The following is a 133044-nucleotide window of genomic DNA, read 5'->3' as shown; positions in this document are numbered from 1 at the left end:
TAGGACCCGTTTTGACCATCTGTTTGCCTGTGTCCATTTATGCCCATATATGGAGATATCTGTTTCTGTCTGTCTGTCGGCGTCCATTGTATGTCCATATATGGAGATCACTGCAGATATAGTTCTGGGTCCATTTTATGCCCATATATGCCCTTATATGGAGATATCTGTCTATTTGCGTCCATTTTATGCCCATATATGGAGATCTCTGTATCTGTCTGTCTGTGTCCCTTTATGCCCGTATATGGAGATCTTTGTCATTCTGCGTCCATTTTATGCCCTTATATGCCATACATTATATGGAGATATCTGTTTATCTGCGTCCATTTTATGCCCATATAGAGATCTCTGTCGCTTTTTGTTTGTTTCTTCTTTAAGCAGAATACGCAGCCTGCTTAAATCTGCATGTGATGTCACAATGAGTCAGCGATTGCGCCGATTTCCTCCGGAACAGCCTGATGTCAACAATCAGCTCCGCATAAGGAGATTCCGAACGTTTTGCGCCGGTTCGGGAAAACAGCGCGTCGGGTCGGGTCGAAGCCCGGCACTGCACTCCGCACCGCGGCGTGGAACGCGCGTGCCGAATCTGAAGCCGGTGGGACGAACGGTTCTCGAGATACGCGGATTACATACAGACACGCAGACAGAGATTTGTCGCATTTATAGATAGATATCAATATTTCTATATGTAAATATATATAAAAACACAATTGATGATTTCAACGGCACAAATTAGAGCACATCCAGCACTAAAGAACAAGACTCTTTTTTCACGATTTGGAGCCAAAATTGGGGTGCAAGGCTCAGCAAAACTATAACTTAAAATATCTCAAAAGTTATACCAGCATAAATTATAAAATTTACGGCACATAAAAATGATGTCAACTTTAAGCTAAACATCTGGGAACCCCCCCCCAAAATAAATTTGGGACCCCACTGGGGTCATGCAAACATTGATCAAAATTACAATTCTCCTACATTCTCTAATTGTGTAGACTCCTTGTCCATCCATCCATCCATCCATCCATCTTCAACCGCTTATCCGGAATCGGGTCACGGGGGTAACAGTTCCAACTGAGACCTCCAGATTTCCTTATCCCGAGCAACTTCCTCAACTCCCTCAGGGAGTATACAGAGGCGTTCCCAAGCCAGTTTGGAGATATAATCCCTCCACCTGGTCTTTGGTCTGCCACGGGGTCTCCTCCCAGTGGGACGTGCATCGAGGACCTTCCTAGGAAGGCGCTCGGGAGGCATCCGTACTAGATGCCCCAACCACCTAAGCTGACTCCTTTCCAAGTGTAGGAGTAGCGGTTCTACTCCAAGTCTCTCTCGGGTGACTGAGCTTCTCACCCTATCTCTAAGGGAGATACCAGCCACCCGTCTGAGGAAACCCATTTCGGCCGCTTGCACCCGCGACCTTATACTTTGTAACCAAATGGACCAGAAAGGGTCCATTTGGTTTCATTTCACGCTCTCAAGAGTTAAAGATCTACAAAGGGTCCATTTGGTTTCATTTTACACTCTCAAAAGTTTATAAGGGTCCATTTGGTTACCAACTCTCCATCATTTAGCTGGGGACCACCTGGAACCCCCTCAAGGACCACTGGTTGAGAACCATGCATGCACTGCTGTTGATTGAGAGAAGAGAATGTTCAATGATGGGATAAATTGTGAACGCTATAGGAATAATAGATACTTGAAGAAGAAAATAATAATAATGAATGAGAAACACATCATAATACACAATAATGATAAAATACTGGATGTAATGTACAGTAAATAGAGATGGGTTTTGATCTGTTGGTACAATAACAATAGCTCATAATTTAGCAGCAGATACAATATCTACGTATGTACTGTGTATAATAGCAACACGATTAGTTCAATAAAATGTGCAAAAATGAGGACTGCATATAGGCTACAGTAAGGTAGATACATAGAATGAGATTCACTATTCTCTACCATTTAGTTATATTTTGACTGATTGATTGCATTGCATCAATCAATCAATCAATCAATCAATCAAAAATCGAATCGTATCGTTTGAATTTGTATTGTATCGAATCGGCAGGGCAAAGAATCATTGTATCGATACTACCTACTTATGCATTGTATTTAGCATTTTTAAGAAGAACAAATGAAAGGGAGGGGTTTAATTACTTTTCCTTTCCATATACAGTAGCTACAGTGGTCTATCGATAAATGTGTGTAATCTCTGGGTTCATGTCAAGGTGCAGGTTTGTCAATATACAATGTCCATGTATATGGCAGATAATCACTGTGTTTACTTATTTATATCCATAATAATACATGTTTACCTTAAAAACCTGCACTATCCACACCTTTCACACAGATATAATTTCTTTGCTTTTAAATAATTGAATCGAATCGTATCGCCATTAATTAACCAATATCGTCCATGTATCGTATCGTCAACCATGTATCGTGATATGTATCGAATCGCTATTAAAATGTATCGTTACACTAATAATTACCCTTCAGAGAAAGCTTACAACTCTTCCACACAGCTCAACATGTGTCTGTTCATAATGCAGGCAGCTGCAGGAAACGCATGCCCTGCTTTTTTAACCAAGCCCTTAGTGCCCTCTACAGGGCATCACCTGTTATGACATGTTTTTCCCCCCACTAAATTAGAATAGTTTTAGTTTAGTTTTAATAGTTTATTAGCACATTGTTATAAAAAAAAAAAAACAGAACAATACATATCGCATCAAGGAAACAAAATACTGTGCAAGGAGAGGAATAAGCAACCAGGGTTATTTGGAATCATTTCCTTAGTGGAAGAGGACATTAATTAAACTGCACAAAATAGAGAAAAAAACTAGTAGTAGATGAAATCATGTGGACTACAGCAAGGAAGAAATAAGATATTGTTTTAGATGTTTCTTAAATATTGGCAAGGATAGTGATGACCAGTGTTGGGTGTAACAACGTTATAACTAACAACGTTACGTAACGATGTTAGTTTGGCGGTAACGGAGTAACATAACGAGTTACATTTTACAATATAACGGTTAGTTACTTAGTTACATTTTCAAAAAAGTAATCCCGTTATTTAAAAAAGTGTCCCCTTTTAACTGTTCATTTTGTTGCCACCGATTAAAAAAGAAGCCCCGAGTCACATTTCCTCCTTCTGTCTTATTCTGTCAACAAATACACGTGTGAAAGGGGTGTGTGTAGCTGTCTGTCTGCCTGTCTGCCTCCCTTGTATGTCAGCCAATCGCATTCCTTTCATCTCATCGTCATCTTGAAACCAGGAAATCAAATCACTCACTGTTTACTTCTGGTGCTCTGTCCGGTCACCAGCACTTTCGCCTATAACATATTCGCCTACACGCATTTGGTCCTTTCGCCTGGCATTTTCGCCTTGGAGGAGAGTCTTTTCACCTACCTGTCTGAGCCATTTCGCCTACCCTCAATTCTGCTGTCAGACTGTCCATGTTTGCAAATTATCTCTTTGTCATTTAAATATTATAGTGACTGTGACAGTGGTGTCAAGTGAATCTAACAGTTTACTTGACATTTATTATTTACATCACATTTTATTCCTAAAAAATGGCAAAATAGTTTTTTATGCCTGTTGACAGGCAAGGTTGATTCTATCGGCTATTTAGGTGTAGCATATCTTATATAGACCTATATAGGCTAATAGCCTACATATATATTTTGTATAGCCTAATGTTAAAACATATAGGCCTACAATACTGTTCATTTTACAATACTGTTCAATACTGCACCAAAGAATGTATAGTATCGGGACATGGATTAATTAATTATTTGGGTGCACCTGATTCCAATAGCTCTGTATTTATGTGATTACTATGGAGTGCATAGGATAGTGTGTAGGTTTGACATGTAACACCACTGTCACAGTCACTATAATATTTAAATGACAAAGAGATAATATGAAAACATGGACAGTCTGACAGCAGAATTGAGGGTAGGCGAAATGGCTCAGACAGGTAGGTGAAAAGACTCTCCTCCACGGCAAAAGTGCCCCGCGAAAAGACCTGGCGAAAATGTTATAGGCGATTATGCCTGACACCCTCTGTCCATGTCCCACGAAACAACAACAGAAGCTGCTGCGTCCGTCTGTAATATAGCTTACCTACGTGTTGATCATTCCTCACAACGTGGAGATATTAGTAGCGTCCGTGTCTTTTGTTGACCGTGTGTAAAAGTCCGCGTCGGTTGGGTATTAAAATGGATTTACTGTACATCATCGGATCGTTTCTGGACGGCGGACAACGGTGGATTCGGACCCGGCCATTTAACTCCGGTATAGAGCCTCCATAACATCGCCACGGGCCACGGCACCGAGGTACTGTACAGTTTAACGCTGGGGAGCGTTGGTCTTTTGAAGAGGACGCATGAGCTAAAAGGAGGCTGCACTTTTGTCTTTTTATGTTTACCAAACTTCCACGCAGGTGGTTTTCAATGGTCGGTAACGGTAACGGTAACAGTAGCTCGTTAAGTTACAATTGTCATTGGGTAGCGGAGTAACTTAACGGATTAGTTTTTCAAGTCGGTAACTAAAGTAACTTAACGAGTTACTTCAAAATGTAACGATACCCAACACTGGTGATGACTTAAGTGATGCATCTAGAGAGCTCCACAAATGAGGGCCCAAGACATGCCAAGCAGTGTTATTTTTTACAGCATTTAATTTTTTAGTTTTAGTCATAGTTTGAGTCCAATTTCATTTGGGTTTCAGTCATATTTCAGTCATCTGAAATGTTTTAGTTTAAGTCTTGTTTTGATTGATTGATTGATTGAAGAATTTATTAGAAGTTTGCAATAGAAAAAAGTACAGTTTCATGACAGTACAAATCACTGGTACAAGGTCAACTAAAAGGAGATCCTAGAAAGCCGAGGCTTATTTCCACAGGAACCACACTTTAAGTATCTCATATAACATTGAAAGACAGACGGATAGAACATAGTACTTTATCTAGGATAATATCAGTTTCAAAAGCATAACATCAAAAACAAAAAAAGAGAAAAGGGGGGGGGGGAGCATGGGGGCTTAGTCTATTTACAAGTCACGGGTAGCAGCTGTCTGAAGGTGACTTTTCATACCAATTTTGAAGGAGGCTAGGGATTTGCTCTCCTTTAGGGCTTGTGGAAGGGCGTTCCACATGTTGATGGTGTAGCAGGAGAACGAGTTAGAGCCTTGTTTAGTGTTAAATCTACGTTGATGATGATTAGTGGAGCTGCCTCTGGTGTTGTGATTGTGAACATCCTTGACCTTTAAGATGTAGTTTGTCAGGTACATGGGAATCTTGGAGGTGTAGTGTATCTTGTACACCAGGCCCATTGCAAGATGCTGTACTCTGTCAGCTACTTTGAGCCATCCCACGCTTTCGTGGTGATGATCGGTAAGGATTTAATATTGATCAGCGGGGCAACCCTTTGCAAGAAGCGAATTCGTTGGTTGACTTTATTGATTACCTTGGTGGTCATTTTTTCACTGGATAGGTTAGCCTCCAGGATGCAACCCAGGTAGCAGATGTAGTTTTTTCTTTCTATCACAGTGTCACCTACTTTAATTGTGAAGTTCTCAACTAGGCTACGTTTCTGACTAGATCCAAAGAGGATACATTCAGTTTTGCCTAGGTGAATTGATAGTCTGTTGTCATTGAGCCAGGTGCAGATCTTATTAAGTTCACAGTTAAGGGCCTTTTCAACCTGCGATATGTCTCTGCCTGAGACTAGGAGAGCCGAGTCGTCCGCGAACAGAAACAGATTGCAGTCACAAGCAGATGACATGTCGTTTACGTATATTAAGAACAACAGTGGTCCTAGTATACTCCCTTGAGGTACTCCACAGTTTACTGGGAGGGGGGGGGACAGGGTTCCGTTGACTTCCACCATCTGTTCCCTCCCCACCAAGTAAGAGTGCATCCATCTCACTGCTGTGCTATCAAGACCAATAGCTTTGAGTTTTTCAGCTTTGAGTTTTAGTAGACTAATTAGTCTGGTAGGAAGGTAAGCCTCCCGCGCACCCGAGAGATATATTTTTCTAACCTACCTTTTTAGAATCCTTAAGGTGTCTAGTTAATGAATTTTAATGTTCCCAGATCCAATTATTGTCCCATATATGTTTTTTTTAACCATATGTTGTGTCCGTCCTGGATTTTTGTCTGTGAAAACGAATAACTTTAAAACAACATAGCTCCTGAACCATACATCCGACAGAAACCATTCACCCCATGTTATGCTTGTCTTTGCAAGATGAATTGATTGATATGAAGATTTGCCATGGCTCCATCATGTTTATTGCATTAAAACCCAAATAAACACAAAAAAGTTAAAATTCGCCTAAACTGGATCACAACAACTCCTCCCCCATGCACCTTATTGATAGATTTTTTTCTAACATTTGCATTTTTACAATCTTCAAGATGTATAGTAAACACATGTTGATGTTCCCCACTTGAAATATTGACACATGTATGTTTATTCTGGCATACTGTTTGCTATAGTGAATCTTTGCAAATGCAAAAAAGAGAATGTAAAATCTACATAAGGTCTTAACTATACATTATTCTGAGACAAATGTCCAATTTGTCTGTTTCATTTTGGCATGAGGCATTAAGGGAGATGGCTAGTGACATAATATGTACATTTATGGATCATCAATACTCAAATAAATGCTAAAATGCAGACAATTCAATAGACGGATTTACATAAGGTCTTAACTATACATTTTTTCAGAGACAAATGTCCAATTTGTCTGTTTCATTTTAGCATGAGGCATTGAGGGAGATGGCTAGTAATGGAGCATCAATACTCAAACAATTCAATAGGCGGAATTGGGCCAGAGGACATAGGCATTTTCTTTCTTCAAATTGTTAATATGAATGCTTTAGGTGCTTGATACACACATCCAATTCACTTTCGTTACAATGGTGCCGTGACCCGGATCGGGCTTCCCCATAGGAGGAGGTCTAAAGGGGGGTGAGTGTGGCGGAGAGAGTCGCAGCCCCAGCCTTGAAGCCACAAAACTCTAGTATCTCCCTTGTTCCATAGGGATATCCCTTTGGAGCGATGGTTAAGATATTGGACTTCGCGTGGGAGGCCCGGGTTCGAACCCAGGGTGGGGAGGTCCGATTCACCTCTGTTACACATAGACAAATTACCCTATCTTGTTTTATTTTGGCATGACATGTCATGCCAAAATACCATTTCATACCAAGATTTGATTCTAGACAACCTCAGGTTTCCAATGGAACCAACCTTCTCATGCAGGTAATGCCTAATGATTCAAAGCAACATTTTGGCAAGGGATAAACGGCCATCAACAATTTCCAAATGGACAATCGAGCTTTTACCTCGATTTATGTGAACGGAAATGTGTGAAAGCCTTCCCTGTACTGACATGCCAAATTTAGGACAATCCCATGCAGTGTTGGGTAAGAACCATGCCATTTTTTAATCCAGTAAAATATGTAGAAATGTAAAGATGTATATCTGTTTTAGACCACATACATTAACTACTGTAGTGTCTTTATAGGGGCAGCATTGCTGAATAGTTGGGGAGCCCACCTGGGGAACCAGAGCCCCTGGTTGTCCCAGGTTCGATTCCAGGCAAGGGTAGCAATGTTGATGCGTGTGGAGGAAAATATCTATCTATCTATCTATCTATCTATCTATCTATCTATCTATCTAGACCACTACACTGCATCTCACCTCAACACAATTAAAAGCACGTTTCTAAAGCACATTTAATATGACCAGGTCACCCAAAGTGCTGTACAATTAAAAACAATAATAGAAAAGACATAACAATGCAATATAAATAGCATAGAATATCAAAATAAACAAAAGCAAAACATTAGCATCAGTAAAGGAAGATCATGGACTGCCAGTCTCAGCTAAAGATCAGGCAGGTCTTTAATAAAGACTGACTACTGGGCAGCTCTGATGTGTAGGGGCAAGCTATTACAGGGCCCCAGGCTGTCCTGCATAGACCACAGTAGTGTATATTTTGACCACTGTACTACATCTATAGACCACTGTACTACATCTATAGACCACTGTAGTTCATCTGTAGACCACTGTTGTGATCTGTAGACCATTCTAGTGCAACTGTGGGCCACTATTGTGTTCTGTTTACCACATTAGTGCATCTGTAGACTACTCAAATGCATCTGTAGACCAATGTAGTGTATGTAGATGTAGTACAGTGGTCAACAGATGCACTACTGTGGTCTATGCAGGACAGCCTGGGGCCCCAGGCTCTGTAACAGCTTGCCCTACAGGCCACTGTAGTGCATCTATACCACTCTAGTGCATCTGTACATCACTTAAGCACATCTGCAGACCAATATTGTGATATGTAGACCACCCTATTGCATCTGTAAACCACTTTAGCTCAACTGCAGACCACTATTGTGATCTGTTGATCACATTAGTGCATCTGTAGACTACTCGAGTGCATCTGTAAACCACTTGAATGCATCTGTAGACCGATGTATTGTCTATAGATGTAGTACAGTGGTCAACAGATGCACTTCTGTGGTCTATGCAGGACAGCCAGGGGCCCCAATGCTCTGTAACAGCTTGCCCCTACAAATCAGAGCTGCCCAGTCGACTGATATTTTATCTTTATTAAAGACCTCCCTGGCAGTCCATGATTTTCCTTTACATGCTAATATTTTGCTTTTGTTTATTTTGGTATTCATTGGCTAGGCTAATGTCTATTTATACTGCATTGTTATGTTAATTATTTACTGTACAGCATATGGATGACCTGGTCAATGTGATCATGTTAAATGTGCTTTTAATTGATTTGAGATGCAGTGCAGTGGTTTATATAGATAGATAGATACCTATTTTCCTCCACACAGATCAACATTGCTACCCTTGCCTGGAATCGAACCTGGGACAACCAGGAGCTCTGGTTCCCCAGGCAGGCTCCCCAACCATTCAGCTATGCCGCCCCTATAAAGAAAGTACAATGGTTAATGTATGTGTTCACAAACAGATTTACAAGGCGTAAATTACATATTTGTACAAAAAACTGCATGGTTCTTACCCAACACAGCACGAGATTGTCCTAAATTTGGCATGTCTGTACAGGGGAGGCTTTAACGCGTTTCCATTCACATGAATCGAGGCGAAGGCTCAAGGGTCCTTTTGAAAATTGGTGATGGTCCTTTATCCCTTGCCAAAATGTTGTCTATCTTTGAATCATTAGGCATTTACCCCCCCTGCCAGACAAGGTAGCATGACAAGGTTGATTCCATTGGAAACCTGAGGTTGTCTAGAATCAAATCTTGGCATGAAATGGTATTTTGGCATGACAAAATAGGGTAAATTGTCTATGCATATCATTAATTAAGACTTCATGTATATTTTAAATGTTTGCAGATATCCATGACTGTAGAAAAAATTAAAACCTAGCACTATATTTTGAATTGGGGATGGGATGTGTGTATCAAGCACCTAAAGCATTCATATTAACAATTAAAAAAATAAAAAATGAATAAACATAAACTCCTTCATTTGTATTGGTAAATGTACTCTGTCCCAATTCCGCCTATTGAATTGCCTGCATTTTAGCATTTATTTGAGTATTGATGATCCATAAATGTACATATTATGTCACTAGCCATCTCCCTAAATGCCTCATGCCAAAATGAAACAGACCACTTGGACATTTGTCTCAGAAAAATGTATAGTTAAGACCTTATGTAAATCCGCCTATTGAATTGTCTGCATTTTATAATTTATTTGAGTATTGATGATCCATAAATGTACATATTATGTCACTAGCCATCTCCCTTAATGCCTCATGCCAAAATGAAACAGACAAATTGGACATTTGTCTCAGAATAATGTATAGTTAAGACCTTATGTAGATTTTACATTCTCTTTTTGCATTTGCAAAGATTCACTATAGCAAACAGTATGCCAGAATAAACATACATGTGTCAATATTTCAAGTGGGGAACATCAACATTTGTTTACTATACATCTTGAAGATTGTAAAAATGCAAATGTTAGAAAAAATATATCAATAGGGTGCATGGGGGAGGAGTTGTTGTGATCCAGTTTAGGCGAATTTTAACTTTTTTTTGTGTTTATTTGGGTTTTAATGCACTAAACATGATGGAACCATGGCAAATCTTCATATCAATCAATTCATCTTGCAAAGACGAACATAAAATGGGGTGAATGGTTTCTGTCGGATGTATGGTTCAGGAGCTATGTTGATTTAAAGTTATTCGTTTTCACAGCCAAAAATCCAGGAGGACACAACATATGGTTAAAAAAAAACATATATGGGACAATAATTGGATCTGGGAACATCAAAATTCATTAACTAGACACCTTAAGGATTCTAAAAAAGTAGGTTAGAAAAATATATCTCTCGGGTGCGCGGGAGGGTTACCTTCCTACCAGACTAAATATATAAGATTAGTCGACTAACTCTACATTTAATTTAGTAGACAAAAATGTATTTCGGCGGGGCCTTGATGCTGTAATAATGGCTGATTTTACACTTCGATGCATGCTGAAAATAGCCGATCTACAAGCATCTACTTCCTTCACTGGTCAGTTCTAGCATATTTTGCACCCAAGTTTAACACTTATAATGCTGCTGACGTTATAATTCGGGCGGGGATAACATGGACCGAATACACAAACGGTTGGAATGTTAATTAGTATCATTGGAAACAAGCCTATTGAGACACAAAATAATGTGTTACATTTATCAACAATGTATCAGTTACTGTACATCACATTTACATCATGGTGTCTTGTTGTACTGTACCGTATTCCTTAAAAGTGTGTTATTCATCAAAAGGGTGAGAGGGAATGCTGTGTGAAATAATTATGATTAGATGGAAATCTATGTCTGCTGACAACAAATAAAGGGGTAAAATAAACATTTTATGTTGACTAAAATTATGTTGTCTTGGACTAAGATAAAGGCGGACAAAATGTGATAAAAGGGGCGATTGAAACTGGACTGAAGACTGAGACTAAATAAAAGAATGGCAGATACAATTAACACTAATTCATGAATGCTTGTGTTTAAATCCTATTAGTAGACCTTGTATCTGTACTTTTCCTATGCAAACTGCTAATAAAGTATTTAATTAATAAATCAATGATAGTGCAGACTTAACCTTTTAAGCTAAATTAAATATGACTGTGGAGGCATGGACTTAAAATCCTTGTTTTAATTGATGGCCTTCCTGCCCTGGCACTTGGCCTTTGTGCCCTAAAACATTTGACAACACTGAAGCCCAAGTGGCCTTGACCCTAAAATTATGAAATTCCAGGCCTGGTCAGATGTATTATTATTTGTATTTATTATTTGCTCAGTCTGGTGACAATCTCCCAGCCTTCATTGCCAAAACTGAGTGAAATAAATTGAAAAATAAAAAAGATTTTAGGGCGTTCTTTTGTATTGGGACAGTGATATTATTAGTTTTCAAAGTAAAAGGCATAGGATTGTTTTCACTGCTGATTTGCCAGGAACGTTGAATTTATACATCACCAACAAACACAGTCTAGGAGTGAAGAAAGAACAACAAATAAATACATTTCACCCCTGGAAGAAGATGCAGTCACTCAATGTTAATATTATTTGTAGTATAGACGCATTTCTGGTCCACGTTACACTGATAAGAACTAGATGCGCACGCAGGTCGGTACCAAAATTAGCCAATGAAACCAGCGCTCCCCAAAACAACAGGTTTGGGGATTGGTGGGAATTGATTACATGATACAGTCACCTGTGCATTTAGTCTCAATTGTAAACAAGAAACGGGTCTATAGATAACAGTAGGAAATGTTGGAACCATAATCTATTTGTTAATTAACCATTCTTAACCTTCGTTGCCGGAGGAGAAGTTAAGAGGAGACAGGAGAGAGGTTCCAGACAGGTTTATTGTAGAGTACAGGGCTTTTTCTTGACAGGGTTCGTGACGCGGTTCAACGCGTTGTTCGTGACGGGGTATTACAACAGCTCACACTTCTTGGTCTTCTTTTTCTTGACGGGGTACCACACGGCCTGTATGGCCTCGTCGAACACCTCCTTGACACCCACCATCGTCAGGGCGGAGCACTCAATGTACTTGACCGCACCTATTATCTTGGCCATGGCGTCGCCCTCCTGCCAGCTGATGGGCACCAGGCTCTTCTCCTTCAGCCTCTTCACCGTCTCGGCGTCGTCCCGCAGGTCCCTCTGGGTGCCCACCAGCAGGATGGGCACACCGGGGCGGTGATGGGCCACCTCCAGGTGCCACCTGTCCCGGACGTTGGCGAGGGACGCGGGGCTGATGATGGAGAAGCAGATGATGAAGACATCGGTCCCCGGGTAGGAGAGTGGGCGCAGGCGGTCGTAGTCCTCCCCAGACGCCGTGTCAAACAGGCCGAGGGTGACCAGGTCGCCATCCACCCACACCGAGACGGCGTAGTTGTCGAACACGGTGGGCATGTACTCCGTTGGGAATTTATTGGTGGTATAGGTGATGAGCAGGCAGGCCTTACCAGCTTCATGGTCGCCTACCAACATACACTTTATAATCTGCTTCCTGCCTTCAGCCACTATGGGCTGCAGCACCTAGGAAAACAACAAAGAAAAATGAGTAATACATACCTGTTTACTATACAAAGAACAATGGGTGAATACTTCCCACAGATTACACAAACCCACATACGACAAAAAAACTCCCATACCTACTGGGAGAAATACAACAATGTGTGAACACAGCAGCAAGATTTGTGAACTGCTTTGATAAAAGAAGCTTAGTTAGAGAATGGAATACACCCACCCTGAAGACTACAAACCATTGACCATATTGTTTTTCATGATTGTATGCCTGGCAGCAGCCTGGCTTATGGTACGCATCATGCATGCATTACGCACTGCAGCTACATTTTGTATTTGTTGCGCTGCTAATTAAACCACAATCAAAAATAAAACCAGCGGTGGCCGGCGGGACTCGCAATAAACCAGACATAGAGCTTATACTTTAGCAAGATTTGAATGACTACATGAAGAGGAGAATGTTAAAGTCTCTCTCGCTCTTTCTCTTTGCGCTCGTGCCTAAAATTACTCACAGGGCCAGGGTGCAGGACAGAGAGAGAGAGAGAGAGAGAGAGAGAGAGAGAGAGAGAGAGAGGCAGTATAAACGCTGACTCTCCCTCTATCAGTGAGCAACTCCTCCTCACACACAGCGGTAGGCCTACTATGCGGGAGGGAGCGGCCGGTCAGAAATGAAATCATTGAGGGGACGGGCAGTAATGGTGTCAGAAATCTAACAGGAGCGGACGTCGGGATTGGGATTTAACCCTCACAGGGCTCTACCACAATGTTGACCACAAGTTTTTCTTCATTTCCAGCATTTTACGTTGATTGCCTTCGCGCCAACAGTTAACCGTTTGCTGTTGTGCATCGAAACCACAGTTATTTTGTGGATTTGCATTTGTTTGTTTGATCCGCAACAGAATACGCATCTTCACACCAGCCCAAACAATGCGCGTTGTCCAACAATGTGCTTCAGGATTCATTTTAACCGCAATTAAATATGCCTGTGTGAATGCACCCTAAAACGCCAAAATGAACCCAGAATTGTGTTTAAAAAAAGGTTTGTTTATCTCAGGGGTGAAATTGCCCTTTAAGAAAGCGCAAAAAGGAAACACACCTCTTTTCTCTCCATCTCTCTCTGCTTCTCTTCTTCTTTCTCCCTCTCCATCTCTCTCTGTCGTTCAAGCTTCCTCTCCTTCTCCTTGAAGACTTGTATATCTGCAATTTTCCAGCATGCAACCAAATGTAAATGCCAAAATAAGTTTTGTTGACAAAACGAACTGTAGATTTAGTCGACTAAAATCTTATATTTACTTAACTAAAATCAAAACATTACAGATTAAAACTTAGACTAAAATATGACTAAAACTAAAGGAAAATGTATTCAAAAGACTAATGACTATAACTAAATCAAAATCAACACTGGTTTCCCATGTAGAAGACCTGTCTTTAAATCCAAGTAGAACCTGCTTTATCTGAGCCTCACTGGAAGGAGATGTTTTGATTCTCAACAATAACTAGTTCATATAACCATTGTTTTGGGTTGAGATTGGCACATTTCCTGGGGCAATCTGCCCTCATGCATGTCACACATTCTTCTTCTTCTTTTTTAGTTTTTTACTCTCAAAAGGCGCCTGCAATGTAGTGCATTTGAAACTACATTGCAGTGCACATCATGGGATGATCACTACTTGCCTCTTGTGAATTGTTTTATTTTTATTTTTGTTTATTTAATTTTTATTTCGTTGCTGAGTGAGGTCAGCAGACAAAGTGACATGAGTAAGATGAAAAAACCTGAGTGAAATGTGCCAATCTCAACCAGAAACATCGGTAAGGTGTTGCAGTGCTTCTTTTGCTCAATAGGATGTCGTGATAATATCCTACACTAGAAGTAATGTCACAGCACTGTATGCTATTCCCAAGAAAACCAGATGCAGATATTTGGTGGTAGTGAGATGCGTGCCCACTTGCAGACAGTCTGTTTACAGACATGATACAGGTGTGTGATACACTTGTGATGTGTGGAGTGTCACTCGGTGGCCGGCTGACAGGTGGGCCCCATTTTTCTTTTTCTTTTTTTACCTGGCAGTGCAAAAGAAGAATTCCATGCCTTGAGTTGTGGATATGTGTTGACAATCTCAGTTCTTTGGAGAAGTTTAAGAAACTGAGATGAAGTTGTCTCTCCTCCATTAACCACTGTATCGATAAGATCGATACAAGCATCTTCTGTGTGTGCTGTCTCCTTCAGTCTTCGATAAACTCTTCTATCAATAATTCCATCAGCATGCGCATGCAGCAGAATGTAGCGATCTGAACTGAGCCACTCGACAAGTTTCACCTGGTTGGCGACCAATATCTCCACAGACGGGCCCTGTAGAAATGCATGGCAGCTATTATTTTTTAAATAATATAATTATGCAACAATTGTAACAATGACACCTTATTTTGAGTTGCTATTTGCCAGTTGAACCAACCTGTGGAGCATCCACGCAAGCCGAAGCCACGGTCTTCTCTGGATGAGGCACAGCTGTTCTATATGCTATGGAAGTGCAATGTCATGATTATGATTAATTATGATTAACCTCAGTTGCACTTGTTTTAAAAAGTTGTTAATAAAAACATACACAGATTTAAAAGCATGTACTGTATGATTTGTATACATAATACTCTGTTGAATGGCAATACATTTGATAACTTGTATAGGACTCAAAACACAAAGTTAAGGATGCACTTGTGGCTTGCAAAACGGATTTCCACCTCTGTATAACACAATACAGCATACAATAATTCAATGAAACCCTTATCTTTACCTTCCAGTTGAATTTCCCCCTCCCATACATCAGGGATTGTGAGTAAGATATCTTCTGCTTCGAGACCCACCTTCACAACAAATGTTGCATGATAATTTGGTCCAAAGTTTTGACGAAAAGCTGCAGTCTGAAAGCAGAGATCACTATTAGATAACCATTGGACAATTACTATTGAACTCTTGTAGTATTGTATTGTACCACTTGGAGTGGAAGTATTGTACCGTAATTGCCGGACTATAAGCCGCGGCTTTTTTCCCATGTTTTGAACCCTGCGGCTTATACAACGGTGCAGCTTATATAAAGATTTTTTACAGCCAACGGCCAGTTAGTTCGTTTTACAATGGTCTTTAACAAGGATTTATTTATAGATTTTTACAGCTAACGGCCACCAGGGGCACAGGAGGGACACCTGCGGCTTATAGTCAGGTGCAGCTTATATATGTAAGCATTCGTTTTTTATCCTAAATTTAGCTTGTGCGGCTTATATTCAGATGCAGCTTATAGTCCAGCAATTACGGTAGTTGTAGTGGAAATATACCAGTAGTAGCACTTGCCGTAGTAGTGGCATTGATAGCATATTATCAGTTTTCCTGACTCACCCATTTTAACATAAAAGAAACTCAGATTGTAGTTTTAATGTGATATACCTTAGGACGTGCTGTGTATGAAGCAGGACTACAGTGCAGACTGTATTTTTGGAATGGGATGAGATCACATAAAAAGGTGGTGTTAATGAGTTCACCCTCCTGCTTTCGCCTCACCTACAAAAACACCAACACAACATGATCAGAAGGTTCAGTCTCATTGCCTGCAACATGGGCAGATTTTTAAAACATGTTCAATACCAAGGTATTTTGACATTCCTCGTTTGTTTCTTACTTAGGTCTTAAATTGGTTCTTAAATGTGCCCACAATAGAGCTTTAATTGTTATTGGTCCAAAATATAAATTGCCCAACCCTCCCAGTCCAACAAACATTCGCCCCGAGCCCGGCCCGAAGCCCGAGAGATATGTGGCAAATCAAGCCACCTCAAGCCACTGCCGCCCCAAATGCCAACTACTCGGTACAGTAACATATCTTACGTCTTCAAGGGGCACACTGGCCGGCACCAGGCATACATGCAGTTTCCGTGTCTGGCCTTTTGGTGGTTCAAGGAATGTCAGAACTTGAACTTGGATTGGACAAATGTAGCTTCGTATCTTCCACAGGAGCCCAAAGAGAGACAGGTGGGGCACATTTACAACCACATGCGTCCTGGTCACTTTCACTGGTTTCAACAGGGTCCACTCCGCATCTGTGATGTGGACCACATACAGGTCATCACCTGTGAAATGTTTTGAAGAAGAGATTACAATGTATGTTAAACAAAACCTCAAAGAAATGTAGGCTACTCTCATCTCTCTAACGACATGACTAAACTATGTGTTCTTTGAAGCCAAGCTGGATGCACCGTGGAGGATTCAAGGATTCAAGTGGAGGATTCAAGGATTCAAGTGGAGGATTCAAACCCCTAGTGGTGATGTTGAGCTTTTCTTCATACTTAGTTGCTTTGAAAATGATTGGACAACAGTGCTTCACCTGAGGTGACATCACAGCGTAGCAGTTGCAGCTGGCAGACAGTCTCCTGAGGACACTTGATGTCAAACAGAGGACCTGCAGGAGTCCCTCCCTGGAGCCATCTGTCCTCCCACTGAACAGCACTGTAGACGACGTCTCCTTCCCCTGTGGTTTTAAACGCCAACCCTGTCTCAGAGCACCGGAACAGAGCTGCTCTGGGCAACTTGAAGCTGTGAAAAAAAAAGAAAAGAAAATAATTGCAACTATGGATATATAATGTGAAATATGAAATGTAAAATTGAAATCTTTGCAATAAAAAGTATTAAAAAAAAGAAGCTGTGAACCAAAAATGTTTTAATTTATAATCCCATGGCTTGGTTCAATAACAACATGTTGCTGGAAACAAGACCACTCTTAGCTGTGGTTAAACTTACTGGAAGGAAAATCTGGTTTTCGTTCAGAATTTACTAGTGTGATCTGTTCTAGACCCCAACTACTGTGTAGCAACTCTAGAGCCTGCCTAATATCTATCTATCTATCTATCTATCTATCTATCTATCTATCTATCTAGATAGATAGATAGATAGATAGATAGATAGATAGATAGATAGATAGATAGATAATACATAGGTTGGTACTAATGAAGTTGTTCATGATGAGTTACCTGTATTCTGTGGTTTTCTGCAGGGGCGTCAATTGGGTATGGCAGGGGTATGCAGCTGCCATATCCTGGGTCCAGGGGTGAAAATAAAAGTTACTTTTAAATATAAATCCATGAATGTCTCTTAGTCTATCTGTGCTGGTTATCGTGTTGTTAAATTACAGTAAATTAACTACATATTATGCAAAATGGAACAAAATGGTCACTTTATCAAAGTATTATGTAGGTATTATAATTATGTTCTCCACACTTTAGTCCGGGGATATCTTAAAAAGTCCTGGAATAAATTCCTTACCAAAACATTTCTTCACCAATGTGTTTGTAAAGTTGTCTAGTAACACATCTCACAAAGACTGAAATTCAGTTTCCCTAGGAAAATCTTTGACGGCTAGGGTAATTCTGGGTCTCATTCACTCACTATACACTATACTAGGCTATAGGGGAAAAAATCACTCACAAATGCTTTAAGTGGGATGTGAGGGGTCTAACTAGGTGTTTTTAATTATTCTGAATCCATTGCAAGCAGATTTTCCTAGGGAAACTGAATTTCAGTCTTTGTGAGATGTGTTAGACACCTTTACAAACACATTGGTGAAGAATCCTTTTGGTAAGGAATTTATTCCAGGATTTGACACTATTTCTAAAGATATCCCCCGACTACTTGTATTCTCCCCATCTTGATCCTCAGGTTCCGCAGGTCAGCTGCACAGGTGCAAAGCATTATTGTTAATTGTGGCACAAGCTCAGGGGTAGAGAAACCGTTATTAGAGCACGAAGGGTTCCCGAAGGGTTCCCAGTTCGAATCCCGGCTCCCCCTGAGTTAATGTCGAAGGGTCCTTGGGCAAGACTCTGAACCCCACATTGCTCCCGGTGAGCAGGTTGGTGCCTTGCATGGTTTCCTCCGCCACCGGTGTATGAATGTGTGTGTGAATGGGTGAATGTAATGCACAATCTCTGTAAAGCGCTTTGGATAAAAGCGCTATATAAATGCACCATTTACCATTTACCATTTACTAACATACTAAGTTTAGCTGCATTTGAATGGGGACTGTTCATAAGTCCGAAATCTCATTAGTCCTACACCATTTGAACAACCGTTCCAGGCTAGCATATCCAGCCCAAGAAACCATAGAAACCCGGGGGGAAAACGGACAAAACCTTTGCCATACCCTAGCTATTGTTGAACTGACGCCACTGGTTTCCTGTTCTGCTGTCTGTTTTGGTGAAACTCTTGGTGAAAAACTGATCTGAAATACAGAAATGAAACACAAAATCAGTAACTTTCCTGATGTTCAGGGTTCAGTGATTATTCTGAGGAGCTGGTTTTACTCACAATGTCCATGTCTGAATGGTCAACCGCATCAGAGAGCCTACACACACACACACACACACACACACACACACACACACACACAGACATACTGTAAAAAAGACTAGTAGGCCTACTAGTGAAAAAAAACATGAAAAAAAAAATGTCCCCCCCCCCCTTCTGTGTTGCCTATAGAACTGGAGGATTGATGTTGGGGTTTGAATTGTAAATCACACCGGTGTGATTTACAACTTATTTCTATATAATTCTATATAGACTTCCATAGAACCAGTGATATTAATCTAATACTGATAGAATAATCATCAGTAGACTTCCAGTAGAAACAGTATTACTAATGTAGCGTCACGGCCGGGAGGCGATCCCGGGACCTCGATTTGCCAGGTATGTGCGCTGACCAGTCAGCCAAAGTGCCAGGCACATCGGCGAGAGCCAACGCACATACCGTATAGCCTACACTAATACTATAGTAAGATGCCTCAGGTCGCACCAATTCTTGGCCATCCGTTCAGTGTTGTATTACTGCTCAAATAATTGAACGGAACAAAATGTTCCCTTCATTTCTTTGAGCAGTATATATCGGACCAGTTACCCATATATGGAGACTAGGGTTTAATGCCGGGATCCCGGGATCCGGGCTTCCCGGGCAGAGCGCACGTAATTTCCCTCCCGGGAATTGGCGGCGAGCCCCGTCATCGCGGAGGTTATGTTTTTCCTTGTTAGAAAATACAATTTACTAGCAGCGCAGAGGCAATTAGACTGCCTGACACTTTATCCTCGCCAGCCGTGCAAGCATCTCGTCTGTTTCAGCTGTGTGGAAGGATTTTACCAGTCTCCGTGGGCTGTCAAGCAAGCCTGTCATCGAAAATAGCTGATCTACCATCTCACAATGCAGCGCAAAGTGCCCGTTGTAAACTTGTAGATTGGCTGTTTTCACTAGGCTGTACTTGTTAAAGCGATTCGGAGAAAACACTGACAGATGATAATGGCGCATTTACATTCTTATTGCTGCATTAATTATGCTTTTAACGTTTTTACATACAGTCTATGTTTTACATGAGAAACTCTCCAGCAAAAAAAGGGAGGGTGGGGGGTGCACGCACGCAATGAAGTGCCGTTCGCGAGAAGCTGCGCTGCGGTGTCGCGCCCTGTGACCTTGTATTTCTACTATGTTTCTATAAATATGAAACGATAGATTTGCCATAAATTGCCGAGATATATAACTGTAACCACCAAACGCATGCATTATTGCAACCTCCTATGTGTCCACTCCACTCAGTCAATTGGACTCACACATTGCCACTCTAAACATGAAATAGCCTAATCTGTTCAGTCTGTTGGTTTGCATTTCCACACAATATGTTTTAACCAGAATTAAAACATCTGACAGCACTTTGTGACAGTTTATGAATTGCATTGGCGTAGGCCTACCTTATTAGTGGGATGGTTGCGCTATTGCGTGTGTTTGCTTGAACAGAGAAGCGCTTTTATGGGCACAATTGCTCACTGCAACACGATGATCATCTTCGCTCTACTAAAGTCGTGATATTTTGTTTTTATACAAGTGGGCGCAGAAAACGTCTTTTCAAAGAGATAGGCCTATAGTGTGGATGGAAAATTAATAAGAACATCCATTGCTGCGTTTGACAGTCCCATGAATTGCGCAGCCAATTGTGGCTGCCACAGAGACCGCGCGTGAGTGGTGGATGATGTGAATTTGATCTGTAGCCTAATGATGTCCGATCGAATATAAAGGTCCAAAAGCGAGTCCTGAACTGAAGTTCTGATGACAAACAGCCCCCGCCCCGCAGACCGGTGATCATATCTTTCTACCCAGCCAGAGCAGAGCGCATGTGGGCACTTGTTGTCTCCGCCAGGCCGATAGGCATAGGAAACCGTTTTGCGCTTTTTATTTTTCCTTTTTTTTCTTCTTTTTTTTTATATATATATATATTAACGGGACATCCCGGGAAGCCCGGGTTAAGGTCAGAACATTCCCGGGATTTAAAATGAGCCCAAATCCGGGAAAATATTAAACCCTAATGGAGACCCCTGCATGATAGTCAAATATGTTATGTCAAAACAGACGCATATATGGGCATTACCAAATATGGGCATTCCCAGATATGTCCTTAATATTGATAACATTGGGACAGGGATCTCCATATATGGGCATAAAACGTATGTTAATTGGTAAAGCCAAGCATGTGTGTTTTCCCAGTGAAATGTTAGGGAAGCAACCACGTGACTCGCCATTAATCTCAAGTGAGAAATGGCAACAGAGATTTCCCCGTGAGAAATGGCAACAGGCTGACAAAAAACACAGACCGGGCTGACAAACTGAGCGTTTTTAAAGTATTGTTTCAACACATCGCTTGGATTACCCCCGCCTTTAAAAAAGTAGAGATGCAAGAGACTGGAACTGGACCATTGCTTTTTGGATACAACGCTTGGTGACGGTAAGAGCGGTAGTTTACCTGGCGAACCACCCCCGGCATTGCAATACCTCATTTGGGCATGCCCTGACTAGGAACCACATCTCGGAGCGGCATAGCCGTGGAGTGAGTGGTTCCGAAAGGAGCTAAAACAAACCCATAGAAACATAGACTGTAAAAATGTGTACTGACTGACGGACTGACGGACAAACTGCGACATTTCTCATTGTATACTGCAACCTTCTGTCGCAATTAATAGAATCATCATCAGTAGACTTCCAGTAGAAGCAGTGATATATAACTCTATATTGATAGAATAATATAGTCTTCCAGTAGAAGCAGTGATATTAATCTAATATTAATAGAATAATATAGTCTTCCAGTAGAAGCAGTGATATTAATCTAATATTGATAGAATAATATAGTCTTCCAGTAGAAGCAGTGATATCTATCTATAAATGCGACAAATCTCTGTCTGTCTGTCTGTCTGTCTGTCTGTGTGTATGTAATCCGCGTATCTCGAGAACCGTTCGTCCCACCGGCTTCAGATTCGGCACGCGCGTTCCCCGCCGTGGCGCGGAGTGCAGTGCCGGGCCTCGACCCGACCCGACGCGCGGTTTTCCGAAACCGGCCCGAAACGTTCGGAATATCCTTATGCGGAGCTGATTGTTGACATCAGGCTGTTCCGGAGGAAATCGGCGCAAGCGCTGACTCATTGTGACATCACTCATAAAAGGCTCTGACATCACGTACGCCACATGAGTCAACAAAAAATCTCTGAATATCTCCATATATAGCATATATGGGCATAAAATGGACGCAGAATCACAAAGATCTCCATATACGGGCATAAAGGGACACAGACAGACGGATACAGAGATCTCCATAAATGGGCATAAAATGGACGCAAATGGCATATATGGGCATAAAATTTACGCAGAATCACAAAGATCTCCATATACGGGCATAAAGGGACACAGACAGACAGATACAGAGATCTCCATATATGGGCATGAAATGGACGCAAATAGACAGATATCTCCATATGTGGGCATATATGGGCATAAAATGGACCCAGAACTATATCTGCAGTGATCTCCATATATGGACATAAAATGGACGCTGACAGACAGACAGATAACAGATATCTCCATATATGGGCATAAATGGACACAGGCAAACAGATGGTCAAAACGGGTCCTATGACAACAGGTATAATGGGGTTTGCATTAAAGGGCAGGGCATTCATTCCCTATTTACATCGTTCCCGAGTTGGCCAGGTCGCCGACTAGACGCTGGGCCGCCCAAAGGGCGGCCCATGTTCGGAATCACCATATGCGGAGCTGATTGTTGACATCAGGTGTTTCGGAGGAAACCGGCGCAAGCGCTGACTCATTGTGACATCACTTCATAAAAGGCTCTGACATCACGTACGCCACATGAGTCAACAAAAAATCTCTGTGAGTGTGTATGTATTATGTATGTAATCCGCGTATCTCGAGAACCGTTCGTCCCACCGGCACGCGCGTTCTCCATATATGGGAATAAAATGAATGCCAGTATGTGTTTGAAAAAGCGACAGAGATCTCATATATGGGCATAAAATGGACGCAGATAAACAGATATCTCCATATATGGCATATATGGGCATACAATGGACGCAGAATCACAAAGATCTCCATATACGGGCATAAAAGGGACACAGACAGACAGATACAGAGATCTCCATATATGGGCATAAAATGGACGCAGATAGACAGCTATCTCCATATATGGGCATAAAAAGGACCCAGAACTATAACTGCAGTGATCTCCATATATGGACATAAAATGGACGCCGACAGACAGACAGATATCTCCATATATGGGTATAAATGGACACAGGCAAACAAATGGTCAAAACGGGTCCTATGAAAACAGGTATAATGGGGTTTGCATTAAAGGGCGGGGCATTCATTCCCTATTTACATTGTTCCGAGTTGGCCAGGTCGCCGACTAGACGCTGGGCCGCCCTTCTAGTTAATCTAATATTGATAGAATAATATAGTCTTCCAGTAGAAGCAGTGATATTAATCTAATATTAATAGAATAATATAGTCTTCCAGTAGAAACAGTGATATTAATCTAATATTGATAGAATAATACAGTCTTCCAGTAGAAACAGTGATATTAATCTAATATTAATAGAATAATATAGTCTTCCAGTAGAAGCAGTGATATTAATCTAATATTGATATAATAATATAGTCTTCCAGTAGAAGCAGTGATATTAATCTAATATTAATAGAATAATATAGTCTTCCAGTAGAAACAGTGATATTAATCTAATATTGATAGAATAATACAGTCTTCCAGTAGAAACAGTGATATATTAATCTAATATTAATAGAATAATACAGTCTTCCAGTAGAAACAGTGATATTAATCTAATATTAATAGAATAATACAGTCTTCCAGTAGAAACAGTGATATTAATCTAATATTGATAGAATAATACAGTCTTCCAGTAGAAACAGTGATATATTAATCTAATATTGATAGAATAATACAGTCTTCCAGTAGAAGCAGTGATATTAATCTAATATTAATAGAATAATATAGTCTTCCAGTAGAAGCAGTGATATTAATCTAATATTAATAGAATAATACAGTCTTCCAGTAGAACAGTGATATTAATCTAATATTAATAGAATAATACAGTCTTCCAGTAGAAGCAGTGATATTAATCTAATATTGATAGAATAATACAGTCTTCCAGTAGAAACAGTGATATTAATCTAATATTGATAGAATAATACAGTCTTCCAGTAGAAACAGTGATATTAATCTAATATTAATAGAATAATATAGTCTTCCAGTAGAAAGTGATATTAATCTAATATTAATAGAATAATACAGTCTTCCAGTAGAAGCAGTGATATTAATCTAATATTAATAGAATAATACAGTCTTCCAGTAGAAGCAGTGATATTAATCTAATATTAATAGAATAATACAGTCTTCCAGTAGAAACAGTGATATTAATCTAATATTAATAGAATAATACAGTCTTCCAGTAGAAGCAGTGATATTAATCTAATATTAATAGAATAATACATTCTTCCAGTAGAACAGTGATATTAATCTAATATTGATAGAATAATACATTCTTCCAGTAGAACAGTGATATTAATCTAATATTAATAGAATAATACAGTCTTCCAGTAGAAACAGTGATATTAATCTAATATTAATAGAATAATACATTCTTCCAGTAGAACAGTGATATTAATCTAATATTGATAGAATAATACATTCTTCCAGTAGAACAGTGATATTAATCTAATATTGATAGAATAATACAGTCTTCCAGTAGATGTTACCTCCAGTCTGCTGGTTTGTGTTCCTTGCTGGCTGCTGGAGACTCTGTTCTCTCCTCCACTCTGTCCTCAGACACTTGAAGAACATCTATGATGTGAATAGAGAGACCTCCAATAAGACAAACAAACTACAGTGTGTGTGTGTGTGTGTGTGTGTGTGTGTGTGTGTGTGTGTGTGTGTGTGTGTGTGTGTGTGTGTGTGTGTGTGTGCACGCGCGCGCGTTTGGGCGGTGGACAATATATCAACGGGGTGACGGGGCCCGAGCATTGTGGCTCGCATACCGGCCCGGTTCTGAATTGTTCCGCTAGTGGTCAATCACCAAGGAGCCATTCATTATCCTGCTTATTACCCGGCTACTAAAATAAAATTAATAATTTGACCCAAAACTAAAAACAAAACAAAGCATTTCCTTGTTTACAGACGGCTGGAAGTGTTCCACAAGTGTTGCACTGGGCGTCCCCCCCAGCGCGACACGTCGCCTTGGAAAACAAGGAAGTGCTGATTAGATAGAATTAATTTTCTGATACTATGTTGTCTATTTCTCGCTTAAAATATTTTTAAAAAACTTTCTTGAGAGCAACGTTTAGTCGTTGTAAATGTCGCTGTGTGTTTGTTTACATGGTTGACATGTTGGATGCAGCACAAGATTCACGCAGTGCAGCTTGACTGCAGCAGGTGTTCTGAGTCTTTGATTAGACAGCGGTCTGTTATAGAGCGGAGCGGTCTGTTATCGGGGAATATCAGACCTCTGATTTCAGCGATTGACCAATCAGAATCAAGCATAACAAAGCAGCGTCCGAACTGTTCGTAGTCCTACACAGGATTGTTGTCAATTAAAATAAGCAGTCTGCCGTCATGTACTTTACGGATTCATTGCTTTTTAACACGTCACCTGTGAGGTATTAACCCATTTAGAACGGGTGCACATTTTGTGTATCATTATTTTATGCTTTAACTATTGAAAAACAGCAGATATACAAGCTCACATGTAGATCTGCTATTTTAAAAAAATCGTGAAAACCTATGTTTCTATGTCAGCAATCTGGCCAGCCATCGTCAAAGAAAAGGTACTTTTCACTTAAATGGAGCTCAGTTAGTCTGTTCTTGAGAGACTACAATGTCAGTGGTTCTCAAAACTTTCCCCCCAAACTGATATGTATTTGGCCACGGACCCCCATCTCAAACTATTTAGTTCCAGGGACCACCCAGAAGCAAAATTTGAGTTAAAAACGTTTGCTTTGAAAATACATATATTCAAAGATTTGCACACATTTTCACTAAAATAGCAGCTCTACGAGCTGTGAGCTTGTATCTGCTATTTTTCACTGGTTAAAGCATTCAATAATTCTAGGCCTAAAATGGATTAATACATTCATTTATCTGCCACTGCCAGGGTTCATATTACATGTTGCATTGTATTACGTTGACGTAGCGTACAGCAGCACTTCAATAAATGCCAAATTACCTTGTCTTTCTTCATTCTGCCACCCTTTTATGAAATCGTCGTAACGTTGGATTAAAGTCCTGACTCGACTTGGACTACATGAACCCTGAGTGGAGGGTTCTTGATCTGCTGGTTCCTTCCCTCCGTCCTCAGGAACACCAGGCTCCTGGTCTGTAAGGACACACATGATGCAGAGAGACCAGCAATAACAAGAAGAAAATGGATAATAAAACAATGATGGAGGCAGAGACATGATCCTCCATTAAATGCATTATTATCCGTCTGAGACGTAAAAATCAAGAAACTGTCAAAAAGGAAAAAGTGTGGTTGTCGCCACCAACCATGAAGCGACCGACATGAAGAGGACGACAACTTGACTACACCAGGGGTTTTCAAAGTGGGCGACGGGGCACCCTGGGGTGCCGTGACGGCAGTCCAGGGGTGCCGCAAGATCATTTGATAATATTTGAAATGTATTTGGACATTTAAACATATATTTAGTATCATTTTAAACTTGAAGTACAAAGTTATTTTCAGTCCGTTCTAACCAAAATGGCTGTTATTATCTCAATGTTTTCCTCTCAACATAATCGCTAAAATATGCTATAAATATAAGGTGCTGGGAGTGAAAATTATGAATATCGTCACTGTCAGGAAAAAAACCTTGTATCTCCAAGTTTCAAAAGTGTGTTGTTTATTGGTAATATAAATCGTTTTTAAAATAATAACACAAAAAGAGAAGGTTTTGGACATACAAGGTTTCCACCCGACAACGACGATATAATGTAGGGGTGCCTCGGATGAAAAATAATATTCATGGGATGCCCTTAGCTCTGGTCCATCGCTTTCACCTCCCGCATTGCTCCCGGTGAAGCTCTGACAGACCCGTCGGGAAACGCATGGACTCGAGATTGTCGGCCCCGCCGAGCGCTCAATACTAGTGAAAATAAACAAAACCGTTTCACTACTCACCAAACCAAAGGTCGTTTTGCGCTGTTGAAAGTCTATTCTCCGCGGTGGTGAACCCCTCAGCACCCCACCTACTCTGTAAAATACATTATTTTTGTCAAGAAAAAAAACGCACCCACCTCGAGCCACCTAGCGGCCACCGCAGATACAATGGTTCACAACCCGGAAATAAGCGGCGGTCGAGTTGGATGCACTTTATTTCATGACAAAAATAATGTATTTTACAAAGTAGGTGGGGTGCTGAGGGGTTCACCACCGCGGAGAATAGACTTTCAACAGCGCAAAACGACCTTTGGTTTGGTGAGTAGTGAAACGGTTTTGTTTATTTTCACTAGTATTGAGCGCTCGGCGGGGCCGACAATCTCGAGTCCATGCGTTTCCCGACGGGTCTGTCAGAGCTTCACCGGGAGCAATGCGGGAGGTGAAAGCGATGGACCAGAGCTAGGATGCCCTGAGACAAAAAAAGTTTGGGAACCCCTGGACTACACATTCCGCCTCCAACAGGAAGGAGAAGCAAAAACACAAGACACACACAAGATGAAACACAATGAATCATCAGTGTATTTTGGATTCATGTCAATTTGTGTTTTCAGATATTTAACCACTTGAACCGTCAATACTTTATAAACTTGACCTTTCACTCTGTACTTAGTCTGCTCTTTCCCCCTCTACACCAAACCTCTTTGCCAAAAGATAGCCGATCTACAAGCTCACAACGCCTCGCCTTCTCTGCTGCTGCTCACGTGCTGTGGGACAGCATTCCATTCTTCGTTAGATCTGCCCCCGAGTTTGTAGATCTGCTGTTTTCACTAGTCTGGGTCCCTGGCAATCTCTAACTTCTCTTTTGGGTCTGTGGTTTGTAGTCCTTAGGGTGGTTGGGTTCAACGTCTTCAAAAATAAAAAACACTCTACAAGAGTTATGATTATGGTTAGTTGTGTTCCATTCTCTAGGCTTCTTTTATCACAACAGTTCACACATCTTACTGCTGTGTTCACACATCAGTAGGCTAGTTCTCCCAGTAGCTCACTCATTCACTAGTAAACATTGTAAACACTGGACAGACAGTCATGCAGTTTATAATCATGTGTATTGTCTGTTTCTCTTACCTGGTGAATCCAGCTCAACGCCTTAAAAAGACCTCATCTGCAGTCTTGCAGTGTTGTAGTTGTTTTGTTTTACAGCAGCCGATGTCAAAGTAAATGTTTAAAAGTTCATACTTCCTACTAAAGCAGTTGTAACAATAACGCTGGCTTCAGAACTACGCACAAAATGCATATTCATATGAACACTGAACACATCATTGTCTGCAACGCAGGGTCAAAGTACACTCCTTCCTGCTAGTGCTTAATAGCTGCTTGTTATCGACATAAACAAACAGGATGGCTGAGAAGGTGGCCATAAAAGACAGATAAGCATCTGAGTGCAGTTTGAACTGTGTGTGTGTGTGTGTGTGTGTGTGTGTGTGTGTGTGTGTGTGTGTGTGTGTGTGTGTGTGTGTGTGTGTTATTAGATAAATTATTAAAGATAAATATGGATCTATAAATCCATAGTTAAAATAAAACACAGAGACCAAAGGACTATATATTTTAGATTGCTGTATTTAGAGAGGGTCAGACAGAGGAGACAAACAGTGAGCTACCATAGCGGCAGCTTTCTAAATCTCTCTCTCCTCCAAGATGGAGGAGAACAGTATATAAAGAGTACAGTTTATGACAGTAAGAATCGTGGGACTTATTGATTCGTTCCCATATCATAACAAAGAAGTAGTGCCACGTAGTGCTTGTAATTTTCCACTAGTGACTTATACAGTATATCATGATTACAGTCGGGGCAACAAAACATGATTACAGTCGGGGCAACCAAAGTTATTATGACCTGTAATCAGTTTGCCTGAACCTACAGTATGCGACCAAAATGTGGTCTTCTAATACTGTAAGTTCAGTTCATAATATTTAACCTTATATGGTCATATGAGCTTCATACACAAACATAGAATTATGGTATAATAATTCATATCTAACAGTGTGTGTGTGTGTGTGTGTGTGTGTGTGTGTGTGTGTGTGTGTGTGTGTGTGTGTGTGTGTGTGTGTGTGTGTGTGTGTGTGTGCCATCTCCAGTGTTGTTTTTGACAGCACATTTTGATTTAGTTTTAGTCATAGTCTTTTGAATAAAATGTCATTTAGTTTTAGTCATAATTTAGTCACCTGAAAAGTTTAGTTTTAGTAAAATTTTTGTCGACTAAATATCATAAGATAGACTAAATCTACAATTGATTTAGTCAACTAAAATGCATTTTGGCAGGCCTTGATGGCATCGTATTGACTTATTTTACACTTGGTCGCTCACAACGCATCGCAGCGCGACGCGTTGTGAGCTTGTAGATCTGCTATTTTCAGCATGCAAAACCTGAGAGCAACCAAACATAAAAGAACTCTTCAGCACCAGTCCCTCTCAAACGTTTTAGACTAGTTTTTATTTTGTTGACGAAATTGTCATATATTTAGTCTTAGTTTAGTCATCACAGTTTTATTTTTAATTTTTTTTAGTCGACAAAATCAACACTGGCTAACACACACACACACACGCACGCACGCACGCACGCACGCGCACACACACACACACACACACACACACACACACACACACACACACACACACACACACACACACACACACACACACACACACAGGCACACACACACACACACACACACACACACACACACACATACACACACACACACACACACACACACACACACAGGCACAGTGAGGGAATGTAAAACTCAGTAGAAACATTTCCGTCGACCCTCTTCCAAACTTTTTTTTCTCAGGCAGAGTGACCTTGATGTAAGATGTTTGAATTAATATCTCTGAAAAACATTACATTATGTGTGGATGTAATGACAGCTCTTTGCTTTAGACAGTTTTGCCTCCAAGGGTTTTCTTTCTCCTTGAGAAGTTCCTCCATCTTCTGCATAATCTGGTGCACTGCAGCCCAACAGGGTAAAACTTGTCCCACTTGCTTTTCCAATTCCCATCCATCTTCCTGTTATTTTGCCACTCTACTCCTCCCACAGTTTTGTTGGCCAGTGTTGATTTTGTCGACTAAAACTACAGTCGTGGCTAAAAGTATTGGCCTCCTTGCATTTGTAAAAAAAGAAGAAAAAAAAACAATCTTCCAGAAGCTTGGCAAATGAAAATATATTTTGTATCAACATACAGTATTTGGTTTGCAGAGGAACACAACATAAAACTGGAATAAATACAGAATACTAGCTTATTCTACAAATACATTTGCATAAATACTTACAGTAAATACACTGTAGTTGAATTTCAAGCAGGCTATTCACCTGGAACTCATCTGTGGTGAGTCCAAGTTGACTTTAATCTTTAGTAAGCACGAAGCACTAATCCACCCAGTTTAAATGGAGTAAATCCCTCATTTTGCTGTTTTGTGTCACACACTGTGCATGGACCAAATGAAAAAGGAGAGTATTGTCGGGAGGTCAGAGGTCAGATTGTATCCAAACATGGGCAATGTGAAGGCTCCAAGTCCATCTCCAGAGACCTTGATGTTCCTTCACAGTGCACAATCTAGACTATTGTGTGCTGTATGTTTTTTTTAAACAAATGCAAGGGTGCCAATACTTATAGCCACAACTGTATGACGAAAAATGACAAAAACGAAATAAAAAGTAAGCTGTGATGACTAAAACTAAGACATATATTGAAGAAATGAGAAATATATTGACAATTTCGTCAACAAAATAAAAACTAGACTAAAACGTTAGGGAGGGACTGGTGGAGAAGAGTCATTTTATGTTTGGTTGCTCTCAGGTGTTGCATGCTGAAAATAGTACCAACCAAGTGTAAAATCAGTCATTACGATGCCATCAAGACCTACCAAAATACATTTCAGTTGACTAAATCAACTGTAGATTTAGTCGACTAAAATTAGACTAAAACTAAAACTTTTTAGGTGACTAAATTATGACTAAAACTAAAATACATTTTATTCAAAAGACTATGACTAAAACTACATCAAAATGTGGTGTTAAAAACAACACTGGTTGGCATGCACTCGGGCCATACGACAAAGCGACCGGCTTCATCGGGAATCGTCTGATTGCATTTTGCTAAGAGATACCTTATAGTTTAATTTACATTAATTTATTAGTGAATACATTTTCTCCATTGACTTGAATGGGAAAATGCAACAATAAAACTTTTCCCAAATATGGATATGTCTGACATCATAGATGTCTGACATCATAGACCACATGAGACTGACCTGTATCCACGAGTTTCCTACGCCCCATAGTGCATTGCGCAAACGTCTGCATCGATCTTCCGCCGCCGATTTACAAGCTCACAACGGGTTGCATCTGCGACGCGACGTGAGCTTGTATGTCTGCTGTTAAACCCGGAAGTTTGGTCCTGATAGTCTCCAGTAAACTCCCGCGGAAACTTGTGGATAGGCTATGTCCATATATGGGCATTCCAAGATATTGGGGTTTAATATTGATGATATGGCTCTCCATATATGGGTATAAAAAGACAAGCACTGACGTGGAGATCTCCATATATGGCCAAGCATTCATTTATTTGTAAATTAATTTTCCCCATTGACTTGAATGGGGAAAAGTCTTGCGTCACGGAAACTACAGTTACAATTTCCCAGAATTGCATCTTTCTAGTTGGGCCTCGTATCGGCTCTTAAATGGTATCTGTTGGATTGATCCAAGTGCTTTTATCCAAAGCACATTTACATAGATTGTGCATTACATTCACCCATTCACACACGCATTCACACAACGATGGCAGAGGAAACCATGCAAGACATCAACCTGCTTGTCAGGAGCAACTCGTTTTTATACAGTTTAAACATTTATCAGACACTCTCATCCAGAATGACTCACAAAGTGTAAGATCAGACTAAATGGAATGAATCATAGTCAAAAAACTACAGTAGCTACATGATCACATGAATAGAGCAGTGAATTCATGACGTGACTCACTCATCCCTCGGTTCCACGGAAGTAATTTCCATATGGAGAATAACATTGAGTCATCTTAAAATCGTCCAAAAATAAACAAACGGTCTTTGCGATATTGTCAGCCGAGGTGGCTCTGTATGGTTTATGATAGTCAGTCACTCATATTTGATACAGTCTGTTTCTGGTGAAAATGTAACTAATTCGGCGACAGTAACATTAGCTTTTTCTCACCATCAGTTGATTCTTCATATCCATATGAGTCAAACCGCTGAAGAGGAACACACACCGGACGCGGAGGCGGCGCGGAGGCGGCGCGTCAAAACATACAGCATTATTTTCAATGAACTAACCCACACTGGCGGCGTCAGACTTGCGCAGCCGCGGGTCTGCCACCTCGCTTGCCGCGCCGATACGCTGCTGTTCTATTTTTCCAGCGTTGCCGCGCGGTGAACATGTTCTCCCATGGTTCTCCCCACCGGGGGAAATGGATGTGCTGTGTGGCAGCGCGCCGCATCCAGTTGGGGTTACAGCGGGGCACTTCACCTGCGTCGATACCGCAACGCGACGCTGCGCAGCCGCCCGCGTCCAGTGTGTGCTCCCCTTGAGATCATTTGTTTATAATTGGAACACAGTTCTTATAGGACGCGATATGAAAAAAAAAGTCTATGGGGATTCAGAATGGGGGTAAGAAAACCGCAAACCAGGTATCATGGCTAAATTACGTCAAACTTCACTGCTCTGTAGAGTGGGTGGCGCACCCTCCGCAAGTCAGAGTCCGTTGGTTGATTGATTATAATTACATCTAACGATGCTTCTCCTCCATTCACGTTTGGTGAATGTAGCCTTGGCCAGGAACATTTGATGTCTTCTGGCGGTAACCATCGATCATCAGGTGTTTCGACCTGTGAACCCTCCGCTACACCCTCCTGATGGCCGGGTCGGCAGTGGTGGCCAAATCACTGCCCATCTCCTCCTCCTGGCCAAGGCTAAACTCCCCTCTCCTGCTCTATTAGTTTTTTTTCCCAACAAGAGGCTTCTCTGGGGAGGTATTGGGTGGGTCCCTCCTGAGGTCTTGAGGTGACACAGGTGCGTAGAGTTCTCCAGTACTGTGGGGTTATTCCTGCCTGGAGTTCTCCTTCGTCTCACCAACTCACCAACCAAGTTGTGCGCTGCACCTGTGACCCCTCTTCTCCACACTTGGTCCTGGCTTGATGTATTTTTACCTTTTGTGTTCCTGCAGATGTTCTCGCAGTGACACTTTACTTCCAATTTCTCCCCAGCTGATGTTGTTTAGGTGAGCCATCTCGTTAGCTGTAATTAGTTAAGGGCTGAGTCTCACATACTCCCCCCCTCTCGGGAGACTCTGAGGGTATCTGTATAAATGTTCATTCATCTGTATAAAGGTTCATTACAACAGCACACACTTCTTGGTCTTCTTTTTCTTGACGGCTCGCACGGCCCACACGGCCCGCACGGCCTCGGGAAACACCTCCCCGAGGCCCCGCTGCGTCAGGGAGGAGCACTCCATGTACTTGACCGCGCCTATCTTCTTGGCCACGGTGTTGCCCTCCTGGTAGCTGGTGGGCACCAGGCTCCATTCCATCATCCTCTTCACGGTCTCTGCGTCGTCCTGCAGGTCCATCTTGATGCCCACCAGCAGGATTGGCACGCTGGGGCAGTGGTAGGACACCTCCGGGTGCCACTTGTCCTGGACGTTGGCGAGGGACTCTGGGCTGGTGATGGAGAAGCAGATGATGATGACATCAGCCATGGGGTAGGAGAGCGGGCGCAAGCGGTCGTAGTCTTCCTGGCCCGCCGTGTCCCACAGGCAGAGGGTGACCGTGTGGCCGTCCACGCTTATCTGGGCACTGTAGTTGTCGAACACGGTGGGAATCCACTCGACTAGGAAGGTCTTGGTGGTATAGGAGAGGATAAGGGAGGTCTTACCCACCGCACCATCGCCCACCAACACACACTTTATGGTCTGCATCCTGCCTTCAACCACTATGGGCTGCAGCACCTAGGAAAACAACAAGAACAATGAGTAAAATTGACCTGTTCACTATAGAAAGAACAATAAGGAATTTAGTACAATATGCCTGTTTATACAAAGAACAATGGGTGAATACTTCCCACAGATTACACACACCCAAAGTGAATTTGAAAACATGACCAACAACAGAAAAAACTCCATTCCTAATGGGAGGGATACAACAATGTGCGAATACAGCAGCAAGATTTGCGAACTGTTTTGATAACAGAAGGCTAGAGAATGGAAGACAACCACCCTGAGGACTACAAACCATTGAGTGACCTGAGTTATTCTAAAATAGCAACAAAAAATTGCTACTAGCTACTTTTACGCAACAACACTTCCTCAAACTATTAGCCTACCATTACCAAGAATATCTGTCATGCTTGTAAAGGGGGATTTTTTTAAATATCTGGCCTGTTTATTTTAACCTTATAGTCCTTGTTTTGTCTCTCTATTTCAAGTCCTCTTACATTTCCTGAAAACTACAATATAGCTTGTACAAAACAATAATTTCACCCACGTCTTCAAACCTGTGATGTGCCAATAGTTGATTCAGATAGAAATACAACGTCAAAGTTAATTCAAATAACCATCGTTTCCACATTTCCAAATGACAGGTCTCCTCTTAAACACGATAACATGTTAGACAATCTTTCACACACAACTTTGGTTAACAAACCTAAAAGCTTTTGTTTCTGTTCAGAAGATGAGAGCTAACTACCACTATTTAGCTGATAGACTTGCATAGATTATGATTTAAAATAGGCCTGTGCCAAGATACTTTGCTTCTTGATCGACAAATGATCGAAACATATAGATGGATTCCATGGGTGTTTTAGTTAATGATAGTCACAAGTCACCAGGAAATGGTGCTAACATCAAGATAAAGAACTAGGCGCAGTTTGGTGGTTAACAAGCTAACTAAGTTAGCAAACAAGTTGAAAGTTACTTTGCAAACACAATTTCAGTCATTTCTGTTCTTGTACATAGGCTACAACCAACTCGCAGTTCAGCTGATTAATTGCATATTACATAATTCTGAATACGTAGTTTGCTCTAACAAGCAGACTTTTGAAGCTCTTTATAACTTACCGCCACTTAGCTTTGGCGCTAAGTGACAACCAACTAAATCATGTCTTACAGAGGATCGCCCGATGGTCAATAACACTAAACAGAATGGGTGCATGTATGGTATTGTGACGCCTCAAAGGCCCTAAAACAAGGCTCCAAACAGCCCAAAACAAACTAATTAGGGTCCTGCTTAAAGGACAACTCCGCCCTAAATCACTTCTAGGCTCATTTTCCTACTTATATTGATCCACAATGACTGTCCATGGGGTCAATTAGGCAGAAATGGCCCTGTTGTCCTGTTTCCCCAGCAGAACCCAGCAGCTCTCATAGCATAGAGTGGAGCCTATAAGCCCATCACTTTTTCATAATTTGTTGCAGGGGTTATTCATGATTCTGAATCCATTGCAAGTATTTGTTTTGCACAAAAAAAACGTTTTGTGATTTGTGTAAAACAAATGCTTGAAATGGATTCAGAATCATGAATAGCCCCTAGTTAGACCCCTCACATGCATCTTATGTGGTGGCTGTGATGGGACAGCCAAGGCATTGACGTGTTTGTAATGACAACTATTTCACAATAATGAAAAATAAAACCACTTTTGACCTCAACAAATAGTGCAAAAGCGATTGGCTTATAGGCTCCACTCTAAGGTACGAGGGCTGCTGGGTTCTGCTGGGGAAACTGGACAACAGGAGCATTTCTGCCTAATAGACTCCATGGACAGTCATTTGGGAATTAATCCCAAATCATTCCATGTTAAACAAATAACAAGGGTTTCTAACTATTTAATTAATAACACTTTTTTAAAACGTAATTTTGGCTTACCTTTTTACGATTTTGTTCTTTAAAGGACAACTTTGTTTTTTTACAACAAGGGTTCATATTTTAGATTGTAATTAGAGAAAAGAAAAAGTGAGTTTTAAAATGTTTTCATTTGCTTCGTTCTATTGTTTTATCGCGTTTACCGTGCTAAAATGTGGGGCATGCATACACATGGGGGCATGCGTACAAGTGGCTAAATTTCCAGCAGTTTCTTTATTGCTATTTACAGTAACACTTCTAGCCCCCATAAGTCACATCCAACCATGAAAGGTTGCGTTGTATCTTGGGAATGGGCTTATTCTGTGTAAAATGACATATTATGTAGCCCCTTGTACGCATGCCCCCAACCACTGAAATAAGAATCTCTAAAACAATAGAAAGAAGTAAATGAAATAGTTTTAACACTCATCTTTTATATTCTTTAATTATGATCTAAAATATGAACCCTTGTTGTAAAAAACTAAAGTTGTCCTTTAAGCCAGAACTCAGAGATGGATCCCAGTGTTGGGTAGGGTTCTCTGAAGGAAATAAACAGGGAAAGAGAAAGAAAGAGAGAGAGAGAGAGAGAGAGAGAGAGAGAGAGAGAGAGCGTTATTAATTAATTAATTCACATTTAATCACCTTTTCTTTTAAATACATTTAAAAAAAATCCTGTAACATTCTCCAACTCTACAATATCTATCGTGTAAAAGGGGAAAACACAGAAAGATATTCCATTAATCTTACCTTATCGAGGAATTCACTTCAGCAAAGCCACCTCCTGCGTCTTGTGTGACTCAGGACGTTGAATGTAGATGTTTTTATATCCTATCCACCTGGCTGTTTCCGCGAGAGTTTACTGTAGCATTATATGTAGGACACTTCCGGAGAACAGCAGAAATACAAGCTCGCGTCGCGTCGCAGATGCAACCGTTGTGAGCTTGTAGATCACACTCGGCTCTGGCGCCGGAAGCTGCCACACACCTTCTGCGCAATGCACGATGGGACGTTGGAAAGTTGTGGATACATCCACACTGCAGTGTCATCAGTGAATGTTGTTGTTTTATAGCCTATACATCCACACTGCAGTGTCATCAGCGCATCATAGCTGGGGGTGGAGTCAAGCGTGATTATCTGAGACCACGGTTGTCTGATTTAATCACCTGGTAAGAGACACACTATTACATGTTCTATTGACATGATCAATTAAACTAAAAACAAAAGCCATTCATTCATCAATGATGTTGAACACGTTTTATTGAATTCCAAGGCTATAGGTGTATTGTTTATCATGCTGGTTGTTTACACAGCACAGATAAACCCTAGCCTAACCACGTTTCAAATCTACATAAAGGACATTTTAAAACATATTATGGCAATGAATACGGGGCTAAAGCTAGCCTCGCGTAGCAGGCTTACTCATCTGCGAAGAGAAAAGCCTGGTCAAGATGGGAGGCAGAAACAGTTCTAGGAGGTGGGGCAGCATTTTCCCGGAAGTTGTATTTTTTCACAGTGCGTTTTCCCTGCAAACATATTCTCCGCTGGGAAAAAACAACGGAAACGGTATTAAAACTACTATTCTCGACGACGTCGTGTTCTAATACATTATTGATGACGTAATGGCTGTTGGTTTTTTTTGCGACCAAAGGTCGCAGTTTAGTATGAGGTTTTGACTTCCGGCTGCCAAGGTGAGAGGACTTGAGTGAAGTTTGGACGCTCTAAACAACTATGACTGATAAACCGGGCCGCATCACCACACGGCAAGGAGGATGAAAGGAAAGAACCCGAAACAAACAATGACATGAACTCCGTCATGGCAGAATTCAAGGCGCGCCGGGAGGTGCTTAAAACACTCAAAATCTCAGAGTGCATCGCGCAAAGCTCAGATCCATGAGGTGCATTCCTCGCTTGAAAAACTGCTGGATTGTAAAGTGAAACGTCTTGAGCATCTTAACGCGGAAAACCGCAATGAGCTGAGATGGATTCAAAAGTTAAGATAATGCAGCAAAACCTTGACCTTGATATTGGCCATGTCTCGGCTAGAATGGGTACATTTACACCAAAATAGAAGAAGCAAAATGCCCTGTTAACAAGTTCCAATCAGACGTGTCCATCACAATTGTGGGCCTCCCGTTTAGCGAGGGGGAAATCCCTCGGGAGAGAGCCAGTGCTTTACTATCCGAGGGGCTACAACGTGATCCGGTGCCCGGAATCGTCAACGCTGGGCCGAACAACGCTGAGAGGACGAGGGCCAGTCAAGGTGAAGTTCTGAACCGTGCAGGACAAGGTAGCGGTGCTGCTCCGTAAGAAGAACCTGAGGGACAACGAGCTGTTTAGCCGGGTTTACATTCACAGAGAGGTTGATTAAAGTGTTAGTTCAGCTATTTTTGACATAAAGCTGTGTGAAATACTTGCCTTTAAAATAGTGGTTACAAATGTATTAATTCATTACCAGAGTCCCGTGGTCAGAGTTCTGGTCAGTTTTAGATGAATATAACCCTCTAAGGCCCACGGTTGTAATATTACAACGTTTGTATTTTATCCAAAAAAAGGTTTAAATCATTTTATTTTAGCTCCCCCTACCACCTAAACACCACCATTGGATTCTATTGTTTAGTATTACAATGCCATTGGCCACAATATTTGCATATAAATACCCCCCACAGGGGCTGACATTCACACCCGCCACACCCGCTGAAATTCCAGAGTTTTGACGAACAACATCTCACTTTTTCATGGAAGCTATACCTCACAAAAACATAAGTAAAATGCCTGTACTATTTTTTTTGGTGATCATTAGAATGTCTAGAACATGTACATTATGTTATTATTGTGAAAAATATCCCCCATATGTAAATTAGAGCATGATTTATGATTTTTGATTTATGGCTATAAAATCTTACAAAAACATTTCTTTGAAAAAAACATTAAATTTTCCTCTTAACACTTATGTTGCAATGATTTTTTCCAGCCAATGTCCCGCGTTGCCATGGTTACCATAGACTTCCATGTAATTGTGCAAGTGTGTAAAAAGTGCACGCCCATGCCTAGATGATGCACCACGTGTGTAGATGCTGTTCACAGCTTTCAAACAAAAAAATCCACTTGGAAATCCGTGCAGGCATTCATGATTTATCAGCCATTATGTTTTCTTCAGATGTAAACAAACATGGCTGCCATGTTTGAAAGAATGGGTTGGTATGGGGGTTAAACATGCAATTTCGCGATCGCGATCATGCCTAATACATTTCTGGAGGTCCAAAAAATATTTTTGAAAAAAAGAAATTTGAAAAAAGATTTTTTTTTTTTTTTCAAAAACGGCCCAAACTCGGGAAACTCGGGGTTGGCACAGCACTAGTACCAATACAAACTCGGGAAACTCGGGGTTGGCACCATATGTGTTAATAGGACTCCCACAACACCATCTGTTTTTTTTCAATTTTTTATTTCAAGTATTTCTTAATGCGGGCCTTAGAGGGATAAAGTAGTTCCGGTGATTTGGCAGGGGCTCATGGCCCAATCATTAAAAATAGATGAATCCACAAAACTAGTGTCATTTGTATTGTTGGCCTATTTCTACGAAATAGACCAACTTTCGTTCAACTTTGACCCCTCTGTCACATGGTACTATTTCTTTTTGTCCAGTATCACTACGCCGCTGTAACGTATTTCCCCAAAACAAGGTGCTTTGCACTTTGCAGTCAGCTGATCAGAACGAAACCTCGCTCTATATGGTAGAAATAGGCCAACAATACAAATGACACTAGTTTTGTGGATTAATCTATTTTCAATGATTGGGCCACGCCAAATGGCCCCCACCCCATTGGAACTACTTAATATTCATTAGAAACTGACCAGAACTCTGACCACGGGACTCTGGTAATCAATTAATACATTTGTAGCCACTATTTTAATGTCAAGTATTTCACACAGCTTTATGTAAAAAATAGCTGAACTAACACTTTAACTTGAACTTCAGAACCCTTCTCAATGAACTCCCGTCTGGAAAGGGTTTTTTTCCTGACCGCTAACGGAAGACTGGTGAAATGTGACCAGCAGCAGGGCCAGAACACTGCCAACGTGGACGACAGTGGACACGCAAGACGAGGGTCCAGCAGTGGGGATGGGGAATGAGAAGTAACTGCCCAACCACCAAACAGTGGCACTGACACTTTTAAAACACGGAACGCTGATAATCTCACATTAGTCCATTGGAATATAAACGGGTGGACGGTGTGGAACAGTGAACTTAGGAAACTAATATTATTTGATCATAACCCTGATATTATTTCACTGAATGAAACACATCTAAAACGAAATGAAGTTATTGAGTTACAGGGTCATTCTTGGTTTGGTCAAAATCGACCCATGTGTAGGCTATCAAAGCAGTTAAAGGATCGGGGATGTTGTCGTTTTCTTTTTTTCTATTTTTTTTTTTTTTTTTTTTTTTGAAAAGAATACACCATTTGATCATTATGACATTAAAATAAAGGATAAATCAGTGGAAGGAATACTTGCACTGCAATTTAAGGATCGATTTTCTGGCTACTGTTTTGTTACTTTCACCTGCTATTTACCTCCAGACGGATCAACTAGATCAACTGATTCTCATTCTTTCTATGGGTCTTTAATGGCTCAGGTGTTGACACTGTCTGATATAGATGCTATCTGTTTGTGTGGGGACTTAAATGATCTTATTGGTAACCTTGATGACTTTATTCACTGCTTTGCCACAAGTTTCCCAAGTTATTACAGTACCCCCATACTGCCATGGCCCGAGTTTCCCGAGTTTTCCTGTTTTAAAAAAAATGCCTAAAATGTATTAGGCATGATCGCAATCGCGAAATTGCATGTTTAGCCCCATAACAAACACATAGATTTCAAAATGATTCCAGCCATGTGTTACAGCTCACTAAGAGGGTTAGCTGGCTGGCGTAATGGGCCCGCAGTGACCGAAATGTTCAAATACTTTATTTTTAACCACTTTTAACCCTGCCATGCCTATTTTCCCTGTGGCTATAGGTGAAAATATCCCCCAAAAAAATATTCAAAATGACGCGTTGCACAGCAAAGCTTTTGTGCGACACTCTTGTATGGAAAAGTAGAGTAGGGCATTCATTTGCGAAAAAAAACAAACAAACATAAAAAGTGGAAATACGAGGCCAGACAGCAACGTTATCCATCGTGTATATAGTAGCTTCGTAGAACGGTTTGTGACCTGTTTACTTACAAGAGAAGTCATGTTTGTTTACATTTGAAGACTTTGAAGGCTTCTATCTCATGAATGCCTGAACGGATTTCCAAGCGGACTTTTTTGTTTGAAAGCTGTGGAAAAAGTACTACACATATGGTGCACGAGCCGTGCACTAAAAATGTATCTGTGCTAGAAATTTAGGAACTTGGCAGTGAGGAACTTGGGGGCCATGAATGAGTTTTAATGAAGTGGATAATATTCCTAACAGGCTTAATTTAGACAGGACCATTAATAGTTATGGTGCCGTTATCTAGCCAGTCTAAAACCATGAAACAACGCCCCCTAGGTTATCTGAGCGCCATGGTAACAGCCACTCTGACTTACGGCGGCTTTGCGACTGTGATACAATCACATTAGCTTTGTTGACATTCACACAGTAGTGAGGCTATGGGGGGATGGGCTGAGGCGATATTTTGTTATTTTAACATGTTTAAATAGAGGGATTAGCGTGTAGCCCATGAGCTGCCGTTGTGAGATGGAATTCTGTTTTCCGGTTTGGCCGAAAATCACAGAAATGCTTTTGGACATAAAACCAAGAACTCGACCACTTGTAACCATCTGTGATGAGACATCTAACAGGTAGGAAATGCATTATACCTCTCCTTTAATGTGCAAATCTTGTGCAAATCAATTGTTTTTCAATGGCTTCAGGGGTACTCTTGTTCTGAAGAGATCGGCCAACGTAAGTCTTATTGTTGCAAGGTTATTGTTGTTGACAGAACATATGAGGCACTAACAGCTCTGCAGAGGACAGAACTAAAGTAAACCAACCATCATGTCTGTGCACCTCAACAGGTTGCTCCAGATGTCCAACCAGCACATGAAGATCCTGAGCAGGGGCGTCAATTGGGTATGGCAGGGGTATGCAGCTGCCTAGCTCTGGTCCATAACGTTTGTGGAGTTCTCCCTAACGCTGTTCCTCTACCTCCATATTCCTTGGCAAAAACGGGAAAACACAGCCGTCTGGTCCGAAAATAACAAAAACTGTTTCGCCCCTCACCAAACCAAAGGTATCAGTGGACAGTTGAAAGCTTACTCTACTTAGTGGACGCGGTCTGATCCCCCCACTACACGATTAAAATACATTTCTAGGGTAAAATGAAAAATATTCCACCAGATGGAGACTCCATTTCTTCTATTTTTTTTTCACTATTTGTCGTCGCCATCACGGCGCCAACTCACCACTGCCGCGCAGGTCAGAGTACCAAAATGCACCGCATTAGAGCATTAGTCTCATTCGGTGTTATTCAGCTCTACGACGTTGGAAGCGCTGTTTCGTAAAAACAGTCTTCAACTAGGAAAAGTGTCTCCGTCAGGTGGAATATTTTTCATTTTACCCTAGAAATGTTATTAAATTATTTTCGGACCAGATGGCGGGGTTTTCCGGTTTTGCCAAGGAATACGGAGGTAGAGGAACATAGTGTTAGGGAGAACTCCACTAACGCTATGGACCAGAGCTAGCAGCTGCCATACCCTGGGTCCAGGGGGGAAAATAAAAGTTACTTTTATCTGTGCTGGTTATCATGTTGTTAAATTACAGTAAAATAACTACAAATGCAAAATTTTACAAAATGGTCACTTTAACAAGGTAGCCTATTATAATTATATTCTCCACACTTGTATTCTCCCCATCTTGACAGAATGGTATATTCCCAGGTTCCGCAGGTCAGCTGCACAGGTGCAATGGATTATTGTTCATTTTGGCACGTTTACTAACATGCCAAGTTTAGCAGCACTTGAACAACCATTCCAGGCTGCCATATCCAGCCCAAGAAACCGTGGAAACGGGGGGAAAAAATTTAATGTACTTCTCAAAATAAATGTATCATGCCTGTTGCTAAGGTATGGCAACATGACTGGTGTCGCGTGCAAGACACCAGTCATGTTGCCATACCTTAGCTTTTTCGGAACTGACACTACTGTTCCTGAGTTCTTCTGACCGAGTTTGATCTTAAAACAAGGACTTTGTAACAAACAATCACAAGACGTTAAGGCGCACTACAGACAGTTGCGAGAGCTATCGTGTCCGTATCGTCTGAGAATGAGGGCGGGAAGTGGAAGTCCAATTCATTGTCAACGAAGGTCACGTGGTATTTTGTCATTGCCGTGTCTCTTGGCCAAAAGACAGCCTTCGGTTGAGCAAGAGACAAGGCAACGCCATGAAACCACGTGACTTAGATAGAAAATACATTGGACTACCCCCTCCCCCCTCATTCTCAGACGATACGGAGAAGTTGTCTCACACGTATGTGTGATTCCTGCCGGAAAATAAACAACAACAGCCTAACAAGACTATAGAAGTACACATGGACTGTGCTTATTTACCCACTGGGTTCTGCAGGTGTGTTTCAGCCACAGGCTGTGTCTGTGGGTTCAGTGGGATGAACTGGACATTGGTTATATAACCAGGACAGGTGTTGTCTTGTTGTACTGTACTGTACTGTACTGTACTGTACTGTACTCCTTAAAAGTGTGTTTTTTCATTAAAAGGATGAGAGGAAATGCTGTGTGAAATAATTATGATTAGATGGAAGTCTGTGTCTGCTGACAAAAAAAAAGAAATACAGTTTTTCACTAAAACTAAAATTAAGTTGTCTTGGACTAAGAGGAAGATTAAAATGCTCGACTTTTAGTTAAAACCTAGACTAAAACCTAGGATAAAACAGGATGAGGCTGACTAAATGTGATAAAAACTAACAAGGGGTGATTGAAACTGGACTGAAGACTGAGACAAAAAAAAGCAGATACAATTAACACTAATTCATGAATGCTTGTGTTTAAAACTGTACTGTCCTGTACTTGTCCTATAACTGCTAAAAGTTTCAATCAATTCAATCAATCAATCAATCAATGATGTGCAGACTTAACTTTATAAGCTAAATTAATTATGACCGTGGACTTAAAGCTATACTGTGTAAGTTGCTAAACTAGTGGTCAGTAGCGGTATTGCTTTTTTCGGCCGTTTTTCGCCTGGAGTCGTCGCGGACCACCGCCGCGGACCACCGGAGCGGCGCCGCAAACCACCGCGACCGATACGAATCCGTGGAGGCTAGTGGAGGGGTAGAACTAATTTTCTGGCCAGGATTTGGGGGATTAAGAGGTTAAGAATCCTTCACCATGGTAAACACTGTAGCCGAGGGAAGCTACTTCTTGAAGACATGGCAGATACGCTGTGGATTGGCCGGTAGTGTATCATGTGTGTATGATCCGCGATGTGATTGGCCAACGTATCACAACGTATACAGATGACGCAGATGGCGTAATTTTTCCGCGAAATCCGGTCCCCGGCCAGGATCATAGAAAACATATAAAGAGAAGGCTTTAGAAGCTGAAAATAACGGAGTGGGTGTTCTAAAACTTTAGCGATTTAACAGTTAGGACAATTTTAAGATTTGTTTTATAAAAAAAGTTACATGGTATAACTTTAAAATCTTTGTTTTAATTGATGGCCTTCCTGCCCTGGCACTTGGCCTAAGTGCCCAAAAAACATTTGAAAACATAAAAGGTCAAATGGCCTTGACCCTAAAATTATGAAAATCCAGCCCTGGTCGTATATATTATTATGTTTATTTGTTATTTGCTCAACTAAAGTCTGTTGACAATCTCTCCCAGCCCCCGTTGCTAAAATTGAAAGAAAACAAAAAATATATATAATATTAAAATAATAAAGACAGAACCAAAACAAAGACTTTAGTGCGTTCTTTCATATTGGGACAGCAATATTATTCGTTTTCAAAGCAATAGCATAGGATTGTTAGGGTAATCTTCGCTGCTGATTTGTCAGGAACCTTGAATTTATACATCACCAGACAAATACAGTCGAGGAGCGAAGAAAGAACAACGAAGAAATACATATTAAAGGGGAATTTCACCCCTGGAAGAAAATGCATTCACTCAATGTTAATATTATTTGTAATAAACAGCAGGAAATGTTGGAATGTGCGCCCTAGTGCCTGAACAATAATGAAGACTGCTGACTTACTACAATGACCATAATGCTTTGGTGCACTGCCCTACATTCTGGTTTGAAAATAAATATAGTTTTTTGGGGGGAGGTGCAAAGTTCCACTTGGAAAATGTTTTGATTATTGTTTAAACCAGACAATTTTTATGTCAAGGAACCCCCAAATGAATGGGTATTTTCCCACAGATCCCCATCTGCAATTATCATTTATGCCAGGGACCACCTGTACCCGATGTGTTGTTAATATGTTTCAAAGATATTCCACATTTTCCTCTTTTCCCCCCCTCAAGATTGTTTTGAAAATCTGTGTGAAGAAGAATATATGTTTACATTTTTTCAAGTCTACCTTTGGATGACTAAAACAGTCTCCCCCCCCCCCCCCAGGAGCTGAATGAAGAGTCCAGGGACGCGCTGGGCCCCTGATTCAGCCCGGGAAAAAGAGTTGGAGAGGCCCTCATTGCGCGCTAGCGCTGCTGCTACTCAAAGATTTGCCATTTCAGATCATGACAAGTGACAAGCCAGTGGGCCAATTACATGAGTTATATTTCGTCGTTGTCGGGTGGAAACCTTGTATGTCCAAAACCGTTTGTTTTGTATTTATCATTTTAAAAATGTTTTAAACTAGTGAAAACAGCCAATCTACAAGCACACAACGCCTCGCACCGCGAGGCGTTGTGTGCTTGTAGATCTGCTGTCTTCACTACTTTTGTGCAAACAGTTAAATTTTTACTTTTGTGCAAGCAGTTTAATTTTTTTTCCTAATGGCCGGCCTGGACCGGCCGGGAATGAACCGGCCATTCGGGAGTTGTCCCGCTTTTCCCAATGGCCAGCACGTCCCTGGAAGAGTCTCCTACACTCTGGTAGAGGTGGAGGCATCTAGACAAGGAGCTCCTGGTCCCACATCCTCTCTCTCCTCCTCCCCCTCCGAGAGTCCCAGTTCGGGAACCGCTGTTTCATTACAACAACAGCAAGGGAAAAAGAAAGAAAGCCACCTCTTCTTTTTCGTGACGGGGTTCAACGCCGCCCGTACAGCCTCGTGGAACACCTCCTTGACGCCCTCCTGCGTCAGGGCGGAGCACTCCATGTACTTGACCGCGCCTATCTGCTTGGCCAGGGCGTCGCCCTCCTGCTGGCTGGTGGGCGCCTTGTTATGCTCCTTCAGCTTCTTCACTGTGTTTTCATCGTCCCGCAGGTCCATCTGGGTGCCAACCAGCAGGATGGGCACACCGGGGCAGTGGCGGGACACCTCCGGGTGCCACCTGTCCCGGACGCTGGCGAGGGAGTCGGGGCTGCCGATGGAGAAGCAGATGATGAAGACGTCGGTCTGAGGGTAGGAGAGCGGGCGCAGGTGGTCATAGTCCTCCATGCCCGTCGTGTCCCACAGGCCGAGGGTGACCGGGCGGCCGTCCACCAACACATTGGAGGCGTAGTTGTCGAACATGGGGATGTAATCCTCTGGGAAGGCGTTGGTGGTGTAGGAGATGAGCAGGCAGGTCTTACCCACCACCTTGTCGCCCACCAACACACACTTCATGGTCTTCATCCTGCCTTCTACCAATATGTGCTGCAGCACCAAGGAATACAACAAAGAACAATGAGTAAAACTGTTACTATATATAGTATCACTACAAAGAGCAATAAGGACATTTGTAAAATATACCTGTTTATTATTCAAAGACAGGTGAATACATCCCACAGATTACACACACCCAAAGTGAATTTGAAAACATGACCAACAACAGAAAAACTCCATTCCTAATGGGAGAAATACAACAATGTGCGAACACAGCAGCAAGATTTGCGAACTGTTGTGACAAAAGAAGGCTAGGACTACGAGAGAGAGCGTTATTAATTCATTAATTCACATTTAATCATTTTTCAACTCTAGAATATCTACTGTTTAAAAGGGGAAAACACAGAAAGATATTTCCATTAAGCTTACCTTATCGAGGAATTCACTTCATCAAAGTCACCCCCTGCGTCTTGTGTGACTCAGGACGTTGAATGGAGTTGTTTTTATAGCCTATACATCCACACTGCAGTGTCATCAGCGCATCATAGCTGGGGGCGGAGTCAATCGTGGTTATCTGAGACCATGGTTGTCACCTGGTAAGAGACACACGATTACATGTTCTATTGACGTGATCAATGAAACTAATCACAATCTATCTATAAATGCGAGAAGTCTCTGCGTGTCTGTCTGTCTGTCTGTCTGTCTGTGTGTGTGTCTGTAATCCGCGTATCTCGAGAACCGTTCGTCCCACCGGCTTCAGATTCGGCACGCGCGTTCCCCGCCGCGGCACGGAGTGCAGTGCCGGGTCTCAACCCGACCCGATGCGCGGTTTTCCCGAACCGGCGCGAAACGTTCGGAATCTCCTTATGCGGGGTTGATTGTTGACATCAGGCTGTTCCGGAGGAAATCGGCGCTGACTCATTGTGACATCACTGCAGTGCTGGGCCTTGCCTCGACCTGACAGATATCGCAAGCACTGGGCATAAAAGGGACACAGACAGATCTCCATATATGGGCATATGGCATATCTCCGTATTACAGATATCGCAAGCACTGGGCATAAAAGGGACACAGACAGATCTCCATATATGGGCATATGGCATATCTCCGTATATGGGCATAAAAGGGACACAGGCAGATATATGGGCATAAAAGGGACACAGACTGAGATCTCCATATATGGGCATATGGCATCACTGCAGTGCCGGGCCTTGCCTCGACCCGACAGATATCTCCGTATATGGGCATAAAAGGGACACAGGCAGATATATGGGCATAAAAGGGACACAGACTGAGATCTCCATATATGGGCATATGGGCAGATACAGAGATCTCCCTATATGGGCATATATAGACAAATATCTCCGTATATGGGCATAAAAGGGACACAGACTGATACAGAGATATATAGACAGATATCTCCGTATATGGGCATAAAAGGGACACAGACTGATACAGAGATCTCCATATATGGGCATATGGGCAGATACAGAGATCTCCCTATATGGGCATATATAGACAGATATCTCCGTATATGGGCATAAAAGGGACACAGACTGATACAGAGATCTCCATATATGGGCATATGGGCATAGAATGGACGCAGATAGAGTATATGGGCAAGTATATGGGCAACCTATAACTCCATAGTTTCTCCTTATGCGGGGTTGATTGTTGACATCAGGCTGTTCCGGAGGAAATCGGCGCTGACTCATTGTGACATCACTGCAGTGCTGGGCCTCTACCCGACCCGACGCGCGGTTTTCCCTAACCGGCGCGAAACGTTCGGAATCTCCTTATGCAGGGCTGATTGTTGACATCAGGCTGTTCCGGAGGAAATCGGCGCAAGCGCTGACTCATTGTGACATCACATCATAAAAGGCTCTGACATCACGTACACCACATGAGTCAACAAAAATGCCATGGTTACGTATTAAATGTCATCAGTATGACATGTTTTGATGTTCCTATGGGCATAAATGGACACAAGCAAACATATGGTCAAAACAGGTCTTATGACAACAGGTATAATGGGGTTTGCATTAAAGGGTAGGGCATTCACAGAGATCTCCATATACTGTATGGGCATAAAATGGACGCCCATATGTGGAGCTGATGTCTGACATCAGCTCCACATCTGAGTTTTCCGGAACCGGCACTGTGTCTGCAGAGATCTCCATATATGGGCATAAGTGGACACAGGCAAACAGACAGATAACTCCATATATGGGCATAAATGGACACAGGCAGACAGATGGTCAAAACGGGTCCAATGAAAACAGGTATAATGGGGTTTGCATTAAAGGGCGGGGCATTCATTCCCTATTTACATTTTTCCGAGTTGGCCAGGTCGCCGACTAGACGCTGGGCCGCCCGAAGGGCGGCCCAGCTTCTAGTATATTAAAAAAGCCATTCATTCATCAATGATGTTTATGGAACATGTTTTAGTGAATTCCAAGGAGGATACAGCAGACAGGATGAGGACCCCATAGTTTGGAAGTGTATTATTTATCATGCAGTGTGTAAATCCTGCGTGATATATTCTCGCCAATAAACGCTAGGGCAAGTGAACGATTGCCTTCCAGATGTCCTTCTGATGGATTGTTTTCTTGGCTCTCAATGTTGCCATCGTCCCAAAAAATCACTCTGAACGTGATTCAAAAGGGGGAAATCTCGCTCTTTCGAACGACCGTTAGTTCGACAAAGGAGCGTCGGGAGGGTTAGCGACTCACCCCACGGAGGTTAGGGTAAGGGTTGGGTTTGGGTGTCGAACAGATGACATGTCGATTGTGCATGAATGTACGCTGTAATAACTCTATGGGGAAGAGCTTTTATTTCCCCCCCAGGCTAAAACCGGAAGTGACGTTTATGGGCGTTCCTTTCTATCTCCGTGTGTATGTATCTATCGTGACAGAAAATAGCCGTGCTATACAAGCTTGTGAGCTTGTAAATCCTCCATTTTGTGCGCATTTTGTCCGTATGACGGACGAAGTATACTACGCAATCACTCGCTCCGTTTGTTGAAAGACCACATGACCTTCTGTCTCATGAAGTTAATTGTTGTATTTCTCCCAGTAAATATGGAATTAGTACCTACTATTAGTTTGCATTTAAAGGTATATTCAGTGATTGTATTTCATTCAAATAAAAATATAATTGGTACATTTTCCATTCATTCTCCTCACTAGAATGTGTGCTGACCATATAAGGACTTCCACCATGGCCCGTGTTACGAGCATAGCTAGATTTGGTTTTCAGAGGTGGCCAGCCAGTCCTCGACCAATCATGGTAGAGTATGTTAGTTATGTTATGATGTTTAGTTATGATGGTCAAAATGAAAGTTTTGAGAACCACAGTCGCTCTGAATTAAGAACGCCTGCTAAATGCCTAGATTGTAAACTACTGAACTCATAAAATGCCACAGTCTCGTAGTAAATCAGTATCATACATATCCTGAAGCTAAAGACGTAGGCCTACCGATATTCAGTGATTGGGTCTAATGATCAAAACAAGAACATTATAATGGTGTAAAAAATCTATAAAAAAACTAAACATTTCCACGCTGTAAGGCCAGTAAGGGACAAGATGACCCCCGGCCACTTTCATTATCACTGAATACACCTTTAAGTTAAAGTATCAATAACAAAATGAACATAAGTAAATACAAGTAGAACTGATACAAGTAGAAATCCGGAATTCTATTCAATTGAATAAAACTACAAAATTATTGGTTGCAAAATTTAGTAACAAAAGTAAAATAACTCAGTTTTCCGGAACCGGCACTGTGTCTGCAGAGATCTCCATATATGGGCATAAGTGGACACAGGCAAACAGACAGATAACTCCATATATGGGCATAAATGGACACAGGCAGACAGATGGTCAAAACGGGTCCAATGAAAACAGGTATAATGGGGTTTGCATTAAAGGGCGGGGCATTCATTCCCTATTTACATTTTTCCGAGTTGGCCAGGTCGCCGACTAGACGCTGGGCCGCCCGAAGGGCGGCCCAGCTTCTAGTATATTAAAAAAGCCATTCATTCATCAATGATGTTTATGGAACATGTTTTAGTGAATTCCAAGGAGGATACAGCAGACAGGATGAGGACCCCATAGTTTGGAAGTGTATTATTTATCATGCAGTGTGTAAATCCTGCGTGATATATTCTCGCCAATAAACGCTAGGGCAAGTGAACGATTGCCTTCCAGATGTCCTTCTGATGGATTGTTTTCTTGGCTCTCAATGTTGCCATCGTCCCAAAAAATCACTCTGAACGTGATTCAAAAGGGGGAAATCTCGCTCTTTCGAACGACCGTTAGTTCGACAAAGGAGCGTCGGGAGGGTTAGCGACTCACCCCACGGAGGTTAGGGTAAGGGTTGGGTTTGGGTGTCGAACAGATGACATGTCGATTGTGCATGAATGTACGCTGTAATAACTCTATGGGGAAGAGCTTTTATTTCCCCCCCAGGCTAAAACCGGAAGTGACGTTTATGGGCGTTCCTTTCTATCTCCGTGTGTATGTATCTATCGTGACAGAAAATAGCCGTGCTATACAAGCTTGTGAGCTTGTAAATCCTCCATTTTGTGCGCATTTTGTCCGTATGACGGACGAAGTATACTACGCAATCACTCGCTCCGTTTGTTGAAAGACCACATGACCTTCTGTCTCATGAAGTTAATTGTTGTATTTCTCCCAGTAAATATGGAATTAGTACCTACTATTAGTTTGCATTTAAAGGTATATTCAGTGATTGTATTTCATTCAAATAAAAATATAATTGGTACATTTTCCATTCATTCTCCTCACTAGAATGTGTGCTGACCATATAAGGACTTCCACCATGGCCCGTGTTACGAGCATAGCTAGATTTGGTTTTCAGAGGTGGCCAGCCAGTCCTCGACCAATCATGGTAGAGTATGTTAGTTATGTTATGATGTTTAGTTATGATGGTCAAAATGAAAGTTTTGAGAACCACAGTCGCTCTGAATTAAGAACGCCTGCTAAATGCCTAGATTGTAAACTACTGAACTCATAAAATGCCACAGTCTCGTAGTAAATCAGTATCATACATATCCTGAAGCTAAAGACGTAGGCCTACCGATATTCAGTGATTGGGTCTAATGATCAAAACAAGAACATTATAATGGTGTAAAAAATCTATAAAAAAACTAAACATTTCCACGCTGTAAGGCCAGTAAGGGACAAGATGACCCCCGGCCACTTTCATTATCACTGAATACACCTTTAAGTTAAAGTATCAATAACAAAATGAACATAAGTAAATACAAGTAGAACTGATACAAGTAGAAATCCGGAATTCTATTCAATTGAATAAAACTACAAAATTATTGGTTGCAAAATTTAGTAACAAAAGTAAAATAACTCATTATGAATAAAGTTGCATTTCACGTTTTCAAATGATTGATTTGAAAATAGCAGATCAAGCATGCACCACATTGTGAGCTTGTAGCTCTGCTATTTTCACTCGTTGATTCACTCGTACAACATAATGTGTTTTACTTGAAAAAAAAATGCTTCTCGGGTCAAATATTAATATGCGAATTAAAATGTGATTAATTGCGATTAATTAATTACAAAGCTGTAATTAATTTGATTAATTATTTTAGTCGCATCCCAGCCCTAGTAAATACATTACCAGAGAGTGACATATCTCAAGCACCCTACAGGGAACATTAAGGTTTTATTGACATCATTATTTAATGCAATCTTCTGATCTTTGTCTGACTGTATTAAAAGCCCATCAAAAGGTTGATTAGGTCAGCACTGATCAACACCTTGAGTGTTTTTGGTTGGATCTCACATTAACATACCACTCTCTCCTTTTAACTGTTTATTCACACACACACACACACACACACACACACACACACACACACACACACACACACACACACACACACACACACACACACACACACACAATTCAATTCAATTCAATAATTCAAATGAGCTTTATTGACATGAGAAAACATGTTTACATTGCCAAAGCATGTGTCAAAAATTAAATAAAAACAGTTGAAAAGGGGGATCATAACAGATATACAGGAGGGGGTGCCTCATTGTGCTAACAGACAGGCGCGGTTCTACACGGAAGCTTTTGGTGCTTAAGCACCACTATTTTCCGGACTAGCACCCTTAGTTTCTGGATCGGGGCTAGCAAAATCCTCTGCAGAAAAGAACGCACCGAACTGTCTTTTGACACCAGCGCTACTGCCATCTTAGCCTTAATGAGACATCTCTGATAAACCTCGCATAGACCAGACTTACTCGTGTCTCTGATTGGCTCTCACGGCTCTTTGCCGTTGTCCCATTGGCCAAAAAGAAAAAGCAGACAACATTTCTTGACTCCGGAACTCTTTGGGAGTTTCCGCCCCGCCCCCCTTTCAGAGGCTATAGTGTGTGTTTACTTTCGCTTTGACAATGCACGTTTATCTTTCTGGATATGAGAAAAAGAAAAAGAAAAAGCGTCAAACGGGACTGCGGCAACAGCGAACAGGTAAATAAACATTCTTGCACTGTCAGTTGTAACTTGTGTTGTGATATGGAGCCACTTTGCTGCTTTAGTGGCGATAAGGGCTGTTTGAGTTCATGTTTGAGTTGCGTTAGCCAGCTGCCTTGCGTGTCACGGATAGACACTTGTACTGCTGCTGTTTGTGTTTTGTAATCTCTCCTCTCCTACCTCGCTGTCTGTCGCTGACAGTCGCTACAGTCTTCAGTGCAAGGGCTTTGAGTGTTAGCCTGGAACTCCTTCCTATGGGGAATCGTTAAACACTTGTGTTTTTGGTTCTGTTTGTTGTTGCTAACTTGCTGCTGTGGCCTGTGGGTTCTTGACTTGTTGTGTGGTGTGTGCAGTGGTAGCCTATAAAGTAACCAAGTACATTTACTTAAGTACTGTAGGCTACTTAAGTACAACTTGAGTTATGTGTTGCTGCTTTTACTTCTACTCCACTACATCTCAGATCTAAATATTGTACTTTTATTCATTTGAAAACCTTAGTAACTTTACTATTCATTATGATGATATTTTTATCATTATGATATTATAAATCATACATAAACCCCTTTAGCCCTATTTATGTTTTTGGGGGGCAGAGGATTTAGTGCTATATGTACATTTACAAATTATAGCCTAGGACCACTGCAACATGTTTGTGTGTGGGCTTTTCATCAATCCTTTTCCAAAAACTGGTTTTGGAATCTAATTATTCTGGATGATGAGTACACTTGACTGCTGCTGCAGCTTGCCTAACTCTTTCTTGATGTCAAAAGTTGTCTGCTGAGACAAATGTTACTTAAGCCATCAGTTGTTTTGCTTAACCTAAGGGGTGGGTGGGGACTGGGAGACTGCTGGTGAATAGGGCAAAATGACTGCAAAACTTAAAAAATAAATTAATAAAACTGCGGTCAAATTTCGTGCACTGCACGTGGAGCGGCAAAAGCTCCCTTTAGCACCCCCTGCTGCTCAGAGCTAGATCCGCGCCTGCTAACAGAGCTATGTCACATTGTGTAATTGTATATACCGGTATACAGGGTATAAAGCTTTTGGTACAAATAGCAGTATTGTTTTTCTTCAATACCCCCGAAAACGTTAATATTAAGTCCATATGGATATATATACAGTATAAAGTATAAAATAAATAAAATTTCCATATTCATTATGGGCCTTCCCAGATGATGCCCTGTTAGGCCCTGTTAGGGTTTATAGATGGCCTGTTATGGTACCCCCTTATACTCATATATGGGGATCCCCAGGCATAGGATGAACTTTTTTCATTGACACACTAAAAGCAGGCTCTGGTCCCGTCCCACATCAAATCAAGTAATGCAGTGCCACTTCCGGCCCACGGCACAATTTTGACTGGCCCACCAGCTTAATGTCCTCACAGTTGCGCATCCAACCATGCAGCTTTAAACTGAGCAGATTGGACCTTGCGTTCCAGAGATAATGGCCAAAACGTCTTGAAATCTACGTTTTTTTTTCTCTCTCTCTCTCTCTCTTTTTTACCAGTGGCTCTGCCTCTGCCCGACTAATTAGCATACCCAAAATGTTATTGTAGGCCTAATGCAAATGAAGAGACGTACTGTAGCTCTACTTAACAACTGCATTATTAGCCATTTGGTAGCTAAACAGTCTGGGTAATCTATTTTAAGTAGATTGTTTGATTTGATTTGATTTTCCTTAGATATCACTTTTCACAAGTTTATTTTCTGTAAAAAGTTTTGTGTTGAATGTGGCAACGTCATAAATAACATTGTGAAGCAATTGAAAGAGAGATGTGCTCAGCTATCTTTAATGTTATCCCACTCGATAGCAGGCAGACAGATATCAAATAGCAGACAAATGTACATTAGTTTGTTTTGGTGTTTTTGTGGAATATGCTAATTTCACAGAATTATTAAAAAGAGAGAACATTTTGCAAATTACTTTGATTACAAATTTTGTCATTGACAGAATATAAATGGAATTCCAAGTCATAAAATAAGTAATGTCATGTTATCAACTGGCCTGCGGCCCCTTGTCATTTTTGTAATGTGGCCCACCGGTTCAGAAGTTTGAGTATCCCTGAAGTAATGGATTACAATGCACAAGATGCAGCACTTACTGGTAAACAAACATAGCCCCCAAAATAATGGAAATTCACTTCCCAAAATTCAAATATGATTTGAACCACAGGGCAACCACACTTGCATTTTAACAAATTGCACATTTTCTAGTTGGGCCTCGTATTGGGTCTTAAATGGTATATGGTGGATTTTTCCAAGTGCTTTTATCCAAAGCGCATTTACATAGATTGTGCATTACATTCACCCATTCACACACACGCATTCACACAACGATGGCAGAGGAAACCATGCAAGACATCAACCTGCTCGTCAGGAGAAACTAGTTTTTATATTTACAGTTTAGACATTTATCAGACACTCTTATCTATAATGACTTACAAAGTGTAAGATCAGAGTAAATGGGATGAATCATAGTCAACAAATGACAGTAGCTAAATGATCACATGAATAGAGCAACAAAGTCATGACGTGACTTGCTCATCCCCCGGTTCCACGGAAGTTATTTCCATATGGAGAATCTTAAAACCGTCTTAAATAAGCATTGTGGTCCAAAAATAAACAAACGGTCTCCGCGATATTGTCAGGGAGGGATCTGTATGGTTTATGAGAGTCAATCACTCATATTTGATACAGTCTGTTTCTGGTGAAAATGTAACTAATTGGGCGACAGTAACATTAGTGTTTTCTCACCATCAGTTGATTCTTCATATCCATATGAGTCAAACCGCTGAGATCATTTGTTTATGTTTGGAACACAGTTCGCGATATGAAAAAAAGTCTATGGCAATACAGAATGGGGGGAAGAAAACCACGAACCAGGTATGATGGTTTCGTTACGTCAAACTTCACTGCTCTGTAGAGTGGGCGGCGCACCCTCCGCAAGTCAGAGTCCGGGAACCGTTGGTTCATTATTACAACAGCACACACTTCTTGGTCTTCTTTTTCTTGACGGCCCGCACGGCCCACGCAGCCGACGCGGCCCGCACAGCCTCAGCAAACATCTCCCTGACGCCCTCCTGCGTCAGGGCGGAGCACTCCATGTACTTGACCGCGCCTATCTTCTTGGCCAGGGCGTTGCCCTCCTGGTGGCTGGTGGGTGCCAGGCTCTTCTCCTTCAGCCTCTTCACCGTCTCGGCGTCGTGTCGCAGGTCCCTCTGGGTGCCCACCAGCAGGAAGGGCACGCCGGGGCAGTGGAGGGTCACCTCCGGGTGCCACTTGTCCCGGATGCTGGCAAGGGACTCTGGGCTGATGACAGAGAAGCAGATGATGAAGACGTTGGTCACGGGGTAGGAGAGCGGGCGCAGGCGGTCGTAGTCTTCCGGGCCCGCCGTGTCCCACAGGCTGAGGATGACCGTGCGGCCGTCCACGATTATCTGGGCGCTGTAGTTGTCGAACACGGTGGGAATGTACTCGACTAGGAAGGTGTTGGTGGTATAGGAGAGGATAAGGGTGGTCTTACCCACTGCACCGTCGCCCACCAACACACACTTCATGGTCTTCATCCTGCCTTCAAGGACCTAGGAAAGCACCTAGGAAAACAACAAGAACAATGAGTAAAACGTACCTGTTTCTATACAAAGTACAATAAGGAAATGAGTATTTGTTATGTCCATGAATTAAATACCAAGGACTTCCAACGTGAAAAAAGGCCGTAAAAGGTCTTATTTGGGGTGTTTAACTGTACTTGCACTGTACTACATTTCTATTGCATTTACTCTACTTGTAATGTTCTCCATTTTTGTCTAAAAAAATAATCAATCAATCAATTAAAAAAAAAGTACTATATGCCTGTTTATTATACAAAGAACAATGGGTGAATACTTCCCACGGATTCCACACACTCAAAGTGAATTTGAAAACGTGACCAACGACAAAAAAACTCCCACACTACAAGATTTGTGAACTGTTGTGATAAAGAAGGCTAGAGAATGGAATACAACCACCCTAAGGACTACAAACCATTGAGTGACCTCTAGTCCTGATGCAAAATGTGACTTAGCTCTGTTTACACAATGCTGTACCCCCTCCAACTGTAGCTATTATGTCCCCCTTTTTCAACTATTTTTTATTACATATTGACACTTGCTCTGGCAAATGTATGTTTTCTCATGCCAATAAATCTGTTTTGAATTAAACTTGAATTGAATACAATATACTAGTTACACATTATGGCTGTCGGGTGGTCCAAAACACCCGACAACCTACTTTTCAGGAAATGGAATAAAGAATCTGTGTCCTTTTGGATCAAGTGTAGTTATTGATTAGTCACAAGTGCTTTTCAATATCTTGAATTAAATGAAATTTTAACTTTCAGAATTATTCTAAAATAGCAACAAACTAAAAAGAATAGCTACTTTTATGCAACAACACTGTGTCTTCCAAACTGTGATGTGCCAATAGTTGATTCAGATAGAACTACAACGTCTAAGTTAATTCAAATAACCATCATTTTCACATTTCCTAATGACAGTTCTCTTCATAAACACAATAACAAAATGTTAGACAATCTTTCACCCACTACTTTGGTTAACAAACCAACAAGATTTAGGTTATGTTTAGCAGATAAGAGCTAACTACCACTATTTAGTTGATTGACGTGCATTATGATTTAATATAGGCCTAATCCAAGATAATTTGCTTCTTGATCGACAAATAATCGAAGCATATCGATGGATTCCAAAACTGAGAAAGACAACTACTGGTGTCAACTACTTTGCAATGTTGTTTTACTCAATGATAGTCACAAGCCACTAGGCGTTCCCTCACTAGCAAACGGTGCTAGCATCAAGCTAAAGAACTAGGCTTAGTGTGGTGGCTAACAAGCTAACTAAGTTAGCAAACAAGTTGAAAGTTACTTTGCAAACTCAATTTCAGTCATTTCTGTTCTTGTACATAAAACACACTCGCAGTTCAGCTGATTAATTGCATACTACATCATTCTGAATACGTAGTTTGCTCTAACAAGCGGACTTTTTAAGCTCTTCATAACTTACCGCCACTTATCTTTGGAGCTAAGTGGCTTACAGAGGATCTTAGGGAGGATTGCCCGATGGTCAATAACAATAAACAGAATGGGTGCATGTATGGTATTGTGACGCCTCAAAGGCCCTAAAACAAGGCTCCAAACAGCCCAAAACAAACTAATTAGGGTCCTGCTTAAAGGACAACTCCACCCTAAATCACTTCTAAGCTAATTTTCCTACTTATATTGATCCAGAATTACTGTCCATGGAGTCAATTAGGCAGAAATTCCCATACAGAACCCAGCAGCCCTGATAGCATAGAGTGGAGCCTATAAGCCTATCGCTTTTTCATAATGTGTTGCGGTCAAAAGTGTGTTTATAATCTTATCAATCTCTTATTAGTTGTCATTAAACACGCATCCATGCCATCGTTGTCCCACCCAAGCCGCCAACACTATGCTAAACAGATGTTATGCTCTTATGTGTTTTGCCAAGTCCCGGAAAACAGTCACTTTGATTTGCAGATTGGCAGAATACTCACCACAAAAAACATGTTACTGTATGTGGTGGCTGTGATGGGACAACCAATGCATTGATGTGTTTTTAATGACAACTATTAACACAATAATGAAAAATAAAACCACTTTTGACCTCAACAAATAGTGCAAAAGCGATAGGCTTATAGGCTCCACTCTAAGCTATGAGAGCTGCTGGGTTCTGCTGGGGAAACTGGACAACAGGACAATTTCTGCCTAATAAATAACAAGGGTTTCTAACTATTTAATTAATAACACTTTTGTTATTATATATTTATAAAACGTAATTTTGGCTTACCTTTTTACGATTGTGTTCTTTAAGCCAGAACTCAGAGATGGATCCCAGTGTTGGGTAGTGTTCTCTGAAGGAAATAAACAGAAGAGAAAAAAAAAGAAAAAAAAAACACAGAAGAGAGAGTGTTATTCATTAATTAATTTACATTTAATCACTTTTTATTTCAAATATTATTATAAGCATTTCCGTGTTTTAAAAAAGATCAGTTTCCTGTAACAGTCTACAACTCTACAATATCTAGGGGAAAACATAGAAAGATATTTCGATTAAGCTTACCTAATCGAGGAATTCACTTCAGCAAAGTCACCTCCTGCGTCTTGTGTGACTCAGGACGTTGAATGTAGTTGTTTTTATAGCCACATACATCCACACTGCAGTGTCATCAGCGCGTCATAGCTGGGGGCGGAGTCAAGCGTGGTTATCTGAGACCATGGTTGTCTGATTTAATCACCTGGTAAGAGACACACGATTACATGTTCTATTGACATGATCAATTAAACTAATCACAATATATATATATTTAAAAAAAAGCCATTCATTCCTCAATGATGTTTATGGAATTCCAAGGAGGCTACAGCAGACAGGATGAGGACACCATATTTTGGAAGTGTATTATTTATCATGCAGGGATTTACACACAGCACATGCAGGTAAACCCTAGCCTATCCACTGAACTGTACTGTCATGAAACCGTACATTTTCCTATGCAACCTTCTAATACATTATTCAATCAATCAATCAATCAATCAATCAATCAATCAATCAATCAATATTCAAGCTATTCCGGTACTTGAAACCACACTTAAAGGAGGGGGAGCAGGAATCTTTCTTTATCTAAATAATGACGCATATCTCTCAAAGATCCCCTAAGGATGTCCAAATACATTTTAAATAAATAAATACACAAAAGACATATATAGGCACATTTAAAGTTATAATCAGTGCCTCCCTCTACACCCTGTACTTCCTTCGACTTCGGGACCACGCCTCTTCCGTGACGTTCTGTTCCGTCACAGCGGCGGCTCGTTTCAGTCAGTGAGACAGGCAGACAGACAGGCAGACAGACAGTCACCCCCCTCCCCTCTGCCTGTTTCTGCAGGACTCTCCAGTCTGCACTGAGAGAGTGAACAATTAGTGAAATAATTGTTTAATGTTCTGATTATGTGTACTTTAGCCTACTTCAGTTGTAGCAGAGACACACTGCAGACTGTTTGATTGCGTGACTGTTTGTGTTCGCGCCGCGGCTCGCTGCACGCACGGACATGTCCACATCACCGCATGTGTAAAGTAACTATAAGTATATTTACTCAAGTACTGTACTCAAGTAGTCTACAATGTTGAGGTATTTGTACTTGGATAGTTCCAATTTCCAATACTTTCACTTCTACTACACTACATATATCTCTGAGGCAAATACTGTAGTTACACCATTAAAATAATTTGAAAGCTTTAGTTACTACATAAATACATTATAATATTATAAAACATATATTAACTACCTATTTTATACCTTGGCTGTTTTAAACTAGCCGATCTGCAAGCTCACAATTGTGAGCTTGTAGATTGGCCACTGCGCGTTGCGTCCTAGGCGACTATCCATGCGAGAATGATATGAGAGTACTTTTACTTGAGTAAAATATGAGTATCTTTTCCACCATTGCGAGCTCGCACGGCCCACGGCCCCGTCACTCGCGTTTGTGAAGGACCAGATAATAACTACTTTAGCCCTATGTTATACCTTGGCTGTTTGAAACTAGCCGATCTGCAAGCTCACAATTGTGAGCTTGTAGATTGGCCACTGCACGTTGCGTCCTGGCGACTGTCTATGCGCGCGAGAATGACATGAGAGTACTTTTACTAAAGGAGTAGTTCACCACTTTTCAACCTGTCTTCATATAATAGGTCCTCACTAATGTTCATGATAAAATATCACCATTTTTTTCTACTCAGTCCATGTCTCCTAGGAGAGCTGTGGGAAGTTCAGAATCCATCGTCTTGTGACATCATCATTTTCCAAAAGAAAAATTAATCAATATTTTTGAAAAAAAATATTTAGATTTTTATTATCGCGAGAACAATGGCTTCCACTTTAATATTGCAACTTTTCAGGAATAGAAAGCCTGCAGTTTCTATAAGCTGGATTGGCAATCGATGATGTCACAAGACGATGGGTTTCTAACCTGCCCACAGCCCTCCTCTGAGAAAAAAACAATAAAAAAAAAAGAAAAGCTATTTTTGAGTGAGGACCAATTATATGAACATAGGTTGAAAAGTGGTGGAGTGCCCCCTTAAGTAAAATATGAGTATCTTTTCCAGTCCATTGCGAGCTCGTCACGTGGCTCGCACGGCCCACGGCCCCGTCACTCGCGTTTGTGAAGGACCTTTTAATAACTAATTCCAGTGGAATACATGTGTCTACCTTCTTTTGGGTGAGTTAATCCAATGTCGTGTCATTGGTCCAGATGTAGAGAACACATGAATGGAGAGCCAGGGGGAAAAACGGGAGGAGAGAAAAAAAGAAAAAAAAAACATCCACAGTCAAACACCGAGGCAACTCCAGCATTTGGCCGAAACAAGCGCCCATCTCGGCTTGGTGTTTCTCAGTGCCTCGCTAGAGAACCGGGGTCGCGAAGAGACACGCCCCCCAGGCTAGTAAAATAGGTGCATCCTTCACTATATAATGGATACGGAAAAAACGGCTTATTGATTCTTTATAAAAAATTGCAAGTGTATAGCATTCACGTTGTTGTTCATGTCAATTAAGAAAGTTTTTATACTTTATTAAAGTCATTTAACTCAATAGCTGCCGGGCGCCGCTAGGTGCCGCTAGAGTGCCAGCCATTCTCCCGTAGGCATTCACTATCACATCCGGGTCGCCAGCCTGAACTGGCTTGGCTTTTCACTCGAATGAGTGCTATGCTAGCGAGCCGGAGGAAGTTAGCTATCAGTTAGCAATCGACTATATAATTTTTTAGAAGAGCGATCTAAAGTTATTCAGCCGCCAAAATAACTTGTCTGCTGGCCTCGGAACACAATCCGGAGAAAATCCGCTGTAAAGATGTGTTTTTCTATTGGAGTGGGCGGCGTGCTGCGGCCTTTTCTTCCCATTACGGGCCGTGTAAACAGAATCGCGGCCTTGTGCTAGGATGCTAAATTAGACCGGGGCTTCGTTGATGCCTCCGATTATTTAATTAATTTTACTAAAGGAACCGAATAATGTCGGTTCTTGTAATCCTTAATACGTCTTGCTGAAACAGCGTTTTTTTGGGGGGGCTCTAAACTTTTTTCTAAACCATTTTCAATGGAATAAATCATCGGGACAAGTAGAATGGCTCATTGGGAAGCGGTGGAGGAGCCAGGACCACCCACGTCGCTACTAGCAGCTCAGGGTAAGCGAAATAGATTAAAAAATTAGTATTGGAATGGAAAAAAGAACCGAGATTATTCGGTTTTCGCACAGAAAGAGTTAACATGCACTCATCTTCCAGAAAACAAATTCACTGTCCTTTCACATTTTTTTTTCACATGTTATGGCCCTGTAAGGACATCTAAGTGCAAAAAAACACCACATACACAACAACAAAATAAACCACTTTACAAAAAATAAATAAAAAATAAGATAAAGAGGCTTTTTTGTTTGATGATTATGTCTGAGATACTTTTAGTTTGAACAAAAATACAAATAAAATGGACAAAACAATAGGTGAGTTAAGTGGGCATGTTATCCTTTTTAATAGATAAGAGGCCCACCTTTTTTCAAATACATTTTCCTTACCATTAATTGTATAAGTCACCTTCTCCATAGAGTACATGTCCTCCAGTTTTTCCAACCATTTATCCACCCTGGGAGGTTCCAAACTTTTCCAGAACCTTGATATTTGTTTGAGTGCTGTAATTCTCATAATCCAAAAGAGATATAGATCTCTGCTCTGCAGGCTTTTGGGACGTGTTCCCAGGAGTATATTATAATTTATTTGTTCTATTATTTGTGTAACTCTTGACCAGAAAGTTTGTATTTTGGGGCATGTGAGAAATATATGGGTATGATCCGCATTGCTCTCTCCACATTCTCTCCAGCAGCTAGAGTTTGAATGATACTTAGAGAATTAATTAAGAAAGTTAAGAGTTCACTTTATTAGAAAGAGTGTAAAATACTGTAATTTCCAAGGCATTTTCCCATTATTTTCAATGGGATCACGTGATGTTGCTCTGCGCCCATACGTCATGATTTTGCTCGGCCATTCCCAAGCTTGTGGAGGAGGAGTTTTGAAAAAGTAGGATATTGGAATCTCCGTCTGAATACAACTCTGAAAACAGGCAAGACAACTATATGGTTGCATTGGCAAATATTTTCACAACTACCTAACAATTAAATTGGGACAAAGTAGATGTTATTCTGCTACCCTGTCTTTAACTAAGAATAATCAGTTGAATATTTGAGACGTGACGCTAAAGATTTCTACACAGAGAGGGGAAGTCCTTTGATGTTGTATTTTAAATGTAAATACATTACCAGAGAGTGACATATCTCAAGCACCCTACATGGAACATTAGGGTTTTATTGACATCATTATTTAATGCAATCTTCTGATATTTGTCCGACTGTATTAAAAGCCCATCAAAAGGTTGGTCAGCACTGATCAACACTTTGAGTGTTTGTAGTTAGATCTCACATTAACATAACATTCTCCTTTTGACTGTTTATTTGCACGCACACACGCACACACGCACGCACGCACGCACGCACGCACGCACACACGCACGCACGCACACACGCACGCACGCTCGCACGCACATTGGCGGCCTTAACTATGTTTCACCCGTTTCTTTTTTTTTGTTTTACTCGCATCCCAGTCTAGGGGCCCCATGCTGCAAGAATCATCCCAGTCTAGGGGCCCCATGCTGCAAGAATCATCCCAGTCTAGGGGCCCCATGCTGCAAGAATCATCCCAGTCTAGGGGCCCCATGCTGCAAGAATCATCCCAGTCTAGGGGTCCCATGCTGCAAGAATCAAATAAAAAATATCCAGCCTAGCCTCTAACCACTAGTTGGCAGCAGCTAATAATCACTGGTGTTTGTTTTAACCTGGCTGTAGCTGTTGTGTTGTTGTTGTTTTGCTGCCGGTCGGTGGATGAATAGTGCACATGACTGACTGGCAGACCGCGTGTGAGACTAGCCTGGGCGTGCCTGGATACTACTGATGATCACAAAATGAAACGCATACATCCTAGTGGTGCTGCAAAGCGTAGAATAATAGAAAATAGAGCAAAACAAATAAAACTCCTCCCAAAGGTTACCTCTTCCTTCGGTCCAGCTGCTCCAGCATCAACTAAAAAAACAGCTGCCGACGACTGCTGCCGCCGGTGAGTCCGGTCCGTCACAGAATGTCCATCATGACAATGAATCTGATGATAGCGCCAGCCAACAAATGATGCAGTCGGACTCTGTGCCTACTACAAATAGCCAAAGCCAAACTTCTATCATGGCTATAATTGACGATGATGACACAGACAGTGCAGATAGGCCTACTGCTACTGGAGCTAAAAAAAAGGAAATGAGATCCCTACTGCAGAAACAGATTGCGATAATGAGTCAGATTCTGAGTCTGACGATGAACCCGATTGCGGTTATGATGATGATGACATTGCCATTCAAAATGAGAGTGAGACAGGTGAGGAAGACGAAAACCAGGAAGACAGGGACAGGGAGAAAGTCCCAGCTTTCACAGAGACCGACCCGGCACTATGGCCTATGCATATTACCAGTGACCAACGGGTCGATATTGTTAGGAGAGGTCCCGTCCAGTTAGAAAACATCCACACACAGGAAAAAATTTAGCTGTCAGAGGAACCATCACATGTTCCACTTCCAATGTCATATACCTGTTGACTTGCCCTTGTGGTCTTGCATATGTGGGCCAAACTAGCAGAGACCTGAAGACCCGTATAAGGGAACGCCGATCTAACATCAGAACAAAAAATCCTAAAAGTCCAGTTGCACAGCATTTCAATAAGATGGGACACTCTGTTGCCCAACTGAGGTATGTGGGTATAGAGAGGGTCATACTTCCCCAAAGAGGAGGAGATATACACAACCTCCTCAATAGACGTGAGGCCTTTTGGATTTATACCCTGCGTACCCTACAGCCTGATGGTCTAAACGAGGATTATGAACTGTCAGCCTTCCTTTGAAACCCACAGAAGGACACCTTATTGTCTTTATGCATTGTATGTTTTCTCTTGTTTGCAGTAATGGCCATACTGTCCCATCATCGGACGACCCTATGGACACCTCCAACACACATTATGGATTGTCACCCTCTATTGTCCTTTGAACTAAGCCCTAAGTACACAACTGATTTTAATCTTTAATAATTAAAATGTTGTAAAACTTGTAACTTTTAAAAAAATACTTAAAAAAAATGGAAAATGCTGTTCTAAAAATATCCCAAAAATATAATGTGGTGGTTTCCATGGTATCTTTTCTATATATTTTTGTATTCACTATATGGTAACTTGAAAACTATTATGGTCATGTGATGTGTCATGTGACTCACTATCCTATAAAAGGAAGACAGTGACTGAATGATTTCCACCTGATGAAGGCCAGCTGATGGCCGAAACGTCGTCTAACTCTATGTTTTAATAAACACGGTTACACCCTGCCTTTCCGACGCCCTGCCACTCCGACCATTGACTTCTATGGGTCGAAATGGCGGGGTGCTCCCTCTTTTCTATGCACATCGCCTTTACGACCCTATAACGTCTCGGTTCAGAAATACCGCCATTTCGAATAAACCTGTCGGAAAGGCAGGGTGTCCCCGTTTTGCTATAGACATCACCACTCCGACCCTAGGAAAGCCCTTTATACGCGCGGCCGCTGCTTCTAAGCGAACGATTCAACTGTGCGTATAGCGGCAGTTCATAGGGGTGGAAGAAGAAAAAAAAAGGAATGAGTTTATGTGCGCATCTCCCCCATCTCTCTCTCTTTCTTTCTTTCTTTCTTTCTTTCTTTCTTTCTTTCTTTCTCTCTCTCCCTCTCTTTCTCTCTCTCTCTTTCTCTTTCTCTTTCTCTCTCTCTCTCTCTCTCTCTCTCGCTCTCGCTCTCGCTCTCGCTCTCTCTCAACGCAATCTTGTAACGGGCTAGTATTATTTCTGTACTTCAAGCTTGATGGTTTGATGGAGGGACAATTAAAACATTTATATACACTGAACCGAGGTGGCGCCGACACCCAGGCAGCCCGGGGGTCCCCGGGCCCCGCGGACCACCGCCTGTCCCCCCGCCGTTCAGTGGGCACCTGGGCCAGCCTGCCTCCAGGACCACGGACAGCAACGACGTCATTCCCCATTAATGATTGAATAATATCCTACAGAACAGATGAAATCACGTAGCTGTAATGTAGGCTATATTGCTGGCTTAATTTTTAATCATTAGGAGCAATAAATATAGTCTATACGCCTACTTGATTCAACAATAAATAGGCTCAAGAAAGTTGCCAAATTACAATGGGTCACTGTGACATGCTTATTTAATCAAATCTAATCAATAGTATGCCTTTGGGTAGCTCACCAGATCTGCAAACTCGCAAGCATGCATGTTGTGTAGTCTGTAGACACACCTCATTGTGAGCTTGTAGATCGGCAATTTTTCGCAGTTTGGCTGGGGTCTGGACTCTGTCTTGTTATCAAATGATATCGTCGGCCCAAAACTGATGGACATGAATATACAGTATAGCTACTGACAAGGCGCACAGTTGTGCACGACGCTGTCTGTCTGTCGCGCTGTTGCATTAGGCCTACGGTATATCATTATCATCATCACATAAACAATCCATATTTGCGCGCCTGACGGCCCATAGGCCTATAAGATAGCCTATATAGGCTCCAATCGCTCCATGTAAGTGCATTAAACGAACAAAACGGCTTAAATACTTCTAAAATGGACAATTTCTTATATCCCTTTACCCCAGTCCCCTTAATTTATCTGATGAAGGATATAGGATATTTTGCTGGTGTTTTCGTTATTCGTAGGCTATTTATGATCGCAAGCCAAGAAGACAATTAAGGTGGCGTTTCCAAAACGTTTCTGGACACACACGCACGCACGCACACACACGCACACGCACACATTTGCGCTCTTAAGTTAATATGTAGGCCTATTGCTGCAACCAAATCGCCCCTCGGGGACAAACGAATATACATGTAGGCGGCAGCCTATTTGAACTTGAACTTTATGCATGCACACATGGCTGCAGTGGATCGATCGCTCTCTCACTCTCTCTCTTTCTGTCATTTGTTTCTTTTCCTAAATAAATAAGCAGCAGCAGTTAAGGCTGCATGGCGCTGCAACTAAATGATCAGCTCGCTTTTGGCTGTATCCTCTATATGAACCTCTCCCTCTCTCGATGAGTCATTACTGGTATAGTCTGGTAACTGTCGTTTCCATTTTCCATTCTGTGTAGAGCAATGGTTGTATGCCAGGGACCACCAGGCTCTAAAAGTGATTCTCAAACGTTTTCATTTCTAGCCTAGGACCCCCAGGTTAACATGCATGAGTCCATCCTTCCTTCCATCCATCGAGAGAGAGAGAGAGAGAGAGAGAGAGAGAGAGAGAGAGAGAGAGAGAGAGAGAGAGAGAGAGAGAGAGAGAGAACCTCGGCAAGCGCTGGCCGTCTGTCGCGCTGCCTGCCTGCCTGCCTGTCTGTCTGTCGCGCGCGCTCTGGATGGATAGATAAATACCGAGGGGGGGGCAAGCGCAGCTGTGATGGACGGACAGACAGACGGACGGACGGACGGACGGACGCGTCGCGCTCCAGACAGACAGACGCGTCGCGCTCCGTGCCAGCTATACCGTCAATTAATTTTACGCTTACAGTTAACGGGTGGGTCCATTTGGTTTCATTTTAGTTACAGATATAAGGTGGTCCACAACTCTTTAGCTGGGGACCACCTGGGATCCCCTCAAGGACCACTGGTTGAAAAGCAGCCATAAAGAAATGTGTCCTCCGCTTAAGGCTGTATGATACAGTAACAGTCCATTTGATGCCATTAATCCCTATACCCGTTTAATTAATTAATTGCATATTAAATAGGCCTAAGCAAAATAGGCAGTAAAGCACTGGTGCAAAATGCATGTCTGATTGAATAAAGCAAATAGCCTACTCCAAGAAAAGGACAATGCGTTACTGTTGGCCAGCTCAATAACAGACCTACCCAGGGAGTGTGTGTGTGTGTGTGGTAGGCTTCTGTGGTTGGTACAGTAGGTCAAAGACGCACAGGAAAGTAGCCTATAGACAGGAGGGTCCAGTTCAGTCCCCACACGCACCTTTCTCTATCTCCTCTGAATCAGAGGAGATATAGAGCACGACGCTATAGCCTCTTATTAATCAGAGGCTCTGATTAATAAGAGCCTATAGCATCGTGCGAAGGTGCGCCTTGTCAGTAGCCTATATATATTCCATGTCCTTCAGTTTTTGGCCGACGATTGATACAGACCCCGTGCAGCCAGAACCCGCGGAGGGTCGGGATTGGTCGCCAAATAGCGAAAAATAGACGATCTACAAGCACACAATGCTTGCCGAGTTTGCAGATCTTTCGGTGAGCGACGCAAAGCCATAGCCTATATAAAGCTTTGATAAGATTTGATTTAATAAGTCATGTCACAGTGACCCATTGTAATTTTGCAACTTTCTTGAGCCTATTTATTGTTAAATCAAGTAGGCATATAGGCCTATAGACTATATTTATTGCTCCTAATAATTAACAAATTAAGCCAATATAGCCTACATTACAGTATACGTGATTTCATCTGTTCTGTAGGATATTATTCTCAATCATTAATGGAGAATGGCGCGTCGTTGCTGTCCGTGGCTCCAGTAGGGCGTAGGGGGCTGCCCGGGGCTCCGGTGGGCCTGGCAGGCTGGCCCAGGTGCCCACTGAACGGTGGGGTGACAGGCGGTGGTCCGCGGGGCCCGGGGACCCCCGAAGGAACTCCGGGGCTGCCTGGGTGTTGGCGCCGCCTCGGTGGACGCACAAAGCCTTATTGCTCGGTCAATTCTCAAGGGATTTTTCTAATTTTAAGTACTGTATCTGTGAAGTGTCTGTATTCATTCAATGTATATAAATCATGTTTTAATTGTCTGGAGAGAGAGAAGAGGGAGAGAGAGAGTATGAGAGCAGGAATTAGTCATTAGTAGCCTATTACGCATGCACGGACAAAACCTGCGCCATAATAATAAGTGTAATAATAATTATAATAATAGCAATAATAAAGAGAGAGATGGAGAGAGAGATGGAGAGAGAGATTTAGAGAGAGACTGTGGGATCCGTGGAGGTCGCTCGCACACCCCAGGTCGAAGTGTGTGTGTGTGGTGGGGGGGGGGGGGGTCGGAATGGGGGGGGTTGAAGTGGGGGGGTGGGGCACGGTCGAAATGGGGGGGGGTCGAAGTGGGAGGGGGTCGAAGTGGGGGGGTGGGGCGCGGTCGAAATGGGGAGGGGTCGAAGTGGGGGGGGGGGGGTCGATTTGGGGGGGGGGGTCGAAATGGGGGGGGGGTCGAAATGGAAATCTGTCCCCAATAAACACTGTGGAGCATTCAGCTGTTGTGCGGACCTCTATTCTTTTTAACTTCCCGTCCAGTTAGAAGACATGATGATGATGATGGTGGTGGTGGTGATAAAAGCAAACCACGCCGTCGTTTTACCAAGGACAGATATTATATGCATATGCAAAATGGCGAAAGAATTCGCAGGTCATGGTTAGTGTACTCACAATCATCTGATTCAGTATTCTGTTTCTGCTGTACTGTATTTGGCGTGCGAAGTCATAGTCTCACATGCGGAGGTTTTAGAACCTGCGAGAGACACACTCTCACTCTCAAGGAACACAAGAAGTCAAATGCGCACCATTCCAATATGGATAGCTGGCGCTCCCTCGAAGCGCGCCTGAGGACGCACAGCTCAATTGACAGCACTTACCAAGAATTGCAAATGTTGGAAAAGGCACACTGGAATAGTGTAATGAAGAGGTTAATTGCTGTAGTAATGTTCCTTGGTGAAAGAAACCTTGCTTTCCGCGGCCATAATTCCAATCTACATGAGCCAAGTAACGGAAACTTTCTAATCCAACTGGAGCTGATGGCTCAGTTTGACCCAGTGATGAGTGAACATATCAGACGAGCAGAGAACGAAGAGATCGCTGACCACTACTTGGGGAAAACAATACAAAATGAGTTAATCTCTCTCAGACCAGACACTGAAAGTCATAACAGAGAGCTTATCCTCTCCTATACCACCAACACCTTCCTAGTCGAGTACATTCCCACCGTGTTCGACAACTACAGCGCCTAGATTATCGTGGACGGCCGCACGGTCATCCTCGGCCTGTGGGACACGGCGGGCCCGGAAGACTACGACCGCTGGCGCCCGCTCTCCTACCCCGTGACCAACATCTTCATCATCTGCTTCTCCATCACCAGCCCAGAGTCCCTCGACAACGTCCGGGACAAGTGGCACCCGGAGGTGTCCTACCACTGCCCCGAGGTGCCTATCTTGCTGGTGGGCACCCAGAGGGACCTGCAGGACAACGTCGAGACGGTGAAGAACCTGGCAGTCAAAATGTTTCTAGTTTTCAGAGGGCTTTTCAAGACTTTGTGTTTTATGGTGCAACAAGTTTAAAATGTCCATAACTTCTTCAAATATGTTCCAATTTCAACAAATGATACGATATGATGATCATATAAAAGCTTAGATTCTGTGCTTGGATATTCTGCACAACAATGAAAAATGACCAATGCATACATAAGGCACAAAGCACCAGACTCGGTCACATTTTGTCAAAACTCGGGAGAGATTGACTAGCCGTTTCAACTACAAGATTTAAGCCTGCTGTGTGCTGATTTTCAAACATGTCAGATATTTTCTAAACCGTCGGGAGGGTTGTAAAAAGCCTATTAACATAATCGCCTGCCATTCCACAATACGCAAGAAAAACTGCGCATCATGAGCGATTTTGGGCTGTTTAATTGTCGAGGTCATACATTCCTGAAATCCCACAACATTGTGCACAAACTCGGTTATTCTGTGGAGGCCTTAAGCCAATACTTTGATGACCAGCTGTTCCCTATGGAGACACATTGGCTTAGGAATGCGAGCCATGAATTCATGTCTCCATGGGATGAGTAATCGATCGGAAAAAAGTGGAAAAAAGTCATTTTGGAGGTGAACTATCCCTTTAAATGTAATTTAGATAGCACATTATGTAGACTGATGCCAGTTCATTGTTGATCCACTTTCTTTTTGGATTTATTACATGTTTTGTTCGTTCTGTCAATCTTTTTGTGAAGTAAAGAGACAAGAGATCTTTGGAGTCAAGCGAATTGCTTCTTGGGCTTTCTGGAAATTGGAACATACACTTATCTCATATAATGATGTACATACAGCAGACTGGAAGCTACTCTAGCATACAAGTTATAAAGGTTCATAAAAGGCTTATTGTTGCTTTCAGGCAGAAGCCTCTTATCTGTTTACATTTATGACTAACAAAATATTCAATATTCAATCTCCATATTTCAGATTAACTTCAGCTGAATTCCCTACTTTGTTACAGTGTCACTCAAAAGGAAAATAGCCGATTTATAAGCTCACAACACGTCGCCTTGTGACATGGTGTGAACTTGTAGATCAGCTATGTCTTGGTCTTTTTTCTTTTTTTTACTATTTTGAGATGCTTTTAAAACAACAATAAAACGAAACGGTTTTGGACACGTTTTGCAACAATAAGTTAAATTATTATTTACAGACACAAGTTACTTGAGGACAAAAGGGGATCAAGATTGATTGATTGATTGATTATTTTATTAGCAGCTCTCAGAGGAAAAGTACAGTACAGTTCAGGTACAATGTCTACTAATAGGATTTAGACCACAAGAAAGCACTATGGATTGTTTACACTGGGGTCCTTTGTACTCAATTCATAGAGAAACAACATAGAGACAACAACAACATAGTGACAACAAGTGATACCAACTAAACTAGTTTTGTATTTGGCAAGCTGTGTAGCTTCAAGTTGGCCTAGGGCAGTTGTGTTTTCCATTCAGGTAAAACAGCTATTCAAGTCTTAGAGAACATTGTTGTGATGCCATGCATATGCATTAGGGTGGGTCTTACAAATTAGGAGTCTATTTCATGTGGGTTTTTTTTAATGGAGAATTGAAATCTAGTCTGAACCAGACTAACTATACTTTAAAAAGGGTCAAACACTGGCTACAATAACCTCTATTCAATAAATGTAGTTTTGTTTAGCAGATCTACAAGCTCATGCCACATTGTGAGCTTTTAGATTTGTTCTATCGTCATTACTTCTTACATGTGTTTCCTTCCCTCTGATTGAACAAGTCAAGATAAGATACAATACGGTGTTCATGCTATTATTCAGAAGTACAAATGAAACATGGAGAGGTAGCTTGTAGATCTGCCATTTTCAAAATGTCTTGGAAATATTTTTGAAACATTTTAACAACACAAATCTTGAATGATTTGGCAAAAAATAAATAAACTAGAAAAAGTGCTCCTCAGAGCACAGGTCTCCGCCAGGTCAAGTAGGATATTTATACAACTTTGAAACTTTCAAACAGAAAAACATACAATGGCTACACAATAGCGTGTGTTAGTTATATAACTATTCTATGTATTTCAGGGGTTTGGGACTTCAAAAACTGCTGCACAGCCGGAGGAGGTGTCCCTCATTTAAATTTCTGAAAGATGGTCTAGGTTAATTAATGCAGTGCATTGAGAAACCGAGGGGGGTTGGGCAGACCCAGACAACCCCCCCTGGCTGGACCCACCCTATCCTGACCACACCATGACAATGACAACCACTGGCCTAGAAGGTCTTTTCTCCACTTCCACACAGGACCAGACCCTCTAAGGTCTTTCTTCTACCACTCCACAGGACCAGACCAGAACCATCTTATAAGAGAAGGTGCACAGAAAGGTAAGCATTTAATCCTTTACACTTTTTCATCATTGTAAAAAAAAAAAGAAAAGATTCTGCACAATTTGCATGCGCTGATCACTGGACCCAATGTGGCACTACTTCACACTTCCTTATCTGCAGTGGTGTAAACTACTAACTAAGTAACTACATTTACTCAGGCACTGTACTTAAGTACAATATTTTAGGTAGTTTTACTTTAGTGGGGTGTTTCCATTTTTCAGTACTTCACTCCACTACATTTCAGAGGCAAATGTTGTACTTTTACTCCATTATGATTATTTGAAAACTTTAACTTACTACTTTACTTTACTTTTACTTTACTTACTTTGAAGGTTTTGATTATTATTAGAAAACATACATTAACCACTTCAGCCCTATATACATTTCGGTCATTTGAAAATAGCAGATCTACAAGCTCACTCAGAGTTGCATTGTGAGTATTTTTTTTACTTTGTATATTCTGCGCAATGAGTGGGTTCTATACTTTTGAGACTTGAAGTACTTTTTGATACCAATAGTTTTGTACTTTTACAAGTACATTTTGAATTCCAGTCTTGTACTTGTAACAGACATTTGCTGTATTGATACTGTTACTTTGTTACTTAAAGGGATATTTCATTTTCAAAAAGCTTTTGGACATTTTATTGTCTAATCAGTCTTTTATGAACACCCTGGACACATTTTAAGTTGCTTGATTCAATATTTAGATATTTGATATAAATGTTACCAGGCCCTACTCCAGGGCCCTCCCCATACACACCCATTGTAACTGCAAACTCCATTTTTACCATGATAGATTAATTAAAAACACCCGTTATTTGTTTCTGGTGACTCATAATACCCTACATGAGCTGGCCGTGTTTTTTCGAACAATTTTCATTTATTTTTAACAAGTCTTTGGGAAAATGTAAATTTGTAATAATGGGTTAATGAATCTATAATAGTTAAAATGGAGTTTGAAGTTACAATGGGTGTGTATGGGGAGGGCCCTGGAGGAGGAGGGCCTGATAACATTTACATCAAATATCTAAATATTGAATCAAGCTAATTAAAATGTGTTCAGGGTGTTCATAAAAGCCTGATTAGACGATAACATTGCCAAAAGCTTATTTTTTATTTTATTTTTATTTTCAGTTTTGTTCAGTAGTTGCACACACTTCTCATTTAAAATCTCAAAGCATCAACATACAACACACACATAATCAACTCTGTAAACATTCAGGTCTGGTGAGCTTTCACCGTGCTGCTCAAGTGCTGGGTGGTTCCAGGTAAATGCTTGCTCGTGTGCAGCAAATGCTTAGTAGTGTGTAGGCCCTACTCAAGGAATGCTATGTGTTGTCATTTGAAAATAGGGTTCCATGTTGTGAACAGTTAACCCTTGCATGCCTGTGCCTGATTTTGAGATTTAGAGGTGGAATGGGTTTGCTCAGGAAACTCACCGAAATTTGCCCTTTCATGACTTTTCCTAAACATACAAGCCAAGTCTTGTTTTTCTATTATTATTATTTATTTATTTTTAACCATCTGAGACGTTTTGTAAAGACTTACTGCATTCCATTTCTAAATCTCAACATATAGGGTCAAATGACATGTTCAGACATGTGAGTGTTGATGGCAAAGAGTCATCTAAGGGATCGTCAGCCTGTGTGTGTGTGTGTGTGTGTGTGTGTGTGTGTGTGTGTGTGTGTGTGTGTGTGTGTGTGTGTGTGTGTGTGTGTGTGTGTGTGTGTGTCTATTATGTTAAAAGCTTTCAACATTTCCAACCTTTTAAAAGAAAGACAAATAAGGCTGATCTACAAGCTGATCTACAAGCTCACAACAGTTGCTTTGAAACATGTTGTGAGCTTGGGGAGGTGGGGGAGACACACAGAGAGACACACAGAGAGACAGGAAGACTGAAAGACAGAGAGAGAGAGAGAGAGAGAGAGAGAGAGAGAGAGAGACAGACACACACACACACACACACACACACACACACACACACACACACACACACACACACACACACACACACACACACACACACACACACAGTAGTGCTTTTGGACATACCACCTCGGCGTCCGGCCAGTAAATTGCCCACATGCACGCGCATTGACGACATGGAATGGTGCACAAGCGTGTAAACGCGCACATCTCCATTCAGAAACATTGACATTCATAAGATTGACTTTCATTATTCTAAATGGAGGTGTCACTTAAACCTAACCTAAACCCTAACCCTCAGTTGGGGTATTTCTGAATGGGGATGTTTCTAAGTGGGGTGTTTCTGAATGGGGATGTTTCTAAGTGGGGTGTTTCTGAATGGGGATGTTTCTAAGTGGGGGTGTTTCTGGATGGAGGTCTGCCCCTGCATGGGTTAACGCGCCCCTATAGATTTGATGAGTGACAACGCACCATGTAGCTCTAATCAAATGGCTATTTGCATAACAAGTTTACCAGGGAGCACATCTCCCCTATTCACACAACCAGCCAAGCCCAAGTACTTCATCATAATCATATGGCTACTTTAACACCTAAGTTTCCGGCGGTGACTGCAAACAAAAGTAATTTTGGGGGTGAACTAATCCTTTAGTAACACCAATGTTGTGTGTCATCCTAGGAGGAGAGAAGGAGAGAGGGATTTGGGCGTTCCAGAGACGGCGAAGAGGAGAAGATGAGCAGCCATGAGGTGGGGATAGAGATGGAGGAGAAGACCCCACTTCAAGATGCTGGAGACACCAGGGAGGAGGGGCTCCACGAGGAAGACCACCACCAAGATGAAGGACTCACCAATGGCAACACATCTGCATCTGAACAGCAGGTGAGTTATTTAATAATAACTTTAATTATCAAACTTTATGTAGCACTTTAACCAAGAACGAAAACATCTGCATCCAAACGGGAGGCGGGAAGACAAATGAAACATGTTCTTTAAGAAGAGCTTTACAGGGATATCTTCACTTTCCAACACGTTTGGGGTCATCTTCATTTTAACGTCTACTCAGGCTTTCACTCCATGGGGTCTTCAACAGGGGGTCCTCAGAGTTACTACAAGGGGGCTGCCAAATCTTTGCGTGATATGATCATGTTTTACATTAAACACTTGAACCCTAGCATCCCTATTCTGAATGGAACATTAGCCAAAAATAGCAGATCTACAAGCGCATGGCGGTGTGAACTTGTAGATCGTTTCTTTCTGGCAAAGAGGTTTGGTGTAGAGGGGAAAGAAGAGCAGAATAACGTTTCAAGTGGTTCAATGTGAAAAATACACATTAATCCAACGTACACTGATAGTGCTGTCGAACAAGTCTATGCTGATGAATACTGAAATATGAATATTTTAAATCTGCAACACAATTTATACATATATAGTGGGGTCCTTGCTACATCTCTCTCTCTCAGCAAAGGGGTCCTTAAACATTGAAGACCCCTGCTACAGACAGTTATTGATTCAGTATTTAGATATTTGATATTCATTTTTATCAGACACGCCCCCTATATACAATATGCATAGTTCGTCCAACACTGCCTATAATATGCATTGGACATGCAGATATCCTATGATCTTTAAAATAAAATACCAACACCCGCTATCTGGCTCTGAGGAGCAAGTTTTCTAGTTTCATACACAAATCATTCATACTAATACGTTTCTCTTGTTTTGTTAGGCTGATCCTAACATCCAGCACCCTGGTGTGCGTTGTAAGGGCTGTCAGATGAAGCCTATCGTGGGGACCAGGTATAAGTGTACAGTGTGTTATGACTATAACCTGTGCTCTGCCTGTCAGTCCACTGGGGTTCATGGGGAACACTCTCTAAGGTCCATCCAGCGCCCGGTAAGAATTCATTGTTGTCATAACTCCATAATGTCAATTATTATGTTTCCCCCTACCACCCACCCCTTCCGTAAATGCTTATTTTACTTTTGTATTATTTATTTGAAATGTTCTATGTATGTATGTGTGTGTGTGTGTGTGTGTGTGTGTGTGTGTGTGTGTGTGTGTGTGTGTGTGTGTGTGTGTGTGTGTGTGTGTGTGTGTACTAGCTTATTTTACTTTTGTATTATTTATTTGAAATGTTCTAAATTCCAGTAGAACAATGCAAATGGCAAGAAACCACTCCATTCCCATTGAAAAGCAGCTTGATAGGTAGATACGTCAGAGACGGTCATAACATTAGCTGATCTACAAGCTCAATGTTCAGCCAGTCCGCTGTCTTGCCAATGGCAGGACGTGCAAGGTTTTGAAATGGGACATCTGTACATGCAGTGGATATTGCAGATATCATACATGTTACATAGACGTAATAACAAATCATAATCTGTGTCAAATATGTTTTCAGATATGGAGACCAGAACACTTCAAGAAAAGAGAGTGCAACACCTTCATAAAAGATTCTTCCAGGTAAAGGGGAGGGGAGAGGAGAAGGGAGGAGTGTGTGTGTGTGTGCGTGTGTGCGTGCGTGCGTGCGTGCGTGCGTGCGTGCGTGCGTGCGTGCGTGCGTGCGTGCGTGCGCGCGTGTGCGTGTGCCTGCATGCGTGTGCGTATAGTATGACGGCTGAAGGCAGATTCAACCCAGAAGCAGAGCAACAACAAGCAGAGTAGAGTTTAAAGTATTTCATGGCAGAATCTGGCAAACCTTACAGCATTGTAGCAGACAGGAATCACACTGTAGACCATGGCAACACTGGAGCATGCAAGGCATCATGACAGAAGGTTATGAACTGACAAAGTGTTTGTGACATGAGTCCAGTCTTATTCACGTTATTCCTGGCCCCACCCCCGGCTTCCTGTTCACATCCTGAAAGAAAATAAAAAACATCATTTGGTTTCCTGTGTCCTTGCATTAAAGTGTCAGTAGAGGCGCTCTGGGCTCTTGGCTCTGAATGAACCGGTGTTGCCATGTCTGCTTATAATAAGCAATTTGTGTAGTTGTTTATTGGGCTTACTTTCTAATATTTTTTAAACCAGTGGTTCCCAAATCTTTTCATATCAAGGACCCCAGTGTAACATATTTGTCCACAGTTGCAGACCCCCATCTGAAAATATGTGGTGCCAGGGACCTCCACACAGATTTATGTTGTTAAAATCTTTCAAAAATATTCAAATTTCTTTTTTTCCCCTCAATATTTTTTTAAATAGCAAATATACAAGCTCACAATTTGTGTGCTTGCTGATCTGCTATTTTCAATTGTAAATGTAAAGTAGTATAGCCTAGTTGCTTCTGTTGGGCTTATTTCTTTGGCAAAATCTGGCAACAGACAATTCCGTGTCACTTCCTTACTTGGGAGGAAGTGAAAAGATGTTTTTTTTAAGCACACACCCTCTGTAAAAGAAAATGGCAGCCTCCATAGAATGGCCAGGAGGTTGATTGGGGAAGTGTTCACAGGTGTGTAATTGGCATGGCAATGCAGGGCTGATGAGGGAGTGGGAACAGGTGAGTAACTGGGGCTGAGAGATGGAATGGAATGTGGGAGTGGTTGAAGTGGAGACAGTCTGTGGAGAGACAGACTGTGAAAATGACTGCTTATTTTACTTTTTTATTATTTATTTGGAATGTTCTAAATTACACACAGTTTGTGGTCTTGTATCTCTACAAGCTTTGCCATGCGACACTATCGTACATCGAAGTATAAACCAGGCTTTAGCTGCTGGTGACTGCACAGTGGAGTGGAACAGAGAGACCTTCATTACAACTTTGTAAAATCATAATATCACGTGTTACAATGAAGGGCACAACGAGCCAAGCCGTCATCCTAACAGTTACTGTTTAGGCAAATCTATTTTAAATTGCAATGGTCTTTACTACACCGATAAGCAAAAGGTCTTTACTACACCGATAAGCAAATGGTCTTTACTACACCGATAAGCAAATGGTCTTTACTACACCGATAAGCAAAAGCAAATATCGTACCGTTTTGGCTTTGTATCGTATCGGTATCGTTTTACGATGCAGATAATCGTATCGAATCATTTTGCAGGGCAAATAATTGATTGTATGGAAACTAAGTATTTGTGCCTTGTATTTATTAACAATTTTAAGAAGTAAACAGAGGTGCAGGTGTGTCCATATGTGTTGAAATATAATGTCCATGTATTTACTAGAAAAGTATTTATTAGAAAAATGTACATCAGAAGTCCAGTTCCCTTGCAAACAGCATAATGGCAAATAAACATTGCTTTCTAAGTTGTACTAGTCAAGGTATTAATGCTATTTGGTTTAACAATTTACAAATGAGCAGGTTCAGGCAAAGTCTGTCAATATCTTATTTTATAAATATTTTATTTATGACCATATCACTAAAATACGCATTTCCATTTTCTAGTTATACACTTGGCGAATAAGCCTTATTCATAAACATTAACCCCTTAAACTCCAGGCTCCATATTCTGGGGAAAACCCTTCACAAAGATATACAAGCTTATCAGATCTACAAGCTTAAAATGTGTTGCTTTGCGACACATTGTGAGCTTTTAGATCTGCTATTTTCAGCAAATAGCCTATATTTTTGTTTAGAGCCCTGAGGGACAGCCAAGTAAAGCACTGTTTGCCAAACATTGGGTTGGGATCCATTTGTGGGCCGTAGACAATTTTTATGGGTTGTGATTAAATATCTGCTATGCAAACATCAAATCTATTTGGGCTGAAGTATGAAAATGTAAAACAATGAAGAATATGTCATGAAAATCACTGTGTTCATGATTTGGTTATTATTATTATTATTATTATTATTATTATTACCCTAAACGGACCACTCCTGCAAACTTTGGAAACTGATATTAGCCAATTAGAATGGATATGAAATATCGGACAGATCCGACTTGATCACATGACTATAGAGATACTGTGTAGCGATTCATGTGATTTTTGAAGCGGTGATAGCCGCTTCCAAGGAGTGGCTTTGTCTGTCCCGTACATGTTTTTTTGAGGATTCCCATAGATTCTCAAGGAGTGGCTTTGTCTGTCCCGTACATGTCCCATGCATGCAGAATGAAGGATTAGTCAAGCTTCACATGACAATTTGGCCCTCCAGACAAAATCATTCATTCATTCAGAATTCATAAAAATATAGAACTAAAGCACATAGAAAGTATAGATCTAGAACACAGAATGTATAGATCTAGAACACAGATTTCATAGCTCTAGAACACATAGAATAAAAATGATTTTTGGATACGATTTTTGGATAAAATCTGAAGGAGTAATATAAAAATGTTTTAAATAAGTCGGCATCCTGGTGGCGCTATAAAGGCAGATGTGAGAAATGCAGGGAATAGGTTTTCCCTTGGCCTCTCTAGAGAGTGCACATACAAAGTTTGACACTGATAAGTGGAGTTATAGGTAAAAACACAAATCGGCCTGCTATAGCGCCACCATGAGGTTGAATTGAAAAATTACAAGAAGTATTTCTTCCTCTGCATAGTGGGAATGTGCTTGAGGCATTTTGTTCAAAACGGACCAATACTGCAAACTATAGAGATGCTGTCTACCGATTTGTGTGATTGTTGGACAAAATCTGTAGGAGTACTGCCAAATAAGTTGTTTTGTGATGAGCTTGTAGATCGGCTGTTTTTAAACATTTTTCTGGGGACCCCCTGGTTCCCCCTCAAGGACCCCTGGGAGTCCCCAGACCCCACTTTGAGAAGCAGTAGTGTATTGATGTATTGTCCCGTTGTGTCATCAGGCATGAATGGTGTCAGTGTGGACGTCCCAGAGACAGACATCCAACAGACATCAAGCCAGCTGAGGACACTGAGTGGACCACTGAGCTGCACTCCTCTGAACGGCCCACAGATGCTTTTGGACGGTTGAAGTTTGAGGGAGAGGAAGACTCAAATACTGTAAGTGTGTGACTGACAATGTGATCAATGTTCTCTGTGGTTCATGATACTCTGTCTTCCATCATCTATTTAACATGATTCAGTCAAGAGGAGGTTGTTATTGCTTTAAGGTCGCTGAGGATGATTTAATTGAATCATCCCAATACATCACACACACACACGCGCGCACACGCGCTAACGCGCGCAAACACACACATATGCGAGCAAATGCGCGCGCAATCACGCACGCAGACGCTAACGCGCGCAAACACACACACACACACACACACACACACACACACACACACACACACACACACACACACACACACACACACACACACACACACACACTTCAACTTTAGAATAGACATTAAGGGTAGAAATGAGTGTGTAATATAAACCCCGACCCTCTTGATATGACAGTTGAGAGTGTATTTAGGTTGATCATGTCATTCTAACTGTCATCTTCTGATTTGTCTCTTTGATCACCTATAGTTCCTGCGTCTGTCATCAGACACTGAACCCTCCCTTGTCTACGACATGATGACTAGGAAGATTAGAGATGATGGGTGGAGTTTGGATGGGATCCCACCCCCCTTGGTGGTGTCTTTGGTGGGAGGAGAGGGAAGGTCAGAGGTCAAACCTTGGGTCCAGGAGGTCATCAGAGAGGGACTGGTCAAAGCCTTGGATAAAACAGGTGTGTGTGTGTGTGTGCGCGCGCGCGCGCGTGCGTGCGTGCGTGCGTGTGTGTGTGTGTGCGTGAGTGACGTGTGTGTAAAAAGTGAAATTGGAAGTGATAACACTAAGCAGTGAGCAGAAGTATTGGAGCACTATAACATATATTAGCTGTTAAATGGATTCTCTATCCTGAATGTTTTTGTTTCATCACTTCAGGTTTCATTTGTTTATCCTCGTATCCTGTGGGAGTTCTCTCTTCTGATTGGATTAAATGAATTTAAAACAGCTGCCTGGGTTCAGTCACAGTGGCTTTACAAACAGCTGCTCTTCAGTGGAACAGCTAGCTCTACATAGAAGAAGTTCTACTTGTGGTGAGGCAGACTGTAGGAATAAAGATACTGAGGCACCCTGTCTTCAGGTGAAAAAGGTGAACAAGGCATCAGAGGATGATCTACCAGTAAGGCTTCCTAATCGTGAGATAAGCGACCGTCACGTCACATAAACAAACTTTAGAAGGCAATCGTAGCCAATCAGGAGGGAATCCATGTTGATTACATGACTTTAGAGATACTGTGTACCGCTTTGCATGATTTTAGGCCAAAATCTGTTGGAGCAGTGTCCAAAAATGTGTATTGCAAAAATCGGCCTGATGGTGGCGTTGGAAGAGGGCCATGTAAGAAATCAGGGGCAGAGGTTGTGATTTGCCATCCAAGGAGTGTGTGTGCAAAGTTTGGCATCGATAGGGCCAACGGTTATGGACAAAAGTGTGACGTGACGTGACGTGACGTGACGTGACGTGACGTGACGTGACGTGACGTGACGTAACGTAACGTGACAGACAGACAGACAGACAGAGAGACAGCCGCTGGAGCTTTTTAGTAACTTGTGACCTGAGAGTCGCAAACATCAACAGCAGACGTCATCGTATGTAGATCTACATACGATGATGTCTGCTGTGGATGTTAAGGTCATCTTCTGATGTGTGACATAGTTATTGGCCAGAATGATCTGAATGCCACCCACAGCCTCTTGTGTGACTAATCATCACCCTGGTTGAAAACCCTGTTGAAACGTCATCCTTTGATGCCTTGCTCAAATAAATATAACCAGTAAGACTCCATAACCAAGACTCAATGACTCTGACAGACAGACAGACTAACTGACTGACAGCCGGTGGAGGTTTTGATAGTAACTGCGACCTGACGGTCACAATTATTTTCTCTGCCTCACCGCAAGCAGAACTTTTATTTCTTCTTCTATGTATTACATTAGTATCCCGACCTGAACTTGTATTTTTTGTTATTAAAGAGCTGGAGAGACAGGGAGGCTCATGTTACCGAACATACACTCTATACAGTGATTACTATCACAATATCAGTGATGTAAAGTTACTAAGTACATTTACTCAAGAACTTTACTTGAGTATTTCCAATTTTCTATATTTTTACTTCTACTCCACTACATCTCAGAGGCTAATGTTGTACTTTAACTCCACAACAATTATTTGAAAATACTGGTTGCTTTGTAGATTTTAGAACACATACTGTAGGCTTACACACAGTAAACAACTTCAGTCCTATTTAAATGTTGGCTATTTGAAAGTAACCGATCTACAAGCTCACAATATGTCGCAAAGCGTTGTGAGCTTGTAGATCTGCTATTTTTGTATTATTTGAAATACATGTTTAGACATATAATAACCTGTGAAATGGGACATTCTGCAAAAAAGAGTATTTTAACTTTTTACTTTATTGACTAACCCTAACTCCATTTTAAGTATAATTTGATGCCATTATAAAAGTACTTTTACTCAAGTAATTTCTTTATACCAGACTTTTACTTGTAAGGGTGCCCTCACACCAAAATACAGTATGAGAGTGGAATCCGTGTTCCGCCAATGCATTTCAATGAGAAGGGAGCGTTTTTTGCAGAAATCCTCTGCTGGCATGAAACCGCTTCACTCTCATTGAAATGCATTGGCGGAACGCGGATTCCACTCTCATAGGTATTTTGGTGTGAGGGCACCCTAACTGAGTATTTCTCCATTGCAATATTGATACTTTTACTTAAGTAAAAAGAGTACTGTTTCCACCACTGCACATTATAGAGCTATTTAACACTTTTACTGAACAAACTCTCTATAGCAATGATGTATCTCTCTCCCTCTGTCACACACACGCACGCACGCACGCACGCACGCACGCACGCACGCACGCACGCACGCACACACACACACACACACACACACATACACAGGAAGCTGGATACTGACAGAAGGCTTTGATGAAGGCGTAGGGAGATGTGTAGGAGAGGCAGTGAGGGACACCAATGTCTATGCGGTGGGGATCTCTCCCTGGGACGTTGTGCACAACAAAGACCAGTTGGTCGACCCTGAGGTATTGACAAACAAACACTGTTTACACATAGTGTTTTCCTCCATCTAATCATCTTCATAAAATGATCATTCTTTCTACAGAATGTACATCACATTCTTAACTGTACTGTACCATACGTACTGTATGTACTGATATTAAATGTCCTGTATGTTACTGCCACTCTCTAATAATAATAATAAGGGTAATAATAATAAGGGTAATAATAATAATAAAAATTTAGATTACGATTAGATTGATGTCTACTATTACATAACTACACACATTAGTAGATGTAATTCCTGTTTTCTTCCATCTCAGGGCAGAGACATTGATAACCCTGCTCAGTACTCTGTTGAGAACAAAAACAGTGCTTCCTGTTGTCTGGAGAAGAACCATAAGTACTTCCTGCTGGTGGATGATGGGAGAGAAGGTCACAGAGGAGGAGAGAAGAACTTCAGGGTCAAGTTCGAGGAACACATCCCCTCACGACACATCGAAGGTAAGAGATGGTGGACGTTGATGATGGTTTGTTAGTGGAATTAACACCCATGTCAAAAGGAGACTTAAAATTTGTAAAATAGCAGAAACTATAATAGTTTAACTGTAGTTGTTTTTGTGTTGAACTGCTACTAGGCAACAGCTATTCATTATTTTCTGGAGTGATTATTCCATCTACTGTATGACTTTTTTTGACTAATCAAAATATAATTAATAAAAAAAAAGTCATAGAATAATTATTTACTAATTCTTATTTAATAACGAAAGTGTGTTTTTTTTTCACTCAGTAGAATCACAAGCCCTGAAAACCTACACTACTTTATCATCACATTGTTAAATTCTTTATGAAATGAACAATATGTTTTTCACACTTTTAAGAGCACATCGTGGTCATCATATGGGCATACCGAACACTACATAATAAATAAACGAAAAAAGCATGAATACAAAAACTAAATCAATAAAATGTTAATTTTGCAAACTTTATATGAAAAATAGAGTGAATTGCACATTCAAATAATTGCACATTTCCCATGTATTGTCTTCATTTCTAAAAACACAATGCATCTTAAACCACCATAATCATAAGACCAGAGACCGTGGCATGCCCTGCAACCTACCTTCGATGTACTGGTGAGAAAAGTAATTCGAGTAAATGTAATCCAAGCATGTCCTGCTTATTTCGCGAGAATCTTTTCTTTCAGTCAGGACCGGTTTTAAACAATCCTGCGCCACAGCGTTTGTGTAACGGCCGGTAGAAAAGGCCGCGTTTTGAACATGAAAGTGATTTAAAAGCTAGATTAGGAGAAAACTGCATGTTTGTGCAGCAGCTTTACAGGGCAGTGAACGAGGCAGACAGCACTTCCCGGTCATGTGATCCCGCGGTGCATTTTGGGAAATGGAGTTTGTTTCATCACTGCGGTAGTACAGTACAGGTGCTACAGTACAGTATAGTTTACTGTACAACGCGGCAAACACGTCAATGGGCACACATAGACATCAAAGAGATTGACGCGTTGCCACCTCGTGGGCATCCGATGAGTTAAACGCAAGCTCAATCTGAACCAAAACTAATTCTCAGAGGGTAAGGAGCAAAGCAACTCACGGGTTTGGCATAGTGTTCTTTGTCCGTCTTAAGGTCCATCCATTCAAATGTTTGCATTACTTTGGTGCGGTTCCGTGCGGTTCCCTCAAACATTTCCCTTCTCATGCATTTAAAGCAGCCGGCGCAACTTTACTTCTGTGTTCCGGCATGATCTTTCAAAATAAAGTTTTGTCCATCCCTGGGTTCGTTACAATGAAGACAAAGATAATTTCCCAGTTGAGTTCTGATTTAATACAATTCTCATGTTATTCTCTTACAGACCACAACAGTATTACCATTCCTGTCCTCTGCATGCTCATATCAGGAGAGTTATCCATGCTGGAGGTACAATCACTGCTTCTTAATAATAATAACCATTCATCCAATATCATTTACATTACAATGATTGTATACAGAATAACTTCACTTTAATGAGCCAGGAGACTTATAAGAGTAATATTTTTGTCATAGCTGCTTATGTATTATCATCATAGCTACTGGTATTTAGGTATTTAACAACTCCTGCTTGTCTGTGTTCTATTCTATATATAAAACTGACAACAGATAAACCAATAACCAGAAATTACATCTCATGTATTATACATTTGAAGAAGGAATAAATAATAATAATAGAGCCAGGCTGTAATAGTAGTAGAAGAGGCAATGTTGACTTAATTTGTATTTATATAAGTAGCCTACCTACCTACGCTCTCTCTCTCTCTCTCTCTCTCTCTCTCTCTCTCTCTCTCTCTCTCTCTCTCTCTCTCTCTCTGTCAGTCTGCCTACCTCTCTGTCTGTCCTCTGTCTCTCTCGGACACAGACTAAACAGTGATGGGATGGCATGAATAGATTTTTGTTATAATATGAGCAGAATTGGAAAGATGGTGGTTTTAATAAAGCTTTTACAATAAAACGACAAATCTCTCTCTCTCTCTCTCTCTCTCTCTCTCTCTCTCTCTCTCTCTCTAATATCTTCATCAGAGGGTGGATCTGTCTCTGAAGAGCGCCACACCCTGGTTGGTGCTGGCAGGTTCAGGAGGTCTGGCTGACTTCTTGAGTGACATCTTGAAGAACCAATCACCTACCTCTGCTGCTGCTGATGTTGTTGTTAGAGTGACAGAACTGGTCAAGAAACACTTCCCTTCTGAAGCCCAGACAGATCAACTTGTTGAACAGGTAAGAGCATGAGGCTGAACCTGTAGCCAATCAGGGAGAGTAGAGCCTGGTAGCTTGTCACGTGAAGCACGATGAACATTGAGGATGAAGATACAAGGGGACATGAAAATAAAAGGAAGATAATTGCAGGAAGTGACCAAGAAGATAACTTTGTTATTGGAATGGTAGCCGATAAACACATTGATGGCGTGTTTAGAGATCCACATGCTGTGGGGGATGGTAATAATACAGTGCAGAAACAGGGATCAGATGGATAAAGCTCTGGACATTCATGGGTTTGGAGAGTGTCCAGTGAAGGCTTTTCAACTTGTAACTCAAAGCAGGAAGGGTTGTATGCAATGCAAAAGCGACCATTTAGATAAGTGGTACGGGAGGAACCAACATCAATATGTTTAACATTTGAAGGGTACATACTTCCAATTTGGATGATGTATGACAGCACAGAGGGAATGGAGCTGAGAGATCTTTTACAGATCTTTATACGAATACAAACAGATCATATCGATATCGGCAATAATCGTTTATCGGCCATAACACAGATTAATTATATCAGACTAGCCCTTACCCGTTCAAAGATATGAGCTCCAAAATGATGTGCAGTGTGCACACAGTATATGAGGGATGGAAAGTAACTTTAACTGGTTGGAGCATCAATGTAAGAAACCCGTTTCGTTTAATGGCTACAGAGATACTGTTCCCCCCCCCCCCCCCAGCCCGCCCGCCCACCCGCCTGCACACACACCCGCCTGCCTGCACGCACACACACACACACACACACACACAGAGCTGGTTAAACATTTTGCCCCAAGCTAGATGCAGAATAGATGTGCCTCATGCTAGATGCAGAATAGATAGTAGATACAGCATAAAAATGCTAATATACAGCATACGATTTGTGAAAGTGACAAACGGCCTTCACAGTTATGTCAGGTGTGTTCATATGCTGATGGTGATGCGATTTCAGATCAATTGCTCCAGCCACCGAGGAGAAACGCTGGGACAGACAGACAGACAGACAGACAGACAGACAGACAGACAGACAGACAGACAGACAGACAGACATTTGCAAAATTATAGTATAGATATCGGTATCGTCCAGAATTTTTATATCGCACACCACTTGACAACAATGAGAGGGAGACAATACCATTACTAAGATATTCAGAATATAAAAATGTTTTATATTGCTAATAAAGTGAATATTTTGGAAATATAAACTGAACTGAATTGGACCAATGCATGATTGCCAATTTTAGCTAGGTAATAATCAATTTATGTTTAAATGTATTACACAATAAATATTCAACTTAAGCTTGACATGAAGTAGTGTAAGTGATTTTCTTTGGTTAAAATAATTTATATCAACCTTTTAACAAAACAATGTTTTGTTTTTAACCAAACAACTATCACTTATCCTACCTTAAAATAAATATATAAATATTACAAATCAAATCGCAATCTCAATATTGGTTAGAAAAATCACAATTAGATATTTTCTCAAAATCGTTCAGCCCTAATTCCAATAAGGTTTTACTGTTTTGCAGAAATGTATATTTTGCCCATGCTGTGACCTTTGACCTTGACCCTCAGGTTCAGAGCATCTACCAGAACAGGAGGCTGATAACATTCTACCATGAAGAGAAGGACAGACCAGAAGACTTTGATACAGTCATGATCAAAGCCCTGATGCCAGGTACAATATAGAACAATAATTAATATTATATTTAATTCCGGGAGGAGAACAACACTGTGGGCTACAGCACATTTAGTGCAAGAACCAACACTCAAACAGGGCCTGGACATACCACTCCCTGGGGTAGGGGGAAGACACACACACACGCACGCACACGCACGCACACGCACGCACGCACGCACGCACGCACACACACACACACACACACACACACACACACACACACACACACACACACACACACACACACACAATTAATTCTACCCCTGATAGAAGAGCCGATGGCAGCCATATTTGATTTGGCCATTGTGCCATTTGTGCCACTATAGCGGACAAGCCTCTGTTATTATTCATGTCTAGGGACCCTCGAACTCCCCTCACACCAAATTGCGAACGGGACTATAGGCCCGGTCTGGAAGTAATTCTGACCATCCATTTCATGAAGGGAAACTCTTAAACATATGAAAAAAAAAAAAAGGAAAAAAACAATGTCACATTTTGTTCTATCTAATTGTGGGTCCTGCACTAATTATGATTGATGTAACTCTGTGTGTGTGTGTGTGTGTGTGTGTGTGTGTGTGTGTGTGTGTGTGTGTGTGTGTGTGTGTGTGTGTGTGTGTTACAGCCAGTAAGCACTGTGCATCAGGTAATGCCTTCCCTTACAGTAAGGAGCTGTATCTAGCGCTGATATGGAACAGAGTGGACTTTGCCAGTAGTCAGCTCTTCAATGATGACATCGACTGGACGGTGAGAACGCGCACACATATTGTCTCCTGTTTTGTTTTCTGGTTTACTTTTTAAAAACAGTTAGATAACCTGTCCTTGTTTTTTGTGTCCAACAGGATGAAGCTCTGAAGGACTGTATAACGTTCGCACTGCTCAATGACAAGACACACTTTGTACGTCTGTTCATTGAGAAGAAGTTCAACCTGACTTATGGCTTCCTGGAGAAACTCTACAGCAGAGTGAATGATGACACGCTGCTCTACAAGCTGCTACTGCAGCGCCTGAAGGAGAGACTGGAAACCTCAGACTCTCTGAAAGAGATCAGCCTGTTGGAGGTGAGTTATGTTCAGACAAATATATTATAATCCTTGATCAGTGGTTCTGAGGAGATGACCTTCACTCATTACTTAATGTTGTAATGTTGGTGGTGGGGAATTAAACTGACAGCATGTACTTATTGTAATATATAGCTAATTTATTGGTGAATAATATAATCTTGATAATTATATTGTTTTTTTTTTGTTTGTTTTTCTTTTCTGTGACAGTATTGTCTTATTTCCTTTTTGCCCGTTCTCTGTCTCTCCAGGTGTCAGATGTCTTGAAAAAGTTCATGGGTGAAGAGAAGCCGTTCTACTCCACTGCTCTGGGTCTAGAAGACTTCGCCTCTGACAAGAAGGCTCTGGAGGTATTCTTCTGAACATATAATACTGTTATGTTGTTTCATTCACCGACTCTCTAAGCATGAACAGTAGTGTCCCTGTTATGGGGTTAAATACTCAGTGAACATAGCAGATCTACAAGACCAACGTGCAGTGTTGTGATGTGTTGTGAGCTGGTACTGTAGATTGACTATTTTCTGTGAAGATATTAAGTGGAGAGGGAAATAATCAGGGGACCCGAGTAATGACCCCTGGGGAACTCTGGTAATAGGGTTTAAGAGGTTAACACACCGGGTGCCCAGGATTATTCAACAATGAATCGGCAGTTGCCATGGAAACCTGCTATTTTAGCTTGTTTTGAAGGGCTGGCAAAAAGGTTATCTGAGTAAATGTAATCCGAGTATGTCCTGTTTATTTTCACAATAGTATTTTCTTTCACTCAGGACAGAATAATGACATTCGCAATCCTCCATTGGTCATTTAATGCCCATCTCCCATTTCCTCTTCATAGTTCTGTTCTTCTCTCCTCAGCGTGCCAAAGAGCTGCTGAAAGGAGACTGTTCATACAGGAACCAGCTCTGTGAATCCCCCTGGACTCATCTCTTTATCTGGGCTGTCCTACAGAACCACGATGACTGGGCTGACATCTTCTGGGAGATGGTAAAACACCTGATTCTCAGAGATTTTTTTTTTCTTTTTTACATGCACGTGTGTTCCACCCGGGATTCGAACCCGGCTATGTTACTTCCTCAGTGAATCATGGCGGCCGATGCTAACATTATCTGAACCTGTAAACCTTTCACTTAGTACATACAGAACAATTACCTGCAACAATTGGTTCAAAGCATAAAATAGCAAAAAGCTCCAATCACACAAAGATTTGGAGACCCAAATGTAGAAACTCTGTGGCCCCTGAAATTCTTGCATGCGTGCTCGTTCTGCATGCGCTCGCGGGCGTCATCTTTGTGAAATAGAGCCCGGCGTTTACTCTCGGAGCGATTGTGTTTGTGTCTCCACTCTCCACCGTGGCGCGATCCCCGCTGACCCAAGTGAGAAAGCGCGTGGCAACCGCTGTCCATCTGCAGGGCGCTCACTGTCTCTCTCTCTGCCGCTCCATACATGTCAGCAGCAGCATGTGTTTGTGTAGAAGGGGACAGAGGGGAGGGCAGCTGCACACACTGCGCTGAAAATTCTCTGTGCGATGGTGTACTGACCACTCCCGCAACTTGCAATTTGACCCTGTGTCTTTCTGTCCATCTGTCCCTCTGTCTCTCTGTCCATCTTCCAGGCAGAGGAGCCAGTGCTGAATGCGCTGAGTGCCTGTAAGATTCTTAAAGAGATGTCAAAGTCAAAGTTGGAAATTCAGGCAGACACCAAACTTTCCATGGAAAAGCTGACACAGAGGTTTGAGGACAGGGCACATGGTGAGACCTTGAATAAATCATCACACTCTGTTTGATAATTTTTAGGTTATAGCTCCTATGGATACTATGTAAACTTTGTAAACATTCTATTCTACAACATGTACATATATGTTACATACAGTAATATTAATATATTGTCATTCTAATTATTTTCAATAAATAAATGGTATTTCTTTATAATGATTTTCATCTCAGGTATATTGGACTCATGTTACCAGAATGATGAGAGTCACTCCTTCCAGCTGCTCAACAGAAAGTCTCCAGTATGGGGCATGAACTGCTTCCAGATGGGCATAGCTGTTGAATCACACAGCTTCTTCAAACATGATGGATTAGAGGTCGGTTCATCTCCACTTTAATGACTGAAGCACACCACCTACGTAGATGCACTGTGGCGTGACTGTTTAGTTAACAACACTGTAGAGCTCCAGAGCCTGATGTTAGATAGGAGAGTGTGGAGGACAGCGATTCAGGAGTCCTGAGTTGGTGTTGGCCAGACCACACTCTCGCATCGCATCGCATCGCATAAAATTAATATTAAAAATAAAGTATGAAACGTGAAAATAGTGGAGGTACTTCAAACTTCAACTTCAAAGAACTTTATTTTCCTTTCTGAACTTTGTGCAGTGGTTGAGATAACATACATTCACAGTAGATAGTCAACGTGAATCTGCCCTCCATCCCCTCAGTAACCGCATATCTGACCAAACATCTCCAAAAAGTTAGCTACACCCACAGCCATAACACCAGAGGGAGCGCACACAATGATCTGATAACACAAACCCATGGGTAAATTCTCCTTCTACAACACTGCCACCCAGGTGTGGAATTCCTTGACTACCTCCCTTAAAACATGTAGCTCGCTGGCATCCTTCAAAACTGCCCTGAAAACTTCTCCCATAGACAGGCGAGACTATGTACAGTATCCTGTACATAGTGTTTTTATAACTGCAATATTATTGAATGTTTTCTTTGCTTGCTATTTAATATGTCCATGAATTAAATACCAAGGACTTCCAACATAAAACTTGACTGTAAAAGGTCTTATTTGGGATGTTCCTTTTAGACAGGGTGTTTAACTGTACTTGTACTGTACTACATTTCAATTATATTGACTATACTTGTACTGTTCTCCATTTTTGTCTATTAAAATAATCAATCAATTCGGAAAGGAAGACTGACGGACAGAGAAGTAAAAAAAACAAAAAAACAAAAAAAACAACAACTAAATGCTGAAAGTAGAGAATCAGACTGGATTCTAGGTTATTTATGTGGCCTCCTAGCAGCAGGCCTGATTAGAACCACACACACACACACACACACACACACACACACACACACACACACACACACACACACACACACACACACACACACACACACACACACACACACACACACACACCCTACAGAAACAGCTAAAATAGACTGTTTTTTGCTTCTCAGGCCACGCTGTCTCAGGCTTGGTGGGGTGACATGAAGAAGGACACAGCAGTGTGGAAAGTCCTTCTTGGCCTTTTCTGCTTTCCACTGTGCTTCACCAACCTCATCTCCTACAGGTTAGCACCCTGCCTCACATGTCTAACACAATAATACTTGTTGTTCCATATTATACGTGCGTGTTTATGATGATGCTGCCCCTTGCAGGGAAGATGAAAAGGAGGAGTCAAAGCCGTTCAAAGTATCAAGATGGCCTATGTTCTGGAGAGCTCCCATAACCTCCTTTGTGGGAAATGCAGTGATGTACTTCCCCTTCCTCTTCCTGTTTGCCTACGTGCTGCTGGTGGACTTTAAGCCTAGTGGGCCGTCCATCAGTGAATACCTGCTGTACTTCTGGGTGTTCACCTTCATATGTCAGGAGATCTATGAGGTGAGTGGAAGGAGGATCTCTCTCTCTCTCTCTCTCTCTCTCTCTCTCTCTCTCTCTCTCTCTCTCTCTCTCTCTCTCTTATTGCATCCTGTTTAATTCACACTCCCACTCATCCAATAACTACAGTACCTACTGTACATACAATTGTGTCATTAATGGCATAGCATGTAATTTGCCCTGTTTACACATCAAAACATACCAAAAAGGTTTTCTTCTTCACTTTTTTTTTTTTTTTACATCTAATTGCTGTATTTTGGTGTTTTCATTTTTATTTTAGTAGGCATGGGTCTTTTGAGCACTTCTAAGTTCCAACCAAAAAAAAACAAGTTTTAGCTAATAAGCTTTTTATTTAGTACTTTCCTTTTTATCCACACTGTATAGGACGATGTAAGTTAAATAATTTCACTGCCTGAAACGTTGCCACAGCTGTAATGTAAAGCAGCCTATGTGGTTACATGACGTGACACCTATAATATATTTGCTTTGAGGGTGGGTGGACGCAACATTCGTTACATCCAAACTGGGCATAAACACTGTTCAGGGGTCTGCCATGAAAATAGTCACATCAGAAAAAAAAAATTGCAGACACATATGGGGCACTACAGCATTGTTTAACACTTCAAATGTTCATAACTCAGTGACTGTATCTGACAGTGCTCTGAAAGTTGCTGGTAGGAACAGTTCTGCACACAATAATGCAGGTGTGAATACGAACATCTGAGGGGTTCCGAGAGTCATGTGACATTCAGCTGTAGTCTATTAGTTTGATTGATGTGTTTATGAACTTTCAGGCTTTCTTAATGCGCTGCATGACTTTACGCCAGAGGATGAAGCTGTACTGGAAGGATGTCTGGAACTATTATGACCTCACTGCCATCATTCTGTTCATTATTGGTCTCATTAGCAGGTTGGTACAAATTAATCATTATTAGTACTTCAAGCAAGGTCAGAAAACAACAACAACCAACAGTAAACATTGTGTGGGTGACTTGGCGTAATCGTCATTAATGGAGCTGAAGTGTTCATTAGACTCCAACACCATGCAATCATATTGTTGCAACATTACAACATTAACATTAATACATAATCAAGGATACGTTCATTCATTCATTCATGCATTCATTCATTCATTAGTTCATTCGTTCATTAGTTCATTTGTTCATTCGTTCATTCGTTCATTCATTCGTTAATTTGTTCATTCATTCATTCAAGGATAAGTTACTAATATACTCTGCCTGTGCAGATATCCATGCATGGCTGGTTGTTGTCGGTTATACAGAACCCACTGACTGAGCATTTGTGTGAGTGTGAGTGTGTGTTTGTGATGTGTGGGCCGAACTGTAACCCACGGGATCCTGCTCGTTACTTACGATAAGCAGGTAATAATAAGCAGTACAACAAAAATATAACAAAAGCATAGGAATAGGAATAGCAATCTAGAAAAAACAATAACATAGGTAGACTATGCACCTAATCAGTAAAAAAAAAAAACTTTTCTAAAACCTAAAAATGCTATCTAACTTGTATGGTCATTGGAAGGGAGAGTGTTACATTAGTGATATGGGTTTAGGTGGAGTTTGAAGAGGTGAGTCTTCAGTCTGTGGCGGAAGCTAGGGAGTGAGTCAGTCTGTTTTTCTAAGTGCAACAGGGAGTTTATTCCACAGTTTGGTGGCCAGGAGGGCAAATTGTCTAGGATGAGTGGAGGCACGCCATCTCAGTTGACCTTGATCCACGTGAGACAATTGCCTCCTGTGTGAACTGTGCATATAAATAAGATAGGGCAGGTGTAATAAACCCTTGTTATTATACATCTATTGCTTTATGAATTCAATTGCACCTGTCAGCTTTGATTCCAATGTCTAATACTTAATTTATATATTTAAAGACACATTTTTCTTTTTGACTAAAACTATTAAATACAAAACTTGGACTAAAACCTTTTTGTGGGTTTGTCAACTAAAACTTGACTAAAACCTTTTGAGTTCTAGTCAACTAAAACTAGAGGATATAAAAGGATATAAATTTCATGAAAAAGATTACGATTAAATCTAAAATGCCAGCCAAAAACAACACTGTTAGGAAGGCACAGGGAAAGACTAAACTGGGAAAACTAAGGGATCTAAATACTCATGGACTATAAATACTCGGATTACATTAACTAGGAATACACAAGAACAAGGATTAACCCAGGGGTGTAGTTGTCCCGATTTAAAATGAAGCAAACACGGAACTGAAAGTTCCTATGATTGGCCGCTAGTTGCGCTGTTCTGCCACCAGAAGCAACATGTTCTCCATAGGATTCCATTCATTTCCCCCAAACTTTACATTTGATTTTCTTACCTTAATAAACATTGTCATAAATACTTGATGGTTATGGTCCTGTAGAGTAGGAAACAGCGAGACCAGAGACGTGGGTTGTCGAGGTAGTTTTACTTGTTTCTCTCCACATAAAGTACACACATACAAACACGATAATCCTTGGAGGTGGAGAGGGGGGAACTGGCCAGTGCTGTGCGTACAGGCACCGGGAGCTGGCGCAGGAAAAGGGGTGTGAAAAGGAACGAGGGATCAGCTGATCCCAGCACAGCCAACATCTTCTCCATTAAATCCGACGGTTTGCCGTCGCCGAGGCCATTTAGGGACAGCAGGCGGTCCGCTTTCTCCAACTCCGACAGTTCATAAAGGAATGTCTTTAGTGCCTCGTACTTGTCGGCTGCTGGTGGAGCCTCCAACAGCATCATAGCGCGCGCCGTCGTCGAGGCATCTAACGCTGCCACCACATGGAAGTATTTTGTCACATCTTGCGTTATTCCTCTCAGCTGGAATTGGGCTTCGATGTGTTGAAACCACGGCCGTGGGTTGTGTTGCCAAAAGTTGGGCAGCTTGACTGTTGCAGCGTAGATGTTGTTAGCATTCACGTTAGCTGCGTCGTTAGCACCGTCCGGTGCGAGGGCTCCAGGAGCGTTACCGTCGGCAACGTCGTTGTTAGACATAGTTCGTATTCACAGGTCACCAATGTAGAGTAGGAAACAGCGAGACCAGAGATGTGGGTTGTCGAGGTAGTTTTACTTGTTTCTCTCCACATAAAGTACACTGTGTAATATGTTGCTAACAGCCAAACGTAAACAACATGCATAACCCGGAAACGGAAACCGGAGACCAAACTAACCCTCCGCTCTTAAAGGCACAGTAGCTCTTTGGTGAATGTCTCTCACAGTCTGTATATGTGGGTCACCACAGTCCAATTTATTTTATATTTGATGTTAAAGCAAGGTATGCTGTAGGAAGGGCATGTGATCAAAGGCTTGTGATGATTCTTCTTCGTGTGCTTTATTGTCAGCAAGCTCAAGACAATGTCCCATGTATCCCTGCGGTTGCACGTGACCGTTGGCAGCCAATAGCATTCCTTGGGTACCATTTAAACAATGATGGCGTCACCCATACAGCGGCCAAAAAAGCTTAATTTGAGCAGAATAGAAACCAATGGCTTTCCACTGTCCATATATATATATTTTTTTTTTACAGTCTATGGATTAACCACAACACTTCGGCGACTGACAAGGAACTGAACACTACAGGGGCATATATATATATATATATATATATATATATATATATATATATATATATATATTATATTATATATATATATACGTTGTGTTATATGTTACAGTAATTCCAGGGAGGTGAGACAAGGCAGGAAACACCAAACAAGGCAGATAGGAAACACTAGGAACAATGCTTCGAAACAAGATACAGAACACCAAGGCAACACACTATAGAGAACTAGATGACCAACACAGAACAGGAATACAAGTAAAAGTACAAGTAGCGTAAACCCTGTTTTATTTATTCCTAAGACTCACTCCGCTACTCGCTAGGGGAGAGCGCCCTCTGGCGTGAACACATGAGCATTACCTTTACACTTACTGACAAATCTTGTGGGTCTTGTGCTGGAAACAGGCAAGGTTATGACGCTCGCTAGCTCTTATAGAAACAGCACTAGCCAAGTGAGCTAAGATAGTGCGAGGCGCCTTCGTGTTATAGAGAAAATTATAATCTCAAGCTAAATTTACGATTCCACTGTAGTGTCGTCCAAGTCTACGATCAAAAGTGCCTTGTGGCCAGGGATATGAATCCCATCCTTGGTGAGACTATTTTGGCTATACGACCAGAATTATATGGACTGAGATGTAATGCATGGTAGCAAGAGATGCTAAATGGAACTGAAGAATGACCAGCCCCCTAACAAGGAATATGAACGGAGGGTGGGACCTCCGCCTGTCAGGTGCCATCCGTTTCTGGCCAATCAAAATCTGTCGGGAAGTATATAAATGTAATATGTCTGTGTTCATGCCAGAGGGCGCTCTCCCATAGTGAGTCACGGAGTCTTAGAAATAAAACGTATTTTGGTTTGACTTCCATCAGGCTTTGCTCCCATTCACTGTGAACGGTTAAAATACGCAGAGCATGATTGTAGCACCGACCAATGGCTTGTGGAGCATTTCCATATATCTGTCAGGTTTGATATCTGAAGCTGTCACTGACTGGAAATCATGCAGTATGAACTGGGTTATAACCGAGAGCCGGTTTGATTGGGTAAACAAGTTATTAAAACCTTTATTACAGATTGTATGTCTGTCAGTTTGTCTGGGTAGATGAATATCCATGTACTGTAGGTAGATCTTTATTGATCCCTGTGATTGGTATCATTGTTGATATTTCACTGTTACATGGTCAGCACACATGGACCACAGAAGTGACACTGCCATCCACTCGACCACATACGTAGACATATGCCTATAATGCCTACATTAACACCATGATTGAAGTAAATAGAGAGCTATGAGAAATGCCGGAACAATGATGATAATCTTCAAATCATAAAAATTGGAGTTTAGTTCAAATGTATTTTTTATTTATTTGTTTTTTCTGTGTGCTTCAGGATGTTTGAGTGGTCATATGATTTTGGACGATGTGTCCTGTGTATCGACTACATGGTCTTCACACTCCGTCTCATTCACATCTTCGCTGTTCACAAACGGATGGGACCAAAAATCATCATTGTTGGCAAGATGGTAAGATATAAGACACATGTTAACGTTCTTTTATCACGCTGTGAGGGTCACATTGGTCACTGATATTATAATGAACTCTAGCCTTGTTTGTGACCTCTCGCTTTGCTCTAGCTCCAGAGCTAGAGTGGAGGGAGAGGTCACAGACAGTCTAAATAAACATTAAATGTCTTGTTTCAGATGAAAGATGTTGCCTTCTTCCTCATCTTCCTAGCGGTGTGGATAGTGGCATATGGAGTAGCCACTCAGGGGCTGCTGTATGACTACGATCCCTACCTAGATCGTATCTTACGTCGAGTGTTCTACAGACCTTACCTCTACATCTATGGAGATATGAATCTTGAGGAAATAGATGGTGTGTGTGTGTGTGTGTGTGTGTGTGTGTGTGTGTGTGTGTGTGTGTGTGTGTGTGTGTGTGTGTGTACGTACGTATGCTGCACTACATTTTACCAAAGCTTTATAGCAACGGTTACTGTCACATTATAGAGATTTAACTTGATAACTACAACATTGTTGTTTTAATCATATATTGTATACATCACTTACAATACCTTAAAATGCTATCGCCCAGTAACTTATGTGTCTTATGTGTAACTATAATATTACTACTACTACTACGGGTAATAATAATAATAATAATAATGCTGTGATTTTAATCAAAGTGAAATTACCTTGGGACATGGCCAACAACTGCACTTCCAACGAGACAGAGATAGAGGGCGGTGCTGAGCCATGCAGGAACGAGTACTGGCTGAGTAATTGTCTAGTGATCATTCTGCTGGTGGTTTTCCTGCTGGTCACCATCATACTGCTCATCAACCTGCTCATCGCCATGCTCACGTAGGTACCCTGTTGTATCTGTTAGCCACCCGGAAATGTTGTGTATGGATCCCCAGCATTTAGAAACTGCGGATGCTAACCTGCATAATTATACTGAGCAATTTTCATAATTACCTTTAACCTACATAATGACCTATATGGACAGTATTTCAGCAATAGTCTAGGATATTTTCCATACTAATCAGTCTTAAAAGCATTTGGCCCAGATGAAGCCCAGGGCACGCTCTAATGATTTAGCTTGTGCGCCCAAGCCGGCAACCTTCACGGTCACTATATCATCCAATTTCAATATGACTGCCACCTAAAAACAGTTATACTTATGGCCATAACCTTTGAATAGATGAGCTACAAATTCAAAATTGGTGTCTATATATTATTTTGGACCATTCCAATCACATAATAGCTCATCCTCGACGTGAGTGATGAAATGTCATTAAAATACATTTTGTTTCAAAGAGACCGTCCTGACCTACCGCGAGCGACAACGCGGCATGCCGCTTCGTTGTCCACCCCTCCTTCTTTCGCTCGCAGAATCACTATTTGAGCGAAGTCTCGTAGCGATCTCCCTCCCCCCAAACACTTTTTATTATTATTTATTATTTGATTCAGGCACGTCACAACGCAATGGCCAATGCTCCATATGAGAACAGTTTTTTGTGCGACAACATCGCCGTTGAAACGCTCGCTCGCGGGTCGTGCGGATGAGCTTTAAGAATGCTTGTCGGGTGGGATTGAGTGTGTCTGGAACCGAATTTGCATATTTACAAAATGGTGGCTTTGTGAAAACTTTTGGCAAATTTGGTGTAATTTTTTTAAGCATTACATTTTGGGGTTGCATTGAAGTGTTTTACCGTTTTAGCGTTTTACCAATATGACCACTATCGCCCTAAACATAATTATTCAACATACATTTTCACCCAGATTTACAGTAAAGTTGCAGAAGCGATGAGTGTGTTACACATATATCTTTACTGAAATAATAGAACAATGGAGCTGAGCACATTCCGAATCCTATTGATACAGATAATAGCCATTGGAGTATATAGAACGCTTGTTCTTTTATCCTCCGTGCCATAACAAGCATTCTTTCTTTCCACGGCTGAGCCTGTCTGATCAGATGAGTGGTGGCGCGGGTGTGTACAGTAGCAGCAGCTCAAATAACGCTAGTCTCAAATCTTGAGAGCACATAAACGCACATAAACAACGTGTCATGTTGCAACACACTGTGAGCTCAAGTTCCCTCAGCCCTATGTTCCCTCAATGTTAACCACTATGCCTAACCCTAACCCTAACCCTAACCTTAACCTCAGTGAGGGAACATAGGGTCGAGGGAACATAGGCAAGACCCTGTGAGCTTGGAGGTCAGCTATTTTCAGTACTTTATACTACACTAAACTCAGCAAGTGAATACTGGAGATGTGGCGTATAATTTAAGATCCAATCAACCCTGAATATTATTTTATAGTTTGTTGTTTTGTCCCTTCAACCCTCAATGCAGCAACACCTTCGAAGATGTGCAGGAGAAGAGCGACCACTACTGGAAGCTCCAGTGGTACGAACTCATTGTAGAGTACCAGGCCCGTCCTCATTTGGCTCCTCCTTTCATCATCCTCTCCCACCTTCATCTCTTCATCTCTTTTTTAAAGATGAAATTACACAGGGAGCTTCCCAGCACAAACAGACATCAAATTGGATCAGTTGGTCAGTATTTTGATATGGATCAAATAAAACAGAATAAAGGCCCATTCCCACTGGGCCAGATAAACAGATAAAATATATATATATATATCTTTCTACATTCAAGTGGATGGTAAGGTACAGATACAAAATATCTGTGACAAATATGTTTCATCCACTTGAATGGAGAAAGATATTTTGTATCTGTAAGATAATATGTATCTGTAAAATATATAAGATAATATGTAAGATATTTTATCTGGCCCAGTGGGAATGGGCCTTAAAACACATTTATATTTAGGAAAAGGTTGTGTGGTTTGATCACTGGGTGATCAAATTGCTAACTGTCTTATTGCATGAACGAATGAACGAATGAACGAATGAACAAATGAATGAATGAATTCATCATGCACATGTTGCACAATGATGCGCAGATTATGCAAAGTTCCTGAGGATTCTTTCATAAAAAAATATCTCTTTTGTACAACACTGTCTGTGTAACTGTGGTTTTAATACAGCATCTACAAAACATTACATTGATTATTAATTGATCACTTGATTAACTCATGTAATGCCGCATGACGACCTATGTGACTTGTAGCCAACGGTCCAGGACGACTTTGATGTCTTTTTAGTTTTGACGCTGGATGGCACTGTTCGCTAGCTTATGGGTCACCAATTATTTCCGGGGTACCCGGAAGGTCATCTGACACGTTGATGACATCACCCGAAACAAAAACAGCTTTTCCGTTTTTTTGGGAATTAAACAGAAAAATAGATATAATGAATGTGTATGGGAGAGGGGCTGGGCGCAAGCTGGACATGGAAGCGGCTGTCTTTGGAGTGCCGTTGTGAGTGGACAGGGATTATTTTCTCCAGGACACCCGTGTGCATCTTTTGTGGGATGCCGCAAGAAAATTGGAGGGACACAGAATATTATATGATTTAGTAATTTTGGAGGTTACTGAAAAACTCTCAGAAAGTGGGACAGCGGAACCAGGCTGACTCACCAGGGCTCAAAGCTTGTGTATGTCATTAGAATGCTTTATTCTTCATGCAAAATCTATTTCAATGGTGCCAAACATCAAATAATACTGTATACTGTATGTATGTGCCCAACATTTATCAGCACATAAAAAATAAATAAAAAAGTGACAAATATGCCAACGATCTATTTTTGGGATGCATATTGTAGCATCCCAATTAATATCTGGCCATTCAGTTGATGCATTTAGAGCTGAATTAGTCGTCATCACGTTAAAGTTACTGTTATCTATTATGGTGTTAATATGGGCGTGGATGAGCTACATGAGGCAAAACACCTAGGAAAGAGGGAGTCCCTGTGACCTATCAGGCAAAAATTTGCAACAACCACAATACGCAAAGAATAAATGAAGTCTGTACGCACTGCTTGGTGAATGGACACGTCAGTTTTTTGCGTACAGAATAAACACCAGATTTAGTCACTTCATTTGCAAGTTATTTACAGCCAGATTAATTCATTTTTTCTTTTTTGTAATTGTTGACATTGTAGGGCCAACCTCAGCTCACAGCTGCTGAGATACTGTGTCCGTTCTGTTCATGGTGCGTGATAACAATTTAACCATTTTCCCCCAAGGGTGGCGGGAGGAGTTGAAGAGAGTATCTGAGGAGGAGAGGGCGAAACGATTTAAGGAATGGGAGACGGAGCAGAAGCAGAACTTCCTCACAGACCAGACAGAGAGAAGCAGTGACTCGGAGAGGATCAAGCAGATTTCTGACAAGTAAGATGATAATGACCAAAGGTGGACACTAATGAAGTGCATTTACTCTAGTGTACAGTACTTTAATTGAGTATTTGTATTTTTGGATGACTGTCAGTGCACTGCAAGACAAATACTGTGCTTTTGACTCCACTACATTTCTAGGAAAGGAAAAAATACGCTTGCAGTGTATTAGTACAGTACAACTTAGCACTTAAGTCTAGGTCTGTTTAAAATAAAAACTTTTAGATCTACAAGCTCACTTGATGTGCTGTGAGCATATATATCAATATTTCTCTATTATTGATACGTGTTGAAAAGCTTTTAATTGCCAGAATTTCAATACACAATGGACTGATATTAAAACAAATTTACTTTGTAATTTGTACTTTTGAACATTTTTTATTACTTTAGCTAAAGTACTAAAGTACTCTTGTAGGTGTATGACCAGGAGTAAACCACTCAAATGTGTTGTGTTGTGTCAAACTGTGTGTGTGTGTGTGTGTGTGTGTGTGTGTGTGTGTGTGTGTGTGTGTGTGTGTGTGTGTGTGTGTGTGTGTGTGTGTGTGTGTGCGTGTGTGTGTGTGTGTGTGTGTGTGTTTACAGAGTGCACATCGTGCTGAAACAGATGACAGAAACCTTTGACCAGAAGATTCAGCAGATGACTGACAGGTGAGATGATAATGACGTCATGTCAATCACTACATTCATCACACTCAACAATGTGGTGATGTGTTAAAGTGACTTCAGCTCATAACACTACATCGTTGCAGTTGAGGTAAAAAATAGCAGATCTACAAGCTGAGTTGTGAGCTTGTAGCTATGCTATTTTCAAATAGCCAAAGTACATATAGGGCTGAAGTGGTTAATGTATGTTTTGTAATTGTAGCTAGTAACCAAAGCTTTAAAATAATAGCAGAGTTAAAGGACAATATTTACCTTTTGAGATGTAATGGAGTAGAAGTGTGTGTGTGTGTGTGTGTGTGTGTGTGTGTGTGTGTGTGTGTGTGTGTGTGTGTGTGCGTGCGTGCGTGCGTGCGTGCGTGCGTGCGTGCGTGCGTGCGTGCGTGTGTGTGCGCACGTGCGCATGCGTGTGTGTGGGCGTGCACATCAGCCCAACAGTATGATACATTGCACTGTTTAATCATCTAGTGAGACAGTTTGTTGTATTATTGTGTTCATTATTTTGTGTGTAATTGCATTTACTTTGTAATCAGTCAGTCAGTCAGTCAGTCAGTCAGTCAGTCAGTCAGTCAATCAATACATATCTGTGTGTTTTGTCAGAGTGGACAGAATGGAGAAGCAACAACAGAATCAGCTGAAACAACTGACTGAACAACTGAAGGAAAACAAAGCTTCTTTGGAGACCAAGGTAACGTCCAGATGTTTATTTAAATCTCTTCCATCCTCAGAGTCTGTTCTACAGATAAACATCAATGTTTGATCTGTGATGACTCATCATTTTCTAATGTGATGACTCCTCAACAGTTTACTACACATGTTTGGTCTACATTCTGTCAAAGAGTTTTATCATTTAAATGTTGATATTCATGCCTGTATTCATGCTATTTTTACCGTTTGTGTCCACTAGGTGGAGAATGCTCTCAGTCAGATCTTGCACACTTTGGCCGAAGCACCCTGGACCAAACCCTCATCCTGAACACCCTGAACACCTTTAAAGACCCAGTGAAATGGAAATAAGTTTTTCACACTTTTAGAGCTTATCCGTGGTAATCATATGGGCAATCCTAACACTATATGCCAAAAAAAAAAATAGAAAATAAACAAATGGGGCACGGTGGCGCAGTCAGTAGTGCTGTCGCCTCACAGCTAGAAGGTCCTGGGTTCGATTCCCGCCAGGGGACACTGTGGGTGCTGGGGGCGTGTTCCCTCCTCCGCGTCATCAGTGCCCACACCCTAGGTGGGGTTGGCAAAAGGGCCTTTCTGTGTGGAGTTTGCATGTTCTCCCCGTGTCTCCTAGGGTAGATACCCTCACAAAAACATGCAGTAATCCTGGTCTCTATAAAGCCTCCCCCTGGCCAGCCGGGGCGCCTGATGGAGGGGAATGGAACTGGTTGGAATAACGTGTTCCTTCCACGCGCTACGTCCAACCGGGGAAGCTCCCCCTGTCAGGTGATAAGAAGCGGCTTGCTCACTCCTCATGCATTGAAGGAAGCATGAGCTCAGTTTGGGGCCCTCCCCAGGTTGGCAGAGGGAGAGTAGAGCCCAGGATCACAGCTTAGGCAATTGGCACCGGGTGAAAAAATGGGTTACAAAAATCGTGGGATAAAAAAAAATTTAAGAAAAAAAAAAAAAAAAAAAAAATTGTGTATATTTACAGTATATCAAAGGTCCCTAAATAGGCCATTCTTAATTACTTCCTGTGAACAGAAATTCAAAAAGTGATGACATAGACAGGTCTGCTTGCATATAAATGAACCTTTGATTACATTCACCTGTTTGTTTCCCATTGCTGGCTCCCATTACTCAGATTTTTAAATCCGATCGCCTGAAGGGCTGGTCGCCTCGGATTGGTTCAGAAACACACAGGCTTCCTTTTCAAACTGAAACTTCAAAATAAAATACCCCAAATAGTCATTTCATTGGGTCTTTAAACCCCTGTAAAAATGGTAAATGGTGCGTTTATATAGCGCCTTTATCCAAGGCGCTTTACAGAGATAATACTGCCTAAGCTAAGCTAATACGTCTTGTCTGCTCCACGCCAGCATATCACTTACGTTTGACATTTTATAGATTAATATTCATCCATTACTTCCATCAGCAGTGTTGTTTAAAAGACACCCGCAGGTCTTCTAGTCTTGTAAATACAACAATAAAAATATAATCAGACAGGGTTGAATCTCCAGTGCAAAGATAGAGCCAGTGGAATGTGTCTTCTTTTCACCCAACATCAGTACAAAGCAGAGAAAAAATTTATCCATTGTCTCGAAGACGAAAACGAAAGTAAACAACGGTGTGTGCTTGAAAACATGGCTGTGTATTTTATTTTGAAAAGAAACGTTGCCTTGAGCTTTAATCTTTAAAACAATCATATTTTGAAAAGAAAAAAGATCTGTGAAGCTTATTTTTAGAAGAGCTGAATAATTTGTAAAACATGATGTTTTCATAATTTTTTTTTTGTTTGGAGATTTTATCTTGTTATTTTGGAGAAATATTATATCTGAGGGCTTTTATTTTAGAAAACTGTGCATGAGCTTTTATTTTTGGTGATTGTTAAAATGTAGGGTTTGAATGATTTTTTTATTATACATCTAGAGATCACGCCCGCTTTGTGGGCGCTCACAGCTACGTTGCAGCAGTGATTTAACTGTTATGGCTATATATGGAGATCTGTATATGTCAGTCCTTGCACACTTTCCCACATGTCCCTAGTGCCCAGTTATCCAGGTGCCCACCTCTTTAAGTGCCCGCATGTCCCTAGTGCCCAGTTGTCCAGGTGCCCACCTCTCCAAGTGCCCGCATGTCCCTAGTGCCCAGTTGTCCAGGTGCCCACCTCTCCTAGTGCCCGCATGTCCCTAGTGCCCAGTTGTCCAGGTGCCCACCTCGCTCACATCTAGAGATCGCACCCGCTTTGTGGGCGATCACAGCTACGTTGCAGCAGTGATCCAACTGATTGTTATTGCGACCGAAGGTCGCATTATACCCTGAAAAACCTTGTAGCTTGTCTGTCTGTCTGTCTGTCTGTCTGTCTGTCTGACTGTCTGTCTGTCTGTCTGGCTGTACAGGAACTGAGGTCAGTGTGATGTCAGCGAGTCACAGTGATGTAGTACAGAATGACTCATATATGGGCATAAAAAGGATGTCACGTGACATCACTTCCTGTACTGACAGTCAGACAAGCTACGAGATTTCTCAGGGTATAAAAGTCCATATACAGTATGGTCATTCCCAGAAAAAGATTTTTTTTAAGGCCATACATGGAGATTTCTGATGTCATAAATTCCAGGTCGAAAATGAGAATGTTATAGGTTACCATATATGGCCCATATATGGAGATCTTGCACAATTTCCCACATATCCCTAGTGCCCAGTTGTCCAGGTGCCCACCTCTCCAAGTGCCCACATGTCCCTAGTGCCCAAGTGTCTGTCTGTCTCTGTCTGTCTGTCCATCCATCCATCCACCCATCCTGCAGGGCCCCAGTCCAGCCCAAATGATCGCTTATGTAAAGCAGGCTCTAGACCCGATCACACTGTGGGGGTCCCTGGTCTGAAATATGTTCACATGGGGGTCCCTGGTATGTTCACATGGGGGTCCCTGGTATGTTCACATGGGGGTCCGTGGTCTGAAATATGTTCACATGGGGGTCCCTGGTATGTTCACATGGGGGTCCCTGGTCTGAAATATGTTCACATGGGGGTCCCTGGTCTATTATGATCGGATGGAGCTCCCTCCCTCCATGCTTTATATGAACCATGTCCATGTGTGCCTACAGCATCACCTAATAATGACTTTAATAAAACTATAATCATCAGTGTGTTTCTAATCGTTGTCTTGTCATGACCAGAATGTCCTATTCTTTTGAAGAAAACAAAATAATCATTCATTGCATATGATGAAAATATCTAGAAGCTCTCAACGTGTTGGGGTGCGACGTGTTGTGAGCTTGTAGATCAGCTATTTTCACCATTAGTTAGGTTATTGTGCGACAATGAGTCTAACCTTCATTAGAAGGACAATATCATTCACAAGCAGAATGATTTAGCTTTATGTCTTAACAAATCACACCCAATGTGAAGTGAGCGTTGGTCGTGCTTGCATAACATCTTCAGACTAGGATTTAAGTCTAGAATGTACAGGCTATGCTACACACACACGTTTTGCTATGGCAAAACGCTGAGGAGAAATGGCTACAGACACACACACAGCCACTCTATGGAGCGGTTTACCACCGTTCAAAAAGAAGGGGGAGGTTAGTTTAGTTTAGTGTTTGTTGCAATTAATGCTCAGGCTAGACTCAACATCAGGCTACAGACACATACATGGATACACACTCAGGCTATACATACTCAGGCTATGCTATGGAGCGGCCATGCTATGGAGCGTTCATCCATAATTTCATTAATTATTAATAACTTAAATATGAAAGTTATCTAGCAGTAGCATCGCCAGGAATGAGATTTTAGTAGGCAAAATGCCAGCCGAAATGGCTAGATCAGATCTCAGGTGGTAGGCGGTTGCCTAGGCCACCTAACGCTGGCTAGTGGCTACGCGCCTGAGCAGTAGATCAAATAAGTCAAATAAGTGTGGTGGAGTAAAATGAAGCAATAAGCCACAAGAGGCGAGTGGTTACCTGCTATTTTACACCGACACAAGGCGCAGCCGAGTGTCTCCAACCCTCTCAGCCGGTGTAAAATACACGTAACCACATGCCTCGCGTGGCTTATTGCTTTTCTAAAACCGTTACAATATGGCAACATAAAAATCATAGACATGTACCAATTAAAACTGTTCTATTTCACTAATTCACTAGGTCTGTAAGAAAGTTCCCAGCTACAAGAAAGTAGTTCCCAGCTTTTTTGCCAACAACGCAGGTGCAGATAATTGGTGCACTGTGGAACACTGTGAAAAGAAATAACCCCCCTGGGTTAGGGTTATGGTGAGGAACTAGCCATTTTAGAATGTACAGTACACGTGTTTCTGTTGAGTCTGTCTCCCTCTGGTGGTCAAAACATAATACACAATTGAAATGACCAGAGGTGGATCATTTGAAATGTCTGCATTTATCAGAAGCTCTGTTTCCAGAGTGACAATAAGCAAAGTACAAAGTTGAAAGAGGAATCCCCTCATTTGACTACTTGATGATCTCGTCAGCGTCATAGCCTAGTGTAAGTAAATTATATTTGCTCTGGTCAAACCATGTTCAGCAATTAATTCATTCTGCAGCAGTTTACTTTTAGTTGCTACATTCCGACTTACCGTTAGTAGAGTTGCTGCTTAATTCCATACATTAATTGCATTTAGATACATAGTAACACAACCACGGAAAATGTTTTCATATAGCCTACAACACAACGCTCCCGGTGGAGCCTAGCCTAATTGGCAACAAACAATAATGAATAATACTAATACGACGAACGCGATTCTCTCGCTTAAGGTATTGATCTGAACAGATCATTGGCAGATGCCAGCTCCATATTAATTCATTTTGGATAACCACGGATGAAATAATGCAGGAAATAAATTATGACATAATGTATCTATCAATACAAAAGCTACATCTCTGAATGCTTGTGTCTGCGTGAGTGTGTGTTACTTTGTATAATTTGTTAATTCTCATGAGGCAATGTCCAGTCCACAATAAAACGATACAGCTGCGACCACTTAAAGGCATTGGATCGGCGTCACAGCATGCCTCTTTGCATTCATTACCTTACCTCTATGGTCGCGCAGAGCTAAAAAGTTGAATCTCTTTCATACTGTAGATCCCTTGTGCATATTGCAAAGTATAGGTAAGTTAAACTTCCCACTAACAAGCTGTGTGTGTGACTGTGTGTGTGTGTGTGTGTGTGTGTGTGTGTGTGTGTGTGTGTGTGTGTGTGTGTGTGTGCGTGCGTGCGTGCGTGCGTGCGTGCGTGCGTGTGTGTGTGTGTGTGTGCTTGTTTCTCTCTGTTTCTCTCTCAATTCAATTCAAAGGGCTTTATTGGCATGAGAAAACATACGTTTACATTGCCAAAGCAGAAGTGTATACAATACAATACAATACAATCAGAACAAAATGTGTACAGGTGAAAACTGCTTTTATGCATCAATGTTACGTGCAGGCAGAGCAGGGGTATATATATATGTTACAGTACGTTTGGGTAACTCAGTAAGACTGTGGTAAGAGCGCTCGTTTTGTAGTTCACCACACCCCCCTACCACATGATCAATTCACTTTGATAGTGACTAATAATCAACACACCTGTGTAGTTCTGCATAATCACCACTGGATGGCGACAACACAGCCATTCACTGTGGAGTCGGTGACGTCACTCGTCTGCGACCCGCAACAGTGTAGACGGTGACGTCATTCGTTTGCGACTCTTTCTTTATTTACTAGCCTAGCCTAGCCTAGCCTAGCCTAGCTTAGCCATTAGCTCCATTGTAGTCACTTGGACAGGGCGTTTATCGTGGGCTTGCCCAGGCCTTACGGCCTGGGCATAATTATAACGATTGCATTCACCACGGCTTCGTAACTCGCGCGGCGCTCCGCCGGCCGCGCGGCCCTGGCCCGCTCTTCGCGGCCACTCGCGCCTGCGGCGCTCGGGGGCGAAGAGCAGGACCAAGGTCCGCTGGCCTTCGCGCCGCTTGCAATGTCGTGGACAATAATAATTACAGTCGGACGTTGGACAACTGGGATTTTCCCTTGTTTACCTACTAGCCTAGCTCGGCTGTGTTTAGCCATTAGCTTTAACGTGTAGAATCTCGGTGAAGAACATATTTACTATTCTGTACCCCAGTTTATGTAACTTGACGGCGCTGAGTTGGCTCATGCGACCGTCACAACGACTCATGGTCGCCTGAGACACCGCGCCATGACTAATAAACACCGAGGCTTATTGAAGGCCGGATACTCGGCCGGGTAGCCGCTGACATATCACGTCAATGTATTCCCCCCTATGATTCCCCCCCACCCCACACACACGAATGGAAAGATCACAACATAACATTATATTTCAAATTACGTTTGAAATCCATTTCAACCACTTTGAACTGAGAATAGGCAGTTACTTCTAGTTAGCGTAGCTACATATATTTTGTTAGCAGTAGAGATTTTCCCCACATATGAATTTATTGTAACCTATAATATAATAATTGAACAGTTTCATGAAATTTGAAAATATTTATTTCTGCGAATAGCTTTGTTATGGTGCTTGACCATTTTTTCACATAAACAATGAACACAATTCTCCTTTTTTATAGATAAACTGAAAATGTCTTGAGCCCATAACACCACTGGGAGGAGACAGGTGAAAGAAAACAAAGGGAACCCCATATCTTAATTATGACAGACAAATCAGCATAGTACTATAAAGAACTTATATCAAGTTCATGTCAAAGCAGCACGTTTTTTCTGTCAAGTAATTCATACAGGTCATCAACTAACATTCAAATAATTCATTTATTTAATCAAATTCATAAATTCTTGGAGGATATGACCTACTCCATAAATAATAATCCACAATAAATAATCCATATTGTAAACAAAATAAAAAAATAAATATTCATAAATACATTGACAAAGCTGCTATAACAATAAATAATAATCCATATAGTAAACATAAAAAAATAAATATTCATAAATTCATTGACAATGCTGCTATAACCTACTTATTAGCGCAGGAGGCTGAGTCATGGCATTTACTGTTGCACAGAAGCCCCTTTGACTTGCAGTTGCACCTATTTGTGGTGCAACAATTTGTCTGCCTACAATTGCATCTCTGAAAACCTTGTCCATTGCTACTCGACAGGGCAGTGGCTGCTTGACGTAAAGACACAACTTTGTCTGTGGGCACATCTTCAATGTTTATAAAAGACTCTGTACACGGCTCAAATTGGTTGCGGCTATATAGCTGTTTCAGGACCCCATTTTTTGTGCCCAATCTATAGAAACCATCTTCAGAGACGTTGAGAACAACAGCTAACAGATTGCGTGCATCATTCTTGGCACGGTCCACATCGGGAACTGGGACCCGAACAGACTGACCATGGTCAGCTGGTTTGAAGCGTTTCACCGACATGTTCATCATCCTCTCGGCTTGCTGCTCCTGGCTCCGTTTGGCTGCAGCCCGGTGCTCTTTTTGTTTTTGAGCCACACAACAGAGAGTGCACACAACAGCTCCACAGCCCTCCTCATCATCCCTGGGAACACTGCAGGGCTGAAAATAATAAAATGACAAGGAAAAATAAAACACACCTTTGTGTTATTTCAATGTGCTGTTATGTATGTCTGTGAAAAAGTAATGCACTAAAATAGGTACAATAAAGCAGGATTTCCCAAACGTTTGTCTCAGGGCACCCCATAAATATTTTTTTAATCCGAGGCACCCCTACATTATAATTTTCACTCCCAGCACCTTATATTTATAGCATATCGTTGTTGTCGGGTGGAAACCTTGTATGTCCAGAACCGTTTTGTATTTATCATCTATAAAATGTACTAAACTAGTGAAAACAGCCGATCTACAAACACATAACGCATCGCGAGGCATTGTGTGCTTGTAGATCGGCTGTTTTCACTAGTTTTTTGAGACAGTCTTGTATGATGAAGCAGGGCTTTGCTTTACCAAAAGACGTACACATTTGAAACTTGCCCGACAGTGACAGTATTTTAGTGATTATGTTGCATGGAAAACGTTGAGATAATAGCCATTTTGGTTAGAACTGACTGAAAACAACTTTGTACTTCAAGTTTAAAATGATACTAAATATTTTTTCAAGCGTCCAAATAAATTCCAAATATTATCAAATGGTTTTGCGGCACCCCTGGACTGCCGTCACGGCACCCCAGGGTGCCCCGTCACCCACTTTGAAAACCCCTGCAATAAAGGGTGCCATGGCATTGGTCCGAAGGTTCATTAGTCCGAATTTGTTAAGAATACTATGCCTAACTCTAACCCTAACCTTAACCTCAGTAACCCTAACTAAATTCGGACTAATGAACCTTCCTACTAATGAACCTTCAGACTTATGCGCAGTCCCCCAATAAAGACAGATTACACTGACCTGGCCACAGGTGACACACACGAGTCCCCCAGAGGTCCCCTGCTGACAGCTCACATAGCAGAGAGAGCACACAACAGCTCCACAGCCCTCCTCATCATCCCTGGGAACACTGCAGGGCTGAAAAGCATGACATACCTATAATAAAATGACAAGGAAAAATAAAACACACCTTTGTGTTATTTCGATGTGCTGTTATGTATGTCTGTGAAAAAGTAATGCACTAAAATAGGTACAATAAAGCAGGATTTCCCAAACTTTTTTTTGTCTCAGGGCACCCCATAAATATTTTTAATCCGAGGCACCCCTACATTATAATTTTCACAACCAGCACCTTATATTTATAGCATATCGTCGTTGTCAGGTGGAAACCTTGTATGTCCAGAACCGTTTTGTATTTATCATCTATAAAATGTACTTAACTAGTGAAAACAGCCGATCTACAAGCACACAACACCTCGCATGGCGAGGAATTGTGTGCTTGTAGATCGTCTGTTTTCACTAGTTTTTTTGAGACAGTCTTGTATGATGAAGCAGGGCTTTGCTTTACCAAAAGACGTACACATTTGAAACTTGCCCGACAGTGACGATATTTTAGTGATTATGTTGCGAGGAAAACGTTGAGATAATAGCCATTTGGTTAGAACTGACTGAAAACAACTTTGTACTTCAAGTTTAAAATGAACCTTCGGACTTATAAGACCGATTACACTGACCTGGCCACAGGTGGCACACACAAGTCCTCCAGAGGTTGCCTGCTGACAGCTCACACATGCCAAGCTAGGGTCTTGATTTTCTTCATCCTCAGCTTTGGCAAAAACCTCCATGAGCTCCTCCTCTGTGGTTAGCCTAGACGTCACCTCTTTCGGTAGGCCCTCCAGTCCCAATGTATTGGGCCTCCCATACATGGCCTCATATGGACTCCTTCCAATACCTGAGTGGAATATAATAATAATAATACAATTTATTTGTGGTGCCATGGCATTAGTCCAACAATTTATTGTTCCTACATCCCATTAGTCCAAATCTGGTGAATGTTAACCTGGTGAAAATACCATGCCTAAACCTAACCTCAGTAAAACTATGCCTAAACCTGACCCAAACCCTAACCTCAGTAAAACTATGCCTAAACCTGACCCAAACCCCAACCTCAGTAAAACTAACCCTAAACCTAACCCAAACCTCAGTAAAACTGTGCCTAAACCTAACCCAAACCTTAACCTCAGTAAAACTATGCCTAACCCTAACATCAGTAAAACTATGCCTAAACCTAAACCAACCTCAGTAAAACTATGCCTAAACCTAACCAAATTAGGACTAATGATATTTAAGACTATAATGGGATGTAGCACTTATGAAATGCAGCTCAAACTGCTTTTTCCAGAGCAGAAATGAAGCACAAGTGCTTAACAGAAAAAAGTACACGATTAACAAAGCAGAAAAGAAAAGTAAAAACATAAAACATTAAAGCTATACCTGAATGGAACCTTCGGTTCTTCGCATACTGAACGAAGCACAGCCCGTCGACCCACTTCGGTGTGTTGTTGTCTCGTTGCCACATGAATAAGATGTCTTCGATGTCACGGTTGGCCCGTTCGACAGAGCCCTGGCTCTGTGAGTGCCGTGGCTTTCCATGAACCAACTTGCAGTCGGGCCACATAGCAATAAGCCGTTTAATGACACTGTTTGCAAACTCACGGCCATTGTCACTTTGTAAAATAGCCGGTGCTCCTTTGTCACAGAAGATGTGGAGTAGGTGGTCAGCCACCTCTACTGCCGTCTTGGTTTTTAGAGGTCGGAGACAGACAAACTTTGTTAAGTGATCTTGATAAACCAAGATAAACCTGTACTCCCTGTCGGCTTTGCTCTGCATATCAATTAAATCAACTTGACAGCGCGAGTTCATGTTGTCGGAAATAATAGGTTTGACGACAAGACCCTTTTTCACCTTTTTGTGTTTGAGTTGACATGTCTCACACAGGCGCAGATAGATGCCAATGCTCCTCACTGTGACATTATAAAACGACCGACGCAGCTCCTTGTGCAAGATATCACGACCAGCGTGACCAATTCTGACATGGGCTTCGTGTATAATTTCAAACAATTCCTCTTTTGCCACGAGCACAGTGTCCATTCCTTTCCTGGCAATCTTCTTTACACCTCCAACGTCTCTTAAATAGTACTTGGTTTTCAGACGATAGTCCTTCCGACATGTCATCTTCCCCCCGTCATTTTGTCTCTCGAGCGCTGACACTATTTCCTTGTGCGTTTCGCTAGTCAAAAATACAGCGTTGCTATTAACAGTTTGGCCAACCTCGTCTGTGTCCAGCCTCTGGTAGAAAAGGTCTCTTTTTACGTTAAAATCCATTTTGAATTGAAGCAGACAAGCTGTGCGTTCTATAGCAGCCGCAGCGTTCCATGCACCCCCTGCTAGCTACTAATGGTGTTGTTGTTATCAGGTGCGGGGGGAGGCGGGAGGATGGGCGACATCAAAGCCCTGCTCCGCCCCGCGCCGCAAAACGAGCGCTCCTGTTCTCTGTTTTCCTGAGACGCAAAAAAAACGTGACATATACATTGGTTTTTAAGGTGGTTGGGTTCCATTTGATATCCTTCTCCTATCACAGCAGCTCACTCCAACACTAAAACTAACCCTAACCCTAACCCTAACCCTAAACTTAACCTCAGTAACCGTGACGAGTAACTAACCTGCTGACGACGCTAGCCGGAACAGTGGCCCGTCGGCATATTGAGCGGACCCCAATCTTGCTGCTGTGTTTGCACATTGTTTTACTTCACCCAGTAGGTATGGGAGTTTATCATCATTACAAGAAATCTCAAAGAGAACACCAGCACTCACGGACAAGTCCATTTAAGGCACTTTTTATTTTAAGTTTTAGGTCAAGGTAAGCTGCAAAGCAGCAGCAACGGACGCGTTTCGGCGTTAGCCTTCTTCAGCGTTGTATGTTGTGGAAAAGACAGTGTCACATTTTATAATGTCTGTAGGAGCGAAACCTTTCTCTGTCCGTGTAACAACAACTACCAACCCACTTAAGTCAAGTGCGAATTACAATAGAATAGTCTTAAAGAAATACATCAAAATTCATTTTACACAAACAGTCAAAAATACAAAGAATCTGAGTCGGTTCCAGGGTATCAATCGAAAAGCTTAATATATTAATTTAGCCAATAATTCAAAGAGGTTGGGGATCGCAACAGAGAGGCTGTGGTGGTACCATACACATAAGTCAGAGCATAAAAAAACAGAACAAAATAATTACTAAATTCAATACAGGTAAGAATTTTTTTCATGTGTCTATCTTATCCAATCCTATAGTAACAACTAAACAAATATATTAGGGCCTATTCATTCCACAGATTAGTATTACAAAAAAAAAGAAAAGATGAGAAGACTTATACAGTATTAAGTCTGCCAAAATAGCTATAATCAAGTTCATTATTTGATGAGAAGACAGGTAAAGACAAACCAACTGAAAAACATAATGTTAGGCTTTTAAGTGTTTAACTGTTAAACGGAAAGTCACAGAGATCCTCTCTTCTAAATATTCTATTTGAGTCCACCCTCTCTCGAAAGGTTGTCGAAAGAGCTATACGTACACGAGCAAAGGACAAAAATAGCCAAGTAAATTTAAACGTTAAAGTCTTTGTCACAATACCTAATCATAGAAAGAACAGTTTAGGTTTTACCAACTAAGGCAAAAAAGAAAAAAGAAAAGAAAAAAACTATTGAAACAACAAAAATAATACAGATTAAGTTCTCTATGAAGGCTAAAAAGTGTCTAATCCTCGCATCTTCATTCTTCTTTTCAGCAGAGTGCTCGGTTTAAAACGGCAAAGCCTTCATATTCAAGAGATTGTATAGTCGTTTGTTTTAAATTCAACATAGTTCATGTAATGTCATTCAACATGTATCATCACCAGATGACCCAAGATGATTCTTAGCTCAAGTCTCTTCCAAACAGTCAACATCGTAGATTTATGAATAGGTTCTTTAGAACTGTTCCTGTCGTAGTCTGTTTTTGTTGTCGGAGGAAACAAGAGTTCCAGGCAGTCATTCCAAGGTCGTTTACACAGTAGGCCTACTTGTAGGTAGGTTGTTGACGGTATTTTAGCGTCGACGACAGCTCGGCCTGCTCTATCCATCGGTTGAGAAGCGTCATTTACACAGTACTTGTAGGTAGGAGTTGACAGTCTTTTAGCGTCGAAGACAGCTCGGCATCCTCTATCCATCGGTTGTGCAGCGTCATTTAGAGACTGTACTCAAAACAAAACAAAACAAAGGTTGTATGTTTGCATATTAACCCAATGAGTGCCCCGGGCCACAAGGTGCCGCTAGAGTGCCAGAAATATCTCTGTAGGCCTATATAGGCCAATATTGGATTGAAAATATCCTGAACTTGTTCGGGATAGGCACAAGAAGGGTTAAGGTTTAATGATCATACGTAGATTAATTTATGGGCTATTGTGTGGCGGAGGTGGCGCGCAAGCAGTTCACTTGCGCCCACTTTATTTACTTATTTTTTGGCAAGCAATAGTTCTGCATAAGTAGATAGATATTATTTAGTTAACTATAAAAACAGGAACAGAATGCATCTGTGATAAAGAGGAAAGAAGCCCAGTGCTAACATAAAATGTTGTAAATATCAGTTGGGTGCACATTGCACATACAGTATCTGCAAACACGTATGTGACGTTCATTATAATATGGCCGATACATTAATTCATTGGCCGGTAAAATATAATCCTGCCGGCCAAGGTGGCCGGCCCCAAAAAGCCTAGCGGAAACCCTGGTGCCTGAATCACAGTATGTGATTTGTTTAGTGTGCTGCTTACAGATGTGTTTCTCACATGTGTGGCAAGTGGTACTTGTTTTTCTGTCCCTGTTGGCGGGGAAGGAATGGCACCACTCTCTTTGCACCCCCTGGCAACCCTTGGCTGGTCTCTTGTGGGTGCCATGGCATTGGTCCGACATCTCATTGGTCCGACGTCCCATTAGTCCGACGCTGGTGAATGCTAACCTGGTGAATGTTAACTTGGTGAATGCTACTATGCCTAAACCTAACCCTAATCCTAACCTCAGTAAAGAATATGCCTAAACCTAACCCTAAAAACTGACCCTAACCAATTTAGGTCTATTGAGATGTAGGCCTAATGAGATGATGGACTTATGGGCAGTCCCCCTCTTGTGTGGGTTGTTGGTGTGGGTGTAACCTGAAGGCTGAAGCTCTCTCACCAAAGTGGCAGAAGCTTGGGTTCGCCTGCGTCGTTCAATGTGGGGATTGACCCCCAGCTCCTTCAGAAAAAGCCTCTTGTGAGATTTTTCGCTGTTCCATCCGGGAACAAGTGCATTGTATGGGGTTGGCATCCAACCACTTCTTCCATGAGGAAGAACGCTACAGACTGCATAAAACCAGCAAGGAGGGTATACAAATCGGCTTCTATTGCCCTGTTGAGGCTGAGATGTTTGCTGTTCAGCTGCAACAATGACGCAACGCACAGAATAATTACCAATTTCTGGTCAGGCGGAGGAGAAGCCAGGCCTGGAGGCAACCTACAGTACCTGGCCTCCATTGGTTGCCAACACCTACTGCTCAACTGCCATTTTCCCTGTTGACTGTCTGGAATTGTCCAAAGAGACCGTGACAGTAGCTGTAGCCATTAGTTGTTTCTGAGGATATCATGAATGCTGGCTGAGTGACCAGTGACCACTGTCCGCAGTGTTACCTCGAACCGTGTTGGTTTAATACTAGACATAATATTTATTGATTTGTTGTTGCAAATAACAACAGGAGTTGTTGGAAAACAGAATCATTGGGATGTCGTGACCACTGTTAGTTGAAAGCAGTTGTTGAAGTGATTTTGAAATTTGTGTTGTGTGTCCGTGTCCGTGAAACTAAATGTCAACAATGGACAAAGTAAAGGCATAGCAGCTGGAAAAGCAAGAACGTGCTTCCATCTTTATTCTAGTAGAGTCACAAACAGAGGTTCTGTGACCATCCTCTGGCAACAATGTTTTGATGATTGATTTGACCTCTATGGACCCTTTATAAAAGATTTAGCCCCCAGGTCCAAAAATTCCAGCATTTTTTGCTAGAAGGCCAAATTAAAAATGGTGCCCGGCGCCATCTCTGAAAATGAGCTTTTGATTCAGATGACCTAGAGGCATGTATGAAGACACTCTTTCATAAAAATCTGACACCAATTTAATCATAACTCTTTTAAAATTAGCATAATGCATGTTTAATTAGCATATATTATGCATATGTAACAACTCAAAGCAAACACGTGGTCATTTTCGGTTATTCCAAGCACTTATATCATTATTCCTGTACATCTGACCACTACTGAAGCAAATATTCCAATAAAGTGATATTTGTTCTTGTAATAAGCTAGTATGTTTATCAATTATTATGACTTTTAGACCACATGTCTGGAAAACAATGGTCACATTATACCAAACGTTTCACAGTTGATCCCAAGGTAATTTGTCCTGTAGAATCAATGTATACAAGTTTGTATTGTGCATTGTATGTTGCCTACACCCCAGAGAAAGCGCTCGGGGTGCAACAGCAGTGCACTTTTTCAAGTCAACCATGAGGATTCCAAATCTGTCACAATTATAATCATAAGATCTCTTTTTGGCCCCGTAATTCAAGATGGCCGCCATCCAGTACAGTGAAAATGTAACTTTTGAGGAAAGTAATTTATTTGGGGTTTGTAATTTTTACAGACGCAATTCACATATCAATCTGAGTCAGAGCTAAAATGTCTCTGAAAGGATTCTCTGGGAAGAGGCAGAGAAAGAGCTGGATGACAGTGAGCAGAGGGTGACCTACCAGTTTATAACTCAGAAGATGTCAGTTACCGTTACCAGCTGGTGATGCATTTTTTCTTAAACAAGGTTCCCCTTCACATGCAAGTGTCTCCGCCCCGCACTTCTCCGCAAAGGACGTGACATGTAAACTGAAAACAGTATGTGCGCCTTGTTTCACTGGCTGCCGCAAGTAATGACTCTTTATGTGTATGTTTATTCAACTTTCAGCATGATCACAGATGTTTAAAAAAGACAGGTGCCATTAAAAAACACTGAATTATTTTGCTGATTACAATAAAAATCATAAAATCTAAAAATGCACTTGCCAATTTAAAAGTCCATATAACCTAAATACACAAATCTAGAATCCACTATCATTTAAGAGTCAGCACATGTATGGGATTGGTGATTTCTTCACCACCTAGATGAGGTGCCATGTTACCTTACCTAACGGGAATGGGCTGCATGTGAGGCACATGTGAGATCCTGTACCTCCTGCAAACACAGTAGAGGTCACTTTACATCCACCAGCAAAACAAACCTAAATAGATTGCAGCTCTTAACTCGCTCTTAATTGACCATATTCACACGGCGGCCATCCTTGCCATTAAGTTAATGAAATGCCACCCCAGTTGCCACCCGGTTTCAATACAAATGTCATACATGGCCACCAGGTGAATATGGTCAATGGGTGTAACTTTGTCAGAATCCATGTTTTTGTTTGGATGTTGATTATTATGAGTGCAACCGAAGGTTTGGGAGAAGTAGAACAGTTTTTTTCCCCCCAGCGGAGAATACGTTTGAGGGAACACCACATTGTGAAAAAAAAAAAAAAACATCCGGGAAAATTCTCACGGCGGAAGTTAAAGGAGGACTTCACCACTTTTCAACCCATTTTTCTTTTTCTACTCGGTCCAAGTCTCCTAGGAGAGCTGTGGGAAGTTCAGAATCCATCGTCTTGTGACATCATCATTTTAAAAAGAAATATATGGGTAATAATAATAATCAATATTTTTGAAATAAATATTTAGATTTTTATTATTGCGAGAACAATACTTCCACTTTAACATTGCAACTTTTCAGGAATAGAAAGCTCGCAGTTTCTATTAGCTTGGATTCCCAATCGATGATGTCACAAGACGATGGGTTTCTGACCTGCCCACAGCCCTCGTCTGAAAAAATAAAAATACAAAATAAAAAAGCAATTTTTTTAGTTAGGACCAATTATATGAAGATAGGTTGAAAAGTGGTGAAGTCCTCCTATAAGTAAGCCTGGCTATGCAAGGCTATGCTCTTCTTAAATCTTCTCCTCCCCCTTCCCAAGTCCGAGTCCAGGAACCGTTGGTTCATTACATCAGCACACACACACACTTCTTGGCTTTCTTGTTCTTTTTCTCGACGGGGTACCACACGGTCCGCACGGCCTCGGCAAACACCTCCTTGACGCCCTCCTGCGTAAGGGCGGAGCACTCCATGTACTTGACCGCGCCTATCTGCTCAGCCATGGTGTAACCCTCCTGCTGGCTGATGGGCACCAGCATACATTTTTCTAGTGACTTCACCGTCTCAGCGTCGTCCCGCAGGTCCATCTTGATGCCCAGCAGCATGATGGGCACGCCAGGGCCGTGGTGGATCACCTCCGGGTACCACTTGTGCCGGACCTCTGAAAGGGACGCGGGGCTGGAGATGGAGAAGCATATCATGAAGATGTCGGCATTGGGGTAGGAGAGCGGGCGCAGGCGGTCGTAGTCTTCCTGGCCCGCCGTGTCCCACAGGTTGAGGGTGACCGGGTGACCGTCCACCAACATATTGGTGGTGTAGTTGGCGAACACGGTGGGAACGTACACCGTTGGGAAACTGCTGTTGATATAGGTGAGTTGCAGGCAGGTCTTACCCGACGCACCCTTGCCCACCACCACACATTTTATGGCTTGCTTCCTGCCTTCAACCACTATGGGCTGCAGCACCTAGGAAAACAACAAAGAACAATGGGCCTCATTCACCAACGGTTCTTACAAAGACATTTCTTCTTAGACCCTGTTAAGAAGTTTTTAAGAAGATTTTGGCAATATACCAATGTTTTTCTTAGCTGTGATTTGTTCTTACGTTAGAGCCCCAACACACTGGCCAGATCCCGTCCCCGATCAGAACTCGCGCTGAATTTTATGACCCCCCCGGGAAAATCGTGAGTTCGGCCCCGGACTCGGTCTTGGGTTTGAACGGGATCCCGATTGGATTATGTTAATGGACTTTTTATGACCTCGGAAGGACCTCCGAGAATATCTAGCAAGCTTGATATTCTCGTGCCATCGGGTAGAAATCCTTTACAATTATTGTCGTGTGAATGAGCTCCCGGGATTACTCCAGATTATATCCAAGCCAGCTCCTCCTCCTCTGCCTTTTAGGATCGGACACTGGGGGCAGATTATTATTATTATTATTATTTTTACTTACTTTTTACTTTACTTTTTTCCCCCTGAAATGTTTTAATCACTTGTTCAAAAACGTTAGGCCTAGCGTTCTTTTTTCTTTCTTTCTTTCTTTCTTTTTTTTTCTGTGCAGATTTGTATAGAGGGCAGTGTAAGCTCTTCTATCACCTCACAAAAAGCCTTTCCCCACGACAACACGTGGGGATATATTATATCTTTATTATATTTATATAAGATAGGCTAATAATATATTTGGCTTGGAGGGAATGATTAAACAGGTCGGGCTTCATGATGCGCTATGCGTGCCCATTTTCCTCGCCATCTCCATTCCATTGCGATTGATCGATTGTAATAATAGCCTATAGGCCTATCATTCCAAATCATCATAAAATGTATAGGCTAGGCATGTCTGTCAAATATTGTTTTAGTTCAAGCCAAGGCAATTCAAAAGCAATAATAAGCAACATCGGTATGGTTCATTTTGGTCGCCTCCTCCTATAGCTGCCCACACTATAAAAAGTCATAGGCTATACAACAGGGTCCTGTGTATCTCCTCCATGCGTTAGTAGGCTATAGACTCAATAAATAAATTGACATGTATCAAGCGAAAATCACACAAGGTGCACTGGCGCGCCATCAAGAAAAGTGGATTCATGCTTGTGAGCTTGTATGCTTGCAGATCGGCTATTTTCAAACAGCCTAATAAGTATAAAATAGGGCTTGAGGTGGTGTACGTTTTATAATATTATAATTATGACAACTGCTTGTGCTGATCGTGGAAATAATTTAAAAGGCAGCACATGCCGTGAATAAATGGCTGCTTATTAATATCCAAAATTTGACCAAGAGAAGAGCCAGGCGTGTTGCTTCAGATGCTCCGTTACTTAACAAGACTAGGGCTGTATCTTCAGATGCTCCGTTACTTAACAAGACTAGGGCTGTATCTTCAGATGCTCCGTTACTTAACAAGACTAGGGCTGCATCTCGTTATCGATAATGAGCACCTTTATCGATCCTGCTTATTGAGCCGGTGGAAAGACGTGAGACAACAAATTCAGAACATAACTGGTATCGTTTGAGACTGTGAGACTGTGAGGGACATATGAGAACCTTTCTGTGAGACTGGGTCGGGACATATGAGAACCTTAGACTGTGAGACTGGGTCGGGACATATGAGAACCTTTCTGTGAGACTGGGTCGGGACATATGAGAACCTTTGAGACTGTGAGACTGGGTCGGGACATATGAGAACCTTTTGAGACTGTGAGACTGGGTCGGGACATATGAGAACCTTTGAGACTGTGAGACTGGGTCGGGACATATGAGAACCTTTGAGACTGTGAGACTGGGTCGGGACATATGAGAACCTTTTGAGACTGTGAGACTGGGTCGGGACATATGAGAACCTTTCCTTTTGAGACTGTGAGACTGGGTCGGGACATATGAGAACCTTTTGAGACTGTGAGACTGGGTCGGGACATATGAGAACCTTTGAGACTGTGAGACTGGGTCGGGACATATGAGAACCTTTTGAGACTGTGAGACTGGGTCGGGACATATGAGAACCTTTGAGACTGTGAGACTGGGTCGGGACATATGAGAACCTTTCCTTTTGAGACTGTGAGACTGGGTCGGGACATATGAGAACCTTTTGAGACTGTGAGACTGGGTCGGGACATATGAGAACCTTTGAGACTGTGAGACTGGGTCGGGACATATGAGAACCTTTGAGACTGTGAGACTGGGTCGGGACATATGAGAACCTTTGAGACTGTGAGACTGGGTCGGGACATATGAGAACCTTTTGAGACTGTGAGACTGGGTCGGGACATATGAGAACCTTTGAGACTGTGAGACTGGGTCGGGACATATGAGAACCTTTGAGACTGTGAGACTGGGTCGGGACATATGAGAACCTTTTGAGACTGTGAGACTGGGTCGGGACATATGAGAACCTTTGAGACTGTGAGACTGGGTCGGGACATATGAGAACCTTTCTGTGAGACTGGGTCGGGACATATGAGAACCTTTCTGTGAGACTGGGTCGGGACATATGAGAACCTTTCTGTGAGACTGGGTCGGGACATATGAGAACCTTTCTGTGAGACTGGGTCGGGACATATGAGAACCTTTCCGTGGAGGCTGGAGCTTGTTTTGTGAGCATCGCATTTTGCACTCATTCAATCAACTGCTTTGGAAAAAAAAATGAAAAAAGGAAACTTTTTTTAGCCTAATATTAATCAGTGTCAGATTCCGTGTCAGTGCTGCTGCTACTGCTGCTGCTACTGCTATTCTGTCCATCTTCGAAGTTTGAACAAGTGAGAGGAGAAAGATAAAAAAAAACTCTTGATTTTATTCCTCTTGAGGAATAAAAAGATTCCCCCCAAGATCGCCAAGAGGCCAGATTCGCTAGACGTCGGTCTCGTATGTAATGGTCTCAGATATTTCACTTGGCACAGCGGGATATACCGGGCCCGAATTCAAGACTGTCGTTTGAAATGATCACCGATCAACCCCCGTCCACAAGTTCTGATCTTATGCAATGTCGGATTCCGTCTGCGGGGGCCTTTATTAGGAAGAAATCACACTGGAGAGCACTCTTAAGGTCATTACATACCGGCGAATTAGCGAAGCGATGCAAATAAGCAACCCGAAAATGCTAATTATTCAGCCGGCAAATGTTTCCTTATTTTTTCTTTGTTTCTAAACACACAAACTGCGACACGAATATGCATATAAAATCCGTCAAGTGATCTGTGGTGCGAATTGTTTTGGGCTGGCATCAAACAACCCATTGATTGATTGATTGATTATTTTATTAGACAAAAATGGAGAACAGTACAAGTATAGTTAACACCCTGCCTAAAAGGAACATCTCAAATAACACCTTTTACGGTATTGTTTACGTTGAAAGCCCTCTGCAATTCATGGACATAATAAATAGGGGTTCAAGGTGAAAGTATTCAGTGTTTTCTCTGCTGTCACAATGTGTTCTGTATTATTGTAGCTTTTAGCTAACTATACAGTAAATACGTTATAATAGTAACACTATACGTGTGTGTGCATGCATTTTATTTTCTCATAATTTTTTCAACATTACTATATAATAAGGGTAATAATAATAATAATAATAAAACAAAGCGTTTCATACTCGTTTCATACTTATCCGGAGTCGCAACTCGACTTCGGATAAGCGGTTGAAGATGGCTGGATGGATGGATGGATGGATGGCTACTCCATATTTCTGAGAACCTTATTTCTCACTGTCACCGTCTTTGGACTAAACATATAGAATGCTGTGCATGATTTTACATGATTTTAGATCTGTCTATTTTAAATGATTTTAAATCTGTCAAACATAGCATACCGTAATCATTTATTTGTTCAACTGATACAGTTTCTTGCTTTTAATTGGTGTATGGATAATATTAGGTTTTACAGTATTGTAGGCTATCTAAGACAGTACAAATATTTTTTACTTGTATAAGTAAATATGCCAAACGATACAAGGGTTTCACTGTTATATCTGTAGGCTACAGTTTTGCAATAACTAAACCTAACCCTGACCCTAACCAATCTAGGACTAATGACATGTCGCAGATAGGGTCTAGGGCTGCTCTCAGATAGGGTCTAGGGCTGCTCTCAGATAGGGTCTAGGGCTGCTCGCAGATAGGGTCTAGGGCTGCTCTCAGATAGGGTCTAGGGCTGCTCTCAGATAGGGTCTAGGGCTGCTCTCAGATAGGGTCTAGGGCTGCTCTCAGATAGGTTCTAGGGCTGCTCTCAGATAGGGTCTAGGGCTGCTCTCAGATAGGGTCTAGGGCTGCTCTCAGATAGGGTCTAGGGCTGCTCCCAAGTCTTGAGGAACCATCCAGGGCCCTGTATGCAAATGTAGGACGGGTGCATCACATTAAATGTGATGCACAAATGTTGTGCTACTCTGATTGGTTGTAGGGGAGGGTGTATCACCGTTGCTGTTTCCACTGTGTTTGTATCGTTCCACATTGTGTTTCTGGGGCCGCTCTAAGGCCACTCGAGTCCCTGGCTACTCTGATTAGTTGTAAGTCTAACCCGGGGGTCAGCACCCCGTGGCTCTAGAGCCGCATGCGGCTCTTTAGCACCACCCTAGTGGCTCCCTGGAGCTTTTTAAAAAATGTATTAAGGGAAAAATATATATATATTTTTTTATATGGTTTCTGTATGAGGACAAACATGACACAAACATTCTAACGCTTTCCAATGCTGTAAAAATGTGTAGAATAAATATTAAATGTTGCCTAATGCTCATTATGTATTTGTAGCCTACTTAGTCATTTTGACAGTAGGCTAATATAGCTAGAATTTTAATATATTGTCACTGTCGGGCAGAAACCTTGTATCTCCAAGTTTCAAATTTGTATGTTTTTTTTTTTTTTTTTTTGCAAAGGAAAGTCCTGCTTCATCATACAAGACTGACGCACAAAAGTATTGAAAACAGCAGATCTACAAGCAGCTTGTAGATCTGCTGTTTTCACTAGTTTAAATCGTTTTGTAATTGATAAATACAAAACGAAGTTTTGGACATACAAGGTTTCCACCCGACAACGACGATATATAAGGCTTTTATAATGTTTTGCGGCTCCAGACAGATTTGTTTTTAGCTTCTTTTGTCCAATATGGCTCTTTCGACATTTTGGGTTGCCGACCCCTGGTCTAACCAGTAGTCCATTTGAATAGGTTTTGTAACCGCCCCCGGATTTTTATTATTATTTGAATGGCTCAGCAGACTATATCCACGCAGTGTGATTTCTTTCTATTATTTACCTTTTATGTCTTCTTTATGACTGCTTTTGTTATTGATGATATCCTATGCAAAGTACTGTGATTTATCTGTCTGTCTTTCAGTGTTATATGAGATACATGAAGTGGTTCCTGTGTAACTACGCCGAAAAGCTTACTAGGATCTCCTTTTAGTTGACCTTGTACCAGTGAACCGTACCGTCACAAAACTGTACTTTTTTCCTTCTAATAAATTATTCAATCAATCAATCAATCAATCAGTCTCAGGGGTGAAATGGCCCTTTAAGAAGCACAAAAAGGAAACACACACCTCTTCTTTCTCCATCTCCGTCTGCTTCTCTTCTTCTTTCTGCTTCTCCATCTCTCTCTGTCGTTCAAGCCTCCCCTCCTCCTCCGTGTTCCCTCTCTCCGGGCTGGCTTTGAAATTATCCACAAACAACACTGGAGGCATAGAGGAGACAAAAAACACCGGTTTAACGTTGTAGACGAATAATATTTGTCGACTATCTTTTTTTCTAAATAATAACGAAATAAAAATTAAGCCATGATGGTTAAACTAAGACTAAATATGTGACCGTGGCTGGCAAAAAGGTCCATATGTCGCCATTTGTTAAACGGCAGAAAATGAGAAAATAAGATACTTTTTTGTGTGTTTCTAGTTTCCGAACAAATTAACACATTTTGAATGTTGAGGAAGGTTTTCATTCCAACATACAGAGCCTACCCAGAAGGCAAAACCCAAATTTTGGGAAAATCAGACATGGAACGTTGTAAAAGGTTGTGCACCAGAAATGATATCTAGGACCTTCAAGGATCACAACCTGGGTGGACAACCTGGTCAACTATAGCTAATGGAAAGCTACAGGGTGGGTTCAAACATGCAACCCCCATTGCGAAAAAGAGACACAATCAGATGACAGCTTTCTCTCTCTGATTGAATATCTCTGTGATAATTCATTCTAAAAAGAGAGCACACCCATTGAAAGAGCACAGAGTAAGCTTTCAGTTGATGCCTTGTTGGTGCATGTTCCCACTAAAGCCTCTATGTTGAACTAGACATTGGTTCTATAAGCATGTGTTATATTGTTGTACTACCTACTGTATTTTCATTTAAAGGGTGTTTTTCATCAAAAGGATGAGATAAATGCGAAATAATTATGATTAGATGGAAATATTCTAGATAAAAAAGTATTGCAGACAAAAAAGGTCAAGGGAGAAAATAATTGTCCTGACTAAAACTAGACTAAAATGTCAACAGTTTGTGTTGACTAAACTAGACTAGACTAAAATCATGTTGTATTGGACTGAGATGAAGACAAAAATGCTCGACTTTAAGTCGACTAAAACTTGACTAAATAAAAACCAGATGAGATTGACTAAATGTGATAAAAACAAAAAAGGGTGATAGAAACTGGACTAAGACTGACAAAAAATAAAAAAATGGCTCATAAAATTAACACTACGTCTACGTCCAATCATCCTTATAAAGCGTTGTATTCTTATTAGTCTATCTTAAGACACACCTATGAATAACATTGTTATTGAGGCTTTTGATCACCGGCCACTGTTGAATTAGTTTTCGGTGATCAAAATACTAATCAAAACGTCACGTTTGGCAACTTTTGCACATTGTCAAAAAAAACAAGTCACGTTTATTGCAACTTAGTAACTCAATGTTAATTGGATAAATTATTACTGTAATATTATTACTGCTTTTGCAATTGTAATTCATACACTACTAGTTATTGGGGAAGGTCATATTACAATAATTACTTATTAACTAAGGAAGTGGCAGCATACACGTGGCTGCCAGTTCATTTTAAGAGTGAATAATCTCATCATACTGTCATGCAGTTATAAACATTATTGTGGTATTGTCTCACAACACTTACCTGGTGAATTCAGCTCAGTAGATCCATTCAAAGAGTCAGTAGTAGTAGGCTGTATTCCTTGTCTGTAGTTGTGTGCTCGCTGTTGTTCAAAGTCTTCTCCTTTCTTGTTCACAGTGTGTCTAAGTACAGCCAAGCCTTTCTGTCAAGGAGGGGCTGTTGAAGCAACACTGGTTTCTATTGGTATGTATATAGCTTGAGGGCGTACCTTCAATACAAAGTTACACCCTTCAATACAAAGTTACACCCTTCACGTTGTTCAGATGCAAATGTCTTAGTGACGCCTTTGGAATGTGCTGTAGATCATTCAAGGATCCTGAATGGGTTCAGATTGAAAGCTAGACGTTTCCATGTACCCACAGATATGGACATTTTTAATGTGTCCACTGTACTTAAGTAATAAAGTGTTTCTATCAATGGAAAGCACTGAGTGATTTATGAGCTGAGAGAGAGAGAGAGAGAGAGAGAGAGAGAGAGGGAGAGAGAGAGAGAGGGGGGAGAGGGAGAGAGGGGGGGGAGGGGGGGAGAGGGAGATAGAGAGGGAGAGAGGGAGAGAGAGAGAGAGGGGGGAGAGAGGGATTCGATACATATCAAGATACATGGTTGACGATACGATACATGGACGATATTGGTTCATTCAGGGCGATACCATGCGATTCGATTCAATGATTTAAAATCGATATAGTAACTATTTAGCAAAGAAATTATATCTGTGTGAAAGGTGTGGATAGTGCAGGTTTTTAAGGGAAACATGTAGTATTATGGATATAAATGAGGATATAAATGAGTAACACAGTTTATCTGCCAAATACATGGACATTGTATATTGACAAAACTGCACTGTGAGACCAGCACTCTCTCTCCCTCCCCTCCTCTAAAAGGTCAAAACTAAAAGGTATGGGCCCACAGCCCCTTGGGCGTTTCAAAGAACCACTTTAAAACACTGTTTAGACAAGCATTTGTGGAATGTCTTAGTGTTTTTGCTTTATCTCTGTTGTTTTAAATATTATTGTTGTATGTAAAACACTTTGAGAGTTCTCATACTTCATACTTTGATTGATTGATTGAAGACTTTATTAGAAGTTTGCATAGGAAAAGGTACAGTTTCATGACGGTACAGTTCACTGGTACAAGGTCTACTAAAAGGAGATCCATGAAAAGACTAAGCTTATTTCCACTGGAAACCATTGAAGTATCTCATATAACATTGAATGACAGACAAATAGAACACAGTACTATGCAGTAGATATGTAAAGAAAAACAAAAAAGAAAACAGTAAGTCTAAACAAACAGTAAGTATATACAAAGAAGGGGCAGGGGAGGGTAGGGTTGGGCTAGGTTAGTTTTTTTTACCAGTTGCGAACGGCTGCTGCCTGTTGAACACAACTAACCCAGATTCTTTACCAGGTTGCTCCAGGGTGTAAAGTATGTTTACTCAACTGCACTTAAAGTAAAAAAAAATAAAATAAAAATACTTTACTGGAGTATGTACACATTTCTATACATTCTACGCAAATACTGTACTTTTACTCCACTACCGATTATTTGAAAACTTTAGTTACTAGTTACCGATGTTTCTGGTTGACATTGGCACATTTCACTCAGGTTTTTTCATCTCACTCACGTCACTTTGTCTGCTGACCTCACTCAGCAACAAATTAAAAATAAAATAAACACAAATAAAAATAAAACAATTCACAGGAGGCAAGCAGTGATCACCACCCCATGATGTGCACTGCAATGTAGTTTCAAATGCACTGCATTGAAGAAGAAGAAGACAACGTGTGACATGCATGATCTGTGCAGATTGCCCCAGGAAATGTGACAATCTCAACCCAAAACAACGGTATGTTGAAGATTATGATCATCATTATTACCATACACCAGTACATACATTGACAACTTTAAAGGAGTAGTTCACCCCCAAAATGACTTTTTTTCTATTGATTACTCATGCCATGGAGAGTAGAGTTCAATAATATTTTTTGTGTTTTGTCGCATTCCTAAGACAAAAATGTGATAACAATAAATGTACCCCCATTCATTCCGGATGGTGACCCGTTTCGAAACGGGTCACCATCCGGAATCAATGGGGGCAAATTTAGTCGAATCAAATTTTTGATGGAATGTGACAAAAACCAAAAGTATATTATTGAACTCTACTCTCCATGGCATGACTAATCAATAGAAAAAAAGTCATTTTGGAGGTGAACTACTCCTTTAAGCCCTTCAGAAAAAAGGAAAAAGCTGTGTTCCAATTTGTCCAATGCAATTATTTAGTCACAAGCTGTTGTTACTTTACTTTACTTTACTTTATTATGGATCCCCATTAGAACTTGCCTAAGCATGGCTATTCTTCCTGGGGTCCGTCATCACATACCGTACACACACACACACACACACACACACACACACACACACACACACACACACACACACACACACACACACACACTTGGGCAAGCTTGGGCAGATCAGATGTGTAACTTTCGACGCAGAGGAAAGTTTGCTGGATCAACGCACGCGTGCATGCATGCACACACAACTGGATACAATTATTTTATTTACCCCTTTTTGAGAGATCTTTCAGCGGGTTGCATTCTTTCTTGTCCAGACAGAGGCTACGACGACCAGTGGATGACCATTACACAACACAGGGACAACACCGGAATCGTGTTGGATCATTTTGTTTACTAACTGTTGTTTAGCCACATGGATTATAGTTTTACGAGCCAGCAGATGACTGTTTGTTTATCAATGGAATATCTTTACGAGTGCACTGGGGGAGGAGGAGGTGACTGTGTATCAGGTAGGATCAGGCTAAACCCTGGGTTTTTCATCGTGTCGTGTGTGCCCTGTGTGTCTGCGTCTAAACTCTGTGTCCTCCTCCTCTCTCCCACTATACAAAACTGTCTCACCTAAATACACCCAACTCTAAATGAATTCTACTGTCATCTCTAGGCTATCAATCAACTATCTAAACTCAAACTCTAACTATAACTATAAATATCCTAACCCTAACCCCCCCTTTTTTTTTTCTCTCTGAGGCTTGTGTAGCCGTCGTCTGGCCAGGCTTTTATTTGTCCTACAGTGCTTGCTGCCTCTCTCTCTCTCTGTTGTTTTGGATTGTCTGATAACATGTGTTTCAATGCAGTTTTCTGACTTTTTTTCTTCATTCACGTGAATGACCTGGTTCCCTTTGATGTTGCCCTACTGTATTAAATCACAGGCGGCGCGAGAGCGCCATCAATTGTAAAACAATGAAAAGACTATGGAACGTAGATATACGTGTTTGGCGGTAAATAGCTGGGTTTAATGGAACGTTTATAAACGTGTTTGGCGGTAGATGTGTTAATGTTCACTGTAGGGTGCTTGAGATACAATATGTCACTCTCTGGTATTTACATTTAAAAGATAACATCAAAGGACTTCCCCTCTCTGTGTAGAAATCTTTGGTGTCACGTCTCAAGTATTCACTTGATTATTCTTAGTTAAGTGTGGTTTCAAGTACCGGAAATAGCTTGGATAGATTGATTGAAGAGGAGGGCCATTCAAGCCGCAAGCAGAGCCTGCAGCACCACCGTTGCCCAGGTGGAGGCTTTTACACATTTGTTGAGGTCAAAAGTGGTTTTATTTTGTCATTATTGTGTTAATGGTTGTCATTACAAACACATAAATGCCTTGGTTGTCCAATCAAAGCCACAACATAACATGTTTTTTGTAGTGAGTATTCTGCCAATCTGCCAATCAAAGTGACTGTTTTCCAGGACTTGGCAAAACACATAAGATCATAACATCTGTTTAGCAGAGTGTTGGCGGCTCATGTGGCATGGATGCGTGTTTAACAACTAATAAGAGGTTGATAAGATTGTAAACCCACTTTGATAACACTTTACAATAAGGTACAAATTCATACAAAATATGAATAGGCTTATAGGCTCCACTCTATGCTATGAGGGCTGCTGAGTTAATTACTAATTACTAATGAGCGATGTTGTTGTTTTTCCCCCCAGAAAAACCAGCAATGGAAATGCTTGAGTGTGATCCTGACTGGGCACCCTCTTTACACCTGGGGCACACAGAAGTGAAGGCGTCATCGTCTGTCCTTTGACCGGCTTGAACGGAGGAGTAGAAGATGGCAAGCTGCTGAGCTACTGAGCAACACTGGCCCTGCAACAGCAGCAGATGTGGAGATGGAGGGCACAGAGGAGGTGGAGGATGCAGCCCAGCTTACAGATGAAGCTTTACAGGGGCAACAGGTGGATGCTGCGCCCCTACCAGGTGTTGTGGCCCCGCTGTGTGCTGAAATGAAGCGCTTGTTGAAGGAGAACAAGACGCTGAAGGAAACACTCTCTCAAATGCAGAGCGACAACATTGAAGAACAGCAGGAATGCAGTTTTTGGAGCTGTCGGAGTAGGAGAACAGGACACTGACAGAAGAACTCTCTGAACGTCGGATGGATTACCAGTCCTTTGAAAATGATGACAAGAAGGTTAATTACTACACTGGACTTGTAAGCTATGACATGTTGTCAGCTGTGCTAACACACGTGATCCCCTTGCTTCCACAGACAGGCCATAAACTGTCTCCTTTTCAGACGCTCATTCTAAGGCCCTGTCTATACCTAAAAAATCCCCGGGCGTTTATGACTTCGTTTTGAAACCTATACGCCTCCACACGGGCCCGTGTAGAAAAATATGTGTGTCCACACGGTATTATCAAAACGCTATAAATCCCTGTCTGCGCGTCACCGAAGCCGGTGGCCACGTCCCCCTGCTCTCATGCAAACATTGCAGCAGCTATCTATAGGCTGTGCATCGTCCAAGTTTCACAATCTTCACACTTTAACATGCACAATTGCTATTTAAACATTAATTTAATATAAATTCGCGAACTATTTCTAGAGCAGGAGAGGGGAGAGGA

At 41.5% G+C, this 133044-nt stretch overlaps 5 protein-coding genes across 5 annotated transcripts; 1 reads left to right on the top strand and 4 right to left on the bottom strand.

Moving 5' to 3' along the window:
• Positions 1–11998: 11998 nt before the first annotated feature.
• On the bottom strand, positions 11999–24808 carry LOC308288938 (ras-related C3 botulinum toxin substrate 1-like; the record flags this gene model as incomplete). Its single annotated transcript, XM_080730412.1, has 4 exons — positions 11999–12604; positions 16644–16705; positions 16960–17103; positions 24724–24808. 4 exons carry the CDS (start codon positions 24806–24808, stop codon positions 11999–12001), a joined length of 897 nt encoding a protein of 298 aa, XP_080586538.1.
• An 8735-nt stretch (positions 24809–33543) lies between these two features.
• LOC308288435 (ras-related C3 botulinum toxin substrate 1-like) lies at positions 33544–34128 on the bottom strand (the record flags this gene model as incomplete). Its single annotated transcript, XM_080729869.1, has 1 exon — positions 33544–34128. Exon 1 carries the CDS (start codon positions 34123–34125, stop codon positions 33544–33546), a length of 582 nt encoding a protein of 193 aa, XP_080585995.1. The 5' UTR covers positions 34126–34128.
• An 11983-nt stretch (positions 34129–46111) lies between these two features.
• LOC308288937 (uncharacterized protein) lies at positions 46112–56865 on the bottom strand (the record flags this gene model as incomplete). The annotated part of the gene is made up of 2 exons (XM_080730411.1): positions 46112–46825; positions 56287–56865. 2 exons carry the CDS (start codon positions 56863–56865, stop codon positions 46112–46114), a joined length of 1293 nt encoding a protein of 430 aa, XP_080586537.1.
• Positions 56866–64744: 7879 nt separating this feature from the next.
• On the top strand, positions 64745–104131 carry LOC308288936 (transient receptor potential cation channel subfamily M member 5-like; the record flags this gene model as incomplete). The annotated part of the gene is made up of 28 exons (XM_080730410.1): positions 64745–64828; positions 70503–70748; positions 75752–75952; positions 76800–76967; positions 77473–77534; positions 80816–80972; positions 81450–81629; positions 84326–84506; positions 85870–85934; positions 86571–86765; positions 88356–88458; positions 89105–89205; positions 89301–89519; positions 89771–89869; positions 90375–90503; positions 90818–90892; positions 91132–91267; positions 91463–91605; positions 92714–92826; positions 92915–93137; positions 93929–94044; positions 98083–98215; positions 98393–98567; positions 98875–99052; positions 100551–100753; positions 102348–102492; positions 103756–103843; positions 104063–104131. 28 exons carry the CDS (start codon positions 64745–64747, stop codon positions 104129–104131), a joined length of 3987 nt encoding a protein of 1328 aa, XP_080586536.1.
• A 16245-nt stretch (positions 104132–120376) lies between these two features.
• Positions 120377–127711, bottom strand: LOC308288935 (ras-related protein ced-10-like; the record flags this gene model as incomplete). Its single annotated transcript, XM_080730409.1, has 3 exons — positions 120377–120994; positions 126543–126673; positions 127702–127711. 3 exons carry the CDS (start codon positions 127709–127711, stop codon positions 120377–120379), a joined length of 759 nt encoding a protein of 252 aa, XP_080586535.1.
• Between the last annotated feature and the right edge of the window lie 5333 nt (positions 127712–133044).

Source organism: Nannobrachium achirus, assembly GCF_963921795.1.
Source record: "Nannobrachium achirus genome assembly, chromosome: 7".
Taxonomy (NCBI): Eukaryota; Metazoa; Chordata; class Actinopteri; order Myctophiformes; family Myctophidae; genus Nannobrachium; species Nannobrachium achirus.
Note: the sequence above shows the minus strand (reverse complement) of the source record. Positions and strands in the feature narration are given on the sequence as shown.